The 144,179-nt window shown below is 45.5% G+C and overlaps 2 protein-coding genes across 7 annotated transcripts in view; both read right to left on the reverse strand.

The window, feature by feature from the left end:
* Positions 1–8,260: 8,260 nt before the first annotated feature.
* On the reverse strand, positions 8,261–108,982 carry LOC133345868 (insulin-like growth factor 2 mRNA-binding protein 3-B). Of its 2 annotated transcripts, XM_061556919.1 has the most exons (16): positions 107,900–108,982; positions 96,009–96,069; positions 42,618–42,666; positions 40,651–40,702; positions 38,529–38,592; positions 35,957–36,268; positions 34,964–35,098; positions 32,374–32,496; positions 30,357–30,492; positions 25,358–25,480; positions 24,587–24,658; positions 22,404–22,520; positions 19,602–19,676; positions 18,972–19,103; positions 14,834–14,947; positions 8,261–13,633 (listed from the first exon to the last, which is right to left on the reverse strand). In XM_061556919.1, exons 1-16 carry the CDS (start codon positions 108,075–108,077, stop codon positions 13,532–13,534), a joined length of 1,845 nt encoding a protein of 614 aa, XP_061412903.1. In that variant the 5' UTR covers positions 108,078–108,982; the 3' UTR covers positions 8,261–13,531. The 2 variants fall into 2 exon arrangements, with proteins under 2 accessions (XP_061412903.1, XP_061412904.1); XM_061556920.1 differs by lacking the exon at positions 24,587–24,658 and having other exon boundaries at positions 107,900–108,975.
* Positions 108,983–141,809: 32,827 nt separating this feature from the next.
* Positions 141,810–144,179, reverse strand: part of LOC133345869 (transformer-2 protein homolog alpha-like) — an 11,496-nt gene continuing 9,126 nt past the window's right edge. For 3 of the 5 annotated variants that reach the window (XM_061556925.1, XM_061556923.1, XM_061556924.1), the window contains exons 5-8: positions 143,722–143,838; positions 143,254–143,456; positions 143,044–143,108; positions 141,810–142,920 (exon numbers count right to left, since the gene is read on the reverse strand). In XM_061556925.1, the coding sequence (XP_061412909.1) occupies positions 142,910–142,920; positions 143,044–143,108; positions 143,254–143,456; positions 143,722–143,838 (396 nt within the window). In that variant the 3' untranslated portion in view covers positions 141,810–142,909. The remainder of the gene's footprint in view (positions 142,921–143,043; positions 143,109–143,253; positions 143,457–143,721; positions 143,839–144,179) is intronic. The other 2 variants (XM_061556922.1, XM_061556921.1) reach the window with 2 other exon arrangements.

Here is a 144,179-nt window from a genome sequence, read left to right on the forward strand (position 1 = left end):
ACTCGTCCACTACTCAAACCCCAACACCACCACCATCCTACCCCCGTCTGACTCAACTCCTCCAGTTTCTCTTACCACCCACTCTCAACCCCCCCCCCACTCTCAACCCCCCCCACCCACTCTCAACCCCCCCACCCACTCTCAACCCCCCCACCAACTCTCAACCCCCCACCCACTCTCAACCCCCCACCCACTCTCAACCCCCCCCCCCACCCACTCTCAACCCCCCCACCCACTCTGAACCCCCACCCACTCTCAACCCCCACCCACTCTCAACCCCCACCCACTCTCAACCCCCACCCACTCTCAACCCCCCCACCAACTCTCAACCCCCCACCCACTCTCAACCCCCACCCACTCTCAACCCCCCACCCACTCTCAACCCCCCCCCCCACCCACTCTCAACCCCCCCACCCACTCTGAACCCCCACCCACTCTCAACCCCCACCCACTCTCAACCCCCACCCACTCTCAACCCCCCACCCACTCTCAACCCCACCCACTCTCAACCCCCCACCCACTCTCAACCCCCCCCACCCACTCTCAACCCCCCCACCCACTCTCAACCCCCACCCACTCTCAACCCCCACCCACTCTCAACCCCCACCCACTCTCAACCCCCCCACCAACTCTCAACCCCCCACCCACTCTCAACCCCCCACCCACTTTCAACCCCCCCCACCCACTCTCAACCCCCCCCCACTCTCAACCCCCACCCACTCTCAACCCCCCCCCACTCTCAACCCCCACCCACTCTCAACCCCCACCCACTCTCAACCCCCACCCACTCTCAACCCCCCCCACCCACTCTCAACCCCCCCCACTCTCAACCCCCACCCACTCTCAACCCCCACCCACTCTCAACCCCCCACCCACTCTCAACCCCCCCCCCCACCCACTCTCAACCCCACCCACTCTCAACCCCCCCCCCACCCACTCTCAACCCCCACCCACTCTCAACCCCCCCACCCACTCTCAACCCCCACCCACTCTCAACCCCCACCCACTCTCAACCCCCCCACCAACTCTCAACCCCCCACCCACTCTCAACCCCCCACCCACTCTCAACCCCCCCCCACCCACTCTCAACCCCCCCCCACTCTCAACCCCCCCACCCACTCTCAACCCCCCCCACCCACTCTCAACCCCCCCCCACTCTCAACCCCCCACCCACTCTCAACCCCCCCCCACCCACTCTCACCCCCCCACCCACTCTGAACCCCCCACCCACTCTCAACCCCCCCCCACCCACTCTCAACCCCCCCACCCACTCTCAACCCCCCCCCCACCCACTCTCAACCCCCCCACCCACTCTGAACCCCCACCCACTCTCAAACCCCCCCCACCCACTCTCAACCCCCCCACCCACTCTCAACCCCCCACCCACTCTCAACCCCCCCACCCACTCTCAACCCCCCACCCACTCCCAACCCCCCCACCCACTCTCAACCCCCACCCACTCTCAACCCCCCCCACCCACTCTCAACCCCCCACCCACTCTCAACCCCCCCACTCGCTCTCAACCCCCCACCCACTCTCAACCCCCCACCAACTCTCAACCCCCCCCCCCACTCTCAACCCCCCACCCACTCTCAACCCCCCCACTCGCTCTCAACCCCCCCCCACTCTCAACCCCCCACCAACTCTCAACCCCCCACCCACTCTCAACCCCCCCACTCGCTCTCAACCCCCCACCCACTCTCAACCCCCCACCCACTCTCAACCCCCCCACTCGCTCTCAACCCCCCACCCACTCTCAACCCCCCCACTCGCTCTCAACCCCCCACCCACTCTCAACCCCCCACCCACTCTCAACCCCCCACCCACTCTCAACCCCCCACCCACTCTCAACCCCCCCACTCGCTCTCAACCCCCCACCCACTCTCAACCCCCCACCCACTCTCAACCCCCCACCTACTCTCAACCCCCCACCCACTCTCAACCCCCCACCCACTCTCAACCCCCCCACCCACTCTCAACCCCCACCCACTCTCACCCCCCCACCCACTCTCAACCCCCCCACCCACTCTAAACCCCCCACCCACTCTCAACCCCCCACCCACTCTCAACCCCCCACCCAATCTCAACCCCCCCACCCACTCTCAACCCCCCACCCACTCTCAACCCCCCAACCCACTCTCAACCCCCCCCACCCACTCTCAACCCCCCCACCCACTCTCAACCCCCCACCCACTCTCAACCCCCCCACCCACTCTCAACCCCCCACCCACTCTCAACCCCCCCCACCCACTCTCAACCCCCCCACCCACTCTCAACCCCCCCACCCACTCTCAACCCCCCACCCACTCTCAACCCCCCACCCACTCTCAAACCCCCCCACCCACTCTCAACCCCCCCACCCACTCTCAACCCCCCACCCACTCTCAACCCCCCACCCACTCTCAACCCCCCCACCCACTCTCAACCCCCCACCCACTCTCAACCCCCCACCCCACTCTCAACCCCCCACCCACTCTCACCCCCCCACCCACTCTCACCCCCCACCCACTCTCAACCCCCCACCCACTCTCAACCCCCCACCCACTCTCAACCCCCCCACCCACTCTCAACCCCCCACCCACTCTCAACCCCCCCACCCACTCTCAACCCCCCACCCACTCTCAACCCCCCACCCACTCTCAACCCCCCACCCACTCTCAACCCCCCCACCCACCTCTCAACCCCCCACCCACTCTCAACCCCCCCACCCACTCTCAACCCCCCCACCCACTCTCAACCCCCCACCCACTCTCAACCCCCCACCCACTCTCAACCCCCCACCCACTCTCAACCCCCCCACCCACTCTCAACCCCCCCCCCACTCTCAACCCCCCCACCCACTCTCAACCCCCCACCCACTCTCAACCCCCCCACCCACTCTCAACCCCCCACCCACTCTCAACCCCCCACCCACTCTCAACCCCCCCACCCACTCTCAACCCCCCACCCACTCTCAACCCCCCCACCCACTCTCAACCCCCCCACCCACTCTCAACCCCCCCACCCACTCTCAACCCCCCACCCACTCTCAACCCCCCACCCACTCTCAACCCCCCCACCCACTCTCAAACCCCCCACCCACTCTCAACCCCCCCACCCACTCTCAACCCCCCACCCACTCTCAACCCCCCACCCACTCTCAACCCCCCCCCCACTCTCAACCCCCACCCACTCTCAACCCCCCCCCACTCTCAACCCCCCCACCCACTCTCAACCCCCCACCCACTCTCAACCCCCCCACCCACTCTCAACCCCCCCCCACTCTCAACCCCCCCACCCACTCTCAACCCCCACCCACTCTCAACCCCCACCCACTCGCAACGCCCCCCAGCCACTCTCAACCCCACCCACGCTCAACCCCCACCCACTCTCAACCCCCCCACCCACTCTCAACCTCCCCCCCCACTCTCAACCCCCCCCCACTCTCAACCCCCACCCACTCTCAACCCCACACCCACTCGCAATCCCCCACGCACACATTCCCCGTGGATGCACTCCCTCCATCCTTTTTAAATCCTTTATATTAAGTTCGCTTGCTTGCGTGCGCGCTTACGACCGTGCAAATTTTTCGGTCGTTTTTTAACCCACTTCCCGTGATCCAATCGAGCTGACATTTTCCACACAGACTCGTTGCGCGTGACAATTAATTTTCGTGAAAAAAATTCCAAATTTTTACACATTTTAGGAAAACAAAAATTATATTTAGTTACCAATTGCTTAATGGTGGCAGGCAATCATCTGACCCATAGGTGGCAGCCATCTCAAGCCAGAGGACGAGAGGACTCTAGCCGTCACGCATATAAAGGATTTATAGTGAAAAACTTTGTTTTTACGGGTTATTTTTTTCTGCCTCCAAACCACCCACACCACCTCCGAGCCACCCACTCCTCCGACCCACCCACGCACCTCCAAGCCACCCAGGATCTGGTGGTTTTCCCAGCATGTTTTCATCGAGACTGCGGCATCGGGACTCACGCGCCGGATGACTCATTGCCCCGAGGCGCGAGATGCCAGCGAGAGATGATCGCTCGCTCGCTCGCTCGTCCTCAGCAATTGGAAGCGGTGTTCAAGTCGGATTTCAAGGCGTCCTCTACACTCGCCACCCTCTTGAGCATTTCCGGCGGACAATGGGGAAATCTGCACCGTAGGCAATCCCGTGCACTTCGTTGCTTGTTCACAATCTTCTTAGTTCTTTCGGTAAAGTCACGTAGAAGGGAAGTATGCTAAATTCCTCTTCACATGCACATTCTTTTGTTAAGGCGCTCTTTCCTCCACCTCCAACGCAGCTTATATATAAGCTCCTAGCTTGGCATTGTCTCATTCTTCACCTGAAGACGGCTGCTTGCGTTGTAGCCGAAACGTCGTGAGAATTATTTTATTTTATTATGTTTTATTTTTATTATTTTATTACTTCCCTTCTACGTGACTTTACCGAAAGAACTAAGAAGATGAATCCCTGCAGTCACGAAAGCTTTAAATCGAAATTGTTCACAATCGTCCGGGTGATTTCGGTGCGCATTTGGCGCAAGTGGAGATTCCCCCTCCCCCGCCCCAATTGTGAAACAATAACATCAATTGAAAGCACTTGTTGCATCTTGACGTAAAGCTTTTGTGACTGCAGGAATTCATATGCTTTGGGTCTTCCGGTAAAGTCACGTAGATAGAAAAATAATTGTAAAAAAATCACGACGTTTCGATCGCAAAATTATCAGGTGAAAAAAATAATTTAAATGTTTTTCACCTGATGATGATTGCTTGTGTTGCGATCGAAACGTCGTGAAATTAAAAAAAAAAATATTTTTCTATCTACGTGGCTTTACCGAAAGACCCAAAGAACACCTATTGCATGTTTGCGCCAAATGCTGCGATGTTCAACGTCCTCTGCCGATACGTGAAAAGTTAATAACGACAGCAGCTATATCCAACCATGCACAAATGCCCAGTAAACATGGAACGTTGTACCAACGTTGGCCTAACGGTACCAACCACATACCAAAGTTGGCTTGTCCACTGGCTAAGTGCATGCACGCACTGCTGTGCACGTATACAACACAAGCCAACCGAAGGACTTTGCATGAGGTTCAAATAATACTATAATCGGCAGGCTCTGTTTCACAGCGCAGAACCTCACGTGTTTCCTGAGCCCGTGATTTCCTGCCAGTTGTGTTTGTGGCGACTGCTGGCAAAATGCCACGTGCGTTCCCGGGCAATGAGATCACTGGACTTGCGCTCTAGGTGTTGTTACACACACGGGTTTCCCGACCGTGTCGTATGTGTGTGTGTGTGCAAGACTGTGGCGAAACTCGAGTACTTTCCAGGCTCCGTTGACATCGTTATCAGTCACATTCCCAGCCCCCCCCCCACCCACCACGTGCTCGACCCCACGGCTGCGTTGCAATAATAAAGCGTGTGGGACCGATGCGCGCTTGCTTGCCCGAAACCTTAGTCGGGTTTTTACAAAAAAATCCTCGGTGGGGTGATCGGCAGTCACGCGCTAATAACGTCTGGCCTTTTTTTGTTGTTGTACGGAACTGCACAGTAAGTGAACTCTTTTGTGGAAATGATGACATTTCAAAATGCTAACCGACAACATTCACGCCGTTCCTCCTTCCGCTTGCATCGCATTGTGTTTCTGCTGTAAATGTCGATGTAACTCGCGATGATTTTGTTTTACGTTATCGCGACAGCTGTGGCAGGATGCCTATCAAAGTGACGATTAAACATTCCAATGGAATTTATTCCGTCAAATACAGAGAGGAGTCAGGCCTCCTTAGAAGCACAAGCAGTCCCAGTTATGAAGCCCAACTGCCCTTGATATTTTGTTCTATTAACCTGTCTATGATTAAACTGAATTTGACTTTTTTTAAATCTTCATTACGCAAACCCGGTGTACAGTTGTGTCTTTGTCTTACTGCTGGTTGGTCAACATTTTGCTCAATTTATTGATGGTCACTTACGCCAAGATGCCCACAATAACATTCTTCAAGAACTGGTGGTTTTGCATCATGTATAACAAGGCTGAGAGGTTCTAGATTTGCAGCTTTCGTGACTGCAAGGATTCATATTCTTAGGTTTTTTCGGTAAAGTCACGTAGGTAAAAAATTAAAATTAATAAAAGTAAAATAAAATAAAAATCACGACGTATACTTTTATTAATTTTAATTTTTTACCTACGTGACTTTACCGAAAAAAACCTAATAATATGAATCCTTGCAGTCACGAAAGCTTCAAATCCAGAGCAAATTCTTATATTTTGATACTGGCAAGAAAGGTACCATGATGGAGCTCTCCACGCTTCTTTGCGGTATTTTCAGCCAGTTACATTTTCTTTGTCCCTGTCCATAATGATGATCCATGTCAGAGCTGGCAGTATGGAGTGATTAAAAATGTTCTTCTGCAGACAAAAGTGTGGCTTCTTTTCATTGACATGTTCAACATTCTAAAGCGACTTAATTTTACGTCGAGTTCTCTTTGCTTTCTCATTTTGATTTCAATCCACCTTCAATAGCTGCCCCGGATACACATTATGATTTGCAATGGGTCCTGCCAAAGTTCGTTATTTTGTTTAGCAAACTTGTTGTGCATTACTTTTGTTTTGCTCACATTTATATTAAGTTCTACATCGCAGCCTTCTTTGTCAAGTCCGACAATAATTTCTATTAACTCATTCTCACTCCGTCTAAAAAACTGCCATCAGCATATCCGGGATTGTGTATTTATTTCTAATTTCAAGATATGTTCTGCTGTAAACAGCCTTGGTAGGGGTGCATCTCCTTACCTGATGCTCTGTGATTTGTATGTTACCTGTTTTCGTGCCATATGAAGGTCAATAAGATAACCTAAACTATATCACTGTATTGTTATAATTCATTTTTGCATTAAAATTTAAAAAGGTCCGCTTCAAACCGTAACAATTCTACGAAGCCATTCTTTTAACATTTTGGTGCTTTTCCCCTCATATCATTGCCTCATTGGCCATAACTTTGCGTATGCTCCCTCTGGTCTTAAAACTTGTCCCCGAGTTATCATGTGAAATATTACACTTGTCAATGCTACCTCAAGCGAGGTGAATATGAAATGTAAAATTTAACATGTTTAAAGCCCCCTTTCAACCTACTGCTGGATAACAAAAGTCTTGCTTGCTTTCAGCCGGTTTTCCAGAAGAGTTTTTGACAGGAACATTGGAGGCTTGCACGGGGTTTGCATTTTCGTGGACTCAAGAAGCCATATTCAGCACCGGGCTGCTGTGGAATGATCAAACGATGTCTCGCATGGATGAGGTGACTACAGAGAAGCAATGGAACACGCCGAGAGCAGCGTTAACATCATCAGCCATGATCAATCACTGCAATGATGAAGGCCTCCTCAAGCCGTTACCATATCCTCATAGTCCACTGGTTTATTACAATAAGTCTGCAAACATTGAAAACTGTAACCAGGGGGAACGCTACTAAAAAAATAATTTAGCTAAAATGTAAAACCTTCCAAGTGTTCCGAAATGCCATTTTTTTAAAGTTCTAAACTCCAGCGCAGTGCAACCTCAAGGGGTAAAGACAATGCAAGGAGAACGTGGCCACTCGAGTGGTCACGAGCGCGTTGAGAGCAGGTTGACGTGTCGCTAGAATCCCGGAGTTGCTGCTTTGTGTGCGTGACAAAGGCGGCCGAAATCTGTTACGGAGTGAACCAAACTCTGCTGAAATTAGGCACTGCTCAGACAGCCGTGCGCACAATGGGATGTGTAAAAAAAAACAACTGGCATTATTGCCTGTGACCTATATACTCCCACGGATGAAGGCTTGCACATTTTAATGTCACGACCAAACCAAAGGAGTTTTTGCAAAGTGTTTAATTAGAATGCAAAATGGAACGCATCTTGAACAATTGGCCCTCATGACATATTCCTGCAGGATGACAACTTAATTCCGCATCCGATGATGTTCTTGACTTGACAACTAACGCTGGTAAATCGTACCATTTTATTACGACGGAAGATTATTAAACACATCAGGACCGGGCATGGCCGATGCGGTCACCCCGATGCACGAATGACGCATCGAAGATTCGACGGCCACGAATTCCAAAGATCCACCCGCATCGTAAACAGCTGCTGTCTTCACGCCTTTAAAGGAGGGACGGCAAATTGAGCGGCCAACAAATAAAAAAACATTACATCTTTAATCTGCTGCGATGAATCCATATGAAAGAAGATTAAGCACGCGTTGATTCGTTGCGCATTTTTATATCAGCGTTTCAATACAAAAAAATGGACTCCACAAAGGTTGTTCAAAACTGCTTCAATTTTTATTGAGAGTTGAGTTCACTGCAACTGCCATGTCTGATATGAAGAGAGATTGTGAGAAAACAAATTCATGGGGGTCCAAGCACAGTGCAACCTGGTTGTTGAATGCGGACTGACATGGGCCCGTTAACAGGACTGGCATGTGTACATTGCTCACACTCTCAGCAGCAGCAGCAGGAGACTTGGGAATGATAGATAAATAAAAAATGATTATTAGAGGTAAATCAACAGCAAGAAAGAATTAAACTAAAAACATCACGGATCCGTAAAAAAGCCGACAAGTGAAGTCGCACCTGGGCAATAAGCAATGAGTGATGAGAGAACCACCGACCCTTCTTGCACACACAGAGCCAAAGTAACAAAACAAAACAGCCCAGACAACTTCACCGTCAAAATAACGAACTACAAGAATATGGATTAGCTATGCAGAAAAAGAGGCAATTTTTTTTTCAAAATAAAAACACGTTTTTTTAAAATAAACCACCCTTTTGTTAATTCCAACAAGTTTTGTGTTGAAATAAATGTCTACGACTACCAGTAGTTATGTTTGATAAAAATTGTCAATTTACTTGAAAAGAAAAAAACCATAAAAGTGTGGAGGAAATGAAACATTGTCGGGTCCATTTCCACAATTCCACGTTCATGACGTCCGGAAGTGAAAAAGCAAAAACTCCACTGACCTCTTCACTCCTGCCCCACGTGTCATTGAGATTTTTTTTGTCCTGCGTTGCCATAAATTAAAACCACATTGTCCCCCCCCCCCCCCTTATCAGCTGTCGAAACAAATCTGTATATTAAAAAGACTACATTGTATATACCGATATAACCAGGTGTATTACCCACGACAACTGCATTTAAGATCTATTCAACCAGATAATAGTTTTTGTTTTTATCGCGACAGCAATTAACACCGCACAAATCTGAAGAGGTAGATCCAGCATGAAGATGAGCTCTTGTGTAAAGGGGGGACCGTGGGAAAAGTTTCCCCATATTTGGATGCACCTTTTAGATCCCCTCTTCGGAATTCTCTACCGCCACGCGGCGCCTCGTGCGCCGGGAGAAGGGACAAGCGGCCGCTGTGCCACGCGCAGAGGAAGGAGACGGCCGCTCCACATTCCGCACGCGGAGACGACGCACATGGATTGGGCTCTGTGTGTGCAACCAAGGGGGTGTTTGGGGTGGGGGCGCGCGAGGAATTTTTCTGTTTTATGCACACCGTTATTGTTTTCAAGGGAATAACCCTTTTTTTCTCAACGTTCTGCGATCCCATAAAATCGAATTAAGATCGGGCGAATGCACCGCCAATAATTGACGCTTCCAATCCGTCCGGTGCTGTTGTCACCGCCACCGCCGTTCAGCCTTTTCGATGCCTCGACGATTTCGTCCACACCGTTGGTGAACGCAACGCTGCGTTTTAGGTGTTGGGCACTTGAGCGAAGGCAGTGATTCGAAGTCGGTTCAGTTGCAACCGAAACGTGCAAAACGCTTTCGTAGGGCAGGTAATTGTGTGAGCACGATTTCATGTTCAAGTTTGTGTTTCTACACCGTCGTTCACATGCGGACCGTTCAAGTTTCACCTACTCGTTTTTTCTCCGAACACCGAGAAACTCGTGTCGAGTCTAAGAATAACGCGGCACTGTTGTGTATCGTCACGTGATATGACGTCACCTCCTTGGAAGCAAAATTAAACAACCCTGATATACTTGTACTGCCTGCTGGATAAACGTATGGCGACAACAAGGAGCATAAGTCTCGAGTGACGGAGAGAGAACAGCTTCCAAAGGAGGCGGAAATCGGGTTACAATCGATGCGCATTTATAGCCACCCTAACCGACCTGCTCCTGTGCTTTTCACAAACGGAGAACTTTCGCAGTGGCCGACGCCGCGAAACGGTGTCGCGATTGTGCGGAACATTTACATCGAGATCTGAGGGGCGGGTGTAGAGCAACAGATCGCGCCTGGAAACTGGGCGCAGGAGTCAAGTGCGGGGCTATCTGCTGCCCAAGGAATGCGCAACGTGGCCACCGAGAAGGCAGGATGAGCTCCCGGCCAGATCTGTCGTTACGCGCACCTTGGGCGCGGAAGGTTTCACGCTGTCCCACCACCAAGGCCCTAATGTGTCCCCCCTGTCATGTTGTGTGGCTGGAGGCCCCCTCCCACTCCCCCCCCCCACTCCCCCCCCCCCAAGGCACGTGCTGGCATTAAGTCCTGCAGGGACGTATGCGATGCAATCAGGCAAAGGTGTGCACGTATATGCTGCTGGCATAGACACATGTAAAGAAGTACATTCCAACGGATAGTCATAAACTACCTCGAGAAACAAATCCATATGCATATTGGACGAGAAAAAACATGTAGGTTAACCTTGAACGATCCTCACATATGCCTTGAAAACCAAACGGAGGCTAAATAGATGGCAATAATATAGCAAAGTTAATTGCTACTTTTTTTGTCTATCACACGTCAAGAGGTTTTTGCTGCCCTGGGCGAGAACTGTGCAATCTGTGTGTTCTACTGCAGATTTGTATTGCTGTTGTGTGGTCTTAATGGGGGTACATTCAGTATCTGCCGTGGCAGTTTGATCAGAGATAAACCAGATTTTCCTTGAGATAGTGGCGGTGGTGAGATGTGGGGTTGGTGGACCAGGCAGATATGGACGCCGTGGTGGCGATATGTTTACTACCTTTTTCTCCGGGTCTTCCCTCCACATTTATAAACGTGAATTTAGAGTATTTGGCTGCTATACATTTCCACGTGATGAGCCAACTGAGTTCAGCTATCATTTGTGGATGGGTCGCGTCTGACAAAATAACAAAATATATAGCTCAGTGGGCCTTACTTGGTAAAATAAAAAATTAGTTGAATTGTTTGAAAAGATATGCAGCAATAACAGCGACTGTGCGATATTCTGTGGCAGGGCAAGGCTGAGGCAGGAACATTCGAACTGGACACGTCCAATTGTGGATCCTAAAATACGGACCCACTAATTTTTTTGGAGGGGAGCCGAATTGTTTTACTGAAATTAATTTACCAAAGGCTGTTCCAGCGACGGATTGATTGCATTTTTTTTGTTATGGTTACCAATCCACCAGAACAGTGAAATCAAGATGCAAATTTTCACCATCATTATCCATCAAATGTGCATAAAATTCCACCTGCAGATTGGTCCAAGCACATCCAGATTTCCCAGCATGCATAGCAGTTGCACAGCGGCAGGATGGCGCTGGGCAGGACGCGCTGTGCAGCTCTTATCATCGCTGGAATATCAAACATCTTCACTCCCACCAATCTGTGTTCCCTTAAAGGTGATCTGTAAAAAAACGGTATCCCCATAGCATGCTGGGGCTCATCACAAATCATAGTTCATCCGCTCGTGTCGAAGCGACGCGACTACATTAGCACAAAACCATGATTCACCATTACAACACATTTTCTCTCCACGTCAGATGAGACAGTTGGTTTTCTGCTGCAGTTTATACCTGAGGTCATGCAGCAATGTATTTTGCTTAAAGAGAAAACATGCATGTAGAAAATCCACAAATCCTGATTACATTGTGAAATTGATTCAGATACACATCTGTAAAAGCAGCACGACAATTAGCCTGTTAAGGTGAGAGTATTTCTGACAGCTTTAAGGGAACACAGGCACCGTAACATCAGAGATTGGGAAATATTAGTTTCTCAGATCAGGGTGGCATCTTGCACAAAGGAAAGGATGTCCCTGTCGATGACCATCAATTCCGAAATGTAAACACTGCGATCACAATGGAACATTTACGCGTGACAGGGTGCCACCCTGTAAAAGCGAGAGATGTAACTGGACGATCCCCATACACAATCGCAGAAATAAATCGGGTCTCCGAGTTGCACGCAGGGAGGATTTAGTCTGCAGAGTAAGCGCAGCTCGTGCAGAAGAAGAAGAAAAAGAAAACTCCTCGAGATACGTCTGGGTTTCGCGCTCTTACATCTCCTTCATTAGCGGAGCACGAAGCCTTAAAAACTAAACAAACGCACGCACGCAAGCCAGCAACGCAGGCTCCCGGCGCTGAGAAGACCTCCGAACTGACTGCAGGAGAAACAGGCGAACAAACGGAAGATCCTGGTGTCCTACTCATCGGCCTAGCAGCAGTGTCCGACGTTCGTATTCATAGCCGCCCGATACACACATCAAACAACTTCTTACATTGTGATACCTTTTTCTTTTTTGCTTTTGTCACCGCTGTTGTAAAAAGGTCATATCTTTACTACGTTTTGACATAACTGGCATTGCTTTTTGGATGGCGTGTACATAGGCATGGCGTGTAGTCTTCATTATCGTCGTTGCGAAAACGTGTGAAGCCCAAAGGGGGGTGTGTGGTGGTGGTGGTGTCGTTACCTCAGTAGAAATGAGGCTCGACATTTCTGAAGCGTCACTTAAACGTTTTTCTTTTTTATCACAAACGCCCAGCTGTCGGTTCGGGAGTGGGAAAATGTACATCTCGGCAAAAAAACCAAACGGTAGTTTATCTCCCAAACCGACGGCCCCACAACCACATTTTACCCTTTTTTTTATTAAAAAAATAAAATGCTCAAGGCTTTCAATTTATAAAGCATACAAAACCATCCCAAAGGAACAAAAGGAACTCTGAGGTACTTAATGCCTGAGGTAGTTCTGTTAAAAAAAAGCACATGTGTCCGTGCCTTGGCCAGCACATTCATTGCTCCTCAGTTTGGGCTCACTTGTAGTGTCCCACTGCGTCTTATAAAAATAGTAAAGACCTAATAAAATGATTCCCATTGCCTAAGCAAGGACTTATGCCGTTGGTTTTAAATAGCCGGTTGTAAACACTAAGCAATGCCTGTTCAAAAAAAAAAGCCAAATTTTTTTAACAAAAAAATTTCTAAATGGGAGGGGGTGGGGGGAAGAGAAAAACAATACTTTGGTTACAGGGAAAGGGGAGGAAACAGGACCAGGCAAGAAATACAATCCTCCATAAAAGGCAGGTGATAAAACATAGTCCACATTTCATCGTCGTTGGTTTAAGACAATTGGTGGGAAGCAATTTTTTTCTTCTAAAATTGACGTTACAATACAAAACAACTGAAAACTTGATACGGATTTCTGCCTTTAACACTGGTGCTTAGCAGTTCCTCTCCCTGCTTGGGTGCCTAGCCCTCTCCCCATCCCTGTGGTGTCTGCTGGTGGACTGCCCAGGAGGTCGGGCGTGGTGAGGTGGGTGGGGTGTGGTGGGGCTACTTCTGCCGGGACTGTCCCGGAAGGTCGGCCGGAGGTGGCTGCCGCTGCTGCTGCTGCCGATACTGCTGCAGGATCTCACGGATCTTCCTCTGCGCCGTCTTGGGGGAGAAACGACAGCGGGTCGGGGAATGGAAGAACTTTGGTTAGAACAAGGGTGGACGGAAGCTGTGCGGCGATGTGGGTGCACGAAGCAAACGCTTGGGGAATGGTCATGGAGGAATGAAATCGCGTGCCTGGAAGCACACAGGCTGTGTGGCAGTTGCTACTGGTAAGGTAATATAAAGGGGGAAATGAAGCATGTGGATCGAATTTGTGTGGAATTACATGGAAGACATGGGCATAAATGTACAGCGCGGGTAGAAGCTCATTAACGCTTTTGGCAGAATCAACCTCGAAGCGGATTCAATTATGTAAAACCTCTCAAGGCAGACAAATTGGGGGAAAAAAGCTCTTCTGGTTATGTGGGATGTCTGACATACTGCAAGTAATTAAAGAATTAATTACTATAAAAGTTAAATTACATTCACGTGTAATTACCGTCTAACATTTAATCAACACGTAAAAATGTATCAAATATTTACAATTTAATAACGCTTAGAAACGGGTCCCTGCACAGTTTAACCCCCGAGTCACTTGCCATCGCTGCGTAAGAAAGCGGTGAGACGCCGTGGTCAGTAGATGTGGAAGTCTGAAGAGGTTTTCTGCCGGCCTTGAAGAACTTGACTTCGCTTGTTTTGTTAAATGTGTAAGAACAATGCAGCCCTGGCGAGAGCAAGCGGAGGACCCAGGCATCGTAGGCCACGGGGTCGCCGAATTCCATGAAACAGGTAAGTCTACGGGTTGTAGAAATGCTGCAGTGTTGCGATTTGTCCACATGAATCGTGTTGCAACCAAATTAGAAAATACATTGAGATCCTTGGCCAATTCCTTAGTGATTATTTTACATGTGGGTGGGGGGTGGGGGGGGAATTGTAGTACCTGGATAACAACTCATTTAATCGAGTAACAAGGCTGCGAGATCTATAACATGGTCCCGCAATCTCTCTTGCCATACTGCAGTCATCATCTGGTCACCTCAATGTCACCTCGTGGTCACCTCTCAGCCACTTTCATAGCCACCTTCACAGCCACCTCACAGCCACCTTCATAGCCGTGCAGGGGTGGTGGGTGGCCCCAACACACGACATCTTGGCGATCCACCAATGCAACCTCCAGTGCCGACGGATAAGGGGCGTGCCCCAGCGCGCCAGACTAAGTGCGGCTGAAAAGGTGAGCACCACACACAGCGGCAGCTGTACCTGACTGGCGAAGAAATGCCCGATGATTTTGACGACAACTTGGTCGTCATCGTCAGGCGCCTGGTCCCGCGGCACGACCACCTCGGCACTCGTCAGGTTCTGCAGCTCGTTGACCTGGACGAGACGAGATGGGACGGGACGGGGGGTTAGGGGTGCAGGGGGATGACCGATACCGTTTTCAAACTGATACTCTTAGTTCTTTCAGTAAAGTCACGTAGGTAAAAAATGAAATTAAAATTTATAAAAAATAAAATAAAAATCACGACGTTTCGGAGGCAACACAAGTCTCCGTCATCACAGTCCCACCTGATGACGGAGACTTGTGTTGCCTCCGAGACTTGGGTTGCCTCCGAAACGTCGTGATTTTAATTTTATTTTTATTAATTTTAATTTTATTTTTTACCTACGTGACTTTATCGAAAGAACTAAGAGTATGAATCCTTGCAGTCACGAAAGCATCAAATCTGGAATTTCACACTGATCTCTATTCTTGCGCATGTATGTTGAATTTAATTCGCACCGTACGTAGCCAACCGTGCTAATCAACGGTGTGGGGAAAGACAACAAACTGGTGAGTTGAGTGCTTTGTCACAAGCACCGCCTGGCTGGATGACATAAAGTCGGCTCATGTGCTGTGTATATGTGCCAGAGGTGCCATCATAGTGTTAGTTTATTAGAGGGCATTACATTCAGTTGTTTTTCTGGCCACGGCTAATGATGGCAATATGGTTCAGGAGCTAAACGTCGAGTTCTGTTGCTGGCCAAGTCAAGAGGGCTTCAGGAGAGAGAGTTGCTGCAGTCTTTGCTGTTCCTCCTCTGTTGAAGGAGCTGCAGTGGTTTACCGCATGGTCCGTAGTTTAGGTTGTATGGCCACAATTGCACTTCTGTGACGTGCCTTTAAATTTCCCATTCACGAAGGAGCTGTGCGCATCAGCGTGTTGATGTTCTGATGCAGATGATGATCACACCGGTTTATTTTCACCGATATCAGATGAGTCCAATGGGCAGCGAAAGTGGTATCCAAAAACTGGGGACATTCTAAATAAAAATGACCTTGTACACGCAAAGTGATTATGACCGCAATTCCATATGTCAACTGGCCCAAACACTGCGCTTTGAAATAAATTGTATTTAAATTTTGGTGTGGAGGCAGCCTTATCAGTTGGTGTGGTGGGCTTGCCATGAGGACAGTTTGAATGGAACAAATGACGATTCAATTCCTAGAGCCTTCTGAAAAAGTTTCAGAGCAAATTTCCCCAAGGACAGTCACCTACAAATGTGTACGAAAGAACATTTACAACGAGAGCTCAATATTCCAAATCAGTCTCCAAGTAAATTGTAAAAATTAATCTTTTCTCCCATTACGAGTTGACTGAAAGTTGCAGGGTGGGTGACCCGTTGACCGCTGAATCTTGGAAAGCGCAAGCGGTTTGCGCAAATTTGATGTAGAGAGTCGTAGCGCTGCTGTTTTTAAAGACATTGTATTCGCCGCAGAGAACTGCAGCGACACGACCACTCTATTACAGCTGGTGACAAACCGTGCCACACGCCCTCCCGCATGGCCTTGTGGGAGTCTCGGTAGCGATGGAGTATTTTTTTCCCCTTTGCGGTTCCCTTTTGATGATGTTCACGTACATCGTCGGAGCGGAATGGGAAGAAAAACCGACAACGTACAGGCAACTGTGCCGAGGCAACACTTATACACACATTTCCATCCAAAGAGATATCAATTGACTCTCATGTGCGTATTAAGATAATTAACAAACGAATTAGTAGACAAATGCAAAACACACAAAGACAAAATGCCTCAAAACAGTTAACACTATTGTATCATGTGTTCGTACGGACATCAAAGGTTAATAGAATAACGCCTGGCTTGTTTGCAGTGAGAAAAGGTTGCAAGGACGAAAAGATGCAGGACACACTACAGAACCATGATGAACCGGAACAACGCGATAAAAAAAAAAACAGTGCATCACAACCTTAACAATGTTATTATAATTTTGACTTAAAACTTTCGTGACTGCAGAGATTAATATTCTATGATTATTTCGGTAAAGTCACGTAGATAGAAAAAATAACAATACAGTAATACAAATTAAAATAGAGGGAATAAAAAATAATACAAGTATTAACAATAAAATAATACAATTTTAAATAAAGTGAATAAAAATAATACAAATATTAACAATAAAATAATAAAAATTAAAATAAAGTTAATAAAAATAATACACATATTAACAATAACATAATAAAAATTTAAATAAAGCGAAAAAAGTAATAAAAATATTAACATTAATATTAAAAAGTGAATAAAAATGATAGAAAAAATTTGGATTCACTTTATTTTCATTTTTATTATTTTATTGTTATAATTTTTTTATCTACGTGACTTTATCGAAAGAACCATTGAATATGAAAATGTTATTATAGCATGCAAAAGTGCTTGTGAGAACAATCCTGAAATAACAGAGCATTACGACTACAAGAATGTGTTCCACGTGTTAAGTGGAAGTGCTTGTCTTCTCAACATCACATTGTATTATCTTTTCATAAAAGCAGCCAAAGTGATGAAATTCTGAGAGAAAAAAATCCACACGTGGCTAGTGAACCTCAGCCACACTACAGGACTGGTTTTTATATATAGTTATTAGATACTGGCGTACATTTGATGTGTGTGCCTATGTGTTTGTCTCTCTCTGCTTGTGTGTCCTGTCCGTGTATCTTCGGTTCTGTGTTTAATCTTTCTCTTACTGGTAGGAACCTCCTGGTTGCACCAGCCCACGGGGGATTATTGTGTCCGTCCGTCATGCAGGGAGGGGCTGGGTGGGGAGGGAGGGGCTGGGTGGGGAGGGGATGGTGGGGCTGGGTCGGGGAGGGGAGGGTGGGGAGGGGCTGGGTGGGGAGGGTGGGGAGGGGCTGGGTGGGAAGGGTGGAGAGGGGCTGGGTGGGGAGGGTGGGGAGGGGCTGGGTGGGGAGGGGTTGGTCACCCCGTGGTGCCCTTATAACACTCAACGTTGAACCTACTCACGCCGGCTTGTGCCCGCCCTCACAGTCGACCATATTTGCGGAATACACCACGCCGCCGTTGACCCTGGCCATTGACCGAGCAACCCAATGTTCCTACGAGCTCCCTCCGCAGGAATGTGTTAAATTTAGCAATCTTTGGAAGAACGTAATCAACCAGGTAGGGTGTTGACTGTTATGTTAGCCGACTCTCTGTGTTGTATTGCATTATATTTCTAAGTTAACTAGATTTTGTTTTCTCTTTCGTTTGTACCTGATGATGATTGCTTGTGTTGCAATCGAAACGTCGTATGCTAGTATTTAATTTATTATTTTCTCTTTCTATGTGACTTTACCGAAAGAACCAAAGAGTAATTCCTGCAGTCACGAAAGCGCTAAATCAAGTATGAATATATGCATTAGACGTATAAGTTTTAGTTTTTTTGTGAATATTTATTGGTACTTTCTTTCTGTTTTCAGAATTAACTCCATTTTCTGATATGGTGACAAGACAAGTCCACCCATTCACCCAACTTCACACCAATTTGATTTTTATCTCTGGAGTTTTTTTAAAAGTAAAGTCTACACTAGCAAACCAAGGGATCATTAAGTACTTAAACATAATATTGTTGATGCTGTGTCATCATCCATCTCTACAGCTGTGTTGGAAAATGTTTTCTCGGAGGCTGAATGCTGAATTATATTGATTAGATATTCGAGAAAATCGAATCAATGCCATAACAAAAACTTATAAGTCTATCACATGTATTCATATACATGTTACGTCAATATCTCGAAGAACAATAAAACCATTCAACGTTTTTTTTTGGTCTACAGTAAAACCTTGCATTGGGAACATAATTCGTTCCGGAAACGTGTTTGTAATCCAAAGCACTCGTATATCAGTTGTGATCACGTGACACTCGGCAGACAAAGCGTACACACGTGCTACTCGTATTGCAAGACCTCGCTCGTTCATCAAATTCATATTTATTTTTAAAAAATTGCTCGTCTTGCAAAACACTCGCAATCCAAGGTTTTACTGTATTCATTTTTGGACACCCTGTATCTATTCATGTGCGAGTGCGTCAGCATGACCGGTGCGGCCTGTTCAGCGGCGTTGCAATCGTACCGTTCGCCCTCCCTTGCCGATGACCCTGCCGGCAGCGGCCGATGGGACCTTGATGTGTGCCTCCAGCTTCACTTCTTCCTTGGGGTTGTAGAAATTCTCTTCTTTTAATTTCCCATAAATTCTGCCCTGGGCCTGGAGACGCACACAGCCAACAACGAGCGCACGGGTGACACGCCGTACAGGATGCCGCGAAGCTTGCCATATCCTTCGTCACATTTTTGCACAGCGATGCGGAGATTGGAGTTCGACTGTTACCCAGAGATCAGTGGTGTAATTAGCACAAACCACCGTTTTGAACGTTGGGTGGGTGTTGGCTTTAGAGCGGTGGATCAAAATGCGATTAACTCTGATCCTGAACCCCACAATCAGTGCCCACACAATGTCCTCCCCTCACCTAATGACACGGTAACAATTACAAGCAATAGCCTTGTGTATAATTATAATACATGGAGCAGGTGATTGCTATTGCAACGTACCATGAATGTAATTATCTCTCGAGTTCTTGGTGTTATGGTGAAAAACGCACATTAAATATGAAAAAAACTTTATTATATTTAGTAAACAATTAACTTTTTTTGTTATCATTTCAATGCCGAAGTAATGGGCATGTCCACCAGGGGTTACTCTCACCTTGAACTGTGCTTCAGCAGGGCCAGTAATGGTGACCATTCTCTCCTTGGCGTCAGGCGTTTCAGGAGGCGCAATCTGCGAGAAGACGGGGGTCACACACGGCGCAAGTCGCAACAGCGCAGCCCGGCGCGCATCTTTCGTGACGGAGAAGCGTCCATTGGGCAAGAATCATGAAGGAGCAGAAACAAACTTTCCTGCGTGCCAGATACCGCCAAAGTACATGGCTCAGCATCAATACCATTCACACATTAATTCTAGATTTGAAGCTTTCGTGACTGCAAGGATTCATACTCTTAGGTTTTTCGGTAAAGTCACGTAGGTAAAAAATACAATTAAAATTAATAAAAGTATTAATAGAAATGAAAAATAATAATAAATTTTATATTTTTTTTTATTAATACTAAAATAAAATAACCATTTATTTTATTTTATTTCTATTAATACTTTTATTAATTTTAATTTTATTTTTTACCTACGTGACTCTACCGAAAAAACCTAAGAGTATGAGTACCATTCACACAACTGGGTGGTGGCACGGCCCAGCGGCGGGGCGTTTTCGCCGCTCGACGCGGAGGTTCGCCGCTCGGGGACTCCAGCGGCCGGTCTGGTCAACGCTGCAGCGTGCGTACTGAGCATGAAGCACGCACCCCCTAGCCTGCTTCACAGCGGACGTTCAAGCGTCCCGTGATGTCATTCGCAACAGGGGGCCGTTGTGTGCCAAATCTCATGGTTCAAGTTTGCCCAATTTCTTTTCACACGCTTTTATTTAACTCACTCTGTCTGTTCTATCCTCACCTCTGTCTGTTGTCGTATCCTCAAATCTTGTAACTCAATTTTAACCCACTTCCCAATGTGGTATCGACTGCAGACTTGGTATACGTATGTCATACTGATGACAATACTATATTCTATCATTAAAAATAACATATATATATTTTTTAAGCAATCTTTTTTGTATCTTATGTTTCGCCTTGGGTCTAATTGTCCACGCTCAACTCACGTTGGCTGTAAATCACAACGGCCCCTTACGTTATGGCAAGCTTCGGGGCCACTTCTTGGAGTCGTGGAGTTCTGCCATTACTCGTATGGTACATTTCATTAAAGCGTGTTTAAAAAAAAGTATTTTCAAATATTACTTATTTTTTAAATGACACCGCAAAGAACTCAATTGGAATCTGCAGGGCAACCGTCGCTCCCCCCGACTGCGAAAACTTGGCAGGACCCATATACCTGTTAACCCCTTATCAGTGCCCTACCTTATTACAGACAAATTCAGACCGTACTGGTCACCCCGTGCCCTTATACATCTCAACATCCTACAAGTCCCATCGCAACAAGGGAGAAACACAAAGACAATCACAACTACTCACCACTAGTACACTCACCACTACAGACCTGTCTACCCCTTATCAGTGCCCTACCTTATTACAGACAAATTCAGCCTGTGTAGGCTACATGGAAAGATCTTTGTCTTTGTCATCTACCTTACTCTTGCATGTGCCCTCATATGTAATGTACATAAAATCACCCACATCAAACTCCACTGACCTCTGCTACTTGTTAAAAGCATGAAGTAAACATGATTAAATACTTTAAACGTTTTAGCTGGGGCCTAAAACCAACACAAAACATTTCTAGAACAAACTGTATTTACCGATTTTTTTACAATTGTTTACAAATAAAATAAATATTTAAAAGTTTAATTGTTTAACGTTTTCATATTGAGCCCGTGACTTTACGACAATCTGTTACTTTTGAGAAAATTGCTGAAATTTTTTTTGGATAAAACAAAATATATTTAACTGGGAAACATCTTGCATCTATCAAAATTACAATCGTGATTACACAGATGTATGAAATCAATCTAGATGCATGGCTGATCCGTCATCAATTGCTCAAGATCCTGTGACTAATACTCGTGTAAGTCTGCCAACCGGGTAAATAAAGCTCACTGCTAAAACTGTATTAGAATAAGGCATATGACTAAGCCACATGAATCACAGGAGACACGGAATAAACATATGCTACTCCATGTAAAATGTGCATTTTATACGCATACTTGAAGAGCACATGAATCACAACACAGTTATGTACTTTAATGTTTTCCATACAACTTTGCTCAGTGTAATTATCATTTAATGCGGTGTTCAAATAAACAGGAAGTGGCAAAAACATGAGTCCACGGGGTTGGATGGTTTTTCAAATCGAGTAATTTTTCATGGGAAAATTATATCTAAAAATATATATTATTCTTCTCTTGTGTAGACTATCCTGACTGAAACTATCTTCTGTGTAACATTTCTGTAATATACTCAAACTGTTGCCATTAGTATTTTTTTCTAACCACTATATCATATCTCAATTTCCATCGTCTTAAAGTCTACCAATCGGAATATACAACATTACAACTGCATTGTCAAGATCAAGATGTCATCATGGCCAAAGCCATTTGTCATCATGCCACCGCACCTTGCTTTCTACCCTGCGCTAGATACCACAGCCGGTGCATAGTAGCCACGTGACCTCCTAGATCCACTCTCACAGTCTCCCTCCATCTAGCCCGAGCTATCCCCTCCCCTCCTCCTCCCTTGGTCTTCCGGTGAGGTTATCCATGCAATCCACAAAATAAATTAGCAGACGATTGTGCCTCTCTTTCACATATCCATAGCTCCTCACACACACGATAAGTATTTCTTACACGACCCATTAGCCGCACAATCTACAATCATTTCGACAATGGAGGTATTCTAAAAACCACCAAGCCATTCGCACACACACGTGCTCGCACGCGCACAAATGTACCTTGATGGAGGCGCCTGCAAATCTTGAGATCTGCTTAATGTTCTGGCCCTTTTTGCCAATGATGGCACCGACCGACTGCGTAGGGATGAACAGGAAGACCGTCTCCTGCTCCGTCTGCTGCTCTCACACACACACACGCGCACACGCGTGCATGCAGCACAAACACACGGGGTGGGGGTGGTGGGCAAGCACACAGACAAGCATGTACGCGCACGCGCGCGACACGGCAGGGCAGCGGGTCGCATGGAATCCGTGGCGGTGCCTCGCTGTGGACGCAACCACCAACGTGCACGACGCTTTGGGGGTCGGTGACAAAACCATGCAGAGGGTCGAGCCGTGGTTACCAGGCAAAGCTTCGAAAGGGGGCAAAGGGAGCGCGCAGAGCTGTGGACATCGCCAATTGAATCTGTTGATTGAACGTAGGATGTGACTGCACCGTAAAATCTCCCCAAGCCAGACTGAAGTAAGCTCGAATTCAGTGCAAGCTGCCCGAAACAAATAACTAAACTGAGAAATAAAGAGGACACAAAACTCCGGCAGGAACATAGTTTGCGCATTAATTACACCAAGTCGTGTAAAAATCCGGTGAGCATGGCACTTGGAAGCCACGCTCATCTACATTCGCTGTGAATGGTCTCACGTCGTGAGAATTATTTAATGTTTAATTTTTATTATTTTATTATTTCCCTTCTACGTGACTTTACCGAAAGAACCAAGAATATGGTCTCATCATTTCACATTTCTTTTACGTTTATCTTACAAATAATGTATATTCGTCAAGCACGTCAAAATACCTCTGCAGCTGTCCACGTCCAATGAATGTTAGCATTCCAATTCTGATTCATGGTGGTGATAACGTAACAGGTTAATTATACAGTAGTAATTTCCGTGTTATTAAAACTGTTAATATTTCACTGTCAATAGTTAATTGTCATCGAGCATTAATTACATGTCTTAAGTTGTAGATACACATGAATGTTATTAATATGCATGTTGGTTTTTATCACCATTTCATTATTTGCAGTAGACTAGACATCGCTCATAACCAGAAAAGTTGTACCAAATTGGTCTGACTTTGAGAGGTTTTACTCTTACTTTACATTTCAAAAGCAATAAGGTTATTTACAATTGCAGAAGCACTCTCTAAAGTCGAACCTCCCGGTGTTAACTTTCCACCATGCCAATGGTTGAGCATCAGACGAATCCAGACCGGGCATTGCCGATGCGGTCACCTGATGCACAAATGGGCGCATCAAAGATCCAGCGGTCTGCGAGTGCTCGGCCACGACTCCCGAAACCATCGACGGCGTCGTAAACAATCCGCTGCTGCTGCTGCTGCTGCGGTATTCACTCCTTTATAGGAGGAACCGACGAGATCCACTCTGCTTCTGAACAAAGCATTGAGCAGATAACAAATCTAACATGGTATCTTTAATCTGCCGTTATTAATCCATACTAAAGAAGCAAAAGAAGCACTCTAAGAAGCAGCAGCATCGCACAGAGGTGAGAGCCTGTGTTAATGTTGGCTCGGCAACATGAGCGCACACACACACACACAACAACGACGATCAAGCACGAAGAGTACTAGAAGCAATTTTCTAAATACGAATCACAAATTAATATTTGTGCTGCAAGCAGGTTAGGGCAACGCACGGACACACAAAATCACGTGGGAAGCTGCTACATGGAATATGCAACAGCCAATTCCTGCCCTTTGATTAAACAGAAAAAGGGGGCTCAGATAGCAATAGATGATGCCCATTTAAATTGTTTTTACCAAGTCTCCAAGAGCTAAGACTTCACATTTGATGGTCTCAAGTAACATATACTTAAATGGCTATCGTATGCTGCAACTAAAACAAAAACATTTTTATGACGGTAATGTGTTGTGTTCCCCTTTGGCTAATTACTGAATAAAATAAAACAAATACATCTAAACTCAAGGCATCCTTTGAGATCTCTGCTCGTTTTTTCACACAAAGCTGTGGCTATAACCTGTCATCTCATAGTTATTTATTTTAAATGCCTTCACTAGCTTCAGACTCTTCCATGACTATTTTGGCAACAGAGTACTCTGCGCTGTATCTGGATAAGAAGAGGAAACGCTGAACACCAGTGAGGAGGCGCCAGGACTGTGTGACTACAACGCTACGGCAGGAGCTCCCCCCTCTAGCTGCACTTACAGCTGCGGGCTGGGCCACTGCCGGCGTGACAGCAGACGTGCCGTACGCACCACCCACAAACGACGGGTGACTCTGAATCAGACACAGAGACAGGGACGGTGTAGAGGGCTGGCGGATGGGGGGGGGGGGTCGTGGGTGGGGGTCGTGGGTGGGGGTCGTGTGTGGGGGGGAACGACGACTCACGAAACCCACAGAGAAAGCACGAACCCCGCTCATGGCCAACACCAGTGACGATTATCCAAACCGATCCTGGGCCTCCCCTAGGTCGACTCAGATCTCAAATGAGTAGCTGGTGCGGTGTGTAACATTGCTAATAAGAAGACAAAGGCGGCCGGGCATGGTGTTGCCCACTCTCGGTGTGTCGTGCCTGCCTTTATAATAGCTGCTCGCTAACAGCACTTGCCCCAACAGGTTGTCGAAAGCTATACAGAGGGGATTTAAGTCTTTGTTAGCAGTAGCACAGCCGAGAGGTTTCGCCTCTGTGTCGCGTTAGCACCAAGAGGAGACATTGGAAGACTGCTCCACACCAATAACTAGTGCCGCTGTAGACAGCCGTATTAGAAAACTCACAAAACAACATAAAATAAGACATTTAAAAAAGAAAATTAAACGAGAAAAAAATATATAAATCATTCGACTCGACACGTTCTTGCAAATGGCTTTACGCCGTGCAGGGAAACACACATTTCAGTGAAAACATGCAAACAAATTTGATTCAGGTGCTCGATGGAAAGCTAAAAGAGAGGAAGTGGGGAAGGGCAGAGTTCTTACCGCAAACGGCATGTAGGGGGTGTTCATGGCACGTGGCACTGATGAGGCCGGCATTCCGGGCATAGATGGGGGGAAAAGCCCCACTGCGTTCAAGTTCAGCCCTGGGATCAGGTTTCCCTGTTGCTGAAACGGCACAAAAACACAACCGTGGCGAGATAAAAAAAATGGCGAAGCAATTTACAACAAAGCCAACTCGCAACAACTCCCTGCATCAACAACAAGCGTGGGGTAGCAGCACTCCTATCTCTCTCTCTCTCGCAGCCCTGAGCCGGTGTGGGAAACTCCACAATTCCCTTGGAGGGTGCCAGTCTCCCAACGGACCAAGCACTGATAACTTCCTACAAAGCGGTACCATTTTATCGTATCCAAAAAGATGATCGGTTGAGTTTGCTACCGCTTTAACCCTGACCAACATTTGAAGCCAACAAATCTTCATATGGTGACCTGAGCACTTCAACAGTGCCAACCTCTTCTTGGTTCTTTCGGTAAAGTCACGTAGAAGGAAAATAATAAAATAATAAAAATAAAACATTATAAAATAATGCTCACGACGTTTCGGCCACAACGCAAGCAGCCGTCCTCAGGTGAAGAACAGGCCTGTCGAGAAGACATTCAGACTCTGTCTTCTCGACAGACATGTTCTTCACCTGAGGACGGCTGCTTGCGTTGTGGCCGAAACGTCGTGAGAATTTGATTTTATTATGTTCAATTTGTATTATTTTATTATTTCCCTTCTACGTGACTTTACCGAAAGAACCAAGAATATAGTGCCAACCTCAGGAAGAAGTTTAAAAAATATATTGTAACACTAAGATAACAAATCTGGGTTGTGTTTTCTTGGCATCACTAAGAGCTGTAAGATGGTTCAACGTTCTCTAGAATTGTACCATCTTACTTAAAAAATAAACACGATGATGACGGAGACATGAAATATACTTATTGGCATCTGGCACACATTAAAACATTAAAGGAGTGACAATGTTCTAAAGAAAAGAAGATCACATGTGGGAGCACAGCCACATGTGGTAGTACTGTTATTGTGATAGTAAATTGATGTAACAGCTGTAATTGCAATCATTATCACTGTCGTAAATTACAACCGGAGGGCCCCCCCCCCCCCCCCCCGTGTGATTGTACCGAGTTCCCATATCAGTTAGATGCCTTCACCAACCCACACTGACCAGCGTGGTGAAGTGTGGTCAAACAACAACGCTGCAACTCACGGATGTTACGCTTAAACCACGGTCACCAGCAGTTCTGCTTCCACCAGCTGTGAGACACTGACTGGGTAGGTGAAGAAGCAGGGTCAGTGGGATACGGACAGGGTGCCTTTAGGATTTGTACGTAGCGAAATAGAAACAACTAAGCAGGTGTGTGACAAAAGCTGGAGCGCCGATGCTGCAGAGTAAAGTAAATTTTATATCTTCTTGTTTCTTTCGGTAAAGTCACGTAAGAAACAAGAAGATGAATCCCTGCAGTCACGAAAGCTTTAAATCGAAATTTAAATTTTATATATTAGAGATAGCAGTCCTTGCGATGAGACCCAGAAATAGAGTGAGAGACAGCAACACGAGATGGCCATGAGTGAAGACAGAGAGACCGTATGTCCGAGTAGAAGCGATGATACAGCCGAGACAAGAGGTGTGTAAGAAGAGATGTGGCCAAGACGGGCACGATGACTTAAGAGATCTTCTTGGTTCTTTCGGTAAAGTCACGTAGAATGGAAATAATAAAATAATACAAATAAAACATAATAAAATAATTCTCACGACGTTTCTATGTTTAATTTACTTATTATGTTTAATGTTTATTATTTTATTATTTCCGTTCTACGTGACTTTACCGAAAGATTTTTCGATTTAAAGCTTTCGTGACTACAGGGATTCATCTTCTTGGTTCTTTCGGTAAAGTCACGTAGAATGGAAATAATAAAATAATAAAAATAAAACATAATTAAATAATTCTCACGACGTTTCGGCCACAACGCAAGCAGCCGTCCTCAGACTCTGTCTACTCGACAGACCTGCTCGACAGACCTGCTCTCCACCTGAGGACGGCTGCTTGCGTTGTGGCCGAAACGTCGTGAGAATTATTTTATTATGTTTTATTTTTATTATTTTATTATTTGCATTCTACGTGACTTTACCGAAAGAACCAAGAAGATGAATCCCTGCAGTCACGAAAGCTTTAAATCGAGACTTAAGAGATGTGTTCAGTTGAAACAGAACAGAGACAAGTTGAAGATTAATTGCCTGCACACTGCTATGTGCCACGGCACGTAAGTCGCGACAAGGGTGCCCGTTTCAGCCGTGCCTACCTCACCAGCTCCTCTTGGGTTGAGACAGCAGAGTGCAAAATGTTGCCGGTGTTAAATCCGATTTTTCCCCGAATGTCTTCCTATACCACAGGATTTATTTTTTACCGCCATTATTTTTTTCCCTCCGGTTTTCATTTTTTGTCTTTGATTCCCCCCCCCCCCCCCCCAACAATCACTGGTTTAGACCCCGTGCTGCCTTCTAAAACCCTTTCCTGACCTCTCCACATTCCTGGCGCTCGTTCCCACTGACTTTTGGCATATGTTCCTGGGCCCTGTTTGGTGTTGAACTTTAAGGACCTTATTCTTGATTGCTTGTGTTGCAATCGAAACGTCGTGATAATTTTATTGTTTTATTTTTATTATTAAAAGTAAAGTCACGTAGAAGGTGTGGTTTTCACACACCTGATGATGATTGCTTGTGTTGCAATCGAAACGTCGTGAGAATTTTATTGTTGTAATTTTATTATTTTATTATTTCCCTTCTACGTGACTTTACCGAAAGAACCAAGAATATGAATCGCTGCAGTCACGAAAGCTTTAAATCGAACTTCAAGGACCTTGTTGGCATTAAACCTTGTTGCTGCTGCCAGCCCCCTCCTGTGCTCGCCAGCATCGAGACACTTGGTAGTGTCGACCCTCCGAATCTCATTGGTACTGGGGGAGCTTCATTGTGCTGGCAACTTTCTCCTTGGCGTTGAAGTCGAGCGGTCTATCGATGCCTGCCCCGGGGTTCATGTGTTCATCCCTCTCTCATTTCCCATATCTTAAGCCCTGCCCTGTCTCATTCAGCTAAGTTTCTATTTTGCCAGAGACCTAAAAAAGCCTCTTTAGACACTGGCCATAAAAAAACTAAAATCGGATGCATTCCCATGCGAGTTCTACTCTTACCCAACTAAATGGCACAAAAGCATGCAAAAATATTAACTTAAAGATATTTATAAAGTAATGCACATTTTTAGACGTACAATTCTTATCAATTTTGTGCCAATATTATTTATCATTGTGAAAAACATGCTAACTGCACAGGTATCAGGTGGTGGTATAAATAAATATCGATTCCTCTATTTGTAATCAATATACTTTCCCACCATTGAACATGTTAGGGTGAGATAGTTGGGCTTGGTTACTGCTAAGGGAAAGGCAAATGAGCAAAAACTTCATTGGTTTGAACAAAGTTAAGTCCAAACAGATTGCATAACAAGTTAAACAGCACGGAAAACCAAGTGATGGAACCATTTCATAGATAAGTTTGTAACGTGGTCCTAAAAAGATTTTTACTTGAAATTACAGGGATACAGACTTATACAAGAAGATAATTTTGCAACAAGCAAATAAGGAGGGGGGTGGGGGTGGGAAGGGGGTACCACAAATATTCAAAAGGGGAACCCCAAATTCCTAAAATATTGGTTCCTCTTGGGAACAAATATTGGTTTCTGTGGGGGGGGGGGGGGGGAACAAATGTTGGAGGAGGAACGTAACATTCCCTGGCGCCAGCAAAGCGCCAGTGCACGGCTGCGATGGAGCGCCACCTGGTGCCAGCCGGTACGCCACTCCTGCCCCAAGGAAAGCCTGAACCCCTAGGCCCGCTGTTATATTCTGCAAGATGTGACACGTTGGGGCGGCATTATACATCGTCTCGAAGGAGGGAGATCAAAGAAATCACCTTTTTAAAGCTGATACGCGTGAACGTATTTAATGTTGAATGTAACCCTAGAATTGTCGAAAGTGCAGTAATCCCTCGTTATTTACAGCGAGGGATACGTTCTGGAGATGCTCGTGAAGAGCAAATTTTGTGGATAATGATATTGGCCTATGAAAACCTGTCTTTTGAATCAATCATCTTAAATAAATACATAAGCTATTTAACGTATGAAAATGATCATAATGCAAAACAATTGGGTTTTAATAAAAAAGTAAATACATTTTATATGAAAGTATTAGATAATATATCTCATCATGAGGCCTCCTTTGCCAGCACCAAAATATAATAACAGGGGTTTTCCCCTTTTTTCTGGCGACAAAACTGACACCTTTTGCAAGGAATCATGTTTGCATGAACCACAATACTTGCAGTCAGAATGCAAACAAAAAACATACTCTGATAATTTATGCATTGTCCCTGAAACTGATTGGTCCACACCAGAGACAGCTTTCCTTAGAGCCTAGTCTCATACGGTGTTCGACCAGATGACGCCAAAGGCGCACACAGTTGAACTGTCTGTAACATAGCTCCTTTTAACGCAGAACGCGTAACGTTATGAAGCAGTTTCTGAGCAGTCGGCAACAAAGTACTTTCGTGAGCAGCACGGCTGAGCGGCTACAGTGATACAGTACGCAGAATGATACAGTAACGCGGCAGCGAACCCTCCGTTATTGTCCCGCCATCTCACTGTGTGTAGTAGTAGTGGTAGTACATCGCATCTCGGCAACATTTATCGTGACATTATTTACGGGGAAATCTCTTTGCCCAACGCGGCACTTTTTAGGAACGCATCTCCCACGTTAAACGAGGACTTAATGCAAACTTGGGAATCGAAAACCCCACGTGCATTTAAAAGCGATTATGTTATAATACCCACAACAACAACAACAAGAGACAGGGTATAACAATGACAATGCTCCCACTGTACTTGCACCCAACTCAAGAGGTTTCCGATTGCACAACAAAAGCGAAATCCTCACGTTCATGGCGGCGAGGTCGTTCTCGTAGGCTTCTCGGAGCCTCTTCATGATCTCCCCCTCCGCCTTGGAGGTCGCCTCGACGCTGCCCCGCACGGTGATCGTCCTCTCCGGGTTGTACAGGGTCAGGTCCTGTAAACTGAGGTCCACCAAAAATTATTAAATCACCACGCGCAACAACAGCAGCGGCACACACCAGAAAGCTCCGAATAAAAAAGCATATATTTCAAGATTCGCAAATCAGTAGGCACTTATCTGCCGCAAGTATTATCATCTTCATAATCCACAATCAATCCACTGCTGGGTGAAGGTCGGGGTGGAGGCAGTATAAAATATATATGCACATGGTAATAAGCTTGCAAATCTAACTAACAAAAAGCGGTTGCCATCCACAATGCCCTGTCAAAGAAGATGCCATTGAGGGTAAACGTTCGCAGTTGAACAGGGGATTGGTGGTATTACAGTTTATCCACGGTGAAAGGTCTTGGCATCATTGAGACACCGAGTTAAAGCACACAGGTCAATTAGGGGACATACATTGCCAAGGCATGCCTGGAACAGTTATCAAACAAGCAATGGGCTGATTTGTACATATGCAAAGTGTTGAGTTATATATAGCGTGAAAGATGAGCGAGCATCAACATGCTGGTGTATCATTTTTAATCCTACCCAAATGCTATCTTTCAGGCATTACGATCCTATTTGTGCATTTTGTGACACTTTAACTGCTCCCATATGTCTACATATGAAGCGAGTGACTGCATTGGGTTAAGTAATGTTCTAGCGGGTTCCAACTACTGACACACCTGACAAAGGCGCTCCAATGTAATTCATAAATTAACATAAGGGTTGAATAACAGAACGTCACCATGTTGAAGGGAGAAAGAACGTGGACTCAAAAATACAAAAATTTGTCCAAATTGCACAGGTGTCTCTTAACCATTTCTAAACTGTTGATATGCAAATCCCTTTGTCAAGGCGCCCTTCCTCCCCTAACCCAGCTTAAATATGCGCTGCCAAGCCTGGTGGTGTTCATTCAGACGCTGTCTTTCCGACAGACCTGTTCTTCACCTGAGGACGGCTGCTTGCGTTGTGGCCGAAACGTCGTGAGAATTGTATTTTATTATGTTTTATTTTTATTATTTTATTATTTCCCTTCTACTTGACTTTACCGAAAGAACCAAGAAGACATTTCTAAACAGGCTGAGAGTGTCCCGACACCCAAAACACAGAAAATTATTCTTCAGCCGATCACGTAAGTACATTACTGTAAAGTGGAAGACTCCTGCATGTGCATCATACTGAAGCTAACTTAAGTACCGCGCCAAAGCACAGCACACAATCACAGCATATTAAAAACATGTACAACAATTATGAAATTATGTGTGAATGAGATTCATCCTTGTCATTGAGTTTTCACCTGGTTAAACAAAATAAACTTGAAATACTTAAAAGGAGCTAAGTTACAGACATCAGTGAAATTCAAAGATGTGCAGTTTCACAGTCAGTCCAAAGAATGCTTTAATGAGCTAAACTCAGAATGTAGAAGCGTATAAAAAAAGACGGCGGTAAAGTTGTGGCCGTACAGAAGTTTTACGTGGCAAAACAAAAAGGATTAACATTTTCCTCCATGTATGGAATTTGTAATTGCTGTGTATTTAAACGAGCATTCCACCTCAAAGAGAGAAAAGACAAAGATCCCCTGTATAGCCTTAACTGATTGTTGGGGCAAGTGCTGTTAGTGAGCACCTATGAAGGCTGGCAAGGCACACGGGGGGGGAGTGGGTGAGCAGCACCATGGAGATGTTTTACACATCACCCACGTACTCAGTTGAAGCCGAGTTGAACTAGGGTAAGGCCCGGGACCGGTGCAGATAATCATCGCTGGTGTTAGTGGCCTTGAGCAGGAATCCAACTCGGGTCACCGGGTTCTTAGCGTGGTGCGCTAACCGCTGTACTACCGCTTAAGGAGAGGACACAGCTGGCAGCAGGGGCGTGTTTGTGATGGATGCACACTCACGGGGAGATGGTGATTTTTGTTTCCGTGTCCTGCTCAATCTTCTTGAGATTGCGACCCTCTTTGCCGATCAGGCGCCCTACAAAGTTGTTGTGGGCCAGGATTTTCAGAGGGACATCCTCCCCTCTGTAGGAAGACAACGCAAGTGGTAAAGGGGGACGCGGAAGATAATACCATTTACAGTCTTTAAGTTTAACTGCAAAGTAAAAAAAAAATTTGTTGCCAAGGATTTAACCCTCGAAAATTATTGCACCGCAGCACTACCACTTATTGAATTATAGGTGTACTCAATTGTCTTCACTAATTTTCAGAATTTTTTTTACATTTGTTTTCAAACACATACATTAGAATGAATGATGGCATGAAACTTGTAACGGCAACATCTGCTATAAAAGTATATATAATTAATGAGGAACACATTAACTTTGAGGGAAAGAGTAAGATTCAGCAATGCATACACACATCCATCTGATACATATCTGATGTGGTATTCATGGGAACTTCGGCATTATTTCAGTCGCAATTTATTTCAATCTGCTTGTCAAATTTCTGTTATTATTACAATTGCTACGTGACCGCCCCCCCCCCCCCCCCGCACATTCCCCACAGTTTAAGAATCACTTGTAGGGAAAGCAATTCCCCAGTAATAATGAAGTGATGTGAGCTGCTAACTTATGGATTAAGAAGAAAGACAAAAAGGGGCAATCCTGGGCAGGAAATAAAATCCGTTTGTATTGTGAGGAAACTACACGGAGGGAAAATAACACCATTTAAACAAGGTCAATTATCGAGTTTAGCTTTTTTCGTTAGGCCGCAGACATGTTCATCACTCTTTGCACGTTTCCGTCACAACGGAAAATGTGGGCTACATCTTTCGAAGTTAATGAACGACAAAAAGTGGAGTAAAAAAAACGCTTGAACATGGACACAGTGAAGTCAGAAATTGATGTTGGAAAGGCTCCCCTTAGATACAACAAAAATACTGGGAAAAACACAACGCTGGTAATGCACTGCTCGCGTGATAGCCAAGCAGTGCGCGTGGAAGAGTACGGTATTCTGCACATATTTACACGACCTAAACCAAAAACCTTCCTTGTGAATAATATGGGTCGCGAGAGCCTACGTGTTAAACTGATTCTGTGGTCATTCATTTTTATTAAATAAACGTACGATGGGGAAATTCGTGCATTCATTTAGATAGAAAATCTAAGTCCAACAAGCAAGGGCAACACCATCCGACCTCGTGGTAGGCCAATATTTTGGCAAAATGCTTCAGAAACCGTAAAAGGTAACTTAACCGGAATGGGACAATGTGAGTAGTTTAAGTCTGTTAAAGGGAAAAGCAACCCACAGTTCTTATTTGGGAAATAAGTAACGATACTGCGTATCCTGTGGGGCGAGGGTATTGCTTTAACTTCCTCAGCACCGTAACAAACTCTCCGGTGACATCGCGCTGGTGGACGTACACTCTGTCATCTCCTCACAGGAAATTAAAATTCGTTTCTCACGAAAAAAGTTACAAATTTGAAACTGATAAGCCCAGGGCACAGCCTGGGCAATGCAAACATATTCTTCTACATTTTTAAGTGATTTGGTATTTGGGTAGTGTCTTGGAGGGCATAGATAATGTTTAGATATCTATATACACATTGATTTGAAGCTTTCGTGACCGCAGGAATTCATACTCTTTGATTCTTTCGGTATAGAAAAATAATAGATCACGATGTTTCGATCGCAACACAGGCAATCGTCTTCAGGTGAGAGTGATTTATTTTATTTCATACCTACGTGACTTTACCGAAAGAACCAAAGAGTATGGATTCCTGCAGTCACGAAAGCTTCAAATCAAGACAGAGAAAGCTATTGAAACTAAAATGTGCGTACTTTTTTTTTACTATTTTCTTCCATACCGTTTTTTTCTCCTTATTTCCATCTAAATGTATCAAATCATGCTTTGGACAATGCTCTTCCCTTCATATTACAAAGCATTTGGTTTTGATCCATAAGCTAATTTCTTTCAAACTGCTTTTTGTGTTTAGTTTGTTGTCCTTCCCCTGCACCTCCGATTAGCACGGTTGGATATGTACGGTTTGAGAGAACTTAAACACATACATCAATGCAAGCGGAGTTATACTATATTTCACTGCAATGTACAGGTCATAATGCAAAAACTACTACCATTGAATGCATCCCCAATTGCTTGTGAAATAATTCAGGGTAAGAAAACGTCACAATATATATCTTTTACGTTTTTCCCCAATTCGCTTGTAAATGAGACATCCTGGAGCTGAGCAGTATTTTTATAAAATATCAGAAAAATAACAAAGATGTTTCAGACAATAATCGTAGACATGGAGATTTTTTTTCTCAATTTAACCAGTGAAATCACTGTAATCTAGTTTTGTTCAGCACGAGTTTTATGGGCTTACATTAATCACATCTCACTGGTCAACCAATCGGAATGCAGCTACTCTCTCGCAAAAAAGCGATTCAGAGCAGGCGTTGACCGCGGCGAGGAAAACTCGTGCCGAAAGAGCAGCCGACGACAAATGTGTCCCCTCTGTTGGGCGCCGGCTGTGAGCGGCAGACTCACGACTTTGTGTCCTGCGCCTCCTTCAACATGATCTCCATGATCATCTTGCACGCGGCCGTGCAGCCATCCGGAGCCGACTGGATGGTGATGGGCTTCTCTGCCGAGCCGGCATTCTCCTTGCGGTGAACGTCCACCCTGGGGGTATGGTAGGGGGAGGGGGGTGGACAATCAACTTCATTTCTCACACATCAGGACTATTTAACCTATATTTTGCCGGCGGACCACGAAGAAATTCGCGCGTGCGCTGGCAGGTCGAGTGGCATCGTACGTCACGTAATACGGACGTCAAGGATGTCACGTGCCAGATGGCACGTCGCAACGTTTGTAATCGAGACCACCGATCTGTGCCTCTGGCCTACGGCGGCCGCGCTCGCCAGAATGGCGAAGTATGGTCAAACAACTCGCATGGCCGAGATCGGCATGGGGATTGTGAAGGGCCTCTAAATTATTTTCTAATTATTCTGAGCAGGGCTTAAAGTACTCCCACCTCTGCCAGGGCTCTCGAAGGCTACCTCGAGTGGAGGTCCCTGCCTCCATCGGCATGCATAACAAATTGCACGCCTGTAACCACCCTCCTTGACAATGGTAACCGTTGCTACTGGGAGATAACAATAATGACAAACTTAGACATCGCGTTTCCGTCATTTCATTTTGGGTTCTGTTTGCTTCAATTATTCCTCGCGATCGTTACCCCGACCGCGGGAAGGGCAAGCGAGCGCCGACGCCCTCGTGCGTTCGTTCCCTAACTTTGAGGGTGCATCGCGCCCAAGCTTGTTGCACGTCATCTCTTGTTGAGTACCCTCCTTTTAAAATTCCTGCTGTATCCTGGGGTTCTTTAATGACGATTTTAAAAAACTCTCACGAAAAAAATTGTAGGCCTGCAACTTTACCCTTTACCACCTATCGCAAGCGCACAACCCCGCGCAACTCCACGCGACACGCCGATGGGGGTGCGGGGGCACCAGGGCCTTGCAAGGAGGCCCGCGCGCTCACTTGGACTGAGTCTGCTGGGTGATGGAGCGGATGGTTGCGCCCTCCTTGCCGATGATGGCTCCCACAAACTGGCTGGGCACGAGGATGCGCAGCGGGATGTCGGCCTGCTGGCGCCCGCGTCCGGAGGGGCCGCCACCGCCGCCACCGCCACCGCCGCCCGCGGCTCCCTGCCCCGAGGAGCCGGATTGGCTGCCCCGGCGGCGGGCGGACTGCTGAGAGCCGCTCGGCTGCGCCGGGGCCATCTCGTCGGGGATGTAGGACACCTTGAGGGCGTGGCTCTCCAGCTCGTGGCCGTTCAGCTTCTCCAGGGCCCTGCAAAGCAACAGGCGGGATGGCGCTGTAACGACCCGCAGGAGCGCACGCTGTCACTCAAATGACTTTTAACTATTTTAATTTTACCAGGAAAGGACCACTGAGCCGTGTAGCTCTTTTTCAGAAGCGACCTGACCACAAACGATAGCTCGACCAAGTGGCTTAGCACGTGGAAATGTATAGTAGCCAAATAAACTAATGTTTCGAGGGAAAAACTGGAGGAACCAGAGAAAAATCCATGCGACTAATGGGAGAACATGCAAACTCCAAATGAAAAAAAATATATATCGGTGTCAGGGTCCAGATCGCACCTACGACCTCCTGTACATCTTGCCACCGTTATATTAACATTAAAAAAACGGTCATCACCGCTCAATCCATCCCCAGCTTTAATTTAACTTCTCATCTGATTTTGACTACACCTCTCAAGCTTCCCTCCACACTTCCTCCCCACCCATCCCTCAGACCTTCCGCTATGCATAAGTTTCACAACTCTAGAGCACGTAGAGATGTGGTCGCATTTAGATCACATATATATTGAACCAAATAATTGTGTTACGTTGTATTCATGCAAAGGAGCGAAGTGTTTATATTTGGCCAGGCCTGATGGACTGTACTCTATCCTCAAAGGTCTTGGTTTTCTCCGAGTATACTGGTTCCTTCCACGAGTAAAATATGACTCAGGAAAGAAACAGGCTCAATAAAAGGGATGCCCTCGGCAAACGTGCCCTCATCACATCCGAGCTCTGAGACCAACGCCACTGGCACAAACTGCCAAATCCACTGCTCCGTTGCAAAGGACGGCTCACATGTATGTATGTTGGACTTCTTTTGCACCGTACGTAGCCAACCGTGCGCTAACCGGAGGCGCGGGAGGAAGGACGACAAACTAAAATACAAGAAGCGTTGGCGTAAAACTGCCCTTAATACAGGAATGAGGTTACTAAAGGCCACGGCACTAAAGGCCATGACCCGAGAGGACACGTGACCAGTTGAGTCTACAAAGGGGCCACAAGTGGGGGCTAGGGGTGGTCACGTGGTCGGGGTCCAGATCCTGCTCGAGGATTCTGGAAGGTGGTCGTGGCCAAGGGCAGAGCCAGCCACGCCGCAGAGAATATAAGCCGGGTCTCCAGAGGGACCGGCGTTGTTGTTGATCCTGAAGAAACCTTCGTCTACGTTCTACATCCTACCGAGTCTCCAACACGTGGACCTAGACCCAAGCTGTGGTCCCAGTCCGTAGTAGCAGTTACATTGTTATTAGTGTAGTTAGCCTGGTGGTCACCACCATATAGGTTGTTATCGTGTTAAGGGGCAGTTACCCCGTGTGTTGGTGTTAAATAAAACTGTTACCTCCAAGTATACGTCTGCGACTCAGTTGAACTCATTACACATGGACCACATGCACGTTGGAGGCACTATTTTGATTTTCATTAAGCAGTGGATAGCGCAGAATGACATTGATAATCAGAATCAGAATCTTTATTTAGGCTGGAGGAATTCCGATCAGCTATGAAGCTCTTTTTCACAGATGTCCAGGATGGGACGGGGCAGCGAGTTGCGTCAACAATAAAAACAAAAATACAAAAAAGCAATCCAAGAGCAATGAATAGAAAAGTGAAGCAAGTCACTTAAACTACCTCTTCCATGCTTTAGAGTTCAACTGCATAACTGGATTATGATTTAAAAGAGTAATTTTGTTACAAAAAGCAACCTTACTTAGTTATCTTACGATGTGCATAGGTGACCAAAAACTCCAAAATGAATCATCTTGCAGAAATTACAGAATAAACACAACACTCATTTCCTAGGAATGTTTGGCAAATGCCAATTACATGACATGTTTTTAGCTATGGAAAGAAACTTGAGAATCCGAAGGAAACCTTTGCAGAACAGGGCGAGGGAACATACAAACTCCACGTAGACAGCCACTCGAATCTGGAATCGAATTCAGGCCTTTCTTGCTGTGAGGCACAAGTGTTACCACCGCTCCACCCTGGTAACCACACTTTGCAGGCTGGATGCAGTTAATATCCCCCCATTAAACGGATACTCCCCATTGTATTTATAATGCTTGCAAATAGCCACTGCTGGATCATTATGGAAAATTACCATGTAGAGCCCTCGACGGAGAGCATTGTTCAACTCGCATTGCAAGCATTTATTTGTAAGTGCTAAATGCTAAATGAATGAGTCATCTGTAGTGCACACACACACACACGAGGTTTCATGCAGGTGCTCTGTGTAAGAGCTTCAGACTTACTGCTTGGCTTGGTCCTTGCTGGCAAAGGTGACATTTACAACGGCCGTCTCGCTGTCTGATGTCACTGGGAAATCACAAACATAGACACCTATTTAGAAACAAAAAGAGTTTTACACGTTTACAATACAGGTTGTAACAGATTAGCATTCATTTTAATAGCATGAGATATTCAGCTGGATGGCACTGTTGAACTCAAAATGGAAATGTGCGTTCAAACCTCAGTCGGAGTTGATTTAACCCATCGTCCTTTGGGGTCAAACAAGCATTGCTTCGTTGAAGTTCAGCAGTAGGTGTCATTGATAAATTGGCACTGCTAGAGCAATGTAAAAGTTTCACCGCTGGTTCAGGATGGCCAATGGATATTAGAGCCAACGAAATGTTAACTACCTTGTCTGGTATACAAGAGGTGGTAGGTTAAATCCAGACCGTGACGCCTGTGTTTTTGGAGTTTGCATGTTCTCACCGTGGGCACGCAAATCTTTCTCCAGGTTCTCCAGTATTTCCCTCCACATTCATAATCAGCGTGCGTTTAGAGTATTTGGCTGCTACAAATTTCCATGTGATAAGCCACTTTGCTGAGCTATTATTTGTGGCCAGGTTGCTTCTGAAAAAGTTGCTAACAGCTCAGTGGTCTTCACTTGCTAAAATCAAAAGGTTTAGTTTTATTTGTATATATTTTTTTGTTATTTTCTTATATTTTGCACGCCTATCGTGTGTTTTTGTATCGTTTATTCTTATAAAGTTCTGACATGCCTCGACTGGACATCTGTGAAAAAAGCTTCATAGCTCATCAGATTCCTCCACTATAAATACAGATTCTGATTCAGTTACCTCCCAGCATATGCCAAAATTAGTCGGCTGGCCTATTGTAAATGGCTGTGGTAATATGTGTTTTTGGGAAAGCCCTGTTGAGGAACCTATCCATGGCAGACTGCATCACCACCGCTGGGTCGAACAAAAATTATTTTTTGTACGGCAACACTCGCAATGCCATCAGCAAATTCACCAAGAGGATGGATGTGAATGTGGTCCGGTAATCCTGAGTGATTGTGTCACGTCTATCCGTGAACTTTGGGACCTTAAGCTCCGGTACCAAGTCACCTATGGCGGTGGTTCTCAACTGGGGGTAACCGGACCCCTGAGGGGTTACTTGGCAATATCCCAGCGGGGTACGCGAGGTGATTTCTAAACGTGTGAAATTCGATTGTACACGAGAGTCGTTGGTGAATAATCAGGAATGAATCTGCCATAGCTACGATACAATTTAAATCTATATGGTAACCGCGAACGATATTAAATACCTTTCTAAACTCACCGATCGTAAACAATGTGGTTTCCAAGAGTAACCAGTAAGCGCTAACAAATGACGTCACACATGCAGAGTGCCCGTTGCATTTTTTTCATTCGCTTGCAGTAACAAGCTAGTTAGTAGGATACCTCACAAAATGGACAATTGGTTAAAATCTTGATGTGCATTATTCATACTTTTATTTCTCAGAACCATGTTGGATCAGGCAAGGGCTACTCGGTTGAAACAATTTCACAAGGGGTACCAGCCAAAACAGGTTGAGAACCACTTACCTACGGAGACCTCTGCAGGATTCCTGTGATCCCTATGGGCCACTCAAAGCGGACCCCACCTCTGCCAGGTCCTCACTCTTACAATTGCCCTGACACAAAATTCCCTTCGAATTGGGAGCCATGACCCCTTCTCAGCTGCTGCGGGTTTGGGTGGCCGGTGTGGGTACCTGAGACTCATCCAGCTGAGCGCCTTGCTACGGCAGTGCCCAAAAGCAATTGCAGGGTTGCCAATAGCATTTAATCGAGAAGAGGGAAGATTGTACCAGGCGGTGATGTAGGCAAGCAAATAGTCTAAACGCACGATTCGAAATGTGGAAGGAAAAACCGGAGGACCCGGAGAAAAATCCACGCGACCACGGGGAGAGAGAGACACGCAAACTCCAAATATGCAGCAGGCGTCGGGGTCGAGACCGAACTCAAGACCTCGTGCATACCAGGCGAGGTATTTACCATCTCGCCACCGTGGCGCCGATCCCAATCTATCCACAGACAACTAAATTCGTGTGCTTGAGTGAGAAGCTGAGATAAACAGCAGGCTTACCTTGATCGCAGCTTTCGACGGTGCCGTATTGCGCCAACAAACCATCCAGGACCTGGGAGAATAACAGCGGTCTTTACAAGCTGGCGTACCACACGGCACTTGAGGGCATAGCAAAAAACAAAACCTACCAGGACTCATTAATCAGTGGGTCTATTTATGAAGGGGTTGCGCAAGTCAAATGCATCTCATTATCTGCATTTATCTACAGATAAGGTTATGTTTAAATGGCAAGATGGGAAATGCTCTGAATGGAGAAGTTTTCTTATTTGGCAACACAATTGCTACACCTCCGATTAGCGCGGTTGGCTACGTTCGGTTAGGAAAAAGTTCAACACACATACATTCATCAATATAAGTAAGAGTTTCACTGTATTCCACTGCTATGCGTGAAGGTGAAAATGCGAAAACCGCTACACTGAATAAATTCCCAATTGCGTTTAAAATTATTTAATTATTCAGGACAAGAGAACGTCACAATATAAATAAATAAAACGTTATGAGTTTTTTCCACAATTCACTTGTAAATGAGACATGCCTGAGTCGTGCAGTATTTCATAAACTATCAGAAAATTACAAAACTATTCTAGGAAAATAATTGTAGATATGTGGAGATTTTTAGATTTAATCAAATGAGTAAAATTACTGTAATCTTGTTTCAGTGTCAAACTTAACACTGGTACATTCAGTATTAGGAAAAACGGACATTTTCACGTATTATGGAGTCAGCATTCTCATCAATGATGATATGTAAACCCAATCCACAGTTTATTGAGTAAAATCGGCTTCGGAATAAAAAAATACCGAGCAAACGAGTTATAATTTCACTTCCAGATTTGAAGTTTTCGTGACTGCAAGGATTCATACTCTTTGTTTTTTTCGGTAAAGTCACGTAGGTGAAACATTAAAATAAATTAACTCACAACGTTTCGGAAGCCTCTTCATACGCTACAGCAGGAGCAGTTACACCCGATGACGGAGGCTTGTGTTGCCTCCGAAACGTCGTGAGTTAATTTATTTGAATTTTTTACCTACGTGACTTTACCGAAAAAAACAAAGAGTATTATTTTACTTCATTTCATAAAAGTGAGCATTGCACATTCCCTGTCCCTAATCAATCCGTGAAAATTGCCATTATCCACTAAACAGATTCTTCGTTTTCCACGGATGCGAGTAGCCAAACACCGCATTGGTTGTGAGGTAGGCAAGTCTCCCCCCGGCCCCCCTCTCCAACCAACAACATATTAGCAAGCAGTGTTGAGTATATACAGAGTATAACGTATTCTAAAAGGCATATGAATGTACATTATTTATGAAATAAGTCTAAATATATCTTCACATACATTACGATGTACAATTAATGTAAAAATTCTCATTTAAGAAATGTTACATTCATTTAATTGCTCAAGCCGATTGGGTAAAGTGCGAATTCCAGTAATACATATTCTTAGGTTTTTTCGGTAAAGTCACGTAGGTAAAAACATTAAAATTAATAAAAGTAAAATAAAATAAACGTCGTGATTTTTATTTTATTTTACTTTTATTAATTTTAATATTTTTACCTACGTGACTTTACCGAAAAAACTTAAGAATATGAATCCTTGCAGTCACGAAAGCTTCAAATCTAGAATCCAGTAATACACTCAAAGCCACATTGTTATTTTACCAGGTAAGGCCCACCAAGCGACGGCATTCTATTTCAGAAGCCACATGGCCCCACGAATGATAGGCTCCAGGAAGTGGCTCGTCACGTGAGCATTTAAAGCAGCCAAACACACTTGTACCAAGTAGCCTGGGTTGGAATAGCGGCAAGTGGGGGGGCTTATAATGCTTGAGCATCGCTACACACCTGCACGCAGCACTAGCACGCTCCGCTATCTACTCCAAGGCTCTTTGAAGCAAACGGGTAACAATGTTTGGCTTTTAACGTGTTGACCTTGAATGTACTCGGGGCCGAGGGACTCACTCACCTCCCACTGCAGCTGAGGAGGGATATTCCTGACTTGTATTTTCCGGTTCCTGCCAACATAACATTCCACACCGGTGTGAGACGTTTGCTAAACTTGCAATTAACGGTTGTAAACACAACTGGCACAAACCAAATAAACAAACAAAAAAATGCGGCAAAACAGCAGTGAACAATGCAGACTGGGGGTCATAAGAATCCCTGTTCCATGAGATAGTTGAGGAGAAGAAAAAAAACATGATAAATTACAGCTTCATATCGTATATTACAGTTGTGCACAATTATAATTAGAAACATGCATTTAGATGATTTCGCTGCTATACATTTCCACATAAGCTACTTTTTTTAGCCATCATGTGTGTGACCAATAGCTCCGCGGGCTTTACCAGGTAAGATAAAACATGTTGTATTTGTATATATATTTTAAAATTATTTGTTTACCTTTCCTACACTTTGCACTGCTGTCGTCTTTTTATTTTGTTTGTTGTTGTAACGTTATGACCACTTGCCCCTACTGGACATCTGTGAAAAAGAGCTTCAAAGCTCTTCGGATTCCTCGAGAATGAACAAATGAATTTCGATTTAAAGCTTTCGTGACTGCAGGGATTCATCTTCTTGGTTCTGTCGGTAAAGTTGAGTAGAAGGGAAATAATAATAAAATAATAAAAATAAAACATAATAAAATACAATTCTCACTAAGTTTCGGCCACAACGCAAGCAGCCGTCCTCAGGTGAAGAACAGGTCTGTCGGAAAGACAGCGTCTGAATGAAGACAGCGTTATGAATGAAGAACAGGGCTGTCATTCAGACGCTGTCTTTCCGACAGACCTGTTCTTCACCTGAGGACGGCTGCTTGCGTTGTGGCCGAAACGTCGTGAGAATTGTATTTTATTATGTTTTATTTTTATTATTTTATTATTTCCCATCTACGTGACTTTACCGAAAGAACCAAGAAAATGAACAAATGTTCTCATTTTGATTTTACAACTTGCAGCATATAATTGACAAAGCACCAATACAAATGTAGCAATAACACACACGGGGAAGCCTCGCAGAGTCAAGACTTTTCAGGAAGGTCCTAGATAGAGATATTTGGCCACACTGCAGTATCCAGAGCAAACCCACCATGCAGAGACAAGGGGGGCGAGGAGTTCAACACGTAGCCTTTCGCGACCATTACTACCCATAACAAAGGTCTTTTGTGGAGGTTAGACGGAGTAAATATAAATGTATGGTTAAACCTGCCACCACCCAACACAGCTAATTAGTAAGGTTTGTCACGTGAACAACACATGCCAATTCGTGACTACGAGAGCACACCGGTGTGCTGGAGAGCAAACCCACAACATTCACAATTCGAGTACCACGTTTTGCCGACGATTACAACAACCACCTTCATCAGGCGATTAGCTTGAATTGGAGGGGAGGGGGCAAGACTCAACAGTGCCATCTACTGCTCGTCATCACGTAGCCCCATAACTACAACATTGCACAAAGCAACCCTGGGTCATCAACCATTAAAATTCTGAAAGAGCGCAACTCTGCTGAAGCTTATGAGATCTGACGCAATCGGGGTCGCATTCCAGATGTCTGATTGTAGGCAATAATGACACGAGGCAAGGTGAAAACTGGCTGGCTGTTTGGTGGTTTAGACAACTAAGCCAGCACCACTGGAATTCGAAACATGAACGCTTATACTGGTAGGAACCTCCTGGTTACACCAGCCCACAGGGGATTATTGTGTCCGTCGTGCAGGGAGGGCCTGGGTGGGGAGGGAGGGGCTGGGTGGGGAGGGGAGGGTGGGGAGGGGCTGGGTGGGGTGGGGCTAGGTGGGGGGTGGGAGGGGTGGGGCTGGGTGGGGAAGGGCTGGTCACCCCGTGGTGCCCTTATAAAACTCAACGTTTAACCTACTCACGCCGGCTTGTGCCCACCCTCACAGTCGGGCTTATTTGCGGAATATACCACGCCGCCGTTGACCTTGGCCATTGACCGAGCAACCCAACGTTCCTACCAGCTTCCTCCGCAGGAATGTGTTAGCCCAGTTGACTGAACTGAGATAATCGGGATAAGCCCAGTTTTGAGGGCTAATATGCAATATGGTATGTTGTATACATGTTATACGATTAATACAAAGTACACCACTGTCTTCACCACACAGAAGGCCATCGTCGTGGTTGCTATTAAAAGGAGCTCGTTTAGTGCAGACACAGAGATAGCTCTGTCTGGTGTCTTGTCCTGGGTCGTCCCATATGAGACACGGGGCTCTTGACGCCTCAGATTCTCCAGATAGGACTCTCGTTCACTTTGTTCCATGAAGGCACAAGCACAATTGTGATCACATTTGATAATGGAACGATTGGATACTAAAAGCGTAAACATGCAGTGCGCAGGATAGGAATTTTACATGTCTAAGAGTCAATTGGGAATCGAGTCTGCAAAGGCACAAACTTTCATAAGCGTTCGTTTTGCCAGGCTGAAAATCATGCATGCAGCATAATACAATACTTGTGATGCATTTTGATTTAAAGCTTTCGTGACTGCAGGGATTCATATTATTGGTTCTTTCGGTAAAGTCACGTAGAAGGGAAATAATAAAATAATATAAATGTAAAACAATAAATATTATCACGTTTCGACTGCAACACAAGCAATCGTCATCAGGTGTGAAATCCACAGCAAGAAAATTTATTTTTTAAACTTTTCTTTCTGTGGATTTCACACCTGATGGTGATTGCTTGTGTTGCAGTCGAAACGTGAGAATTTTTATTGTTTTATATTTATATTATTTTATTATTTCCCTTCTACGTGACTTTACTGAAAGAACCAAGAATATACTTGTGATGCATTTAACAATGTTACCGAGCAGACTTGTCCAATAACAGTGGTAAAGAACGAAGTGTAATTATTGTATTTTAAGTGTGTCCTCACATTACCTGATTCATAGTCACATTCATTCATAATTCTCATCCAGTCTCAATGAAACCTAACTATTCTTTTTCATGCATACGAATCGCTTTTGGGACACATTAGAAATACATAATTTGAGCCTCGTGCCATGCACGGTAATAAAAAGGAATCGGTTTGGATGGAAAAGGAAAACAATTCATCAATACTGTACGATTAACTGTGGTTCGACAAAATTTTAAATCGAAGTTTTGGGACGAAAAAAACTGCTTTTAGAGTGCAAACCTCTTCATAATGGCGTCACGGAGAATTCGGGGAACGTGTTACAACAAAAAAATACCACTTCCAGGTCACAGGTCACCTGTTTTTTACATTATTAATATTATTATTTTTCTCCTCCAAGTAACGAGGAACTGTACTGGCCACGTCCAATGGTGTGAAGGGGGTGGGGGGGGGAACTGGCTCAGTATTCTGCACTACAAGACAGCATTTTGTTTGATTTTTGCACTCACCATCGAAGCAACCAATATGCCTTTCAAATGCAAATGCATTAAGCCCTGCTTTGCTGCATTATGCATAGAGAGGTTGCATCAAATGCGCACACATGCCAGGGGCAGCCATTGGCTGCACGGGCACTGCATTAGAGCACATGGGGTTCAGCTCGCAGATGGGCGTGCTATTCAATGAGACACATTTTCTAGAATGCATACATCAGGGTCACGCCGTGTCGACCCGTTTTGGGAAAGGCTGTCGAACGAGCACAGGTTTCCTGTACGGTCCCGACCTCGTAAAACTGCAAGCGTGCGAGTTGCTAAAATGTGTTCTTCACGCAAGATGCAATTGTCATTGTTCGCAGAGCCGCAATAAAGGAATTTATTGATAATGTTTAAAAAAACGCAGTTATTTGCAACAATGCAGCTCTATAAATGTGAAATTTGAAATTGTTTCAGATTGGTACAAGTCAGTTTTGAGAGTTCTTGCAATTGCATCGCATTTTAAAAGCTCATCTTCACATCGTGGTTGGGAAAATAACATTTGGTCACAAAACCAATTTGTAAATTAAATAATATATATATACACATCGCAGTTGTAAAGAAGTTACATTGATGTAAATTAATGACATTACATTGGGGGATCTCTTTAAATCAATGTTTGGCTTGTGCCATTGCCCTTGTGAATTATGGTGTACAATTGGGCTAAAGTGCAGTAAAAAACCCCGCAGAGATGGACTACGGGCAATTATTCATTTTCAATCAGATTAGATGAGCCAAGGGTAATCAAAGTACCGTTTCAATTAACATCTATTTTAATGCCAAACTAAATATATCTGTCTCGAGATGTTTTTCTCTATTGTCTTCTTTTTATTGTTTAAGCTTGTTAAGAGTATCACTAAGTTCGAGACACTGCGAAAAGAAACCCTTGCGAGACTGCAAGTGAAGGTTAAGGGTTGTTGATTCCCACCTTTGGGATTTTATTATCACTATCATTGTGATGTGTGCTAACCCAGGGAAATCCTCACTGGGTTTCCAAAAGAGGAAAAACACTGCTGTGAGATGGAGATCATGACTAAAACGGACAGATTTATTCCGATATAGTCTGTGCTGGATGAAAGTAACATGTAAATAGCATTAGAATCTGTCACTCAACAGCAAAACATTTTTCTGAAACCGAGTGGCAGGTATTTTAGATTTTTGAAGCACAGTAAATAATGTTCGATCGGTCTTAATAAACAGCAAGTGCTTATATTAATAATAATTTCAATTAAGGAGATCATGATCATTTGAAATAAAGTCTAACACACATTGCTGTAATTATAACTGCCCAGTGAAATCAGTTTGTGCGCACCAGGCGAGGTGGTGATTACTAAAATCTAGGACGATCAGGAGACATCGCAAGGGATTGTGGGGGAGGCCTTCGTCCAGCAGTGGATCAAACATGGCTCACGATGATAATTATTTCCACGACTATTTAAAGGTGTGAATCACACATGCTCAGCATGGACGAGATAGCCTGAGAATGTCAACGTGAGCTGTAAAAATAAATTACATGAGCCAATGGGATATTATTGTGCCTTGACTAATATGCGATGTGCATTCGCCACTGTATACATCAAGCATCCGTGCTACGTAAACACCACTCAAGGCAAAAAATGTGAATCGCCACATATTTTGCAGGAATTTCCTACTCCAAACAGAATCGAATTTATTTTAACTGGTGAATGCAATATTAGCATATAATCACATCAATAATGCCACAAAACACTGAAAACATCTCACCACCCTCCCTTAAAAACACTTAAAGCCATGACCACAAGGTAGCTTACTAAATATGTTTTAAAATTATAAGGCAGTTGAAATTAAAACTGGTGATGAGGTTATTACATTTTATTCGTGCATACAGTGAACTGTGGTTGTAAATAAAAGCTGTGACGATGCATCATGGACAGACAAATATATTTGATTTTCCTTAAGTTTCTTTGCAGATGAGTCGCAATCGATGACAATTCTAAACATAATCCCAGAGGGAAAAAAAACCCATCATGCTCAAATGAGGCGATTGACTGGTTCCACAAAAGTCACTCAGCCCGCCAGCTCAGGTGCTATGAGCCACATGCAGGTCAAACAAGAACGCAAGTTTGCTTGCTTCGAACGCTATGTGCCGAACACTTTCACCGGTGGCACAAGCTCAGCCTGGTTTGCACGGTGGTTCCGCGAGTTCGCCAGACGGTCGGCAACGGAGCTCGCAACCGATGGGCGCAAACAACATTTCCAGTCCGCTGCTTGCGACGGGGCAGCAGCAGCAGCGCTTTCGCGCTGCGTGGAATTCCTTGGAAAGACGACAACTAAACAGATTGCCCCCTCTTCTCGCGCGCTCACTTGCTCACTGGCTGGCTGGCTAGTTTTCTCATTCTCCCCGTTGTTCTCCCAATACCGCGGGCCTTCGTGAACACAAACTCCAATTTCACGACGTGCGTACCGCACACGCACACACGCGTAGTGTAGCGGTTAGCGTGCTGCGCTACAAACCCGGTGACCGAGTTCGATTCCCGCTCACGGCCAACACTTGTGACGATTATCTGAACCAGTCTTCGGCCAAGATCGACTCAGCCTCAAATGAGTACCTGGTGCAGTGTGTAAACATTGCCAACTAGGGAGACAAAGGCGGCCGGGCGTGGTGCTGGCCACCCCACCCCGGCCTTCAGAGGCACTCACTGACAACACTTGCCCCAACAGTCTGTTCAGGCTACACGGGGGATCTTTGTCTTTGTGTGCGCCTGCGTGTCCCGGTCGGATCTTGTGTCACGTCTAATCACGGGGCAGTGCAGCGGGGAGTTGTACAGCCAGGAGACGTTTCTCCGTGAGCGGAGTGCGTGCTGCCACATCTTCCAGTACATCGCCTGCGTGGATTCAGGGGCTCTTGCTGTAAACTGTATGTTGCGCATGCGCTCCACACGCGGCAATTCTGGCGCCGAGGTTTAAAAGTGCTCCATGAGTGTTGGGAAAGGCAAGCGAACACAAAGTAAGATTTTAGAGACGTGCCTAAGAATAAGAAAATTATTTTTTAAAAAACGTGTCGGCAAATTCTACGTTGCAAACATTCAGAAAAGGTTTTTTCAAGTTGCCGAAAAGCCACGTAACAGGAATACAAGCGCACCTGTGACAATACTGTGTCACATTAAGCCAATTGTCAAAACACCAAACCAAAATACACATTTAAAATAACGGTGCCATTTAAGAAACATCTGCTGGATAGCCCACAAAGCCGCATTCTGCCACGTTGCTGCATGACCGTGAATCATAAATTCGCTATGAGCTGCTGCTGCTGCAGGGCCAACAGGATGCCTGCTGAAATGTAAGGAATGCCAAGCAGGCGAAGCAGTCTCCCCACTGCAGGCAGTCACATGCTCGCAAGGCTCCTGCCACTCATGCGGGGGCCACCTCGTGCATCATTGTTCCCATGACGAACATGTATGCGTGCCGGTGATTGTCCACAAGGTGGCTGGTATTGGTGAAACGAATCAGAATCAGATAATTGGTTTTTTACCCTTCTATCTGGCAACAAAACTGACACCTTTTTTTACAAGGAGTCATGTTTGCATAGACCACAATACCTGCAGTCATAATGCAAACAAAAAACATAACTCTGATAATGTATGCACTGTCCTTGAAGTTGATTGGTCCACACCCGAGACAGCTTTCCTTAGAGCCTAGTCTCACATGGGTTGGACCAGATGACACCAAAAGGCGCACAACTCAAAGACAATGCACCATCAGAATATGAGAGCCAGATAGAAGGGTAAAAAACCAATTATCATATTTTTTACTGGCAAATGAGGTTCCAATGGTGAATCAGAATCAGTTTCATTTATACAGGAGGAATCCGATGAGCTCTAGAGTGATTTTTCAACAACAATTAAAACAATACAAAAACACGTTAGGAGTGCAAAGTATAGGAAAAGTAAGCAAATCACTCAAATAATACACCAATTAAGCTATTTTATTTTACCAGGTAAAGCCCACTGAGCTATTGGCTTCTTTTTCAGAAGTGACCTGGCCACAAATGACAGTGGAAAAGTATAACATAATCTAAATAATATAAACGCGTGATGTGGATTCTAAACGTGGAGGGGAAAACCGGAGGACCCAGAGAAAAACCCAAATGTTGGGGGGGGGGGGGGGATTGGGGGGATTGGGGGGCAGACGGGGAGCGATGATTAAATGAAGCGGTACATTTAGAGGGTGACCTCACCCACTGCATCGTGCAAATTTCCACAAATAACTACCGCGCTCATCAGACGGCAGGGAATTTGGATAGGCGTCAGTGGGCCCTCTCACCGAGGAACACCACGAGAAACACGAGCCGCAGCTATGCCGCACGCGCTACCAAAGACTTAGGAGGAGGAAGAGCAAATTTGATGCTGGAATCGGGGGGGGGACTATTTGTTTTATGGTTACTTTGAATAGACCACTGAAAATGATGACCAGAAACATGTTTTCAAAGGTCAGATAATCGTATACAACAAAAAAACAAACTTCCATGCGATAGGCGAAAAACGACGGACGTTACTCGTGACCTCCTAATTACGGTATTCGCTAATGTGGTCCACAACTTGTCAGGGCTAATTTCAGAACAGTTACGCAAAGTTCCACTCGGTCCAATATGAAATTAGCTCGTAATGAGAATTTCTATTTTCATGAATAGCCAAATGCTGGATTAAGTGTTTTTTCTTCCCCCAAAAGAAGAAAAAATTGTGATAATTTATACTGTCAGGCAAGACAGACGATGAGGACTTAGCTAATGCTAGACCACGCCATTCATTGTTGAGACTTAGACGAGGAAATTTTTCAAGTGACTAATTTCAGTGAAATTACTATATAAAATTTATGTACACACGGCCGCCGCAGACTTGCACGCGTACATTTGTTAATTTCCTTAGAGTTTCCCAAATTGGAGAGTTCAGTACATTCTCGTCATTTTACATGAAGTCACAACATTTGCATGCACAATGATGCTATCTTTGATGCCGATAGGCACGTTCAATTTGAAACATATAAAGACTTCAAATTCAATGACCAATCCAGGTAAAGTTGGACACGTGTGCACGTTTGCATTTGAGTCACCAGTTTACAGTTCATCTGTCCATAATTTATGAACAGATGAATAATTTGTAAATTTGTAAACTCCTACGTAATACGGGTCTGAATAACAGCATTAGGCTTGCGTATTACAACATCTTATTTAACCGTTAGGTCCTTTGCAGAACTGCATTCAGGACAAGAACATGTATTTACGTGGTGTGTATTTATCCCTTCCAATGTAATTTAATAAGTTTATTCGATCGGTTACACGGATGGTCCCGTTCGGCAAGTTTCCCGGCTATTTTACATAGTTGGGGAGGGGATATCCGTGACGTGCGAGCACGACAACAACAAAACAGAGTCAAAAAAACGTCAATATTGCAGATAAGGAGCAGATGGTCCTTCTGAACTACTTTTTTCATTTCACAAGGTCAGGCCCACTGAGTTATGTAGCTTTTTATCAGAAGCGACCTGGCCACAAATGATAGCTCAACGAAGTGGCTTATCACGTGGACATTTACAGCAGCCAAACACTCCAAACGCATGATTCTAAATTCAGAGGAAAAAACCGGAGGACCCGGAGAAAAATCCACGCAACCACACGGAGATCACGCGAACTCTAAACGTACAGGCCCGTCAGGGTCGGGATCGAACCCTCGGCCTCCTGCTTACCGGGCGAAAGAGATCACATCTCGCCACATGGCGCCCTTCATGAATATTGCACAAGGAGGTATTTAACAGCTGCAAACTAAAGACACGCTCGCCAAAAAAAACAACAACGCAATTGCAATCGGATAAGTCAGCTGCAGGTGCACGTAAGCTCTACGTTTTAGTCTAGCAGTGAAATAAACGCGCACGCAAATCAAAAAAGACGGTGCTAACCATCTGAGAGCAGCAAAGAGGCGCCCAGACGAAGCTGCGGTATGTTGCTACGGTTGAGGACGAGACTGCAATGTTCTTGCAATAAAAACACCTCCACAGAATCCCAACTGCCCACGACCCTAATAACAGAAGAAATATAAAAAAACGCCTCTTTATGAGCTTATGTTTGTGAAAATAGAGAAGCCACCGCACCATTCAAAGGAAACCCCCCCCCCCCCACCAGTTTCCTCCATCATTTCCCACGTATTACTCATTCACTTTACAGCCTTTATCTTTGTTTAGAAACCCAAGCACCCACACCGCCCGCCGCCCCCCCACAACTCTCCCAGCCACCCCCTCCCAGCATTCCAGCCGGGCAACCTTTGAACTCCCAAAGGCTGGCGCCATTCAGCAGCCCCATTCTCAGGCCCCAGGGGCAATCCTCCATCTTATTCCCGTGCGCGTGCGCACTCACTCGCCCACGCTCACCCTGCGTGCACGTGCTCTGGTGTGGATGATTTCTGAGAGATGTGTGTAACAAAAAAAGAGAGGCATTATAAGCACACACCGACATGCTGCAGTAGGTGCATCCGCGCACACACATCCACGGTTAAATGTGTAAGGGTTACGAACTCATGATACTAACAGGCAAATAATGACCGCGACAGGCCAACCCCGAGTGAAAGTGTGCCCATCACCAAGCCTGGATGCTGCCTTTGTCTTCACCAATGCCTAAGCAGTAGAAGCTGAATGTATCCCCACCGTGCATAAGCACACTAACCCATATATAATCCACTTGGTGCAAGCAAACGTCGGATATAAGCACATGGGTGCTCATATCCAGCTTTTAGTGTATTACAAAATGCAGCAATTAGTAAGCACTGTAGGTGCGAGTTAAACAATACAAGTCATGGAACGGGTTCAGCCAACACTTGCACCGTGTCTGGGAAATGAACCCATGTTTCTGGGATTGTAGCGGAGTGTACCAACTACTGCACCACCACTCTTCTCGCTAAAACACACAACAGAAAAAAAGACGCACACGCATGCACGCACACATACAACAAGACAAAGACAGAGACCCCCTGTGTAGCCTGAACAGACTGTTGGGGCAAGTGCTGTTAAGCGAGCACGTATGAAGGCCAGAACGGCACACGAGGGGGTGGGTGGCCAGCACCACGCCCGACCGCCTTTGTCTCCCTAGTGGCGATGTTTACACACCTCACCAGGTACTCATTTGAGGCAGAGTCGACCTAGGGGTGGCCCAAGACCGGTTCAGATAATCGTCACCGGTGTTGGCAGTGAGCGGGAATCAAAAGTCGGGTCGCCAGGTTTGTGGTGCAGCGCTTAACTGCTACACTACCGCTCAACAACACATACAACGCACACACACAAAGTGTCCTTGAGAACAAACGCTCATACAATATACGACCTGCCAGCTTACAATGCTCCAAAGAGAAACATTTTTCAAGGAATTCCTCAACTCATGTCACACACAATTTTAAAAAAACGCAATACATACGATAATAATAGCACTGCCCTAAAAGGAAAAGTTACTTTAGGCAAGGTTTTGGGAAATGACCCTCCGTAATACATCCATTGCCTGAAATCTTGACTTTAAAAAAAATGTTTACTTAATGCAGTGTTAATTGATGAACGTGTCGATTTTTTTTGTCGTGTGCCATTGCCAACGAAACTTCACCAAGTAATGCTTCATAATTTATGTGGATAATGCTAATAGTTAATTACAGCATCATTACACATATATACTTGCAAAGGACAACTGTTTGACAACATATCATTTTAAATGTACAAACATTGAATATTGTAGAATGCAAGTTTCGATGAAGACGATGATAATCTAAATAAACAACCGAATAATCTGTGACCATCATTCTAATTATTTCCAACATGTCATGAGGGGAAAACCAGCTCAATGTAAAATACTCGCCTAAATAAACCGATCACAACACGATGAACGGATTTTTGCTAACGCATCATCCATAAAGTGTGGATAACATTACGCACTCGTATAACGCAGTGGTTATGGTGAAAATCAAAACTGTACGATGCCCCTTTTATTTAACTTATCACAGCAACAATGCAGAATTCTTTCGCTAATGACTATGATCTGTACGTGACAGCTGGAAGTGGTGCATTGACTCAATACTTTCTATTTAAACCCCTCCTGTGTGCTTCACATACCGAAGATGCACATGCAGCAATTCCAATGATTAATTATTTAAAGCGCTGTCAAACCCACTGGCTGGATGAAGAAGACCTCTACGCGCTTACTGATCATGGGGGTTGTCTGACCATATTTCACGACGATGTCCAGTGTGGGCTGGTAAAGTGGGGGGGCAGAAGCGGTTCAGATCTCACGCGCCAACGATGTCGAGTTTTTATTTTGCGCGCCTTTCGAACATTTTGAGTGAATGTATTCTCCGAGATCAGTCGATTGGCAACAGGGCTACAAAGCAGTATTGTAAGATTGTATTTTTCACAAGTATGTTGCCTTGTGATGGTGCCATTCTACACAAGAACAGATGACGTGTTCCACCACGGCGCAAATATGGGACAAACCCCGCGGATGCTATTTCAAGCATTCGCAAAATACACGGCGGACGCAGACAACAGCAGCTACGTATCAAATACCTTACACGTAAAACATGCACGTGCATAAATGACGCTGTGGGAGTTCGTGAGAGCCGCTCTAGATGCAGGTGACAAGAGACCGTGAAGAGTGGAAGACAATGGGAAGGGGGGCTTTGGCCCAGCAGTAGGCTGTTAACCGCTAAGAAAAAGAGTTAAGTCGTGTTACTCTTGCATCAGATGAGATTTCTAAATTGATGCCAATTTGTGGGTGTCAATGCCACAACCATGTGCAATCATTTCACGTTTCATGAAGTGCACACCTTTCAGGGACCTCATCTTTGAAGTCTCTGAATACACTGCTGTACATTTCGTTGAGCTATCATTTGTGGCTAGGATGCTTCTGAGAAAGAGCTAAATAAGCTCTGTGGGCCTTACCTGGTAAAAAAAAAAATCTAACTTGTGTTATGATACAAAGAAGAATAGCATTAAAATTGCTTGAGCCTCATGGAGTGTGACAATGGCACATGCCCCCTTTAGCAGGAGGGGTCGAGGCAAAGGAGGTGGGGGATAAGGTGGGCAAACAGAAGTGGCGTGCGATAAGAGATATGAGCCCTAATAGAGAAGCACTCTCGGTGGGATGGTGGCACATGTGTCAAGGGGGCAGAGAGCAAGAACTGACTAGGTGCAAGGTGACCATTTACTGTATTACCAAGGGTGATCAAAGTGTGATACGATTCGAGAGCGAAATGCCTTCGATTCTTGCCACGCTCTTCTATTGCACGTAGCTCCGGTCAACCCATTAAAACGACGCCTGTGTGGTCTGTGGGGAGGTCAATGCCCCGTCTTGTCCAGGTACTGCTTGCGTCTTCCCACAGGCAAAATGTGCTCCTTCTTTTTGTAAAATAATGGCGAGTTATCACGACACTGATTTTTCGTAACGAGAATTTCGGCGCCCTATTCGACCTCCTGCAGAGGGCTTCTCGGCGCTTTGCGCGTCACCCCCAATGATGTGCCCCCCCCCCCGTCCCCAATATATGCAGACACTACTGACTGTATTGTATGTATAGGCATATATGCCTACAAAATATATTTCTTTGGGGGGGGGGGGTCAACAATTGTTGTATACCTGTTGGATAAACTTTTTACCCCCACTTCTGGAGGGGGGGGGCACTTTCTATAACTTGTTGATTCAGGCCTTCTGAAAGGCTCTTATAATTTAGTTGACGTACAAACGGAACGCCGGGCTTTTATAATAGATGTATTTGTCGCACTCTTGCAACTACGCAAGGGAATGGTAATGTCCACTTTATAACAGACACATCACGCTTTGCTAACGTGCTGACAAATAACCACACGGGACAGCAGGAATCAACCCCCATACAAACGGCTTCAGTGACACACATGTTAGCGACGACTTGCCTACCCAACCGCGTATGCACCTGTGCTAAACCCTCATCATTGCCTTGTGATCGGGGCGGTGCAAACGCGCCAGTGGCTGCATATTTTAGGGCTGACAAATCTCCACCGATTCTTTTCGGACATTAATCAGCCCCATACGTCTTTGATGATACCTTCGTAAAAACCGCACGTGGGGTTAAAGCAGCAATGCACGTCACATGACAAGGGGAGACGACATTGATGCAGCTCTGTGGGGGGAATAAAATAAAAAGTGCCGCTCGCAACTGCAAAAAATCCGAAGTTCTTTCCCAACATGACACCAAATTTTCCGTCGTATTCATAGCTGTGGTGTAACCAATCCTTTTATTGTAGGAGCCACTGAAAGAATGTAGATGTCTGAATGGGTAGGCTAGGCCACGTTAGGGGGCCCTCAGTTGGGTGGGCTGCATCACTTTACTCGGCTCCGTGGACACTGGAACACCCCATTATGTATTGAATAACATATTAAAATTAATCCGTCCCAAATTATTCCCAGTATGGTTAAAACTAAATTGTAGTCCTCACATAAAATCGGCGTTTTCAAAACTGGCCACAAACACGCTCCGATCGCGTACTTTAGACCGCCCATTGCAGTGCATGGCACTCAAAGAACTTAGCTCATGCATTGCATGTTGCATTTAATGTAAAATTAATTACCGTATATTGATGGTGACCGGGGACAGAGCCCCCACCCACGTGACCAATCACCACCATTTCCTCAGTTACTGATTAACAAAGCCCACTGTGGGGGCGGGGGGGGTCACAAAACAGAGAAAGGCGAACACCAGCGAGTAATGAAACAGGGTTCTAGAAACGAGCCAAAATGTATTTTCTTTTTCAAGGACTCGTAAGAGCACGGGCACCACGTACCTAAATGGCCCGTATGTTTTTCGATTTAAAGCTTTCGTGACTGCAGGGATTCATCTTCTTGGTTCTTTCGGTAAAGTCACGTAGAAGGGAAATAATAAGAGAATAAAAATAAAGAAATATAATTTTATTATTTCCCTTCTACGTGACTTTACCGAAAGAACCAAGAAGATGGCCCGTATGTACGTACCACTGTACGCTAGATATCCACCTCCTCCTTTATTGGGAACGACGCATTGAGGGGGTGGTTGTGCGGGACCGTGCAGCGTGTCGGCGACCACTTATGAAAAGCAGATTTAGCGCAAAAGTACTAATTTCTGGTTTATTCACACAGTGATCAGTCGGTGGGAAACATTGACTAATCCCTCTGCCCATCTCACATGGGTTTTTGATTGGATAACCGAAGTCGAAATGACAGCCCCTCTCAAAGCTGCATTCCCAGGACCCCAAAGTGTCCAACGTGGTAGAGGCTGGTAAAAAACGTGTGAGGTCAACTCTACACCGCTGCCTTTTACAGATATCCTTCAGCGGGACTGCTGCGCTACCGGCACTGCCGTAGCTCTAATGGTACGAGGTTTCCACCTCCCTGTGAATTTTCTTGGTTCTTTCGGTAAAGTCACGTAGAAGGGAAATAATAAAATAATAAAAATAGAACATAATAAAATAATATAGTAAAATATTATTTTATTATGTTATTTTATTATATTATAGTGCTATAGTATTTTATTATTTAATGATGTTTTATTTTTTTATTTCCCTTCTACGTGACTTCACGGAAAGAACCAAGAAGATGAATCCCTGCAGTCACGAAAGCTTTAAATCGAAACTCCCTGTGAATGTTTGTCCATTCTCTTTACAGGCCTCCAGGATGTGATCCCGCACCCAGGCAGCAGCAAGATGAAGAGCTATTCCGACCTCCTCCAGAACCTTGAATCCTTGCAAAAATAAAAGACCAATTCCCTTATCGGATGTAACCTGTATAACCTAGTCTCCACCAGAAAGACGGAAGGACAATTTCCTGTTTGACATGAAAGTCAACACAGCCCTTCCCTCTGAAATGACTGTGATCAGGGATTGGCCACAATGGTCTGCAACTCACTCACTCACTCTCCTAGCGGAGATGGCAACCATCAGTTAAACTGTCGTAAGCGTTAGCAGTAACTCCGAGCACCTAGCTAACGGTTAAATCATTTTCACTTTGAATTGTACACTCGCCACGTAGACCTACGGCTGGATTTGAGCAGGTCTTGGACTTTGTTGTCCACCCCTAAAAGTTGGCGAATCATGCCCCATCAACTGCCATCGGTTGCAATTCCGGCAGATCCTGACACCAAATTCCCCTCTGCATGAGTAGGTCCCGTTGAGGAGCTGCCAGGATTTGCGCCGTGGGGCAGTGCCCAGTTGGATCGAGAACTACAACCTCCCAATGCTCTCCTAGGACACTAAACATCAGGCACCTGTAAGTAGTCCCACCTCTTTACAGCCACATGTAGACATGCATCCTTGAGGTTCACCGATGCCAGCGGATGGCTTTGGAAATGGATGCCAGAGATTCCTTTTGAAACCTCCTGTACCACCTTAGGTACCGATTTAGCCTCCAAGGCACTCCGCCGGTAACGTGCCTTACTGGCATTGGCATGCGGGGGGGGGGGGCACACTGGGCCCTGGTGGAGGCCATACCAGGCCATTTAGAGGGTCTCTCACCCACCACCAAGACGCACTATGGGTCGCAGACCCTATTCCACTGAGGTTTCTGTGACCCCGGGAGTGTCCACCTGGGAACAGGGGTCATGTGCTTGTCCCGGGCAGCGACCCCGCCACCCCCCTCTCTCTCTTGATCAGCTCGAAGACCGTCTGGGGTGCTTCTGGTCCCTTCGTAACTGAGGATCGCTCTCACGTTGCGCCGTTGCCACCAAAATGGCCCACGTAGCATTTAGCCCCGCCCATATGTACTCATTGAATTTATATTAAATGCGAAAATGTAGTGTATTCGATAAATTCCTTTCATGCCGGGCACTTGAATGGTGTTCTCATGTAAATGTTCGGAGGTTGTCACCGACCACTGTATGAATAAACACGTAATACCCTACTTTAAAATAAGATTGTGTAGCTTTAAATATTTGGGCACCGCCAAAATACATTATCTAGCAAATCCCTAGCCAGAATTTACCAATGATTCACTGATAAACAGCCTGCATTTTCATACAACCGAAACTGTGCTGCTAAATGGATTATTTCAAGTTCCTTTATAAAAAAATAAACAAACCCCAATAACAGTGTGGACACTAGGGGATAAATGCTTCTGGGCTAATAGGACTCAATAACATTGGGACAAAGCAGACCTGAATTCAATTCAGAGTTAATCGGATGTCATCTTACATTTTTCCGATCTGATAGCTTGGCAGCTTGAAACATTCGTGATCAGTTTATTGGGATATGATTAGCAATGTTGAAAAACAACATATGGTACAATATACCAAATTGTTACCTACATTTCAACCCCCAAAGACGACTCACTTTGTTATTGTGTTTTATTTTACCAGTAAACTATACATACGCAGAAGTAGAACACCAAACAAACTGATCCTCGGTCAAACAGGCTAGCAAAAAAGGAGGTTGCTTGCATCAATAGAAGATGAATATGATTTTTCCTAGGACATGTTCTACGTAAAAACCCGGGAGGGCTGCCTGGAGGTGATGGCAACTCAAGGTGAGCTCCTAGAAAAGTGAGGATGAGGAGGACCCAGAAGATCTTGGATTGATGATGCAGCTGTTGCTGTGGAACAACTCTCAAGAAGAGCCCAAAGACATAACTCCGCTAAATGCCACCATGATGTAGGTGACAATGCGCCCTGTTCAATTACAAAGGGCTCTGGTTTAATCCTTGAATGAGGAAGTAGAAAATCATTATTTTCAAACAGTGACCAAGTGTCTTTTTTAGTTTTTAGTGACCAAGATTCATACATATTACAAAAGAAAATGTATTACCATAATACAATGTTTTTTTATTGTTTGGGGGCATTTACACTACACAGTCCAACTTGAGCTAAATTTTTACTTGCATAGAAATTCATGGTACACCAATTTTTAGTGTACTGCGGGGCTTTTTTTACAGGGAAAAAATGTTTGTGCAAACTGCAAAGGGTTAAATCTTGACATAAAGCTTTCGTGACTGCAGGAATCCATATTCTTTGGGTCTTTCGGTAAAGTCACGTAGATAGGTTCAAAGACGCAAAGAATATGCAAAGGGTTATACAAGATGAGGTTGCCAAGTGGTTCATGGAGTTAATGACCATGGCAGAGCACAGAGTAAATATTGCTACAATTCTGGATTTGAACTTGTGACATTGCAGTTAGTTTTATAAAACATTAGAAACAAATTCCAGCCGCACAATCCTGCACACGAAATTTTTTGTTTTCATTTTACCAAAGCGCGTTTTTGTTCCAAGTTCGTTATCAAATACAAGAGGTCAATCCATTGTTTTCTTGAGCTGCTTTTCATTTCTTTCTCCATTTTTAGTTGATTCAGGTCCCCCAATTGTATCCCGAGTCTGCCAGAGGCATCGTGTCATTTGACGAAGAATCCAATCCGAACGTTCGCAGAGCAAAGCATCACCCCCCCCCATGTCAGCAAACGGCCACCGGCAGGCACGAGCGATCACAACAACAACGACGACGACGACAGAACACCCGGAATCTCTTTAAGTCATCCGTTATCCGCACTTTCACACCAACACTTCTGCACAGAGCATCTCGTCTCATGATAAGGAATCCGATATTTGTTTTCAAACAAATTTGTGATAGCGCGTTGTTGGCGGCAGTGGTGCACGAGAAACGAATAAATAAAAAATTAACCCATAAAAACAAAGTTTTTCACTGTAAATCCTTTATATGCGTGGCGGCTAGAGTCCTCTCGTCCTCTGGCTTGAGATGGTTGCCACCTATGGGTCAGATGATTGCCTGCCACCATTAAGCAATTGGTAATTAAATATAAAAAAAATTCCTAAAAAGTGTAAAATTTTGGAGAAAACATTTCACGAAAATAAAGTGTCACGCACAACGAGTCTGTGTGCAAAATGTCAGTTCGATTGGATCACGGGAAGTGGGTTAAAAAACGACCGAAAGATTTGCACGGTCGTAAGCGCGCAAGCAAGTGAACTTAATATAAAGGATTTAAAAACTCAACACAATTGTCAATAAACGCTGTCCCAAAAAAAGGATAAACTTAACAGGCGATGGCTGTCGTCCCCGATTATACGTCACCGGAAATTGACCTAGGTGTGTAATTCTAACAGCTGGGATTGATCCAAATCAACCAAACTTGAGACCATCAACTCACTACAGCTGAGAGCCCGGCTTTAATGATGAGCACGTGTCTGGGTAGGAACCCAGCGTCTTAGCGGTACCAGCTCAGTGCTCAGACACCAGAGCCACTCACGTCCAAGTTGGTATACTCGATTTTAGTAACCTGTGATCCAAGTTTCTGAACCCGTTTGTTTGACAGCTAACATAAAAGTTAACATTTTGCTAATCATAAAAAATGCATTTAAGTGTTTTATTTATATATGTATAAGAACAATGAAAAAAGTGCTCTATTTTGGTATTTTTTTCGCTTTATTGCATTAATGTTGACTGATACAATGTAAGCACTCGGGAAATATAATATGTTGTTTACCTACGACGTGCAAAGCTTGCTGCAGAAGTAGTCTAAAAAGCTCGCTCAAATTCATGCAGAAGAAAACGCAGACGAATTTACAATACACCTTCTGAGGCTACTGTGCCGAATGCTGTCACATGACCACTACCCAGAATTCCCCAATTCTTTACACTTCTGGGACTCCGCACGGCTGCACTTTGTCAACCCTCATGCAAAAATGCAACCGTAATAAGCTGCGACAACGTACGTATGCCAGAATTGATTTGTAAACGTAAATTGCAAATCCAACTCTGCCAAAAGTAAACCCTGGATGAGCAAAACCCCTCTCTCGCATGCATCCACACCTCTGTTAGCCTAACCCGACGTCCAGAATGATTCAGGTCACGGGTAGAGACCAGTTGAAAGGAGGTCCGTTGAAGAGTACAGAAGTATAACCCAGCAGCGATGAAGGCTTCACCACGCATGTGTATTGGGGAATTACAGGTCACCAGTCTAAGCGATTCAAAATGCCACACTCGTGTCAGTTTGGGTGGTCAGCAACTATTTTTGGAAGGACTGTATTTGACTTGTGCAGGGATGTCATGGATACAGAAAACAGCATGGCACCGGCATCGTCCTATACGCGTCCCCAGCCATCCTTGTGAAATTCCACGAGGTAGAACTTGAAACATTCATGCTGAAATTATTTCTCGTAGGCAATCGCGGCGAAGTGCATCAAAGGAAACTGCAGGTACTCGGCACATTCCCATACCGCTGAGGGAATGAGCAAAAAAAAAACATTGAGCTTATCGAGTGCGTTTTACATGTTGCCTCCTGATGGCAACAAAATAAGATATATCTTTATACTAAGCGCGGTTAATTAATCGAGTGAATAGACCATCAATGTTCTTGTATCAACTCTCAAACGTATCTAACTTCACTCACAAATGTAAATTTGACTTGTCACTTGGATCTTTGTGAACATTTGAACGATGTCTATTTGATCACGCTTGCTTTCGTGAAAATGAAATGTTTTTTTGCCGTTACAAAAAATGATTCCTCCATTAAAAAAGAACGATAAATCGACGAAAGAACGTAAAGTGCGCGCATGTAATACTGCACACAAAGTAATTCGCTCAACAGCTGTGACAAGGCGATGGGGCTATGCTACAGCCAGCAATAATCGATTAAACGTTACACCAATAAATGGAATTACTAAATGCAGAAAAAGGTTCCTATCCAAAAGTTTCTCGCGATCCGTCAAGATTCGTACGCTATTCCCTCGTTCTTCACGAACTTGCTATCTGCGATTTTGGCTATCCGTGAATCGCATCTCGAACGATGCAAAGAGAGAAAGTAAGTGATGAGAGATAAAGTGATGAGCATGTGATGAGAGAGAAAGTGATGAGAGATAAAGTAATGAGATAAAGTGATGCGAGAAAGTGATGCGAGAAAGTGATGAGATGCATTTAATAGCTTATTTATGTATTTATTTTAGGTAATTCTTTAAAAAGATTGTACGCGAAATGTTCTATTCATAAGCATTTCCGGAACGTATCCCTCGCGAATAACGAGGGAATACCCTACTCGCAACGAAGCTGTACCATGGACATCACTGTGACTGTAGCTGTACCATGTACATCACTGTGACTGTAGCTGTACATCACTGTGACTGTAGCTGTACCATGTACATCACTGTGACTGTAGCTGTACCATGTACATCACTGTGAGTGTAGCTTACCATGTACATCACTGTGTCTGTAGCTGTACCATGTACATCACTGTGACTGTAGCTGTACCATGTACATCACTGTGACTGTAGCTGTACCATGTACATCACTGTGACTGTAGCTGTACCATGTACATCACTGTGTCTGTAGCTGTACCATGGACATCACTGTGACTGTAGCTGTACCATGTACATCACTGTGACTGTAGCTGTACCATGTACATCACTGTGACTGTAGCTGTACCATGTACATCACTGTGACTGTAGCTGTACATCACTGTGACTGTAGCTGTACCATGCACATCACTGTGACTGTAGCTGTACCATGTACATCACTGGGGCTGTAGCTGTACCATGCACATCACTGTGTCTGTAGCTGTACCATGTACATCACTGACACTGTAGCTGTACCATGCACATCACTGTGACTGTAACTGTACCATGTACATCACTGTGATTGTAACTGTACCATGGACATCACTGTGAGTGTAGCTGTACCATGTACATCACTGTGAGTGTAGCTGTACCATTGACATCACTGACACTGTAGCTGTACCATGCACATCACTGGAGCTGTAGCTGTACCATGTACATCACTGTGACTGTAGCTGTACCATGTACATCACTGTGACTGTAGCTGTACCATGCACATCACTGTGTCTGTAGCTGTACCATGGACATCACTGTGACTGTAGCTGTACCATGTACATCACTGTGACTGTAGCTGTACCATGGACATCACTGACACTGTAGCTGTACCATGGACATCACTGTGTCTGTAGCTGTACCATGTACATCACTGTGACTGTAGCTGTACATCACTGTGGCTGTAGCTGTACCATGCACATCACTGTGACTGTAGCTGTACCATGGACATCACTGACACTGTAGCTGTACCATGTACATCACTGTGAGTGTAGCTGTACCATGGACATCACTGTGACTGTAGCTGTACCATGTACATCACTGTGTCTGTAGCTGTACCATGGACATCACTGTGTCTGTAGCTGTACCATGTACATCACTGTGACTGTAGCTGTACCATGCACATCACTGTGACTGTAGCTGTACCATGGACATCACTGACACTGTAGCTGTACCATGGACATCACTGTGAGTGTAACTGTACCATGTACATCACTGTGAGTGTAGCTGTACCATGTACATCACTGTGTCTGTAGCTGTACATCACTGTGACTGTAGCTGTACCATGGACATCACTGTGACTGTAGCTGTACATCACTGTGACTGTAACTGTACCATGTACATCACTGTGACTGTAGCTGTACATCACTGACACTGTAGCTGTACCATGGACATCACTGTGACTGTAGCTGTACATCACTGTGACTGTAGCTGTACCATGTACATCACTGACACTGTAGCTGTACCATGTACATCACTGACACTGTAGCTGTACCATGGACATCACTGTGACTGTAACTGTACCATGTACATCACTGTGACTGTAGCTGTACCATGCACATCACTGTGTCTGTAGCTGTACCATGGACATCACTGTGTCTGTAGCTGTACCATGTACATCACTGTGACTGTAGCTGTACCAGGCACATCACTGTGACTGTAGCTGTACCATGGACATCACTGTGTCTGTAGCTGTACCATGCACATCACTGTGTCTGTAGCTGTACCATGGACATCACTGTGACTGTAGCTGTACCATGCACATCACTGTGACTGTAGCTGTACATCACTGTGAGTGTAGCTGTACCATGGACATCACTGTGACTGTAGCTGTACCATGCACATCACTGTGACTGTAGCTGTACCATGTACATCACTGACACTGTAGCTGTACCATGTACATCACTGGGGCTGTAGCTGTACCATGTACATCACTGTGACTGTAGCTGTACATCACTGTGACTGTAGCTGTACCATGTACATCACTGTGACTGTAGCTGTACCATGTACATCACTGTGTCTGTAGCTGTACCATGTACATCACTGACACTGTAGCTGTACCATGTACATCACTGTGACTGTAGCTGTACATCACTGTGACTGTAGCTGTACCATGTACATCACTGTGACTGTAGCTGTACCATGTACATCACTGTGTCTGTAGCTGTACCATGTACATCACTGACACTGTAGCTGTACCATGTACATCACTGGGGCTGTAGCTGTACCATGCACATCACTGTGTCTGTAGCTGTACCATGGACATCACTGTGACTGTAGCTGTACCATGTACATCACTGTGAGTGTAACTGTACCATGGACATCACTGACACTGCAGCTGTACCATGGACATCACTGTGACTGTAGCTGTGCCATGTACATCACTGTGACTGTAACTGTACCATGTACATCACTATGACTGTAGCTGTACCATGGACATCACTGTGACTGTAGCTGTACCATGTACATCACTATGACTGTAGCTGTACCATGTACATCACTGTGACTGTAACTGTACCATGTACATCACTTTGACTGTAACTGTACCATGTACATCACTGTGACTGTAGCTGTACCATGGACATCACTGTGACTGTAGCTGTACCATGGACATCACTGACACTGTAGCTGTACCATGGACATCACTGTGACTGTAGCTGTACCATGTACATCACTGTGACTGTAGCTGTACCATGTACATCACTGGGACGATGGTTATGCTGTGCAATGTGAATTACAAAGTCTCCAGAAGTCGCATCTTCGAATAGCGAGGTCAAAAATGATTGGTAGGTCATGCAGATGAGACTATTCGCTTGATGTTAAAATGTAAAAAAAACCCATCCGGCTTGTTCTAAAACTTTTTTTCCCCCAACAATGGCATTCCCACATTCCGCAAGTGAAACACAGAAGCACTTCTGTTATCTCTGCTAATATGTAGGGAATTCATTCTTGGGTAGCAGCGTGAGCGGACAACTCAATACTCAATAGCTTAATTCAGCAAAGTCTAAATCTGCATAACTCTGATTTTAAAACGTCCTCTTACAATGTTTGGTAACTTCATTTACGTTTACTTTTGCATTTGGCATTGTACCTTGGTTAAAAAAAAATCATTCTTAGTCAAAACTACCATCTGCCAGGACTTTAAATAAAAGAATGAAGGAGATGTTTTGTGGAAAGCAGTATTGTCATAGAATAAAAACGCAAAGAAGAAAAGCAGGAAAGTTCGTAGACTTACTTGCTGTACTCCTCCCTACAGGAGTTGTTTCCTACAACCTCGCGTGGTCTCACGATCCTCCACCTTCGATAGAAGATTCTCAACATCATTGGCCATGGTCTCTATCCACTGCTGAACATACTGAAGATATGTGAAAAAGATCCGCATAGCTCATCGGATTCATCCAGGAGAAATAAAGATTCCGATTATGAAAGAAGGCCTCAAAGCCGCCCGCCACAATCCGGCAATATCCCGTGATGCAATAATCCACGGAGGCCCTGCGAACGAGCTAATTTCGTCGCTCCATGGTACACTTCACATCAGGGAAGATCCCTGCACTGGCTGCAACTGTCATTAGTTTTCGACAACCGCGCCATTTTTCCTTCCATCAACAGGTTCTAATTCAAGCCCCACTTTGACGAGCCTATGAAGTTCTCCAATCCCACGTCTTGCTCTTGCTGCTACTCGGTGGAATTCAAAGCACGCAATTCTGTGTGCTTTGTTGCAAACTTTTCTGCATGTGTTGTATGTCACAATCAGAATATGTATATAAACTGGAGGAATCCGATGAGCCGTAAAGCTCTTTTTCACAGATGTATTGCTGGGGCAGTTAGGTGGAGCATGATAATAAAAATTGTAAAAGATAAAATACACATCCATAACACAGCCCGACTAGAACAGGTTGCCGCTTTTTGGAAAACTGAACGTAATTATGAAAAGCAAAACTCCAGTGTGCCTACAGAAGAATTTGTATTCAGCACACTCAAGCCATCCTCCGCGTGCAATAACGCCCACAGTGCAATTATGTACAAATAACGCAATATAAATCATGGTGTCAAGCGCATTCCGAGCAAAGATCCGCGCCATGAGCCGCAGCATCAATGTACTCCGAGGTGTCACATTCACAAACACGTCTAAATCAGCGCCCTTTGTTGTCGAGGGAGAACTGGCAAGTATTATGCGCTCAAGTAAAGACACTATAAGAATGGACGTTTACCTGTTAGAGTCGACAATAATTTAAAAACCCACATTTTAATTTTGTGTGTTTAGCATTATACATTTTTTGACCAATTAAGATCTGGCTTCGGGATGAACGGTGCCCTGCCCAGCCTCTCCAGATGATTCACAACTGAAGTCCCAATCTACGCACATAAACTGACCTCTGCATCGCATTTAAAAGCACACTCCCTTCGCACCTCATCAGGAATCGGGATGCATGCCTTGCATACGAACCTGTGGACTTGTCGCGCAAAATAACTTCACACAGCATTTCTATCGGCATCATACCATCCCGTTCACAGTAACAATCATTCGGGCAACAAGTAAAAAAGACATGCATGTGCAATAATACTGGTAGGAACTTCCTGGTTACACCAGCCCACAGGGGATTATTGTGTCTGTCCGTCGTGCAGGGAGGGACTGGGTGGGGAGGGAGAGGCTGGGTGGGGAGGGGAGGGTGGGGAGGGGTTGGGTGGGAGGGGTGGGGCTGGGTGTGGAGGGGCTGGTCACCCCGTGGTGCCCTTATAAAACTCAACGTTTAACCTACTCACGCCGGCTTGTGCCCTCCCCTCAGTCGGTCATATTTGCGGAATACACCACGCCGCCATTGACCCTGGCCATTGACCGAGCAACCCAATGTTCCTACCAGCTTCCTCCGCAGGAATGTGTTACCCACAGTATATGTATAGTACTTGGTAATATATACTCTCCTTATCGACAATCAGGAAACACTTGAAATACCCTCGTCATATCGACTTGATACCATTATAATAACGATTAATGCACTAATTCGGTTCTACCGGATCAAAAGTACTGTAAAGAAGTTGCAAAAATATGAGTAACCTTCGAGTGGAGAAGGGAGTAATATTAAGCTTGGAACACAATTGCACGTGGCCTACTACGAGTGTGAAAGCTTGTAGCTCATTGGACGAGTCGCATTAATACTCCGTAAACCTGCCCGTGGAATGCACAATACGCAGAGGATGCAATGCATGCACTGACTATCTAAAGCTTGAACATATGGGAAATATACAAGCGGCTAAGTACAGCACAAACCATGTCACACAAGGGTGGGGAATGTTTTCCAAATGTTACTTTCTGCCGTGTTAACATTTGCAATTAACGACTGTAAATGAAAAAAAAAATGTACTTCAATGCTATGCTAAATACGTTTTAAAACGTATTGTAACGTGTCGCATGAAGTCAGTTCGCCACCGATTTCCTCGACTGATCACACATACTAAAACGCGACTTTACACTATTCCAATTCTTCTTAGTTCTTTCGGTAAAGTCACGTCGAAGGGAAGTAATAAAATAATAAAAATAAAACATAATAAAATTATTCTCACGACGTTTCGGCCACAACGCAAGCAGCCGTCCTCAGGTGAAAACCAGGTCCGTCGAGGCGACAGAGTCTGAATGAAACAGCACACGAGCTTGGAGCATATATATAAGCTGGGCGCATTGACAAATGAATTTGCATATCAAGAGGAATTTAGCATATTTATGAGAAATGCAGGAATGTGATTAGTACTGCATATGCATGTGCCGTTCGAGCCAAGTCACAAGTTCACGCTCTTCTGGAACATCCAAACCCGACCGCCCCCCCCCCCCCCCCCGTGTTCTGAACGGCCCCGCAATACGATACCGGCAAGGTGGTTCGAGAGTGAACATCCATAATAAATAAGCCTCTCTCATCCCACACTGAATGACATTTTATTTCCCATAAATAGCACTTACGACATGTTGATCTTCTTCGGCAGAATACAAAGTAGTAAGATGCAAGCTCAAACTTATCAGGACATTTTTGTAGTCACCGTGAGTGGCTGGGTTTGACCACCAAACTTGAGCATCTGGTTTAATCACATTCATTGGCTACCACATTCAGATACACCCCTCCCTCCTCCTCCCCCCTTAACTTGTATTTAAGAGCTTTTCTCTTGGAATTTTGCCTCACTTGATACAGCAAATCTAGCTGTGACGGTCCCACCTGATGGCGGAGACTTGTGTTGCCTCCGAAACGTCGTGATTTATAATTTTATTTATATTATTTTTTATTATTATTTATTTTTTACCTACGTGACTTTACCGAAAAAACCTAAGAGTATTAATCACAAGTGGTTACTGCTCAGATTCAAAGCAGCAGCTGAGTCACGCCGATCCAGCACCCCTGACATGGGAATCAGTGGTCTGTGCCGCCTGGATGCCTCAACTATTCCAATTCTTCACCGTGTAAAACCTCACATTTTTCCACATCCTCAGGCTCTATCACCAGTCCTCATTGACCAGCAGCTGTCAACGATTCCTTGACTAAGACTACTGCCAGATACATCTGCTCCTGGCAATGCATCCGACTGACCATGGTGGCCAATATCACGTAACATGCTGACATGCAGGACAAATTCAGCACGGTATCCAGGGGATAAAATACCTTGCCCACTGTAGCCTCTCCTGTGTCAACTCCTGAATGTTGCTGCATGTCAGAATGCTGCCGCCTGCCATGTTGGACATTTCTAAAATTTGTTTGGCATTTATTAAGTGCTCGATGCAGATCATTCCTCAAGATCTGTGGCCTGTGCAGCTATCTTGCACGCTCAGAATATGTCCATGACTTCAATTCATCTCTTCGTGTCTCCTTCCAACGCCACGCCTTTACAACCACATTTCATTCTCCCAAAATGTCCCGGAAGATATCTTTACCGTCTCATGCATTTGCATGTATATATCCCCATGTTTCAGCTGTTTATCCAGTGTTAAGGAGCTGGAACCCCCCCCCCCCCAATGGAATTCCAGATGCCTCCATTGAGCCTCTAATGCGCACACCAATCCAGACATCGAATTACTTTCATTGAGTGTCAAAACAACTCAAGCGAGGCACCGGGAGAACGAAGAACGCAGAATTGACGGCTCTTTTTGTTTAAAATGAATTGCTGACCTCAGTGTGATGGGGCTGTATGCTAAAGTTGTAATGTGGTTGAAAAACAGCAAAAACACGAGATATTTTCTTCAGAAACTGCAGCTGGCTATTATATATAACAATGTGTATCAAAGCATTATGCACGACTTGCATCAATATTATCATAATTGTTAATAAAGCCCACAAAAAAATTGCAAAAACACTTCAATGCGACTTACCCACAATGTTCGGACCCCCCCCCCATCAACCACAGAATGTTGAGCTTCTCATACCCACCACTGTGCATGCAGCTCAAAGTGATGTTCAAAATTAAAACGCGCTTATCCATGTAGAACGGTGGAGAGGGTAGCACAGTCGGTGATTGTCGTGCACTATCAAACCCGGTGACAAATCGTCCACTTCCTGGTCAACGGCTACATCGGTAGCAAGAAATTAACCCGAGCAGTTCTGACCCCTTTCCCGCTTCATCAACCCACAGCATGGTGAAGAAAGGTCGAACATAAAAACACGAATGAGCAGCACAGCATGGAGAGGCCTAGATCGAGCAGTGGATTTAGAGGGTTGCGAATTATATTTTTAATTAGCTTCGCCGAGACTCATGCTCTTGTTTGGAAATGAAACGTGTTACAGTACTTTTTTAGAGAGACCCTCCTCAGTGCATCGTTGTGCGTTCTTCAATCCCCTCTCTTAAACATACCCCCAAGTACCACTACATATTCTGGTGACCGGTCACGAAATAAACTTTCAATATTATACTAAATATGGCAGAAAAAGATTGCAGCCTATTGCGCAACACATGCCTACGAGAGGATTCAACAAGTCTGCTGGCACAGACATTGATTGCAGTGGAAGTGGTTTTATGGAGAAAGGCTGCTTCACGGTGATTTGAATAATTGATCGATTTTTTTAGAGATTTTTTGTTACAAAATAAAACAAAATCACAAACGTGCTACATACATACGTATGGAGTCTATCGACCGTGAAAATGTCAATAAAATAATCACTGCTGAAACCTACACCTAAACGTCACTTCCACAACTCCTACAATGAACATTGGTGAACCCCCTGACCCTCTTCAAAATGCCAATCCCATCAGCACCTTACATCACACTGCCACTCTCCATTGTCGGAGGTTGTCGCTCTTCGTCTACCACTGGTCATTTCTCTCTCCTCGTGTCTCCTCTCATCACTCAGCACCCCCAATTAGCATGGTTGGCTACGAACGGTGCAAAACACATTCCTGCGGACGGAGCTGGTAGGAACGTTGGGTTGCTCGGTCAATGGCCAGGGTCAACGGCGGCGTGGTGTATTCCGCAAATATGGCCGACTGTGAGGGCGGGCACAAGCCGGCGTGAGTAGGTTCAACGTTGAGTTTTATAAGGGCACCACGGGGTGACCAGCCCCTCCACACCCAGCCCCACCCCTCCCACCTCCACCCAGCCCCTCCCCACCCAGCCCCTCCCCACCTTCCCCTCTACACCCAGCCCCACCCTCCCCACCCAGCCCCTCCCACCCTCCCCACCCAGCCCCTCCCCACCCTCCCCACCCAGCCCCTCCCCACCCTCCCCACCCAGCCCCTCCCCACCCTCCTCACTCAGCCCCTCCCCACCCTCCCCTCCCCACCCAGCCCCTCCCTCCCCATCCAGCCCCTCCCTGCACGACGGACGGACACAATAATCCCCTGTGGGCTGGTGTAACCAGGAAGTTCCTACCAGTAAAAAGTTCAACATACATACTCCTCACACCTCGATCATTATGCACATCTCTTGTTGGTTTGTTTTCTCTATCGAATTACACCTCTTCCTCTTCACCTCGTTTTTCTAGTGCATATCATGTCTCTCTTTGTCTGGCTTGTGTGTCTCCCCACATCACTCTTCACATCTATCCCCTTTTCTCTGCTTATCCATGTATCTAATATTTCACATTTATCACCGATCCCCACTCTCATCTCGTTTTTTTTCTTGCTTTTCATATATCTCCTATCTACTACTAAAACCAAATAAATGTTTCTTTTACAAAGTAAGGCCCACTGAACTAAATAGCTCTTTTTCAGAAGGGCCCTGCCACAAATGATAGCCTAATGAAGTGGTTTATCAAGTGGAAATTGGATGCAGCCAAATACTACAAACAGCACATTTCTAAATGTGGAGGGGAAAACCGAAAGGACCGGGACAGAAATCCATGCGACCACGGGGAGAGGGACATGCATACGCCAAAATTATAGGCGTCAGGATCGAACCCATGGCTTCCTGCATACCAAGTGAGGGGAGTTGATATTTCTTCACCGCGGCACTCATCAATTCTCTCTCTCATGTCCCTCTGTTCCTCGATGTCCCGTCTCTCCCCAGATTTCTCTAGATTTGTCCCTATTGTCTATTCCACCGGTCCTCATATCCCAACACCACATCCCCCATGTCACGCTGTGTATGTGTGGGAATCTGTATCGAATGTCACTGTAAAAGGCCATTTTGCGTAAATAAATTCAAATAACCATAAGTTCAAGAGGCGTACAATGGATCTCCTGTGTTTTTTGTGGTGTACTGACGTTTCGCTCCACAGGCTGGGAATTTCCTCAGGAATTCAGTTCCTGAAGAAGCTCCCGGGACAAGGAGCTCGTTCAGGAATTCGGACATAATTCTGAACAACACGCCGTACAATCTGAAAACATATTGGAGAATTATCCAGCAGAATCGCAAAAAAAAACCTATACAGTAGATGGATGTACAAATGTTTCACTTAGAATAATAACCTCATTGCATTTACATTTTTGACAGCAGTTGCAAGTAATGCATCATTTACGGCACAAGAGGGTGGTGAATCATGGTGACTTGCCCAAACACTCATGGCCCGCGGTTCTTGCCGTAAAATTACGGAAATAGTTTTATTGTAAAAAAAAACACCTTAATGCTTAATTTCCAAGCAAAGGATAACTTCCAGAAAGATACTAACGGTTTACTGGGAATGCTTAGAGCCTTGCCTGCTGCCTCATCTGGTAAATTTTATATATTATATATCATTAAGCATTCACTGAAATTCCAAAACGAAAAATACATATAATCTTTTTGTTTCTTCTTCATCAATACATTTCAAATGCTATTTATATCCCCGTTAGTAAGTCAGGGTTTTTTTTTATTGAACATAGTAATTTAACTTCTTGGTTCTTTCAGTAAAGTCACGTAGAAGGGAAGTAATAAAATAATAAAAATAAAACATAATAAAATAATTCTGCTTGCGTTGTGGCCGAAACGTCGTGAGAATTATTTTATTATGTTTTATTTTTATTATTTTATTACTTCCCTTCTCTGTGACTTTACCGAAAGAACTAAGAAGATGAATCCCTGCAGTCACGAAAGCTTTAAATCGAAAAATAGTAATTTAAGTTCATGCCTATCGGCGTAATTAATAAAAACGGTAGAGGAAGGGAGTTGGGGGCGAAATGGTCACACAGTGGTTAACACACTGCCCAATGAGCCCAGGCACCTTCCTTCACAAAGCCACACTGACCAGCGTGGTGAAGTATAGTCAAACAACCCCGATGGCCCACGCAGCACGGGGAGGGGCCCTTCATCCAGCATTGGATTGACAAGATGAACGTTCTTGAAAAAGACGAATTATATTTAGCTTTGCTGTTAATCTGGCAGCATACTTGAATATTGAGCCTAATTTTGATGTGCCTAATAACAATTGTTTTAAAACACACTGTTATTAAATAATGTAGCTAGCTACACTATGGGAATACAATTTTCTCATTTGATTTAACAGTTCCGCAACCGTGTTACACGTAATCCAACGAAAACAACTTCTGAATTACATAGCACAGTCTCATTACACTGGAAGATGAGCATTTCATTTTTAAAAGCAGTCAATTCAACATTCTTCGTTCAATCCTTCGAAGTGAAGAGGAAACCGACCGCTGGAATGTATTAAGCCAGACAACACTGGACGCTTTTAGATGTCCACTGAAATGATCTCAAAGAGATCCAAAATCAGTGGCAGTAATAGTTAATGGAAAAAAATGTGTGTGTGTGTGTGTATACCAGTTTCTCTGGATGCTGCCATGGTGCAATTAGCACACTGGCCCTGCAATCCAGAGGGTTTTATCTCCTAATGCGGCAGCTGAAACAACGATGCACATCCTTCCATTTGTCCAACCAGAAGTATAATAATAAATAAGGTACACCACAGATGACACTGGTCAACAACAAAAAAATATTCTGGCCTGGACTTTTGCAGCTGTTTTAGACTAATTTCAGGGTGCTGATTCCAAATCTGATCTCAGATTTGCTCTATCACATCTCATTTTTATGCTATCGGGTTACCCCATTTTCATTTACTTTACCCGAAATTAACTCTGTCACTTATGATTGCAAGTTGTTGCGAGTCAGTGACTGCTTTAGTCTTAAAATATGGTGCTGTATTTTTAGGATAGTGCGTTTATAATATCATGTTATGTAGATATCGACATTTATTTAATATTTTTCTTCTGCAGTTTTTATTGAAAATGCAACATTTGATATCTCAAAAACCTCATGTGATAGACAAAAACTGATGCCAGATTTGGAATCGGCACCCCAAAATTACCTTAAGACCGTTGGAAAACCTCATGCCAGAAAAAGTGTGTTGACCAGTGTGATCGATCGGCGGGGTCGTGTGTGATGGAGAGTAAAGTATGGATACGCCTAGATTTGAAGCTTTCGTGACTGCAAGGATTCATAATCTTAGGTTTTTACGGTAAAGTCACGTAGGTAAAACATCAAAATTAATTAAAATAAAATAAAGATCTTTATTTTATTTTTATGTTTTACCTACGTGACTTTACCGAAAAAACCTAAGATTATGGATACGCCTACCTCTTCCCCTTGTGTCTGACTGCAAATACCTCTTTGTTGCAAGCCTTTCTGGCAGCGTTAACATGTGCAAGTAAATCCAGCCCGAGTTGATCAAAGCCAAATTTGAGTGTCAAGGTCTCATCAGAAAAGTCCCACGGGTTATATTTCACAACAGCCATGCTCTGCTTGTACATCACCCGTGTTAAAGGTAGCAGCATGAGCGATACAGGCAACCAACTCAAGTGCAACGTGGAACTTTTGGTAAGTAGTGTCAAGAAAGTGCTTTGCACTTCTCATTTCCATGACAGGATTAAACAGATCTAAATGGTACAGCAGGATGTACGCCAGTACCATGTGGCACACCTTTTAAGTAGTGTGTGAGTTCATGTCATTATTATAGAGGGCAATAAATAGTGTATTAAAACAGATTGATTACATTGTAAACGGCTCTTGAACAAGTCAACTGTTTTGTTTAATGAATTAACCCTCTCTTACTCATGAGTAAAATTAACATTCCAACGCATCCACCCGTCCACCCACAGAGACAATAATTCCTCTCACGGAAACCACATATGTGACGATGCCAGACGCAAGGAAATAGCTTCCCAAGCTCCCACGGCTCATTCTTCAGCATGTAGTGCTATATCCATCCTATTATCTGTGACCGGTGCACATTTGTACGTTATATAATTCATCACACTTTTTATCTGGAAAGGCCTCATTGAGTATCATGCCTCTTCACGAGGGTTCTGCTAAGTTTCCTCCTGATGGGGGCGATGATTGCTCTGGATAATCCAAATTGAGTCATTTGTGTGCAAATGTTGCAAACTTGGACCGCTGAAGCAGCACATAATGGTCTACTTTTCCGAATGACGTCATCGGATCTTTAACGTCCTCTGCGAGTGAAACAGGCTGGGCGTATTTTTAGTCGGATTCGAACCATGACCCTCTGCAACAAGCAGCGTGAGCATTAAAGCTAGGCCATGTGACAGCCCGTGAGGATTGTTTAATTCAAGAGTATTATCCTTGTGATTATATCCTCTGCATTGTTACAGCTACTATAGTTCTACTGTAGTGTACACACCAAATCTATGTGCAGAGCACAAATGAAACGTATTGAACAATTTTACGAGGTGCATTTTGTCGATGTAAAATAGTCATACACACACGGCGCTAAATGTGCACTTGATGTGCTGTCTCTTGAACTTTTGAGTGTTAATCGTATGCATACTATTCAATTGCCACGAATGGAATCATGGTTAAGTCAACTTTTTTGTCCCCTTTTCTTCCATTTCTTATTTTGTCTCTATTGCATTATTTTGTTTGCTTCAATATAGCCTAAATGTAACATCAGCAGGTAGATGAATTGTCAAACATGTACTCTTACGCAGCATGTGTAAAGCGCCAACTAACCATACGCATCATCGCATGCCGATATAACTGTGCAAGCAGGCTTGCGCGAGAGGTGTTGTACCGTCCACAGCTTGTGTAGCATGTCAAGGAGTGTGCACCCATGGCATTTGCAAGTGCCGTGAATGCATGCTCAAGTACCTTTATTTTTGTTGCGTAGTCTTGCAATACATTGAAAACACATTTTTAAAAAATGTGTACAATTATCAACATGTACAACTAATTCTATTGCGAGTGCATTCCACTAAACATTTTACTACCACCTCTGCAGACAACCTTTTACAATACGCAGAAACCAATGCTCTTATTTATATTCAGAGCAAATTCATTGTGGCTAGTGGCAAATGCAGCCAGTCAATTTAAACAAAGCATGAGGGCATGTGGTGTTTCGTGGATCTCATTTGCAAGAACACCCCCAACAAGACAGTATTATCATTATCAACAGATTGTCAATCTACTGCAAGAAATCATCCCCATCCCTCATATAGTCTTGCAATGCCATAAGCCAAATGGACCATTCTCATCGCTTCATTCACGCAATGGTCATCTACTCGGGCCTGTTCCCTGTGCATAGCCTTGGTGGGAGCGTATCACCTCAATCCGTTTTCCATCTTTTAAAAAGGTTTTAGTAAATTCTACACATTCTGTTGAAGACCTTGGTTTGTGGGATGCTGGATGACTATAGCAATTATTCCAGAGTCATATTCAACAGAATTCATGATCGCAAAAATCCAGGCATAATGGTAGAGTATATACTTTTCAATAAACAAGAATCTGATGTGCCTTTAGAAACCAAGGATATTTTGGGATTGTGAAAACAAATGACTGGTCTTTTTTAAATATAAATTTGGTAACCGTTTCTACAAATAGAAGACTCTCAAATAACCAGGTATTTGTATGTATGTTTAACTTCTTTCGCACTGTACGTAAACAACCGTGCTAATTCGAGGTGTGGGGAAAAGCAAACTCAACACAAAAAGGAGTTCTAAAGAAATTAGTTTTCAATATAGATGATTGGAAAGTGCATAGCTCCAGTGGCTTCCTAATTTCGGAAGAGCGTTCCAGACGGCCAAATAAATTTTAACTGTGGAGTCGAATGAAAACTCACAGTCATATAAAACCATTCATATACCCATCCCGACAGCCCCTTCACTCACTCGACCACCTCCAATTCCACCCCTTCCCCTGTACTCTACCGCAGATTTGTTTTAATTATTTGTCCAAAAAGTCAATTGCATTTTACCACGAATGTCAACACTGCAAGACAAATATAGTTAATATTTTTCAATGTTCACTTGCAGGAAAACCTTGAGATATTGGAATTAAATATTTAGTATGTTTAATAATGCAAAATGCTACAAATGAATGTGAATGAAGCATTTGTGATAACTCTGAAATTCCCCAAGTATTCACTCAATGATGCCAAAGAATTAGATAGGTGAGGGTGGGATTTTATTTCCCATATCTGAAAACAAAGGCGTGCCAATTTCCCAAACCTATAGAGTAAAAACTCTCCAACCTAATTGAAACTCCCAGGTAGTATACATTGCTAGAAAATGTACTCCTCCTTTGGCACTCACCTGAAAAAACACACATTGTGGACACAATCGTTTGTTGTTAATTCGTGTAATGATTTTCCGCATCTGGCCTGCCGATCCTAATCTCTGAGGGCAATTACTAATTCACTGTATGTGTGCCATCAGCAGGAAGTAGAGAAGAATGCATTAGTTGTGGCTTTGCAGAGGCTTCCAGTGGGAGGCCATTTTATTGAAGAGTTAAAACCGCCATCTTCTGTACCTGGTTGTCTTCAAGTGTTTGACAGCCAGATCAGAGTCCACTCTCCCTAATGATACCATCCAGAATTAAAGTGTTTTTTCCATGACTATTAAAACGTACGAATACCCTGCTATTTCACATGCACTGCCAATGTGTGCTGGATGAATGCCTCCGATTAGCAGGGCTGGCAATGTACGTTGTAAAAGAAGTTCAACACACAAACACACACACAGGTCACGGGGGTTATTCTAACGTTCTGCACCTTCAGAATTGCACCGAACCGAAATCATAAACCGATGTCATCTACTTATAGTCATGAACTAAACCATTAGCAAAAAAAAAGATTTGGTTACCAGTTTTAACCAGCTTATATATATTTTAAAAATGTTTATAGCCCTTTGTAGCAGTGGGGGTTAGGGGGCAGCAAGTAAAAATGGCCGCGATCCCTCGGCCAAGAGAGTTTAACTGTGATGATGTTCCAGGGCACATTCGCCGCTGTCCCTCAGCGAAACATGGAGAATTGTGCACGCTGAAGGGTCAAAGCAAGGGCTAGAGCCAAATAAATACATTCTCTCCAGATTTTTTTATGAAATATAACTCGACGACGGGGTCAGACGTAGCATTGCCCACAACAAAATCGTTGAAGCAAATCGAATAAGATACCGATTGCATGTGGTGCATGCATTAGTGCGAGCGATGTAAGCGCTGCAACGTTGCAATAACGAGTAAGAGCATGAGCAAGGCAATAAACGTTAAGACATGTTAAATCGGTTTAGACTGGTTGTGGCAAATGCTGAACCAGAAGTTAACCCTTCCGAGACCACTTAAAAGTCTTATTAAACTGCTGTTCCCATTCACGTGTGCTGCTGGACGGGAGGTGATGGGCAGCGCCTAATGGGCGTGGCTTGTGGGGGTTTCCCACCTTCAAGAGCCGGCGTGTTGGGGGATCGCCCATTCTTAAAGGGCCCCAGATTGTCGACTATTGTTTTTATTAAGACAGATTTTGGCCGGATTAATCGATTTAAATCGAATAATCGCCCAGGCTCTGAATCTAACTGAGCAGTTTACTTTGCGAAATAAGAATAACATTTGACAACATGCAGATTAAAACAGCCAGTGGGTTTGAAATGGTTAAGTCAAGAGAATGTCATACTCGCGTAAGGCTGGTTTATATCTCTGGCACAGAGGGGAATAAGTGCCGGTGCATACAAGAACGTAAGCTAAGCAAACACAAACAGTGAAGACAAACGTAAGACAGTGCTGTATATGGAGTGATTGTGCATCTTAGTGTGTCTGCGCATAACTTTTCTGCCGTACAATCCACACGTTTGCACAGATATTAAACTCATCTTCTTGGTTCTTTCGGTAAAGTCACGTAGAAGGGAAGTAATAAAATAATAAAAATAAAACATAATAAAAGAATTGTACGTGACTTTACCGAAAGAACCAAGAAGATGAATCCTGCAGTCACGAAAGCTTTAAATAGATATTAAACTGTTACAAAACTTCTTCCTCATTTGTCCTACGCACTGGTTTAGGCCTGTTCGCTGTCGATAAAACAAGTATTTATTTATACTGAAGAATCTGATGAGCTATGAAGCTCTTTTTCAAAGATGTCCAAGTAAGGGGCAGATCAGAACGTTACAACAGCAAACGCTACAAAAAAACACACGCTCGGAGTGCAAAGTATAGTGAAGGTAAACAAATCACTTTCAAAAATCTACAAATAAAACTCAACAATTTTTTCTCTTACCAGGTAAAGCGCACTAAGCTATTGGCTTATTTTTTTTTATTAGTAGCAGATTATGGGGCATTTGTGTTGCTTTTTACCCAGTTTATCAGAATAAGAGCTCCAAGCATAGCGAACCGTGAGGCTGGAACAAGAAAGGAATAGATTTTGAGTATCTCATTGGGCCCATCGACTCTAACAGATGTTGTGAACCTAAATTAAGAATATTGCTTACACGCAGAGGTGGGACAAAGTCATTGTTATGCAAGTCCAAGTCGAGTCTGAAGTCATCAAATTCATGACTCGAGTCTGACTCGAGTCCAAGTCACATGACTCGAGTCCACACCTCAGAGGTGGGACAAAGTCATTGTTATGCAAGTCCAAGTCGAGTCTGAAGTCATCAAATTCATGACTCGAGTCTGACTCGAGTCCAAGTCACATGACTCGAGTCCACACCTCAGAGGTGGGACAAAGTCATTGTTATGCAAGTCCAAGTCGAGTCTGAAGTCATCAAATTCATGACTCGAGTCTGACTCGAGTCCAAGTCACATGACTCGAGTCCACACCTCTGCTTACACGTGTATAATATCAGTTGGTTCTCTGATATACAATACTTTATACAGTGCGATGTAATAAGAGTTGTATCGTACAAATCCACTGCTGTGCCATATGAAACACTCTTGCAATTGTAGTGTACGATTACACTTCCCACTTTTAGAAAGTTCACCTATATTCCGGGAGGGGGGGGGGGGAGTAATTACTCATTTTAACCTGGAAGTTCTTATTCGATTTAAAGCTTTCGTGACTGCAGGGATTCATCTTCTTGGTTCTTTCGGTAAAGTCACGTAGAATGGAAATAATAAATAATAAAAATAAAACATAATAAAATAATTCTCACGACGTTTCGGCCACAACGCAAGCAGCCGTCCTCAGGTGTGAAGAACAGGTCTGTCGAGAAGACAGAGTCTGAATGACACACTCCACGCTTGGAGCGACTATTTAAGCTGGGGTGGAGGGGGGAAGGGCGCCTTAGAGTCGCGGCAGTTGGAAGTTCTTATTCCAAATCTTTTTTCAAGAACTATAGTTGCAATGCAGTCGGCTCTTTTACAGTCAACATTAGTTACCATCTCATGCAATGACCATTGCTTCGATGCATATTTTTTTTATGTAACAGGGCAAAACATTGACCCTAGTATTACATTTTCCCCTTTTAAAATAATAACATATCAATCCCTACTTTATTTACTGCCTACTACCCTGGACTCCCATCCATTTATCTAAACAATGTTTAAAATAAAATCAGGAGGTTTTTTGTTGTTGTTAATGAATATAGGTGATACATTTTGAACTTTATAGAACGGTAGGAATGGAAACCATATTGCCAAGGACAAAAATTTGATTGCTGCATTCTTTTTTCCTTCATGATGATTTTTATTTTAAGTACAGTACTGTCAAGTATTGTGTAATATAGAATATTTAAATGAATACTGCACTGTATATTAGTTTGTTCGAATCTATTGTAATTATACCTCGTCCTGTAAAGTGTAGATATTAAAATATATTCGAGTACCTAGAACATTGTATGCGATTGTTTTATTGTGTGGTTAGTACTATTGCAATTGCTTCACTGTAAACACAGCAGATCATAATCTTCAATGACACTTCAGAGTACTGACTGAGGAACACCAAAGTATTCAGTTTGGTGTCACAAGTAATGCAAAATTGCTTGGAGTAATATTACAAAATTACATTGTCAATGTCAATCTCCTGCTGGATGAACTACTGTAAAGAGATTACATTATGTACATCCAATAATAAAAGCTTGAACATACAAAAAAATTACACGGAGAACTCATCCATCATATGGGAGGACCAATTTCATGAATCATATTGTTCACGGGATTATCCACGAATGTATTCCACTTATCCACAGAAAAAAATATTGTGGATACCTGGAGTAAATTGCCACACGACTGCCCTTATCTGGGAAAAAATCCTGGGAATTGAACACCGTTCTGGACTTACATAGCAGAAAACAGAAGATGATTGGAGAACTCATACATAGCGCCTTGTGTAATTGGGAGTTTTCACGGATAGTACAGCTCCCGTAGATAATAGGAGTCATGAATAATAGGAGTTATGAATAATAGGAGTCATGGATACAAGTTTTCCTCGACTTATCTTGCCATATAATGCAGTGCTGTGTTAGTAAGATAGTTTAAAGGACTGATTATCAAGTATTCTGGCTGCAGCATTAGCATTCAAAATGGCTCATCCCAAAATACCATAACCTCTTAAAAGCACCAGCGGATGTGGTCCATTTTAACCACATAGGTCAAATGTTTGAGAAGTTTAAGACATTTTTATCTATGTACATACATCCAAGGATGAGTGCTGTCAATGTTTTTAATATGTAATCACTGCCCTTGCCTATGATAAACCCTGATGGTTGTTTGGGTGTAAATGTGGGGGTAAGTGTAGCTCTTGACAATTAGTTGTAATATCTTAATTGTTCTTCTTGGTTCTTTCAGTAAAGTCACGTAGAAGGGAAGTAATCAAATAATAAAAATAAAACATAATAAAATAATATAATATAAAATAAAATAATAAAATAATATAATAGTGAGAATTATTTTATTATGTTTTTTTATTACTTCCCTTCTACGTGACTTTACCGAAAGAACCAAGAAGATTAATCCCTGCAGTCACGAAAGCTTTAAATCGAAATCTTAATTGTTGCTTTTAAACATTGAATTTTCATGTCACAACGGGAGGAGTGGCTTTAACCCAAACTGCTATCCGAATTGAAACCATGAGTCTGTGTTGTTCATTTTTAAAACGTGTTTCAGGTATAACAGCAACGTTCGATCAAATCTCTGCTCAAAACGTACAAACATATTGTGGTCACAGTATTGTTTCTAAAGCTCTAGCCAATGCACTCCTCCCACAATCCATTGCTCGTTTGTTCACTAATATCCACTATTAAAATGTGGCCCACAGAGAATAAAGAAATATCATGTATGCGTTAGGTTGCTAAATATTATTTAAAAAACATGCGCCTAAAAGACTTGGGTTTTGACATTTTCAGCTATTTTAGCGATGATGACCCCTCATTATAGTTTGTATGCTTTAATAAATTAATGAATTCATTAATTGCTACGCATGCACTTGCTACAGCCACATTCCACACAAGTGCAGTATTTACTGAACTTGCAGGAAATAAACCTACAAGTACTCTTTGTCCATTGGCAAAGCATAGCAGTAAATTTCGATTTAAAGCTTTCGTGACTGCAGGGATTCATCTTCTTGTTTCTTTCGGTAAAGTCACGTAGAAAGGAAGTAATAAAATAATAAAAATAAAACATAATAAAACAATTCTCACGACGTTTCGGCTACAACGCAAGCAGCCGTCTTCAGGTGAAGAATGAGACACTACCAAACTAGGAGCTTATATATAAGCTGCATTGGGGGTTGAAGAGCGCCTTAACAAAAAGAATGTGCATGTGAAGAGGGATTTAGCATATTCATGGAAAATGCGTAGGCGTTGGGCGGGGGGGTGTCAAAGTCATATTATGCCCATGCATTATGCAGGATCAGCAGCAACCAAGGGGGGTGCAGGGATTAGCAGTAACAAAGGAAAGGAATGTTAATGATATGTAGCTGCAGTTACTCAACAACCACGTAGAAAACTAAAGTATAAACTACATAAAAAACTAAAGTATAAACTGCATCGCACCATCAGTATACTTACTATACTCTATAATAAGCTGAGTTACTAACAGCAAGTAATACATTACAATTTTACCTCGTAAAAATTCTATAATATGCTTCCATCTAAACCTTATTCTCTTACATCACACGAGCATATACCGTACTATATACTGCCATAGATAAACCCAACATTAAATTATATACTGTATTGCTGTAAACCAACCTATATCTTATACATTTAATATCACACTATGTATTATTCTACACACCCTAATGTGTATCGAAATGGTTTATTACGTCCTTCCAATGATTGCTGAGCCAGAATCCATCTTCTCGGTTAAAGTTGTCTCTGTGTTTGTATATGTGGATCGCCTCATGAACGAATCTCTCATGATAGCCAGATGGCTTGCAGAGAACCTCTGTCTTGGAGAAGTCAATATCATGTGAGCCCACTGAGTTGTAACAGTGATCTGCCACGGCTGAGGTGTTAGTCCTACCGTGTTTCAGGTCAGCTTTATGTTCACGGATGCGGTCCGAGACATGTCGTTTGGTTTCCCCAATGTAACTGCTACCACAGAGGCAACTTAGTTTGTAGACGCCAGGGTACTGTATGTCTGGAACCACATCTTTTACAGACGGTACCAGATCACGGATTTTATGTACTGTGTTGAATCGGACCTGGATCTTGTGTTTAATCAGGATTTTGGAGATCTTTTTTGTGACCCCAGCAATATAGGGTAAGGTGATGGTCTTGAAAGGCTCCTCAACAGGATCCTTCTTGATGGTTGGAGTGATGGCTTTGCGGATTGTATAGTCGGAGTAACCATTTGCCTTAAGAGCTTGGCGTACGTGTTTGAGTTCACTGGAAATGTGTTCATGGTCGGAGATGCATTGGGCTCTATGATATAGAGTCTTGATGAGGGAATTCTTCTGAGATGGATGGTGGTGGGAATCCGGTTTTAGATAAGCATCCGTGTGGGTGGCTTTCCTGTAGACAGAGTGGCTCATTGAACCATCAGGTCTCCTTTTGATTAGGACATCCAAAAAGGGTAGCTTGCCATCATTTTCGACTTCCATGGTGAATCTGATGGCTGGGTGTATGGAATTGATGTGGTCGAGAAATTGGTCTAGAGCAGGCCGGCCATGTGGCCAGATGACAAAAGTGTCGTCTACGTACCTCTTCCATAAGGTCGGGCGTAGAGTGGCAGTCTGGATGGCGTCCGTCTCAAATTTCTCCATGAAGATGTTGGCTACAACCGGAGATAGGGGGGAGCCCATTGGGGTGCCCTCAATTTGCTTGTAGAAGGTTCCATTCCAGGTGAAGTATGTATTGGTTAAGCAGTGTCTCACCAGGGGGGGTACCCCAGCATTCAGTCCTTGATGAACCAAGTCTTCAATGATTGCGATGGTGTCAGGCACAGGTACCTTGGTGAACAAGGAAACCACATCAAAACTGACAAGCAGGTCGTCTGGGGACAGGGCAATCCCCTTGATTGTCGATACCAGGTCAGTAGAGTTTAGTACTGCAGAGGTGGTTTTTCCAGTGAAAGGCCGTAGGATTTCGGACAAAAAACGAGCCAGTTTGTAAGTGGGGGAGTTGATAGTAGAGACAATGGGACGAAGAGGTGTATCTTCTTTATGTATCTTTGGCAAGCCGTACAATCTTGGTGGTCTGGCTGCAGAAGGTTTCAACGAGAACTGTTTGGTCTGATCAATTAATGCGGTTGAAGCAGAAATGATGTTGTTGGTTTTGGAGACGAGGCTGTTGGTGGGGTCTCTTTTTATTTTTGTATAGCTGCCATCGTTTAGTAGTTCTTGAATTTTGTTGTTGTATTCTATTTTGTCCATGATGACAGTGGCATTGCCTTTGTCGGCTGAGAGGATGACAATGTCATCCCTCTTTTTTAATTGAGCTAATTCAAAACGCTCCTCTTTGCTGATGTTGCTAGCTGGCATCTTAGCGTTTTTGAGGGTTACAGAGATTTCGGATCTTGCTACGTCTGCAGCGATGTGACTCAAGCCCTTGAGAGCTACATCTACTCGAGCAATTATATCATTAACTGGTATGTGTCTAGGTGTGACTGCAAAGTTTAGTCCTTTAGCTAAAACGGATTTCAAACCTTCAGAAATAGGACTGTTACTGCGATTAATTACGACTTTGTTAATATCTAGCTTTTCAATGTGTGGGTCCGGTTTCTTGTTTGAGAGGCGATTGAATTTGGAAATCAAGTTGTCCTTACATTTAGTCGACATAGCGGCAGCTGAAGAGGCAGTCATTTTTTCCACATGTTCCCAATCCGATGTGGACATTGTTACACTCAAAGATAAGTGTGATTTGTAGAGTGTCTTGTCTAACTGATCTAGTTCGGTGCGCGTAAGTCTGATTTTCTCTGAGATAAGAGCTAAGCTAGTTCTAGACAGAATTCGTTTCGCATTAGAAGAAGTTACAGCAGCAGATGTTAGTGTAAATGCGTTTGGTATTACCTTAGAGTCGCGGCATCTCTTCAGAAAGGTGAGAGACTCGATTAGCTGAGCCTTCTTATCCCGGAGCTTGTTGAAGGATCTCAAAGTTATGTGGAAACCCTCCCCGTAGAGGCGGTTAAATTTCGATTTAAAGCTTTCGTGACTGCAGGGATTCATCTTCTTGTTTCTTTCGGTAAAGTCACGTAGAAAGGAAGTAATAAAATAATAAAAATAAAACATAATAAAACAATTCTCACGACGTTTCGGCTACAACGCAAGCAGCCGTCGTGAGAATTGTTTTATTATGTTTTATTTTTATTATTTTATTACTTCCTTTCTACGTGACTTTACCGAAAGAAACAAGAAGATGAATCCCTGCAGTCACGAAAGCTTTAAATCGAAATTTAACCGCCTCTACGGGGAGGGTTTCCACATAACTTTGAGATCCTTCAACAAGCTCCGGGATAAGAAGGCTCAGCTAATCGAGTCTCTCACCTTTCTGAAGAGATGCCGCGACTCTAAGGTAATACCAAACGCATTTACACTAACATCTGCTGCTGTAACTTCTTCTAATGCGAAACGAATTCTGTCTAGAACTAGCTTAGCTCTTATCTCAGAGAAAATCAGACTTACGCGCACCGAACTAGATCAGTTAGACAAGACACTCTACAAATCACACTTATCTTTGAGTGTAACAATGTCCACATCGGATTGGGAACATGTGGAAAAAATGACTGCCTCTTCAGCTGCCGCTATGTCGACTAAATGTAAGGACAACTTGATTTCCAAATTCAATCGCCTCTCAAACAAGAAACCGGACCCACACATTGAAAAGCTAGATATTAACAAAGTCGTAATTAATCGCAGTAACAGTCCTATTTCTGAAGGTTTGAAATCCGTTTTAGCTAAAGGACTAAACTTTGCAGTCACACCTAGACACATACCAGTTAATGATATAATTGCTCGAGTAGATGTAGCTCTCAAGGGCTTGAGTCACATCGCTGCAGACGTAGCAAGATCCGAAATCTCTGTAACCCTCAAAAACGCTAAGATGCCAGCTAGCAACATCAGCAAAGAGGAGCGTTTTGAATTAGCTCAATTAAAAAAGAGGGATGACATTGTCATCCTCTCAGCCGACAAAGGCAATGCCACTGTCATCATGGACAAAATAGAATACAACAACAAAATTCAAGAACTACTAAACGATGGCAGCTATACAAAAATAAAAAGAGACCCCACCAACAGCCTCGTCTCCAAAACCAACAACATCATTTCTGCTTCAACCGCATTAATTGATCAGACCAAACAGTTCTCGTTGAAACCTTCTGCAGCCAGACCACCAAGATTGTACGGCTTGCCAAAGATACATAAAGAAGATACACCTCTTCGTCCCATTGTCTCTACTATCAACTCCCCCACTTACAAACTGGCTCGTTTTTTGTCCGAAATCCTACGGCCTTTCACTGGAAAAACCACCTCTGCAGTACTAAACTCTACTGACCTGGTATCGACAATCAAGGGGATTGCCCTGTCCCCAGACGACCTGCTTGTCAGTTTTGATGTGGTTTCCTTGTTCACCAAGGTACCTGTGCCTGACACCATCGCAATCATTGAAGACTTGGTTCATCAAGGACTGAATGCTGGGGTACCCCCCCTGGTGAGACACTGCTTAACCAATACATACTTCACCTGGAATGGAACCTTCTACAAGCAAATTGAGGGCACCCCAATGGGCTCCCCCCTATCTCCGGTTGTAGCCAACATCTTCATGGAGAAATTTGAGACGGACGCCATCCAGACTGCCACTCTACGCCCGACCTTATGGAAGAGGTACGTAGACGACACTTTTGTCATCTGGCCACATGGCCGGCCTGCTCTAGACCAATTTCTCGACCACATCAATTCCATACACCCAGCCATCAGATTCACCATGGAAGTCGAAAATGATGGCAAGCTACCCTTTTTGGATGTCCTAATCAAAAGGAGACCTGATGGTTCAATGAGCCACTCTGTCTACAGGAAAGCCACCCACACGGATGCTTATCTAAAACCGGATTCCCACCACCATCCATCTCAGAAGAATTCCCTCATCAAGACTCTATATCATAGAGCCCAATGCATCTCCGACCATGAACACATTTCCAGTGAACTCAAACACGTACGCCAAGCTCTTAAGGCAAATGGTTACTCCGACTATACAATCCGCAAAGCCATCACTCCAACCATCAAGAAGGATCCTGTTGAGGAGCCTTTCAAGACCATCACCTTACCCTACATTGCTGGGGTCACAAAAAAGATCTCCAAAATCCTGATTAAACACAAGATCCAGGTCCGATTCAACACAGTACATAAAATCCGTGATCTGGTACCGTCTGTAAAAGATGTGGTTCCAGACATACAGTACCCTGGCGTCTACAAACTAAGTTGCCTCTGTGGTAGCAGTTACATTGGGGAAACCAAACGACATGTCTCGGACCGCATCCGTGAACATAAAGCTGACCTGAAACACGGTAGGACTAACACCTCAGCCGTGGCAGATCACTGTTACAACTCAGTGGGCTCACATGATATTGACTTCTCCAAGACAGAGGTTCTCTGCAAGCCATCTGGCTATCATGAGAGATTCGTTCATGAGGCGATCCACATATACAAACACAGAGACAACTTTAACCGAGAAGATGGATTCTGGCTCAGCAATCATTGGAAGGACGTAATAAACCATTTCGATACACATTAGGGTGTGTAGAATAATACATAGTGTGATATTAAATGTATAAGATATAGGTTGGTTTACAGCAATACAGTATATAATTTAATGTTGGGTTTATCTATGGCAGTATATAGTACGGTATATGCTCGTGTGATGTAAGAGAATAAGGTTTAGATGGAAGCATATTATAGAATTTTTACGAGGTAAAATTGTAATGTATTACTTGCTGTTAGTAACTCAGCTTATTATAGAGTATAGTAAGTATACTGATGGTGCGATGCAGTTTATACTTTAGTTTTTTATGTAGTTTATACTTTAGTTTTCTACGTGGTTGTTGAGTAACTGCAGCTACATATCATTAACATTCCTTTCCTTTGTTACTGCTAATCCCTGCACCCCCCTTGGTTGCTGCTGATCCTGCATAATGCATGGGCATAATATGACTTTGACACCCCCCCGCCCAACGCCTACGCATTTTCCATGAATATGCTAAATCCCTCTTCACATGCACATTCTTTTTGTTAAGGCGCTCTTCAACCCCCAATGCAGCTTATATATAAGCTCCTAGTTTGGTAGTGTCTCATTCTTCACCTGAAGACGGCTGCTTGCGTTGTAGCCGAAACGTCGTGAGAATTGTTTTATTATGTTTTATTTTTATTATTTTATTACTTCCTTTCTACGTGACTTTACCGAAAGAAACAAGAAGACATAGCAGTAAACATCAGCACTATTTGACACAGCAACACTAACACCAATAATGATTAGTTATTAATTATAATTCAAACAAATACAATTCTCCGCATTTGGACCTCTCACCACATGCAATACTCCCATCATTCCTCCATTCCAGTGTAAAACAGCCAGATATCACACGATGGGACAGTATGGGGTCTCGGTATGATACCACAGGAACAGAATAACAGATAATGGAGCACAATACTGAATGTACTATAGTTTTGCAAAATATAAAATGGATTAACACTTTACACACTCCACTCACATTCAATACACGACTATGGTAAGCCATCGACGGTTACTTGAACTGGAGTCTAAAAATGTGTTAGTCACCTTAAATCGAAGTATAAATACCAAATGGTGACTATGTTCCAGGTACAATATTACAACGTCCATTAACGTGTGCAGGAATATTCCATGTTACACAAACAATTGTTGGTTCATCCTGACCCAAGAGACGTCACCCAAAGCAATTCACCCAGGATAAAAGTGTGCAGTTAAACCCGCACCGGGGCAGCACTTAGCAACTAGTTCACAATAAGAAGTACTGTACTGCACGGTTATTATTGTACTTTTAATGCGAGAAGGTAGTTTAACACCATACTCTTTGGTTCTTTCGGTAAAAGTCACGTAGGTATAAAATATTAAATGAATGAAATCATGACGTTTCGATTGCAACACAAGCAATCATCATCAGATGTGAAAACTACAGCTGCAGTTTAAAGTCACGTCGGAATAAAACCACAGCTGTAGTTTTCACACCTGATGATGATTGCTTGTGTTGCAATCGAAACGTCGTGATTTCATTTATTTTATATTTTATACCTAGGTGACTTTACTGAAAGAACCAAAGAGTATGGATTCCTGCAGTCACGAAAACTTCAAATCTAGAGTGTTACACCATTCAGTCTGTATATGAGTGCCACGTAAGCAGATTACACTTACAATAGTTGTTTCACGTGTTGAATATTATATTTAATCTGAAAAGATTACATTTGGACTCGTGTATTTGTTGCTTTGCACCATATAATCACGGTAATAATATGTATGTAAAAAAAAACATTGTATTTCATCTAAATGTATAAAAAGTTGGTGTTTTTAATTCTTAGCAATCTAATATTTTTTTTCCTAGACACCTAAGCATTCATAGTGTACATATATCATCTCATCATTTTCCTACGATATCATGATACAGGCAGCAATATTACATTGCCATATGCACATATGACATTATTCAATGGAATGAAAAATAATTATAATCACTTAGAAATTGCCTTACTGCAAGGCGTTGTCATTCCAGTAATGAAATGAAGTCAGAAAATCTCCAATAATTTCTTGAACGAGATATGACAACACATTCATTGGATCATGTCACAAATTGTGAAATACATTACTCCCCTATATATGCAAGCATCAGACGTGGACACATCACGTAATGTGAGGTCACGTTTCTGGTAAATGGCAGCACTTTTATTTCTTCAATGAATACAAATGTATTTTCATTCATGTTATTACATCAACAGGTCGTGCAGCAGCAGTTATTGAGAAAGTACGTGCGTATTGAGCGAATTAACTTGATGGCTGGCATACCAGTGGAGGGATGAATATCGTTTTACAACACCTTCTATAACTGGACGTGATGTTCAATCTCCATCCGTTTAAAATCATCCGCAGTGCTAGCCGACGACTGCAAGGCCATACACAAGAGGCAGTGGAATAGCACGGATAGTCACAGAATTTATGGGGTTTTTTAACTCCCTGCAGCATGAACCATACAAATGAATTTTTATTTTCGATATCGTGGCATAACAGCGCAACAGTTCCTGGGGACGATCTTTTCTCCATTTCCTCTCTCTCCTATATTATCGAATAAGCGGCGAGTGCCACGCTTTACCGATAAAAAGCGCTTACACATGTGTAACTTCCAAAAAGGCGGCGGGGGGGGGGGGAGAGAAATCAGTGACAAAAGCTACAGACAGCTTAACTTCCAAGAATTTCCAGTTTGCCTGGAAAAGAGAGGGGAAAAAAAGAATCACTCGCCATATGGAAGTGAATAACCATTTAATTGGTGACACGGATGGAAAGTTATACAGTGTTGTGCATTTGCATGTCCCACGTTCAATTTTCGAGGCAATTTCAAATGGGGGGAGAGAGATGTGGGGGAATGTTGCATGGAAAAGTCGACGAAAAAATAAATGACGCGGTCATCATTATGCACAGTACAACACCCCCCCCCCCCCCTTTGCAGTTGCTGTGTGTGTGTGGTCAGGACCAAAGGAACTCAGTTTGTTAACATCTGAAGTTTGAACGAAAATAAAGAGGAAGCACACACGAGATGTGCACGCACGAGTTGCTGCCGGACAGAAGATCGTGCACTCAACAACGATCTGGGCATAATTCGGAAGGCTTTTGAGTCACGAAAGAGCATTATGTAATACCTTTCCAACCCTCCCAACCGTTCCCAACGTTGACTGTCGTGACATATCCAACATCTACCTAATAACGGAAGCGTGCAAACCACTGTACCGCTCATCAATAAAATAACTTAACAAGAACAAAAAGGCTGCAACGGATGCACGTACGTGAACGCATCCTTAGCAAAGGTTCGCGTCGATAATAATTTGAAAAATATATATATTCTTTGATCAAATAAATCCTATTCTAGAGCCACATTTCACCACGTTGCCTTTCATGTATATAAACATTTGCCGCAATACATAGCCGTGCCCATCAGTTATTGAATGGCAGCTCGTTACAAACACATTATGCAATTAATAGGATAAATTAATTAAATAATCTGGAACTCGTATCAAGGTGCATAACAAACCCAGGTATACTTTGTATTTTCCTCTCAATGCATACATTTTTTAAAGTTCAGTGACCATTGAGAACAAAAGTTAGGCTATAAATTGCTCCTTTTCCCCTTATACATCCATTCAGTTTGAATTATGTAATGATTATGTAAGTAAGTGTTGACGGTTAGAATAACTGGTTGCGGAGCTGAAATCAATGCGATGTGGTTTACAAATGTATCCTTTTGTCAAAATCACACGTCACTGAATGTCCACAATCGACTTCCTCCTCCTCCTCCCTGTACTTCTCTGATTGTGGGACAGCCTGAATTTGAACAACTTTACACACACACAGGTAAGTGCGTGTCACTAAAGGTGTGCACACCGGTGGGCTATAGAAGTGAATTATATTGTCCTTGGAAAAACGTGACACATTTTTTACTATTTGGCCGTGTCGGGTGGTGGAGGGTTACGACACATTTATAAATAACGCGATCTGACCCAAAAACCTATATTATGAATAATATTGGTCGCGAAAGCCTGCTACGTGTTAAATTAAGCTAAGAAGTGCCTTCACACTGGCGCGTCTGTCAATGTCCACGATGCCACGTGGTGGTGACGTGTCCCATCCCGCCACAGTGTCCCAATTAAACAAGAATGTACAGTGCCCAGATATAACCTTACCCCCCAAGACCCAAAGACCATTATTATAAAGCCAGGGACATTTAATACCATACTCATTGACAAGCTTACGAGTGGAAGCGCAAATGTTTTAAGTTTACAACCCAATAGGGCGAGGACATCGACAGCTGTATCCACATTCACAAGACGGACTTGCAGTGCCATTCATTGTTCGAAGTTGCAATTCATTACAACCTAAACCACTGCTATACACAGTACAGCAAACCGAGCCATTCGTCATCTTGAAGACTGTTTCCTACACCTCGTCATGTACCACAACGTGCAATGTATAATTTGGCTGTACATTTTGCAGCTTAAAATTGTGTAAAGTGTATTTGATTGACCTCGCATAGGGACATATACTGTATGTGTGTGCTCTGTATAAATTTCAGGAAGTTGCTTCTATACAAGATGCAGAGGTCTCAGCTCCACAATAACTCAATCCACGTTGCATTTGCAGATCCGTACCGTTCAAACGCAGTGTGTGTCAATCACCTTTTTTTTGCCCATTTTAAGAGTTCCAATTTCTAAAAGCAATCTAGATTTCTAAAAGCAGTTTATGCATCCAAGGGTCTACTGTTGAAGTCTTCCAAATATGATAGACCTGACAATAGTGAACCACGCTCCCGTCACATGGTGACAAGTGCTCTAAATCGAGTGCGACTGGTGGAATTGTGAATAACAAAAATATTTTAAACAATATTTACTCGGCGTTAGAGTCGTGTAAACCACAGTATTCAGCGATGAGGATAAAAAAACATTCAAAGTGTGTCATGATACAATTATTAAGAACCTTGTGAACTAAACAAAATAACTTATGGCCTTATGATTTAGCACTACAGCTACACACACCACATTCTGTTCCTTATCCACAAACCGAGTCGCACAATCTCTGCACTCTCGTCCCCCCCACCAATCTAACAAGCAAGCACGGGCCAATGTTAACACTGCCACACTAAACGGTGCTCAGAGTCACCCTTCACAATTCCCCGAAGCTAGAATAGATTTGTTGTTGTTACATTTGTGAAAAAGATGTTGAGAACGCCAAATCTTGGACACAGCAGGGCCAAACGTGGGGCGAGTCCTCTACTACAACGATGACGCATAATCGTTGTATTTTTTTGGGTGAGATCGCGGTTAATATGAATGTTGTGTCGTTAAACCCTCCGCCACCCGACACTGCCAATCGGTAAGGGGTTTGTCAGGAACAAAACGTGCCAATTCGTTACTAGTACAGCACTAACGGGTAGTGTGTTGAGAGAGTAAACCCACTACAACATTTCAATTCGGGTAACAAAAACACAACCGGTTTAGTGCTTTGTTCTCTACGCGACCATGACATCGGTGGTTTACCCCCCACTCCACACACACACCACACCCCACACACACACACCACACACACCACACACACACACCACACACACACACCACACACACCACACACACACATACCACACACACACACCACACACCCACACCACCCACACACACACCACACACACACACCACACACCCACACCACACACACACACCACACACCCACACCACACACACACACCACACACCCACACCACCCACACCACACAACACACCACACACTACCCACCACACACCCACACCACACACACACCCCACTCCACACACACCACACACACACACCCCACTCCACACACACACACCACACCACACACACCACTCCACACACACACACCACACACCACACACACCACACACCCACACCACACATACCCACACCACACATACCCACACCACACACACCCACACACACCGACACACACACCACAACACACACACCCACACCACACACACTCACACACACCCACACCACACACACACCTACACACACCACACCACACACACCACACCACACACACCACACCCACACCACACACACACCCCACGAACGAATTGTCACGTGTTGTTTACGTGGACAATTAACTAATTGGCCGTGTCGGGTGGTGACGGGTTTAACGACACAAACAAACCCCCTCTACTGCGCGTTGAACTAACAACAAGCTATGGCTTGAGCTGTCAGCTAAAGTTTTAACTCAACCCACTGTCAGCAACAATTGTTACGTTTCTACAACAAACGAATTTGTTGTTTTTCACATTTCCGGGTTGGGCTCAGTTGTGCAAGATTATGTCACCGTTCAAAAATTTGCAAAAAATAAATATCCATACCTGTCAACCTCCCCCCCTCCCCCTTATCAGTGTCCTAACTTATTACTGCTGACCATTAACACAGACTTTAGTGGTCACCCCCCGTGCCCTTATCAATCTCAACGTTCATCCCACAAAGTCCCATCACAACAAGGCAGAAACACAAACAAATAGAAACATTTCTCGTTGTTGTTGCCCTAGTGAAACGGCTGCACGCCGTATGGAACTGATAACTAAATTTCCCTGTACACGAATACGGAGTATCAACAACAAAATATACACTTTGTCATCCGATACGTTGAGTAATAAACTGCTGATATAAAAACACCGTGGGACCTGTTCTTAATGGGAATAGCATTTAAATAGCAACGCCACGGGGTTGGGGAATACACAACGAGTGGACAAAACACGTGCATCTTGCACCGAACATCCAAACTTTTTAAAAATGTTTACAACTTTACCAGCCGATGTGTAACCCGCATCGATGAAAAAAAAACCAAACACGAATTGCAACTCGTGCAGTGAACAAGTTGACATTAAATTGCATCGGAAGGCGACGACATTTCCTGTCGATATTTATACATTCTGCGTGTGTTTGTGTGTTTCGACTGCTCCTGCTGCTGCTGCTGCTGCTGTTGTTGTTGTTGACGTCGTTCTACAAAGTAAACAAGAGACGAGACACACACACGGGGGGGAGAGCTTGCTCCTTGCTCACCGTTGCTTCCTGGCCACGGAGTAGTCCACGTCAAGCGCCTTCCCGTGGAGTTCCACTTTCCCTGCGGAGAAGGAAGAAGAGACCAAGAGTCAAGCAAAACCCCCCAACACCATCACCACCACCAACATCACCATCACCACCATCACCACCACCACCAACAACAACAACAACACCATCACCACCACCATCACCACAACCACCAACACCACCAACACCACCACCATCACCACCATCACCACTACCATCACCACCACCATCACCACCACCACCATCACCACCACCACTACCAACAACACCATCACCACCACCGCCATCACCACAACAAAGACAAAGATCCCCCGTGTAGCCATTAACAGGAGGATGTGGCAAGTGCTGTTAGTGAGTCACAGCAGCACTATAGCACACGTGGGGGTGGGTGGCCAGCACCACGCCCGGCCGCCTTTGTCTCCCCAGTGGCGATGTTTACTGCACACCGCTACGCCAGGTGCTCGTTTGAGGCTGAGTCGACCTAAGGGGAAGGGGCCCAGGACCGATTCGTCGTCACCAGCGGCGTTGGTGGTGGGGCACACACACACGTAGACACACACAAACACACAGTCAAACACATACCCACAGAGACACACACAAACACACACACACACAGTCACACACACGTAGAGACACACACAAACACACACACACAGTCACACACACACACGTAGAGACACACACAAACACACACACAGTCACACACACACGAGGTCGGGTAGTCAACAACCAACCCCGGCCGCCTTTGTCTCTCCCCCACCCCCCTCCCGACACACTGACACCGCATCCACTTGAGGCCGAGTCGACCTAGGGGAGGGCCGGGATAATCGTCGTCGTTGGTCGTGGTGGTGGTGGTGGTGATTGTGGTGGTGGTTGTTGGTTGATGATTGTGGTCGTGATTGTGGTGTTAGTTGATGGTGGGGTTGGTTGTGGTGGTCGTGGTGGTGTTGGTTGGTGATTGTGGTGGTGGTGGTGTTGGTTGATGGTGATTGTGGTGGTGTTGGTTGATGGTGATTGTGGTGGTGTTGGTTGATGGTGATTGTGGTGGTGTTGGTTGATGGTGATTGTGGTGGTGGTGGTGGTGGTGTTGGTTGATGGTGATTGTGGTGGTGTTGGTTGATGGTGATTGTGGTGGTGGTGGTGTTGGTTGATGGTGATTGTGGTGGTGTTGGTTGATGGTGATTGTGGTGGTGGTGGTGGTGTTGGTTGATGGTGATTGTGGTGGTGTTGGTTGATGGTGATTGTGGTGGTGGTGTTGGTTGATGGTGATTGTGGTGGTGTTGGTTGATGGTGATTGTGGTGATTGTGGTGGTGGGTTATGGTGATTGTGGTGGTGTTGGTTATGGTGATTGTGGTGGTGGTGGTGTTGGTTGATGGTGATTGTGGTGGTGTTGGTTGATGGTGATTGTGGTGGTGGTGTTGGTTGATGGTGATTGTGGTGGTGTTGGTTGATGGTGATTGTGGTGGTGGTGTTGGTTGATGGTGATTGGGTGTTGGTTGATGGTCGTGATGCACGGGCATCGATCTCGGGGAGTCTAAAGCGTGGCGCTTTGTTCTCCACGCGACCGTGACACCGGTGGTTTACACCCCACACCACACACACACCACACACACACACCACACACACACCACACACACACCACACACACACCACACACACACACTCACACACCACACACACACCACACCACACACTACCATACACACACACATCCCACACACATTCACACACCACACACACACTCACACACCACACACACCACACACACCACACACACACTCATACACACACCACACACACACCACACACACCACACACCCACTCATACACACACCACACACACACCATACACACCCACACCACCATACACACCCACACCACCACACACACACTCATACACACACACCACACACACACAGCACACACACAGCACACACAACACACACCACACCACACACACCACACACACCGCACACACCACACACACACCACCACACACACCACCACACACGCACCACAAACACACTCATACACACACCATACACACACCACACACACCACACACACCACCACACACGCACCACACACACACCACACACACACTCATACACACACACACACCACACACACACACTCATACACACACCACACACACACCATACACACCCCACACACACCACCACACACACACCACACACACACTCATACACACACCACACACCACATCACACCCACACACACCACACACACAGCACACACCACACACACACCACACACTACACCACACACACACACACCACACACACACCACACACACACCACACACACACCACACCACACACTACCATACACACACACATCCCACACACACACACACTCACACACCACACACACACTCACACACCACACACACACTCATACACACACCACACACACACCACACACACACCACACACACACTCATACACACACCACACACACACCATACACACCCACACCACCATACACCCCAACACCACCACACACACACTCATACACACACACACACACCACACACACAGCACACACCACACACACCACACCACACACACCGCACACACCACACACACACCACCACACACACACCACCACACACGCACCACAAACACACTCATACACACACCACACACACACACTCATACACACACCACACACACCACCACACACGCACCACACACACTCCACACACACACTCATACACACACACACACACCCCACACACACACACACCGCACACACCACACACACACCACACACACCATACACACCACACACACCATACACACCACACACACCCATCACCACACACACACCACCACACACACACACCACCACACACACACACACACCCCACACACACACACACCCCACACACACACACACACCCCACACACACACACACACCCCACACACCCACACACCCCACACATCCACACACACACACCCCACACACACACACACACCGCACACACCACACACACTCCACACACACCACACACACCCCACACACCGCACACACCACACACACCCATCACCACACACACACATCACACACACCACACCCCACACCACACACACACACACCCCACATCACACACACACACCACACTTGCACCCGTCCCTCAGCTATAAGATCCACAACACACAACGTGGTGACGATCGTGGTTGATGGTGGTGGTGGTGGTCGTGGTGGTGGTGGTCGTGGTGATGGTGGTCGTGGTGGTGGTAGTAGTAGTGGTGGTGATGGCGGTGACCACCCTCAACAACAATCACGACTTTAAACGAGAAACCCGTAAACGTAACCAAAGTTAAACGCAGAACAAAGGCAGACACGGTACAACTTTCTCGCTTTGTTATAAAGAACTTACAGTACACACACACGCACCACATGCACTGCGGTGCAGCGAGTGGGGATAGAGAATTACACTCTAGCGGAGAAGAATTGCGGCAACTACGAACACTACTGCTATTGTTATTATAATAGTAGTAGTGTGATAGTGACGACAATAACGATGTTTGGTCTGTTGCCCTTCCCCCGCATCTCCGACTAGCGCGGTTGGCTAGGTACGGTGCGAAAGAAGTTCAATATACAGGACATACAATAGACGTGAAGATGGTGGTGGTGGAGATGGTGGTGGTGGTGGAGGTGGTGATGGTGGAGATGGTGATGGTGGTGATGGTGGAGATGGTGGTGGTGGTGGTGATGGTGGAGATGTTGATGGTGGAGATGGTGGTGGTGAAGGTAGTGGTGGTTGTGATGTTGGTGGTGAAGGTAGTGGTGGTGATGGTGGTGGCGATGGTGGTGGTGAAGGTAGTGGTGGCGATGGTGGTGGTGAAGGTAGTGGTGGTGATGGTGAAGGTAGTGGTGGTGGTGGTGATGTTGGTGGTGAAGGTAGTGGTGGTGGTGAATGTAGTGGGGGTGATGGTGATGGTAGTGGTGGCGATGGTGGTGATGGTGAATGTAGTGGTGGCGATGGTGGTGATGTTGGTGGTGAAGGTAGTGGTGGTGGTGAAGGTAGTGGTGGCGATGGTGGTGGTGAAGGTAGTGGGGGTGATGGTGGTGGTGAAGGTAGTGGTGGCGATGGTGGTGATGGTGGTGATGATGGTAGTGGTGGTGATGGTGGTGGTGAAGGTAGTGGTGGCGATGGTGGTGGTGAAAATAGTGGTGGTGAAGGTAGTGGTGGCGTTGGTGGTGATGAAGGTAGTGGTGGTGATGATGAAGGTGGTGATGGTGGCGTGATGGTGGCTTGATGGGGGGGGGGGGGTGTCTGACACGAGGACAGGGGTAGTCAGTCACGACCATGCCCCACCACAACCACCACCACAACCAACCACCACAACCCGTGTCTCTCTCACGTCAAACCACCACCACCGACGTCGTCTCGTGGTCAGCGAGGATGGAGGAGGACCCCGAGAGCTGTGGGTGGTTCCGGGGTCAGAGGTTGGCGTCAGCCCCCCCCCCCAACAACATTGGTGACAAAGCCACGGTCCGACTCCAGAAAGACAGGGCCCCCCCAACAACATTGGTGACAAAGCCACGGTTCGACTCCAGCACGAGAGGGCCCCCCCCCCCCCAACAACATTGGTGACAAAGCCACGGTTCGACTCCAGCAAGAGAGGCCCCCCCCCCCCCAACAACATTGGTGACAAAGCCACGGTTCGACTCCAGCAAGAGAGCCCCCCCGCCCCCAACAACATTGGTGACAAAGCCACGGTTCGACTCCAGCAAGAGAGGCCCCCCCCCCCCCAACAACATTGGTGACAAAGCCACGGTTCGACTCCAGCACGAGAGGCCCCCCCCCCCCCCCAACAACATTGGTGACAAAGCCACGGTTCGACTCCAGCAAGAGAGGCCCCCCCCAACAACATTGGTGACAAAGCCACGGTTCGACTCCAGCAAGAGAGGCCCCCCCCCCCCCAACAACATTGGTGACAAAGCCACGGTTCGACTCCAGCAAGAGAGCCCCCCCGCCCCCAACAACATTGGTGACAAAGCCACGGTTCGACTCCAGCAAGAGAGGCCCCCCCCCCAACAACATTGGTGACAAAGCCACGGTTCTACTCCAGCAAGAGAGGGCCCCCCCCCCCAACAACATTGGTGACAAAGCCACGGTTCGACTCCAGCAAGAGAGGCCCCCCCCCCCCAACAACATTGGTGACAAAGCCACGGTTCGACTCCAGCAAGAGAGGCCCCCCCCCCAACATTGGTGACAAAGCCACGGTTCTACTCCAGCAAGAGAGGCCCCCCCCCAACATTGGTGACAAAGCCACGGTTCTACTCCAGCAAGAGAGCCCCCCCCCCCAATAACATTGGTGACAAAGCCACGGTTCGACTCCAGCAAGAGAGGCCCCCCCCCCCCAACAACATTGGTGACAAAGCCACGGTTCGACTCCAGCAAGAGAGGGCCCCCCCAACAACATTAGTGACAAAGCCACGATTCGACTCCAGCACGAGAGGGCCCCCCCCCAACAACATTGGTGACAAAGCCACGATTCGACTCCAGCAAGAGAGGGCCCCCCCCAACAACATTGGTGACAAAGCCACGATTCGACTCCAGCACGAGGGCCCCCCCCCCCAACAACATTGGTGACAAAGCCACGATTCGACTCCAGCACGAGGGCCCCCCCCCCCAACAACATTGGTGACAAAGCCACGGTTCGACTCCAGCAAGAGAGGCCCCCCCCCCCAACAACATTGGTGACAAAGCCACGGTTCGACTCCAGCAAGAGAGGGCCCCCCCAACAACATTAGTGACAAAGCCACGATTCGACTCCAGCACGAGAGGGCCCCCCCCCAACAACATTGGTGACAAAGCCACGGTTCGACTCCAGCAAGAGAGGGCCCCCCCAACAACATTAGTGACAAAGCCACGATTCGACTCCAGCACGAGAGGGCCCCCCCCCAACAACATTGGTGACAAAGCCACGATTCGACTCCAGCAAGAGAGGGCCCCCCCCAACAACATTGGTGACAAAGCCACGATTCGACTCCAGCACGAGGGCCCCCCCCCCCAACAACATTGGTGACAAAGCCACGGTTCTACTCCAACAAGAGGGCCCCCCCAACAACATTGGTGACAAAGCCACGGTTCGACTCCAGAAAGAGAGCCCCCCCCCCCCCCCCAACAACATTGGTGACAAAGCCACGGTTCGACTCCGGCACGAGAGGGCCTCCCCCAACACCCTCATCTCGAGGCTTTACCCAGAGAATTAGAGAATTGAAATCCCCCCGACAGGAACTAAAACACACGGACGAGAGCTACCGACTACGAACATCATCATCATCATCGCGTGGTGGTGGTGGGGGGGGGGATGACGGCGGTGTTTTTTGTTGTAGCTCGATGTATTTACGATAACAGAATGGGACAAATTAAAACTTCACCGTGGTGGTGTGGTGGTGGTGGCATTCTCACCACCACCACACCACCACCACGCCAGGCACCACCACCAACCCACCACCAACCCACCACCACCCACCGACCATCCACCACCAACACGCCACGCACAGACCACCCACCACCCCACTACCACCAACCCACCACCACCACACCACCACCACGCCAGGCACCACCACCATCCACCACCAACCCACCACCAACACGCCACACACAGACCACCCACCACCCCACTACCACCAACCAACCCACCACCACCCACCACCACGCCCCTACCACCACCACCACTAGACTCTGATTTTCGCGATAACGGTGGCTAGCGCGAGTCGGTGCTGTGTGGGTTAAGAAGAAAATAAGATAATAGTTTGTTGTTGTTGTTGGTGATTGTTGTTGTTGTTTAAGAGTGGGGGGCACCCCCCCCCCCCCTTGTCGCTCTGCACGCCGAGTTGGCCCGGGGGATACAAAAGGGGAAAGGCAGTGGACATGGCGGGAACACAACACACAACACTACCACTACTACCACTACTACACACACACTGCTACTACTACCACTACCACACACACACTGATACTACTACACACACTGCTACACACACACTGCTACCACTACACACACTACTACTACTACCACTACACACACTGCTACTACCACTACTACACACACACTGCTACCACTACTACACACACACTGCTACCACTACTACACACACAACACACACTGCTACTACTACTGCTACACACTCACTACACACACTACTACCACTACTACCCACACTACTACTACTACTACACACAACACACACACACTGTTACCACTACTACATACACTGCTATTACCACTACACACACTACTACACACACACTTCTACTACTAACACACTACTACTACTACTACACACACTACTACTACACACACTGCTACCACTACTACTACACACACACACTACTACTACACACACTACTACTACACACACACTACTACTACTACACACTACTACCACTACACACACTACTACACACAACACACACACACTGCTACCACTACTACCACTACTACACACACTGCTACTACCACTACACACACACTGCTACTACCACTACACACACTACCACTACACACTGCTACTACTACCACTACACACAACACACACTGCTACCACTACTACCACCACACACACACACTGCTACTGCTACTACACACACTACTACTACACACACTGCTACTACTACCACTACTACTACACACACTACTACTACACACACACTACTACTACCACTACACACAACACACACTGCTACTACTACCACTACACACAACACACACTGCTACTACTACCACTACACACAACACACACTGCTACTACTACCACTACACACAACACACACTGCTACTACTACCACTACACACGACACACACTGCTACTACCACTACACACACTACTACCACTACTACCACTACACACACTACTACCACTACACACACTACCACACACTTTGCTACTACTACCACTACACACACTGCTACTGCTGGTGTATATAACAATCATTAGTGTACACACAGGCATGCGCTACATATTTATATTAACAATATCGCTCACGTGTGTGTGTTCATTACGAAGTGTGGTGCCTTGTGATTGCAGTGTGGGTGTTGTTCTCCATCAACACACGAACTACCACCATAACCATCATCACACGAACCACCACCACCATCAACACCACCACCACCATCAACACCACCACCACCATCAACACCACCACCACCACACTAGGGACCATCATCACACGGACCTCCACCACCATCAACACCTCCACCACCATCAACACCTCCACCACCATCAACACCTCCACCACCATCCACACCACGAACCACCACACCACACCAGTGACCATCATCACACGAACCACCACCACCATCAACACCACCATCAACAACTCCTCCACCATCAACACCACGAACCACCACCACCATCAACAACTCCTCCACCATCATCACACGAACCACCACCACCATCAACACCACCACCATCAACACCTCCACCACCATCAACACCACGAACCACCACCACACTAGTGACCATCATCACACGAACCACCACCACCATCAACACCACCACCATCAACACCTCCACCACCATCAACACCACGAACCACCACCACACTAGTGACCATCATCACACGAACCACCAACTCCACCACCACACCAGGACCACCACACCAGGACCACCACCACCACACCAGGACCACCACCACCACACCAGGACCACCACCACACCAGGACCACCACCACCACACCAGGACCACCACCACACCAGGACCACCACCACACCACCATCACTAGAGGGACCATCGTCCGTGTGTTGTGCGGCTAAGTCCCCAACATCTCGCGCAAACATGAACACGAGCGAGGCCTCCTTCATTAAACGTCACAGAGATTCTCACATTTCGCACACCAAGAGGCGACGTTCTAGCCAATGGAAAGCCGACTTTGACTAAGCGTGGTGTTGTGTGTGTGTTGTGTGATGTGTTGTGTGATGTGTTGTGTGATGTGTTGTGCGATGTGTTGTGTGTATGTTGTGTGTGTGGTGTGTGTTGTTATATGTTGTGTGTATTATGTGTGTTGCGTGTGTGTTGTGTGTATTGTGTGTTGTGTGTGTGTTGTGTGGTGTGTTGTGTGTGTGTATTGTGTGGTGTGTGTGTTGTGTGTGTTGCGTGTGTTGCGTGTGTGTTGTGTGTGTTGTGTGTTGCGTGTTGTGTTGTGTTATGTGTGTCGTGTGTTTTGTGTGTGTTATGTGTGTGTTGTGTGTTATGTGTGTTGTGGGTTGTGTTATGTGTTGTTGTGTGTGGTGTGTATTATGTGTGTTGTGTGTGTGTTGTGCTGTGTGTGTTGTGTGTTGTTATGTGCTGTGTGTATTATGTGTGTTGTGTGTGTGTTGTGTGTATTATGTATGTTGTGTGTGTTGTGTGCTGTGTGTGTTGTGTGTACACGAGAGAGAGAGAGATAAGCATGTGAGTGAGGATGTGTTAGAGTTACATGTTGGACGAGTTTATGTTTCAAGTGCGTTACGTGAGAATGATAACTGCACGTGTTGGTGTGTCTTTGAGATTGTGAATCTGTATTGTGTGTCCTTACTGCTGCATCAGTGAGTGTCTGTGCTGTGTATCTATACAAGTGAATCGATGTGAGGCTATGTACTCTGTGTGAGTTTGTGTCCGTGAGTGAATGTATTTGTGTATGCGAGTGAATCTGAAAGTGAATCTTGATGTCTGTGAATGAGTCTATCGTTCCGTGTGTATGTGAGTGAGTTAAACATGCACGAGTCTGTATGTTACGTGGGTCTACATGTATGTGAGTCTGTATGTATGTCTGTATGTAGATGCATGTGAGTTTGTATGTATGTATAGGCGAGTCTCAGTGTGTCTGTGAGCCGATGTCTGTGAATGAGTCTCTGTATCATCCTGCATGGGTGTGAATGAGAGTGTATGGGTCTGCATCGTCTCTAACACGCCTTGTGAGTGAATGGGTGAGCACCAACGTGGATCTGGTGGGTGTTGGTGGATGGTTGTTGGTGGGTGATGGGTGGTGGATGATGATGGTGGATGATGGGTGATGATGATGGGTGATGGTTGGATGGTGTGGTGCCCTGTGAGTGGCGAATGAGTGAATGGGTGAGCACCCACGTGGATCTGGTGGGTGTTGGTGGATGGTTGTTGGTGGGTGATGGGTGGTGGATGATGATGGTGGATGATGGGTGATGATGATGGGTGATGGTTGGATGGTGTGGTGCCCTGTGAGTGGCGAATGAGTGAATGGGTGAGCACCCACGTGGATCTGGTGGGTATTGGTGGATGGTTGTTGGTGGATGATGATGGGTGGTGGATGATGATGATGGATGATGATGATGGGTGATGGTTGGATGGTGTGGTGCCCTGTGAGTGGCGAGTCAGTGAATGGGTGAACACCAACGTGGATCTGATGGGTGTTGGTGGATGATGGGTGGTGGATGATGATGGTGATGGTTGGTGGATGATGATGGGTGGATGGTGGAGTGCCTTGTGAGTGGCGAGTGAGTGAATGAGTGAGCACCAACGTGGATCTGGGTGTTGGTGGATGGATGGTTGATGGATGGATGGTTGGTGGATGATGGGTGGATGGTGTGGTGCCCTGTGAGTAGAGAATGAGTGAGTGAATGGGTGAGCACCAACGTGGATCTGAGTGGTGGATGATGATGGTTGGTGGATGATGATAATGGGTGGTGGTGGATGATGATGGGTGGTGGTGGTGGATGATGATGGGTGGTGGTGGATGATGATGGGTGGTGGATGATGATGGATGTTGTGTTGACCTGTGAGTAGCGCTCGTGTAAGTGAACCACCAGCGTGTTCGCCTGGCGGTGTATACTGTCCTGTGTGTGTATACACCTTTAACAGATGATGCTGATCATGATGCTGCTGCTCATGATGGTGATGCTGCTGGTGATGCTGATGGTGATGTTATGATGGTGATGCTCATGATGATGGTGATGGTGTTGATGATGATCATGATGATGGTGATGCTCATGATGATGATGGTGATGATGCTCATGATGATGGTGTTGATGATGATGCTCATGATGATGATGATGCTGATGATTATGCTCATGATGATGGTCATAATGATGGTGATGATTATGATGCCCATAATTATGATGCTCATAATTATGATGATGATGGTGTTGATCATGATGCTCATGATGATGATGCTGATCATGATGATGATCATGATGATGCTCATGATGCTGCTGCTGCTGATGGTCATGATGGTGATGATTATGATGTTCATAATTATGATGCACATGATGATGATCATGATGATGATGCTCATGATGCTGATGATCATGATGATGCTCATGATGCTGCTGCTGATGATGATTATGATGCTCATAATTATGATGCTCATGATGATGCTGATAATGATGCTCATGATGCTGATCATGCTGCAGCTGTTGCCACCAACCCACCCGAGAGGGTCTCGATGGCTCTCAGAGCCATCATGATGATGATGCTCATGATGATGCTGGTGATGCTGCTGCTGGTGATGCTCATGATGATGATGCTGATGATGATGCTGATCATGCTGCAGCAGCTGTTGCCACCAACCCACCCGAGAGGGTCTCGATGGCTCTCAGAGCCATCATGATGATGATGCTCATGATGATGCTGGTGATGCTGCTGCTGGTGATGCTCATGATGATGATGCTGATGATGATGCTGATCATGCTGCAGCAGCTGTTGCCACCAACCCACCCGAGAGGGTCTCGATGGCTCTCAGAGCCATCATGATGATGATGCTCATGATGATGCTGGTGATGCTGCTGCTGGTGATGCTCATGATGATGATGCTGATGATGATGCAGCTGATCATGCTGCAGTTGCTGTTGCCACCAACCCACCCGAGAGGGTCTCGATGGCTCTCAGAGCCCCCGTCTCGTCGGGGCAGTCGACGAAGGCGAAGCCGCCCGCCTTGAGCACGAAGTGGCCCAGCCACGGCAGCTGCCGCTCCGAGAAGAGCGACTCCAGGTCGCACGCCGCCGCAGACTCGCTCACGTTGCCGATGTACAACTTGTTCATGGCTACCCCCCTTACTGCTACACGTGGTGGTGGTGGTGCTGGTGGTTGTTGTGCTGGTTGTTGTGGTGGTTGTTGTTGGAGTGAGTCGTCCACTGATTCAATAATTGACGGTAGCAGCAGCAGCAGCGGCGGCGGCGGCGTTATAAACAACAGCAGCAGCAGCAGCAGCAACTACGACGACTATTTAAACTATTTAAACAACAACTATATCAACAACAACAACAACCACCACCAGCACCCCCCTCCCCCCCAAGGGCACCCCGAGCGGAACTCGTCCAAGACCACGACTCGCCCCAACTCCTCCACTCGCTCAGGTCGAGCACAACAAAGACGATTGTTGTTGTTGATGTTGTTGTTGGTGATGTTGTTGTTGTTGTTGACCGGGAAGAAGTCGTCCCCCCACCCCCCACCCCCGACCCCCCCAACAATCCTCCCACCACCAGCGTCGTCAACTCCGCCTCGCTGCTGGTGCTCGACGACAGAAGAGACGGTGGTGGTTGTTGTTGGTGGTGGTTGTTGTTGGTGGTGGTTGTTGTTGATGGTGGTTGTTGTTGATGGTCGAGCGACCGAGGTCAGCCCTAGCTGGCGACGGGGCAGATGGAAGAAGCGCGGTTGCTGCTGCTGCTGCTGTTGTTGTTGTTGGTGGTGGTAGTGGTGGTGCTGCTGGTGGTGGACGATGTTGATGAAGAGGAGAAGAGATGTAGCGGCTGCCTGTGGTGGTGGTGGTGATGATGGTGGTGGTGGTGGTGATGGTGGTGGTGGAGGGGAGCCGCCTGCGAGTAAAATGTCGCCGAGCCGCCACGCGGAGGCTGCGCGGCTGAAGCGCCGCCTCGAAATAAAATCGCTCCCGAAAAATGCGCGGAAAATCGCATCCGCTGCCGCCACCAACCACGGGCAGAAGCAGCAACAACAAGCACTACCACCAGCACCACCACCACCACCAACCACGGGCAGAAGCAGCAACAACAAGCACTACCACCAGCACCACCACCACCACCAACCACGGGCAGAAGCAGCAACAACAAGCACTACCACCAGCACCACCACCACCACCAACCACGGGCAGAAGCAGCAACAACAAGCACTGCCACCAGCACCACCACCAACCACGGGCAGAAGCAGCAACAACAAGCACTACCACCAGCACCACCACCACCACCAACCACGGGCAGAAGCAGCAACAACAAGCACTACCACCAGCACCACCACCACCACCAACCACGGGCAGAAGCAGCAACAACAAGCACTACCACCAGCACCACCACCACCACCAACCACGGGCAGAAGCAGCAACAACAAGCACTACCACCAGCACCACCACCACCACCAACCACGGGCAGAAGCAGCAACAACAAGCACTACCACCAGCACCACCACCACCACCAACCACGGGCAGAAGCAGCAACAACAAGCACTGCCACCAGCACCACCACCAACCACGGGCAGAAGCAGCAACAACAAGCACTACCACCAGCACCACCACCACCACCAACCACGGGCAGAAGCAGCAACAACAAGCACTACCACCAGCACCACCACCACCACCAACCACGGGCAGAAGCAGCAACAACAAGCACTACCACCAGCACCACCACCACCACCAACCACGGGCAGAAGCAGCAACAACAAGCACTACCACCAGCACCAGCACCACCACCAACCACGGGCAGAAGCAGCAACAACAAGCACTACCACCAGCACCACCACCACCAGCACCACCAACCACGGGCAGAAGCAGCAACAACAAGCACTGCCACCAGCACCACCACCAACCACGGGCAGAAGCAGCAACAACAAGCACTACCACCAGCACCACCACCACCAACCACGGGCAGAAGCAGCAACAACAAGCACTACCACCAGCACCACCACCACCACCAACCACGGGCAGAAGCAGCAACAACAAGCACTACCACCAGCACCACCACCACCACCAACCACGGGCAGAAGCAGCAACAACAAGCACTACCACCAGCACCACCACCACCACCAACCACGGGCAGAAGCAGCAACAACAAGCACTACCACCAGCACCACCAGCACCACCAACCACGGGCAGAAGCAGCAACAACAAGCACTACCACCAGCACCACCACCACCACCAACCACGGGCAGAAGCAGCAACAACAAGCACTACCACCAGCACACCACCACCACCAACCACGGGCAGAAGCAGCAACAACAAGCACTGCCACCAGCACCACCAGCACCACCAGCACCAGCACCACCAGCACCAGCACCACCAGCACCACCAACCACGGGCAGAAGCAGCAGCAGCAACAACAAGCACTACCACCAGCACCACCACCACCAGCACCAACCACGAGCAGAAGCAGCAACAACAAGCACTACCACCAGCACCACCACCACCACCAACCACGGGCAGAAGCAGCAACAACAAGCACTGCCACCAGCACCACCACCACCACCAACCACGGGCAGAAGCAGCAACAACAAGCACTACCACCAGCACCACCAGCACCACCAACCACGGGCAGAAGCAGCAGCAGCAACAACAAGCACTACCACCAGCACCACCACCACCAGCACCAACCACGAGCAGAAGCAGCAACAACAAGCACTACCACCAGCACCACCACCACCAGCACCACCAACCACGGGCAGAAGCAGCAGCAGCAACAACAAGCACTACCACCAGCACCACCAGCACCACCAACCACGGGCAGAAGCAGCAGCAGCAACAACAAGCACTACCACCAGCACCACCAGCACCACCAACCACGGGCAGAAGCAGCAGCAGCAACAACAAGCACTACCACCAGCACCACCAGCACCACCAACCACGAGCAGAAGCAGCAGCAGCAGCAACAACAAGCACTACCACCAGCACCACCAACCACGAGTAGCACCAACCCAGCACAGCAGCAGCAATAGCAGCACCACCACCAGCAACAACCACCACCAGCAGCAACAACAACCACCAGCACCAGCAACAACAACCAGCAGCAACAACAACCACCAGCACCACCACCAACAACAACAACCACGACCACCAGCACCACCACCACCAGCACCACCACAGCAGCAGCAACCACTACCACCAGCTCCACCAACCACGACCACTAGCACCACAGCACCAACCACGAGCAGCACCAACCCAGCACAGCAGCAGCAACAACCACCACCAGCACCACCACAGCAGCAGCAACAACCACCACCAGCACCACCAACCACGGCCACCACCAGCAGCACCACAGCACCACCACCAGCAGCACCACGACCAGCACTACCACAGCACTACCACCACCAGCACCACCACCACCAGCACTACCACCACAGCACCACCAGCACCACCAGCACCACCACAGCACCACCAGCACCACAGCAGCACCACGAGCAGCACCAACCCAGCACAGCAGCAGCACCACCACAGCAGCAACAACGACCACCACCACCAACCACGACCACCACCAGCAGCACCACAGCACCACCACCAGCAGCACCACTACCACCACCAGCACCACCAGCACTACCACAGCACTACCACCACCAGCACCACCAGCACTACCACCACCAGCACCACCACCACCAGCACCACCACCAGCTCCACCAGCACCACTACAGCACCACTACAGCACCACCAGCACCACAGCAGCACCACGACCACTACCACCAGCACTACCATCACCAGCACCACCACCACCAGCCCCACCAACCACGACCACCACCAGCAGCACCACAGCACCACCAGCACCACCACGACCACCACCAGCAGCACCACCACTACCACCACCAGCACCACCAACCACGACCACCACCAGCAGCACCACAGCACCACCACCAGCAGCACCACGACCACCGCCAGCAGCACCACCACTACCACCACCAGCACCACCACCACCAGCACTACCACAGCACCACCAACACCACCAGCACCACCACAGCACCACCAGCACCACAGCAGCACCACGACCACTACCACCAGCACTACCACCACCAGCACCACCAGCACCACCAACCACGACCACCACCAGCAGCACCACCAGCACCACCACGACCACCACCAGCAGCACCACCACTACCACCACCAGCACCACCACCACCAGCACCACCACAGCACCACCACGACCACCACCAGCAGCACCACCACTACCACCACCAGCACCACCACCACCAGCACCACCAACCACGACCACCACCAGCAGCACCACGACCACCACCAGCAGCACCACCACTACCACCACCAGCACCACCACCACCAGCACCACCACTACGACCACCACCAGCAGCACCACCAGCACCACCACGACCACCACCACAGCACCACCGCCAGCACTACCACAGCACCACTACCAACCAGCACCACCACCAGAGTAGAGAGAGTGGGGGGAGAGTAGAGAGAGTGTGGGGAGAGTAGAGAGAGTGGGGGGAGAGTAGAGAGAGTGGGGGGAGAGTAGAGAGTGTGGGGAGAGTAGAGAGTGTGTGGGGAGAGTAGAGAGAGTGCGGGGAAAGTAGAGAGTGTGGGGGGAGAGTAGAGAGTGGGGGGAGAGTAGAGAGAGTGGGGGGAGAGTAGAGTGAGTGAGTTGGGAGAGTAGAGAGAGTGGGGGGAGAGTAGAGTGAGTGAGTTGGGAGAGTAGAGAGAGTGGGGGGAGAGTAGAGCGAGTGGGGGGAGAGTAGAGAGGGTGGGGAGAGTAGAGAGTGGGGTGGAGAATAGAGAGTGTGTGGGGAGAGTAGAGAGAGTGTGGGGAGAGTAGAGAGTAGGGTGGAGAATAGAGAGAGTGTGGGGGGAGAGTAGAGAGTGTGTGGGGAGAGTAGAGAGAGTGGGGTGGAGAATAGAGAGTGTGTGGGGAGAGTAGAGAGAGTGTGGGGAGAGTAGAGAGTGTGTGGGAGAGTAGAGAGAGTGGGGTGGAGAATAGAGAGAGTGTGGGGAGAGTAGAGAGTGTGTGGGAGAGTAGAGAGAGTGGGGGGAGAGTAGAGAGAGTGGGGGGAGAGTAGAGAGAGTGGGGGGAGAGTAGAGAGTGTGAGGGGAGAGTAGAGAGTGGGGTGGAGAGTAGAGAGAGTGTGGGGAGAGTAGAGAGTGTGTGGGGAGAGTAGAGAGAGTGTGGGGAGAGTAGAGAGTGTGGGGGGAGAGTAGAGAGAGTGGGGGGAGAGTAGAGAGAGTGGGGGGAGAGTAGAGAGTGGGGGGAGAGTAGAGAGAGTGTGGGGAGAGTAGATAGAGTGGGGGGAGAGTAGAGAGAGTGGGGGGAGAGTAGAGAGAGTGGGGGGGAGAGTAGAGAGTGGGGGGAGAGTAGAGAGAGTGGGGAGAGAGTTGAGAGTGTGGGGGGAGAGTAGAGAGAGTGTAGGGAGAGTAGAGAGTGGGGAGAGAGTAGAGAGTGTGGGGGGAGAGTAGAGAGAGTGGGGAGAGAGTAGAGAGCGTGGGGGGAGAGTAAAGAGAGTGTGGGGAGAGTAGAGAGTGTGGGGAGAGTAGAGAGAGTGGGGGGAGAGTATAGAGAGTGGGGGGGAGAGTAGAGAGAGTGGGGGGGGGGGAGAGTAGAGAGTGTGGGGAGAGTAGAGAGAGTGGTGGGAGAGTAGAGAGAGTGGGGGGAGAGTAGAGAGAGTGGGGCGAGAGTGGAGAGAGTGGGGGGAGAGTAGAGAGAGTGGGGAGAGTAGAGAGTGGGGGGAGAGTAGAGAGAGTGTGGGGGGAGAGTAGAGAGAGTGGGGGGAGTAGAGAGAGTGGGGGGAGAGTGTAGAGAGGGCGGAGAGTAGAGAGAGTGGGGGGAGTAGAGAGAGAGTGGGGGGAGAGTAGAGAGAGAGTGTGGGCAGAGTAGAGAGAGTGTGGGAGAGAGTAGAGAGAGTGGGGGGAGAGTAGAGAGAGTGTGGGGGGAGAGTAGAGAGAGAGTGGGGGGAGAGTAGAGAGAGAGTGTGGGGAGAGTAGAGAGAGTGTGGGGAGAGAGTAGAAAGCGTGGGGGGAGAGTAGAGAGAGTGGGGGGAGAGTAGAGAGAGTGGGGGGAGAGTAGAAAGTGTGGGGAGAGTAGAGAGTGGGGTGGAGAATAGAGAGTGTGTGGGGAGAGTAGAGAGAGTGTGGGGGAGAGTAGAGAGTGTGTGGGGAGAGTAGAGAGAGTGGGGGGAGAGTAGAGAGTGTGGGGGGAGAGTAGAGAGTGTGGGGGGAGAGTAGAGAGTGGGGTGGAGAGTAGAGAGAGTGTGGGGAGAGTAGAGAGTGTGTGGGGAGAGTAGAGAGAGTGGGGGGAGAGTAGAGAGAGTGGGGGGAGAGTAGAGAGAGTGGGGGGAGAGTAGAGAGAGTGGGGGGAGAGTAGAGAGAGTGGGGGAGAGTAGAGAGTGGGGGGAGAGTAGAGAGAGTGGGGGGAGAGTATAGAGAGTGGGGGGGGAGAGTAGAGAGTGGGGGGAGAGTAGAGAGTGTGGGGGGAGAGTAGAGAGAGTGGGGAGAGTAGAGAGAGTGTGGGGAGAGTAGAGAGAGTGTGGGGAGAGTAGAGAGTGGGGAGAGAGTTGAGAGTGTGGGGGAGAGTAGAGAGAGTGTAGGGAGAGTAGAGAGTGGTGAGAGAGTAGAGAGTGTGGGGGGAGAGTAGAGAGAGTGGGGAGAGAGTAGAGAGAGTGGGGGGGAGAGTAGAGAGAGTGTGGGGAGAGTAGAGAGTGTGGGGAGAGTAGAGAGAGTGGGGGGAGAGTAGAGAGAGTGGGGGGAGAGTAGAGAGAGTGGGGGGGGGGGAAGAGTAGAGAGTGTGGGGAGAGTAGAGAGAGTGGGGGGAGAGTAGAGAGAGTGGGGGGAGAGTAGAGAGAGTGGGGGGAGAGTGGAGAGAGTGGGGGGAGAGTAGAGAGAGTGGGGGAGAGTAGAGAGTGGGGGGAGAGTAGAGAGAGTGTGGGGGGGAGAGTAGAGAGAGTGGGGGGAGTAGAGAGCGTGGGGGGAGAGTAGAGAGAGTGGGGAGAGTAGAGAGAGTGGGGGAGTAGAGAGAGAGTGGGGGGAGAGTAGAGAGAGAGTGTGGGGAGAGTAGAGAGAGTGTGGGGAGAGAGTAGAGAGAGTGAGGGGAGAGTAGAGAGAGTGTGGGGGGAGAGTAGAGAGAGAGTGGGGGGAGAGTAGAGAGAGAGTGTGGGGAGAGTAGAGAGAGTGTGGGGAGAGTAGAGAGAGTGGGGGGAGAGTAGAGAGAGTGGGGGGAGAGTAGAGAGAGTGGGGGGGGGGGGAAGAGTAGAGAGTGTGGGGAGAGTAGAGAGAGTGGGGGGAGAGTAGAGAGAGTGGGGGGAGAGAAGAGAGAGTGGGGGGAGAGTGGAGAGAGTGGGGGGAGAGTAGAGAGAGTGGGGGAGAGTAGAGAGTGGGGGGAGAGTAGAGAGAGTGTGGGGGGAGAGTAGAGAGAGTGGGGGGAGTAGAGAGCGTGGGGGGAGAGTAGAGAGAGTGGGGAGAGTAGAGAGAGTGGGGGAGTAGAGAGAGAGTGGGGGGAGAGTAGAGAGAGAGTGTGGGGAGAGTAGAGAGAGTGTGGGGAGAGAGTAGAGAGAGTGAGGGGAGAGTAGAGAGAGTGTGGGGGGAGAGTAGAGAGAGAGTAGGGGGAGAGTAGAGAGAGAGTGTGGGGAGAGTAGAGAGAGTGTGGGGAGAGAGTATAGAGAGTGGGGGGAGAGTAGAGAGAGTGGGGGGAGAGTAGAGAGAGTGGGGGTGAGAGTAGAGAGTGTGGGGAGAGTAGAGAGAGTGGGGGTGAGAGTAGAGAGTGTGGGGAGAGTAGAGAGTGGGGTGGAGAATAGAGAGTGTGTGGGGAGAGTAGAGAGAGTGTGGGGAGAGAGTAGAGAGAGTGGGGAGAGAGTAGAGAGAGTGGGGGGAGAGTAGAGAGAGTGTGGGGAGAGTAGAGAGTGTGGGGAGAGTAGAGAGAGTGGGGGGAGAGTAGAGAGAGTGGGGGGGGGGGAGAGTAGAGAGTGTGGGGAGAGTAGAGAGAGTGGGGGGAGAGTAGAGAGTGGGGGGAGAGTGGAGAGAGTGGGGGGAGAGTAGAGAGAGTGGGGGAGAGTAGAGAGTGGGGGGAGAGTAGAGAGAGTGTGGGGGGAGAGTAGAGAGAGTGGGGGGAGTAGAGAGCGTGGGGGGAGAGTAGAGAGAGTGGGGAGAGTAGAGAGAGTGGGGGAGTAGAGAGAGAGTGGGGGGAGAGTAGAGAGAGAGTGTGGGGAGAGTAGAGAGAGTGTGGGGAGAGAGTGGGGGGAGAGTAGAGAGAGTGTGGGGGGAGAGTAGAGAGAGAGGGGGGGGAGAGTAGAGAGAGAGTGTGGGGAGAGTAGAGAGAGTGTGGGGAGAGAGTAGAGAGAGTGGGGGAAGAGTAGAGAGAGTAGAGAGAGTGGGGGGGAGAGTAGAGAGTGTGGGGAGAGTAGAGAGTGGGGTGGAGAATAGAGAGTGTGTGGGGAGAGTAGAGAGAGTGTGGGGAGAGAGTAGAGAGAGTGGGGAGAGAGTAGAGAGAGTGGGGGGAGAGTAGAGAGAGTGTGGGGGAAGTAGAGAGTGTGGGGAGAGTAGAGAGAGTGGGGAGAGAGTAGTGAGAGTGGGGGGAGAGTAGAGAGAGTGGGGGGAGAGTAGAGAGAGTGGGGGGAGAGTAGAGAGAGTGGGGGGGAGAGTAGAAAGAGTGGGGGGAGAGTAGAGAGAGTGGGGGGGGAGAGTAGAGAGAGTGTAGGGAGAGTAGAGAGAGTGTGGGGGGAGAGTAGAGAGAGTGTGGGGAGAGAGTAGAGAGAGTGGGGGAGAGTAGAGAGAGTGGGGGGAGAGTAGAGAGTGTGGGGAGAGTAGAGAGAGTGTGGGGGGAGAGTAGAGAGAGTGTGGGGAGAGAGTAGAGAGAGTGGGGGAGAGTAGAGAGAGTGGGGGGAGAGAAGAGAGAGTGTGGGGGGAGAGTAGAGAGAGTGGGGGGAGTAGAGAGCGTGGGGGGAGAGTAGAGAGAGTGGGGAGAGTAGAGAGAGTGGGGGGAGTAGAGAGAGAGTGGGGGGAGAGTAGAGAGAGAGTGTGGGGAGAGTAGAGAGTGGGGTGGAGAATAGAGAGTGTGTGGGGAGAGTAGAGAGAGTGTGGGGAGAGAGTAAGAGAGAGTGGGGGGAGAGAGTAAGAGAGAGTGGGGGGAGAGTAGAGAGAGTGTGGGGGAAGTAGAGAGTGTGGGGAGAGTAGAGAGAGTGGGGAGAGAGTAGTGAGAGTGGGGGGAGAGTAGAGAGAGTGGGGGGAGAGTAGAGAGAGTGGGGGGAGAGTAGAGAGAGTGGGGGGGAGAGTAGAAAGAGTGGGGGGAGAGTAGAGAGAGTGGGGGGGGAGAGTAGAGAGAGTGTAGGGAGAGTAGAGAGAGTGTGGGGGGAGAGTAGAGAGAGTGTGGGGGGAGAGTAGAGAGAGTGGGGGAGAGTAGAGAGAGTGGGGGGAGAGTAGAGAGTGTGGTGAGAGAGTGTTGTACTGTGTTGAGCGTAGAGTGTTGAGTCGACATCGTAGTGAGAGGGTGCAGTGTCTTGAGTGGTGACAGAGAGTAGCGTGGCTCAGGGTGGAGTGAGTGAGTGGGGAGAGTAGAGATAGGGGCGAGAGTTTTCAGTTGAGTCGAGAGAGGGAATGAGAATAGGGTGGAGAATATTGTGTGAAAGGGTGACACTGATGTCGTCTATTTTTTAGTTTATTTACGTGGTGGTTTGGCTGCTGCAGCCCCTTACTATTAATATTCCTTCCCTTTATTACTGCTAACTCTACCTCCTCCCTTTGTTGCTGCTAATCCTACATAATGCACGGGCATAATATGACTTTGAGACGCCCCCCCACCTCCTACGCATTTCACAAGTAGTGACTAATAACATATCTGCATTTGCCATAAATATGCTAAATTCCTCTGTTGATATGCAAATTCCTTTGTCAAGGCGCTCTTCCTCCCCTAACCCAGCTTAAATATACGCTGCCAAGCTTGGTGGTGTTCATTCAGACGCTGTCTTTCCGACAGACCTGTTCGGCCGAAACGTCGTGAGAATTGTATTTTATTGTTTTATTTTTATTATTTTATTATTTCCCTTCTACGTGATTTTACCGAAAGAACCAAGAAGATGCTATATATCCTTAGATCGGGGTCGATTTATCTTCCATATCAACAACCCTAGAAAGCTGTTGATCTCCTCATTCAATGCATTCGCTCCCTTATACACTCAATGACTAAAACGCACGAGGAAACTTTCAACCAATAGCTACAATTCCACCAGATCCCCTCTCAAACGCGCGACGCACCAGGGATGCCCTTGCTCTCCCCTACTTTTCACGATTGCCATTAAGCGATCATCTGGCAGGAGACATTAGGGAAGGGAAATAAAACATAACAACAATTGGGGAACTTTTTTTTTTAGACGAAACCCAGAAGATTAACCTGCATGCATATAGAATGCTGCTGGTTCTCACTAACGCGGGCCAATCTATCCCAGCCCTTCTAAACCTCATTGAAGAATGCGGTCAAGCCACTGGATATAAACTCAACCCACGCGAAGCGATGATAACGCCACTCGAGCCAAACTACCCACAGCTAGGCCCTGTATTTGCCACATTATGTGGGGTCCCTTTCAACTGCAATACTCAAGCGTCCATATCCCCAGTAACCATTCCAAACTCTTTGCAAATCATCGTTATAAGAAGATCCTTATTCTGGGATTGCCTTCCTTAGACATCATCCGGGACGATAAACTTGACTAAGATGACGATATACCCAAAATTCCTACACTTATTTCGTTTGTTTTCAACCCTTAACCCATCCTCTTTAAGTAACTCCACCACCAGATCTCATTTACATTTGGCAACGAAAAAAACGTCGTATTAGCTTTCACTCTTTCACTTCACCCACGCATGAAGGTGGCTTTTCTCCCCCTGACTTTTGCAAGTGTAAGGGATGCCGAGAGCCAAACTCCTGTGAGGAAATAAGGGGCCGTCCATGAATGACGTCACTCACCTGGGGGGGGGGGGGGTCAGACGTTTGTGACGATGTGTGACGAGGGGGGGGGGTTAGAAATGTGACGTCACATCAAAATGCGCAACTTTAAATAAATATAGACAACACGTTCTACTTAATTAAATAGACTTTTTAATAAATGTTTTCTCCTACAACATCAGAGTGCAGCGCCATTTTAAATACGCACTACAATGACAATAGTTTAAAGCGATTTGAAGCATGTTTTATTTATGGGGGGGGGGGCAGATCTTTGTGACGTCATATTTGAGGGGGGGGTCTGACTTTTTCTGACGCCGTGTGATGAAGGGGGGGGGGGTCAAAAATCGTTCAAAATCGCGTGACGTCATTTATGGACGGCCCCTAAGTTGTAAGAGCGTGCTGGATTCTCATTGGCGAGGAACTATCACAGGAGAAGCCGACATCGGTGTGCACAACGATCCGATTTGAAGGTGGGGAACATTCAAATTTAATTGGTCGTCACGGCAAAACTGACTTAAATGAGTGGTCGGTTGGGATAAACGAATGGGATTGGTGGAAAGTCTTGGAAAGTTCGAGAAAGGGTGGTGAATATAATAAGGGGAAGGGGTAGAAGGGGGTTTGAGACGCCTACAGAGAGAAACCCACTGATGTGTGACTCGTTGTACTGAAGACGAAGCGCAAGACCCGCCCGAGGGTTGGAAGAGCTTGACACAAGGTGCTCGTGTGGTGGTCATGATTGACGCACACGCGCCACAACCAGGGGGAGGGGTAGAAACCGGTCCGGACCGGTCGGGCCAACGGCGGTTGGAACCCCTCTGAGGGGAGGGGGCTGGCGGGAGCTACGATCCCCCAGAGCCCCGCCCCTCAGGGAGGAAGAGTATATAAGGCGGGTCCCTGAGAGCGTGAGTCAGTCCGTCTCAAGCCGAAGCCAGAAGCCGCCTGAAGAAGAAGAAGAAGACCCTGGACCCCAAGCTGCCGACGTCCTTATAAGGGCCGGGGCTCAGTGCGGTGCCAGTGGTCGAGAGGTTAGGACCCTGAGGTTCCCTCGGCCTGATGCCCTTGTGAGGGCCAGGACCGGATGGGCCAGTGGTCAGGGACCCACCGGGCCAGTGGTGGGTCAGCCTCCCCTAGGTCTAGCCAGCCGGAGGGCTAGAGTAGACAGAGTTGTAGGTACGATAGCCCGGAGGCTGTACCTCCCCAGGTTGTGGGTGAAAGAGGCCATTACCCCTTTGTGTTAGGGTGTAAGTGTAAACTGTTTGGTATAATAAACCGTGTTGCCTCTACGAAGACTCCGTCTCCCTACAAGAACATTGCACTTGTTCAACACGTCTACGGTTAAAGTGAAGTCTCGGTGAGAGATGTAACATGGCAGAACCTGGATCGAAGCTCAATCGCACCCGGGTCGCTGTTAAGATCAACAATAAATATACTAGGCTCTGTGAATTTCAACAAGGAAACGAATATGAAAGCACTCGGGGGGGGTGGGGGGGGGTTATTAGCACAAAACTGAAAAAAACAAGAAACCCATCAATTGCTCGATTTGTCTATAAAGTTGTACAACGTCCAGCGCGAGAACATATCATGCTCAACCAAATTGAGAAGCACTGAAGCTCTAAGCCCCCAGTTGTACTCTCTCGCCGTGTGTCAGTTAACACACTTCACATGGTGAGGTTGTATTATGGTAATTAACTTAACTAACTTTTGTTGCAATTGTTTTTTGCTGTGGTTGTCCCACCTGACGACGGATGCTTGTGTTGCGCCCGAAACGTCGTGATTTGATTATTTTATTTTATACCTACGTGACTTTACCGAAAGAACCAAAGAGTATGGATCCCAACAGTCACGAAAACTTCAAATCTTGATTTAACTTTTGTTGGTTTTACCAGGTAAGGCCCATTAAGCTATGTAAGCTCTTCTTCAGAAGCGACCTGGCCACAAATGACAGCTCAACGAAGTGGCTAATCACGTGCAAATGTATAGCAGCAATATTCTCTAAACGCGTTTTCTTTCTAAATGTGGCGGGATAAATCCGGATGACCCGGAGAAAAATCCACGCGACCGCGGGGAGAGAGAGAGACACACGCAACTCCAAATATACAGCAGCAGGCGTCGGGGTTAGGGATTGAACCCACGGCCTCCGGCATATCAGGCGAGGTAGTGAGCATCTCGCCCCCATTTTGTACCCTGCAAACCAGATCCCCCCACCCCCTTCTCTCTCTTTTCCCCTCCTTCTCCCCCAAACACACGACACAATGAAGGAGACCTCACAACAAGTTTTGCCATCGTACTTTGGACCTTATTCTTGTACTTGCTGTTTTTGCCCACATACAATAGAACGTGTACAAGCAATGACACGTTTGTATTGTTCGCAAAATAAAGTTGTGGAAAATAAGAGGAGAGAAAGCGGTGTGAGAGTAGAGTGTGGGGAGTAGTTAGTTGTCAGTGAGAGAGTAATGACTGTGTATTTTGAGTCACTTACGTGACTTTACCGAAAGAACCAAAGAGTATGAATTCTTGCAGTCACGAAAGCTTCAAATCTAGAACATGCAGTACCATCGGATTGCCATCCCTTAAACGGAAGAATGGAGATCCGATCTCTGACCCCAGGATGAGGTCTGCATATTTTCTGAGCGTGTTTGTGATGTGTCGGGAGGGGAGGAGGAATCCGTCTCCCAAATAACATCATGGGACAGGGAGGGGACTGCCCTTCAGAGGTTGGAGGAAGCCGCCAACCGCTGTGATTCAGGGGCGGATGAAGGTTCTTGTAGGCCCCAGGCACTTCTGTTTCGTAGGCATTCAGTGACAACTTTCTACAGTTGATGCTGCTGCTGCTGCCCCATGTTACTCCCGCCGTAGTCACTCCGCTTGTTTCATGCCTCCTGTGAATTGTGAAGGGAAGCGTTTTTGTCGAAACTAAAGCTGATTCTTTTTGTTTTAAAGCTGTCTCCGATCAACCATAGGACAACAAAGCGTGTCTTCCCTTGCAGTACTCTCCATTGACAATGAGTTTGTGCGACAAACACAATTTGATGATGCTGTTGCTAATTTTGCAATTAAAGAAATCTCCAAAAGTTCATCTCCGGTGTTAATTTCTCTCTCGCCTTGTGTTAAAAAACCCGATTGTCATGACTCTGCTTCGTTGTATATACACTGTGCCTATCCTTGCTATATAAATATATGTATTCAAGAAGATATCTTGGTTAAAACGTCTTATCATACAAAGAAAAAAACATGATCAACATTTATTTTTAGTCGGCCTTTTAGTTTTCGTAGGCCCTAGGCGCATTGCCTAATGTGCCTTGTGGATAATACGGCACTGCTGTGGTTCACACCCTGAGACCAGTAAGAACATCGGGCAGGAATAAACTGCAGGGTGACACTTGCATTCAATGCAAATACTTTGACTAGAGGATGGCTTCTATGGCATTAAAAAGGATGCCCTGGTTATTTAGAAGGGGGGGGGGATGCACTGATTGTAACTCAGTGTGCCGAGGAAAGGTCCTGGCAAGGATAATTCAGCATTGTCCTGCCACCAAGGTGGATTAGCTTGCATATCTAATGTGTGGGTTCAAGCAGGGATAGTCCAGCACAATTTCCATATTCTCTGTCCGTCTGCTACAGCAGAGATATAGGAAAGTGTATCTCTGCTGTGAGGTAGCCAAAGTCTGCAATACCATCAAGAGGCGAGGATATTGGGTTGTCCTTTGTGCTTTTAACATCCCTGATCCACTGCTCACAATTATTAAGGGTCTTCATGGGTGTAGTCAGACCCAGACAAAACTGAGTCTGACCACACTATTTAACATATATTTTCGCCACAAAAGTTCACGAACCATTCCACACTCTACCAACGGCAATTCCACGTGGGACAAATAGAATGGGAGGCTGATCAATGGTCAGGCATGGTCGATGCATGGCTTCCTACTGGCTAACCATTGTATTTATTCTACGTGACTTTACCTAAAACACCTAAGAATATGAATCCTTGCAGTCACAAAAGCTTCAAATCTAGAATTATTCTAATGACTTAGTAGTTGCTGGTCATTCTGAAAAGGTCCTGGAGACTCTGCTCCTGAACATGGAGCTTACCATGAACAAGTGTGGCCTTGCCAACAGCCCCATGAAAACACATGTTTGGGTGCTTCGTGTCAGCATCTGAATCTGTGTTTTTTTTCCTGGAGGAATCTGATGAGCTATAACGCTCCAGATGTCCAGTGTCACTCAACACTCCATACTCCAACCAAACCCCCCACTCCCAAACTCTGCATGAGTACGTAATGGCGTTTCGTGCAGTCTCCAACTCTTATCCTCTATAACTCTGGCTTCTCTATATCCAATGAAGGAGGACCGCTGTCTAAAGCGTCGCCTATTATACATTTTACCTTTGAAGCCAGTGTCATTGAGGATCACGCAGAGTTGTTGTTTTGTTTTGATTATTCGTGTGTGAGTAATTGGGTGGTTTGTGAAGAGGGTGGAGGGATTCCTATATCTGGGTCGCATGCTTATGGGTAACTCCGGTCTTTCACTCGAAATCAGCGGAGCGGCGTTCCCTTTTAATCAGCTGCATAGTGTGTGTTAAAGCTTCCTGGCCTGTCACCTTAGATGGAGGTTTGCGTGTTTTCAGCCACAATCATGCCCACTCTGCTTGTGAAACATGAAACTTTTTACAGGAACACCTGTTGCCAGCTTGAAACATTCAGGGTGGCCTACCTATAACTCAGCCTGGGTTTATCCACTCTTGATTTTGTGAGGATATCACAAACGCTTCAATGAGGCTGGGCATATCCCATCGTAGAACTCCTCCAGCAGGTGAGGCTATGTTAGTTGCATCAAGTTGTCCACAGGCCCAGCCGCCACATACCCAAACAGATTATGTTTGGCTGGATAGAGGGGGTTAAATGGGTGAGAGGTGGGCTAGAAAAGAGATGGGCTTATGTGCTTCAGCAGATCTTGAGCTGAGTGGACTTACCGATGACTGATACCAGGGGCTTCAAGATCGGCCTCTGTGGAGGAGATTCTGGGTAGTTGGAGGTAACTGCCCTCCAGCAACAAATGAAGGCTGATGAGCGGTGCTCACAACGAGCAGAGCGTCGCAATGGAATGGTACAGAGGAAAACATGGATGGTACATCTGCCAGCTGGCCTAGTTTATTTATCCAGAACAGCTCTATCTGTGATAATAGTGTTTTTACCCTTTTATCTGGCAACAAAACTGACACCTTTTTTTTACAAGGAGTCATGTTTGCATTGACCACAATACCTGCGGTCGGAATGCAAAAAAAACACAACTCTGATAATGTATGCACTGTCCTTGAAATTGATTGGTCCACACCCAAGACAGCTTTTTCTTTGAGCTCTATCTGTCCCATGACCTGCTCATGTGGCTTCGCAACTTCTTCACAACTCCACATTCCTCGTCTGACACACGCGCACCAAGGTGTCGCCACCTCCAATGAGTGCCACGTGGAGATTATTTGTTATTCTTAAACTTTGAGTGAGTTCGATCACGCACAAGTATTTGCATAATGACTCAATGCGAGTGAGCCCCTCGTTGTGGTGCTCCCGATAAATGATTTATCTTCAAGCAAGTATGTGTGTTTGGATGTATGTGGAAGCAAGTCCATGGTGTAAGTACTCTCTCTTAGCGACCAGATTGGCCAATCAGTACAGGGACTCCTCTACTTACGAACGAGTTAGGTTCCAGAGGTACTGTTCGTAAGTCGATTTGCTCGTAAGTCCAACTTTACTCCTCTAAATGCCAAACATGTTGTACGGCGCGTACACTAAACATGGGGGAATGGCCCTAAAAGTTGTATAATTTCCTGTAGATGTAGATGCCACTGGTTCTTCATGTTCTGTAGATGTAGATGCCACTGGTTCTTCACGTTTTGTAGATGCCACTGGTTCTGCACGTTCGGCAGATGTAGATGCCACTGGTTCTGCACGTTCTGCAGATGTAGATGCCACTGGTTCTTCATGTTCTGTAGATGTAGATGCCACTGGTTCTTCACGTTCTGTAGATGTAGATGCCACTGGTTCTTCATGTTCTGTAGATGTAGATGCCACTGGTTCTGCACGTTCCACAGATGTAGATGTCACTGGTTCTTCATGTTCTGTAGAAGTAGATGCCACTGGTTCTTCATGTTCTGTAGATGTAGATGCCACTGGTTCTTCATGTTCTGTAGATGTAGATGCCACTGGTTCTGCACGTTCCGCAGATGTAGATGTCACTGGTTCTTCATGTTCTGTAGATGTAGATGCCACTGGTTCTGCACGTTCCGCAGATATAGATGCCACCACCGCCATTTATTGAGTGAACTTACGACTCTCGGTCCGAACAGGCAACTTGGACATCGGGACAGGTTTGTTTCGTATCTCTGAAAGTTCGTGAGTTGAATGTTTGTAAGTGGAGAAGTCCCTGTACTCGATTCATATGACTGGGCCACGTGACTTTCTGCGTACAGGTGAAACCGACTAACGACGACTCGACTTGCGACCCCCCGCTTTTACGACCTTTCTCGTAGTAAATTAGACATCCACAGTAACGACCATAACGCGTATCTTCGACCGCCTAACGACTGCTAGCGACGCAGAGTCGATTGCGCATGACATGGCGCTGCTTTGCGCTTCCATCGTAAGTACAGTGTCGTCCGTCAGCCTGCAGCTGTGCCGAGAGAACGCATCCCTTACGCAACGCTCGTCGCTTTTTTTGCCAATTTTCTTCAATTGCAGAAAATATTTCGCCTTTCGCTATGTTTCGGAAGAGGAAATGTGATGCGCATGCAGAAAAGTACTTGAGAATTTTCAAATGTAACTGTTTTTATTTGATTAATGTTTGTAAAAAAAATCATGTTGAATTACAATAAATGTTTGTTGGGGTTATTTACATTTATTTTCGTGGTCAGTTGCGCTATTTTTATGGTAAGTAAATGTGTTTCCAGGAACGGAACACCAATGTATAACATTGCACCTATGGGAGAATAAGGGTTCGCTTTACGACGGCTTTGCTTCCAATCGTCGTCCAGGAGGAAACCATTAGGTCGCTCCATTTTCGCTCTTTGCTCCAGTCACCTTTTGTTTGCCAGCTACATATCTACTGATCCTGTTCCATGCACACGGTATTTATCAATGAGGTGAGATTTGATCAAACATCATCACACTCCTTGCGATTGCTTATTGCGTTTCTATGTCGTCGATGCGTTGAGCGTGTGTTGTATTTGTTTGTGTTTCGTGCAGACGCGCGGCAAACATTTTACAGGTGCCCTGCTGCAGATGAAGTGCCATTGTGTTTGTTGAAACGTCATGTGTTCTATAAATCACGGAAACAAAGACGGCCAATGCAATGCGCGCTTTCAGATGCGCTTCTGCGGCCGTCTGGAACGCTCTTCCTGCCGATATTAGGAAGCCACTGGAGCGATGCACTTTTAAATCTAAATTGAAAACTAATTTCTTCAGAACTGCTTTTTGTGTTTAGTTTGTTGGCTTTCCCCCACACCTCCGATTAGCGTGGTGGGCTACGTACGGTGGCAAAGAAGTCCAACATATCTTCTTGATTCTTTCGGTAAAGTCACGTAGAATGGAAATAATAAAAATAAAACAATAAAATAATAAAAATAAAACATAATAAAATAATTCTCACGACGTTTCGGCCACAACACAAGCAGCCGTCCTCAGGTGAAGAACAAGTCTGTCTTATCGACAGGTCTGTCTTATCGACAGACTTGTTCTTCACCTGAAGACGGCTGCTTGTGTTGTGGCCGAAACGTCGTGAGAATTATTTTATTATGTTTTATTTTTATTATTTTATTATTTCCATTCTACGTGACTTTACCGAATGAACCAAGAAGATGAATCCCTGCATTCACGAAAGCTTCAAATCGAAAAGTCCAACATAGTATCAAATACAAACACTGTGAAGGACTAATTTACCACTGAATTCTTTGACTCTCCTAGTGAGCGTGACACGCGTGCGCTTCTTGTCCACGCGCGACTCAGCGAAGCTAGGGAACGAGACCCCATACCCACCACCCACCCCAAGGGTACTCCAGAAACGATCCCCAATTGTATCGTGGTTATACTCGTTGGTAAAGTCACGTATGTAGAAATAAAATAAAATTAAAATAAATACAATTTAATTAAATTAAAATAAATCACGACGTTTGGAACGCAACACAAGCGCTCATTATCAGGTGGACATGGAGTGAAACACACAGCGAGGGAACACACAGAGGGACACCACTACACAGCACACAGAGAGAACGGCAAACTGCATGGAGGCAAATACAACAAGAAGATGGGAGACGGGAACTGAACAAACCTTAGAAACACAACGCGATGCAAACCAGTCGGCCAACAACACAGTCAGACACTAACCTGGTTGACCACGTATTTCAAAAGACTGCTAAATCTTTTGTGTTAATCTTCTGGGCTGAACATACCAACGTAAAACAGAGGTAACATACACAGAGAAGACACGCGGAAATGTGTTTTGGGCAGCCCAGAGGGACAAGCAGAGCAACTCCACGCCAAGAGACATACACACACGCAGAGGCACACACAGAAAGACGCCTGCGGGAAAAACTTACAGGCTGCTCACGACACTTGCAAAGCTCTTGCGAGGAAAGAGGAAATGAGACTCATCAACAAGGTGCTAAACTTTCGATTTAAACCTTTCGTGACTGCAGGGATTCATCTTCTTGGTTCTTTCGGTAAAGTCACGTAGAATGGAAATAATAAAATAATACAAATAAAACATAATAAAATAATTCTCACGACGTTTCGGCCACAACGCAAGCAGCCGTCCTCAGGTGAAGAACAGGTCTGTCGATAAGACAGAGTCTGAATGACACACCCCAGGCTTGGAGCGTCTATTTAAGCTGGGAGGGAGGAGGAAGAGCGCCTTGACAAAATAATTTGCATATGAAGAGGAATTTTAGCATATTTATGGGAAATGCAGATATGCATTCAACCAAGAAGAAGGTGCTGAACTGTTACTACAGAAACGCTTGTCAGAGAAATATATTTTTGCGAGATTGCCTCTGTCGATTGCTATTCAGTGTTCAGTCGACCTTTTGTTTTTTTAAATCCTTTATATTAAGTTCACTTGCGTGCTTGCTTGCGCGCTTATGACCGTGCAAATCTTTCAGTCGTTTTTTAACCCACTTCCCGGGATCCAATCGAGCTGACATTTTGCACACAGACTCGTTGTGCGTGACAATTAATTTGCGTGAATTTTTTTCCCCAAAATTTTACACTTTTTAGGGAATTTTTTTAAAATATTTAATTACCAATTGCTTAATGGTGCCAGGCAATCATCTGACCCATAGGTGGCAGCCATCTCAAGCCAGAGGACGAGAGGACTCTAGCCGCCACGCATATAAAGGATTTATAGTGAAAAATTTTGTTTTTACGGGTTAATTTTTTTATCAGGCCGAGAGAGCTGTCGACTGCAGGCAAGTGCCTGTTTCTGTGAGACGCATGTGGGAACACGCTGCAAGTCTCTGACTGGTCTTGGGGCTTGCATAATTATAAGCAGATGGTGGTGGTGGTTGCCCTTGCTAATTTGAGATGAATATCCACGAAGTAATAAAGGCAAAACGCACACCGTGAGTCATACCGCTTCGATGGCCCTCGAAACCCAGATGCTGGCAAAATGTGGTGCCTTTAAATAGGGCCTCCCTATTGGGCTATGGGGGGGGGGGGAGCATTATTACATCAGATTTCATCAAAATAATCCCTGGCAACGAATTTGGCCAAGTGGAATAATAGCGCATTATGAGTACGTGAAGTAATTGTATAACACTTAGGTGTGTTGTAATGTAGACGATTTGTGTTCCGTTTTTGATGTTGTTTTTGTCTGCAGTGCCCAGTCGGGGCGTGGTTCACAGCCAGGATGTTTTACAACTGGCTGCGTTCACCCGATGCAGTCTGAGAGGGGAGAGGGAGAAATCATCGGCAGGAGTTCGACTTTTACATTTGGGGGGGGGGGGGGAGAGGTTCGCCTTGTCCCTCGTATTTGGAATCGCGGGTGCATACAATTAATTAATGTTTTAATCTTAATTGTAAACGACTGAAAATAAACAAATAAAGGTGTCCATAATAGAGGTTTTTTTGGGTTAGATCGCGTAAATATATCAATGTGTCGTTAAAACCCACCACCACCCGACACAGCCAACTAGTAAGGGTTGTCACGTAAACAGAACGTGGCCAATTCGTCAGAAGTACAGCACTAGTGTGTAGTGTATAGTGTAATGTATAGTGTAGTGTATAGTAGTGTATAGTGTAGTGTATAGTGTAGTGTATAGTGTAGTGTGTAGTGTATAGTGTAGTGTATAGTAGTGTATAGTGTAGTGTATAGTAGTGTATAGTGTAGTGTATAGTAGTGTAGTAGTGTATAGTAGTGTATAGTTTAGTGTATAGTAGTGTAGTAGTGTATAGTAGTGTATTGTGTAGTGTATAGTGTAGTGTATAGTGTAGTGTATAGTGTAGTGTATAGTAGTGTAGTAGTGTATAGTAGTGTATAGTGTAGTGTATAGTGAGTATACTAGTACAGCACACATATTGGTCTCGAAAGCCCGTGCCACCTTCCCCCCTTGTAAACTCCGCCCATGGGATAGATGTCTCTTTTTTGTGAGCAGCGACACGGATTGTTTCAAGATTGAATGAGTTTGGGTTGACGGCAGAGGCTGCGACAAATGAACGAGTCAATGGCACTGAGCGTGGTGGCAAGCAATTGACAATTTCAGGGAATTTGGGCAGGAGCCTGAATTCTTGGGAAAACAAGAATTTGGGTTTTTTTTCTCGTCTCCCTAAATCGCGAGAGACGCTGACAAAGCGCGTTATGGACGACATGCCGCGCTCCCAAAAAGGGCCGTCCATAAATGACGTCACGCGATTTTGGACGATTCTTGACCCCCCCACCCCCCTCGTCACACGGCGTCACAAAAAGTCCGACCCCCCCTCAAATATGACGTCACAAAGCTCTGCCCCCCCCCCCCCACAAATAAAACATGCTTCCAATCGCTTTAAACTATTGTCATTGTAGTGTGTATTTAATGTGGCGCTGCACTCTGATGTTGTAGGAGAAAACATTTATTAAAAGTCTATTTAATTAAGTAGAACGTGTTGTCTTTGAATTCGAAAGGAAACTACTGAACACACATTTGTGTGGATTGGATAACAAGCACATTTACAATTTTCATTATAACCTCAATGTATACGTACAGCATTTATATGAGCAATACTGCATTACCATATGACAATACACTTCCAAAGATAAACATCCCCCGTATAGCCTTAACACAATCTTGGGGCAGGTGCTGTAAGCGAGCACCTATGAAGGACGGAACGGCACACGAGGGGGTGGGTGGCCAGCACCACGCCCGGCCGCCTTTGTCTCCTGCGTGACGATGTTTACATACTACACAAAGTACTCATTTCAGGCTGAGTCGACATAGTGGAGGCCCAGAACCGGTTCAGATAATCGTCACTGGTGTTGGCCGTGAGCGCGAATCCTACTGGGCTTCTGTGAAGAAGAGCTTTATTACTCATCGGATTCCTCCAGCGCAAATAAATACTCTGATTCTGATATTCGGAATATGAACTCGGGTCACCTGGTTCGTAGCACAGCGCGCTAACCACTGCACAACCGCTCCCCATATATGAACATGCGTTACAGGCACAGATACACCACAACAACAACATTCTAGATTTGAAGCTTTCGTGACTGCAAGGATTCATACTCTTAGGTTTTTTCGGTAAAGTCACGTAGGTAAAAAATAAAATTAAAATTAATAAAAGCAAAATAAGAAAATATTAATTAATTTATTTTTATTATTACTTTCATTAATTTTATTTCTATTATTACTTTCATTAATTTTAATTTTATTTTTTACCTATACGTGACTTTACCGAAAAAAACCTAAGAGTAACAACAACAACAACAGTAACCGAGTCCTATTGGTAAGAACACCATCTTCCCTGTCTCAGGTTTCTAGCTGGGAGCGCCATTGTCCCTTCCTATCATCACCTGGCACCTGGACAGTGGACACCGATCTCATTTAGCATTACCCCGCTGTCGTTACCCCGCTGTCGTTACCCCGTTGTCGTTACCCCGCTGTCGTTACCCCGCTGCTCATTCTACGAAACCCTCGAGGGCTGTGCAGACATGTGGCGACTTCCACAGTCTGCCCGACAAAGCCCAAGAGCGGCACCGGTCATAAAAACTAACAAAAAATCTCGATTTAAAGCTTTCGTGACTGCAGGGATTCATTTTCTTGGTTCTTTCGGTAAAGTCACGTAGAAGGGAAATAATACAATAATAAAAATAAAACAATAAAATAATTGTCACGACGTTTCGGCCACAACGCAAGCAGCCGTCCTCACCTGAGGACGGCTGCTTGCGGCTGCTTGCGTTGTGGCCGAAACGTCGTGACAATTATTTTATTGTTTTATTTTTTATTATTTTATTATTTCCCTTCTACGTGACTTTACCGAAAGAACCAAGAAAAAAAAAATCTCTTCGTGAAATCAAACGCACGGTGCACGTGAAACACCCCACCAAACAGGCTCTAAGAATTTCCATACCAGAAAAAAACGAACACCGTTTTTTTTATTCTTCTTCTTTTTCTCCATTGCTCTTTATGAGTCATTGCGTTGCTTTATGAGACCACCGGAAAAGCGTGCATTCCTGGTAGATCAATGACTGTGTACACGTTCTGATTACCATCGTGTACATTTACACTGCGGGCCTGTGGTTTGTATTGTATCAAAATGAGTTCGGAGTGAATAACACGGGAGTTTGATAGTTGAAGAAGGCCTTCGCGGTTACTGTTATGTGTGTGTTGTATGTGAATGAATGGATGAATGATAGAAAATGTGTGCCTCTATTGCTTTATTTAAAGTTCACGAGGTCAATACTATTATATGTTGAACCTCTTTCGCACCGTACGTAGCCAACCGATGCCACCACACCTCACCGTTGCTTCCATCTGCTAGATCCCATCTTTGTCTTACGACACACACTCCATTAAGATTTGCTATGTCTGTACGCCACTACTTGGTTTTAGGGTCTTCCACATGGATGCCAAACTCCTGGCATCACTCCCATGCCTGTCTATGTAACCTGGCCCGCTTTACCTGATACATTTGCTACGGTGGCGAGATGCGAACTACCTCGCCTGGTATAAGGAAGGTCGTGGGTTCGATCCACGACCCCCGACCGCCTGCTGTATATTTGGAGTTTTTCTCCGGGTCCCTCTGATTTCTTCCCTCCACATTAAGAACCAACATGCGTTTCGAGTATTTGGCTGCTATGAATTTCCACGTGATAAGCCACTTCGTTGAGCTGTCATTTGTGGCCAGGTTGCCTCTGACAAGGAGCTGGAAGCTCAGTGGGCCTTACCTGGTAAAAATAAAAAGGTTAGTTTAGCAGCTCTCCTTCCTGATCGTGTAAACAATCATTTTTTGCCACATTCTATGACAAACCTACAAGCAGCTTAGCCTATCCTAGCATGATCTGCATGCACCTATAAGCACAGTTGGCTGAGTACGATGCCACAAAAGTTCAACATACATACATTCATAACCAAGGATTGCACTTTAATCTTCACAAAGTGTAGAGTATTTTAATGGAAGGTATAAAGTTGCTACTTCAGCGAACTTTACAATAAACAAGAGGTTAAAATACAAAAAAACACTCTAATTTCAGGGTAGATGAAAATGTATAAATGCTGGTTTACTAGCCTTTGTCAGTAAATATTTAGATTGACAGGGGTGGACATCTTTCATGTGTTTTACGGGGTGTGTTTGTCGGCGTGAGATAATGTGTAATGCATAACTCAAAGAATCAATGAAGATCTTGATGATTTGAAGCAATGAAGACCTGGTCTTCACACGGAGATGTATTAGTGCCCCAGTGCACTCGTTAGACGATAACAGTGCCAGCTACAAATGCTGTTCGATTTGGTCTGGAAGAAAATCTTGTTTCGTGATTTTGTGTCGGCAGTGGTGGTGCATCGACGCACAAGCTCAATCCATTCAAATCTCTGTGGCGTGAAGAAGCAACATTGTCCTAAGGGGCCGTTCATAAATGACGTCACGCACTTGGGGGGGGGGTCAGATATTTGTGACGATGTGTGACGAGGAGGAGGGGGGGGGGTGAGAAATGTGACGTCACATCAAAATGCGCAACTTTAAATCAATATAGACAACACATTCTACTTAATTAAATATACTTTTCAATAAATGTTTTCTCCTACAGCATCAGAGTGCAGCGCCACATTAAATACGCACTACAATGACAATAGTTTAAAGCGATTTGAAGCATGTTTTATTTGGGGGGGGGGGGTAGTGCTTTGTGACGTCATATTTGAGGGGGGGGGTCTGACTTTTTGTGACGTCGTGTGACGAGGGGGGGGGGGACAAAAATCGTCAAAAATCGCGTGACGTCATTTATGGACGGCCCCTAAAACGTCGTCTGTCATGCGTACGCGTTTATCATTTCGGGGCAGTGGACACACGTGTTGAGGTTTTGATGTGGAAGATCTCGTGTGCCCCCTTGTGTCAGCTACGGCGAGTCAACACAGGCGGTGGTTTTCGCCTTATGACTTTAAAACTGAATTCATATTTCGATTTAAAGCTTTCGTGACTGCAGGGATTCATCTCCTTGGTTCTTTCGGTAAAGTCACGTAGAATGGATAATAATAAAATAATAAAAATAAAACATAATAAAATAGTATTATGTTTTAGAATGGAAATAATAAAATTATAAAAATAAAACAATAATATTTTACTTTATTATGCTTTATTTTTTATTATTTTATTATTTCCATTCTAATAAAAATAAAACATAATAATATTTTATTTTATTATGTTTTATTTTTATTATCTTGGAAATAATAAAATAATGGAAATAATAAAATAATAAAAATAAAACATTTAATAAAATATTGTTATGTTTTGTTTTTTATTATTTTATTATTTCCATTCTACGTGACTTTACCGAAAGAACCAAGGAGATGAATTAATATTCTTTGGGTCTTTCGGTAAAGTCACGTAGATAGGTTCAAAGGAAATAGCAAAAAACTCGTAGTTTTTGTTATTTGTTGTGTTATTTTCTTTGAACCTATCTACGCGACTTTACCGAAAGACCCATAGAATATGAATTCCTGCAGTCACGAAAGCTTTAAGTCAAGATTTAAAACTAAATTGATTATACTGTAGCGACACGGTGTACCATAGCATCGATGCAGCAGAATGTAACGCATAAGGGCGCATATCGTGACTATCCATGCCATTGGTATTAGTGTGCGTGTGTGCTTTCTTCTCCGCTACGACCCGTCTCTGCCACGTTGCCGGCTGGAATTCCTCCCCCCAACCACCACTGACATCCATGCTGTTGACACCCTGACCTCCTGTTCAATCCCAACTCCGCAAGTCGTCAACTTCTCCATTCTGGAACCTCCTTTGCCAGTACCAAAATATGAGAATAGGTTTTCCCCTTTTTTCTGGCAACAAAACAGCTGTGTTAAGATGTTAAAACGCCAAACTGAAACCTTTTACAAGGTGTCATGTCTGCATTAACCACAATGCTTGTGGTCAGAATGAAAAAACAAACATACTCTGATAATATTTGCATTGTCTCTGAAACTGATTGGTCCTCAACTTCTCCTCTGTCGATTCGTTGTCTATCCTCTCGTAGTGTCCATAAGGACAGTGGGTTCCCAATCATTTCTGGACCCGCAGAGACCACCACTAACAGTGTAAACATTAAATTAAAATTGTCCTTAAAATGCTTTAATTTACGTTCCACGTGTTATTATTATTTAATTAGAGCAGCAGTAACGTTTGGTTTCCGCAAATTGCCCAAAATCAAATATTGGGGCTTCACGTGACCGATTGCTGCACCCTCCCTGAGCAAATTATATAGTTACTACGCCACTGACTGAGATAAAGGGTGGGATAATATAGTAACTACGTCACTGGCTGAGAGAAAGGGTGGAATAATATAGTAACTATGTCACTGGCTGAGAGAAAGGGTGGGATAATATAGTAACTACGTCACTGGCTGAGAGAAAGGGTGGGATAATATAGTAACTACGTCACTGGCTGAGAGAAAGAGTGGGATAATATAGTAACTATGTCACTGGCTGAGAGAAAGAGTGGGATAATATAGTAACTACGTCACTGGCTGAGAGAAAGAGTGGGATAATATAGTAACTACGTCACTGGCTGAGAGAAAGGGTGGGATAATATAGTAACTATGTCACTGGCTGAGAGAAAGAGTGGGATAATATAGTAACTATGTCACTGGCTGAGAGAAAGAGTGGGGTAATATAGTAACTATGTCACTGGCTGAGAGAAAGAGTGGGATAATATAGTAACTACGCCACTGACTGAGAGAAAGAGTGGGGTAATATAGTAACTATGTCACTGGCTGAGAGAAAGAGTGGGGTAATATAGTGACTATGTCACTGGCTGAGAGAAATGGTGGGATAATATAGTAACTATGTCACTGGCTGAGAGAAATGGTGGGATAATATAGTAACTATGTCACTGGCTGAGAGAAAGAGTGGGATAATATAGTAACTATGTCACTGGCTGAGAGAAAGAGTGGGATAATATAGTGACTATGTCACTGGCTGAGATAAATGGTGGGATAATATAGTGATATGTCACTGGCTGAGAGAAAGAGTGGGATAATATAGTGACTATGTCACTGGCTGAGAGAAAGGGTGGGATAATATAGTAACTATGTCACTGGCTGAGAGAAAGGGTGGGATAATATAGTAACTACGTCACTGGCTGAGAGAAAGAGTGGGATAATATAGTAACTACGTCACTGGCTGAGAGAAAGAGTGGGATAATATAGTAACTACGTCACTGGCTGAGAGAAAGAGTGGGATAATATAGTGACTATGTCACTGGCTGAGAGAAATGGTGGGATAATATAGTGACTATGTCACTGGCTGAGAGAAAGAGTGGGATAATATAGTGACTATGTCACTGGCTGAGAGAAATGGTGGGATAATATAGTGACTATGTCACTGGCTGAGAGAAAGAGTGGGATAATATAGTAACTACGTCACTGGCTGAGAGAAAGAGTGGGATAATATAGTAACTATGTCACTGGCTGAGAGAAAGGGTGGGATAATATAGTAACTACGTCACTGGCTGAGAGAAAGAGTGGGATAATATAGTAACTACGTCACTGGCTGAGATAAAGAGTGGGATAATATAGTAACTATGTCACTGGCTGAGAGAAAGAGTGGGATAATATAGTAACTACGTCACTGGTTGAGAGAAAGAGTGGGATAATATAGTGACTATGTCACTGGCTGAGAGAAAGAGTGGGATAATATAGTAACTACGTCACTGGTTGAGAGAAAGGGTGGGATAATATAGTAACTATGTCACTGGCTGAGAGAAAGAGTGGGATAATATAGTGACTATGTCACTGGCTGAGAGAAAGGGTGGGATAATATAGTAACTATGTCACTGACTGAGAGAAAGAGTGGGATAATATAGTGACTATGTCACTGGCTGAGAGAAAGAGTGGGATGATATAGTAACTACGTCACTGGTTGAGAGAAAGGGTGGGATAATATAGTAACTATGTCACTGGCTGAGAGAAAGAGTGGGATAATATAGTGACTATGTCACTGGCTGAGAGAAAGGGTGGGATAATATAGTAACTATGTCACTGACTGAGAGAAAGAGTGGGATAATATAGTGACTATGTCACTGGCTGAGAGAAAGAGTGGGATAATATAGTAACTATGCCACTGGCTGAGAGAAAGGGTGGGATAATATAGTGACTATGTCACTGGCTGAGAGAAAGAGTGGGATAATATAGTAACTATGCCACTGGCTGAGAGAAAGAGTGGGATAATATAGTAACTATGCCACTGGCTGAGAGAAAGGGTGGGATAATATAGTGACTATGTCACTGGCTGAGAGAAAGAGTGGGATAATATAGTAACTACGCCACTGGCTGAGAGAAAGAGTGGGATAATATAGTAACTATTTCACTGGCTGAGAGAAAGAGTGGGATAATATAGTAACTATGCCATTGGCTGAGAGAAAGGGTGGGATAATATAGTGACTATGTCACTGGCTGAGAGAAAGAGTGGGATAATATAGTAACTACGCCACTGGCTGAGAGAAAGAGTGGGATAATATAGTGACTATGTCACTGGCTGAGAGAAAGAGTGGGATAATATAGTAACTATGCCACTGGCTGAGAGAAAGGGTGGGATAATATAGTAACTATGTCACTGGCTGAGAGAAAGATTGGGATAATATAGTAACTATGCCACTGGCTGAGAGAAAGGGTGGGATAATATAGTAACTATGTCACTGGCTGAGAGAAAGATTGGGATAATATAGTAACTATGTCACTGACTGAGAGAAAGAGTGGGATAATATAGTAACTATGTCACTGGTTGAGAGAAAGAGTGGGATAATATAGTAACTACGTCACTGGCTGAGAGAAAGAGCGGGATAATATAGTAACTATGTCACTGACTGAGAGAAAGAGTGGGATAATATAGTAACTATGTCACTGGCTGAGAGAAAGGGTGGGATAATATAGTAACTATGTCACTAGCTGAGAGAAAGGGTGGGATAATATAGTAACTATGTCACTGGCTGAGAGAAAGGGTGGGATAATATAGTAACTATGTCACTGACTGAGAGAAAGAGTGGGATAATATAGTAACTATGTCACTGGCTGAGAGAAAGGGTGGGATAATATAGTAACTATGTCACTGGCTGAGAGAAAGAGTGGGATAATATAGTAACTATGTCACTGGCTGAGAGAAAGGGTGGGATAATATAGTAACTATGTCACTGACTGAGAGAAAGAGTTGGATAATATAGTAACTATGTCACTGACTGAGAGAAAGAGTGGGATAATATAGTAACTATGTCACTGGCTGAGAGAAAGGGTGGGATAATATAGTAACTATGTCACTAGCTGAGAGAAAGGGTGGGATAATATAGTAACTATGTCACTGGCTGAGAGAAAGGGTGGGATAATATAGTAACTATGTCACTGGCTGAGAGAAAGGGTGGGATAATATAGTAACTACGTCACTGGCTGAGAGAAAGGGTGGGATAATATAGTAACTATGTCACTGGCTGAGAGAAAGAGTGGGATAATATAGTGACTATGTCACTGGCTGAGAGAAAGGGTGGGATAATATAGTGACTATGTCACTGGCTGAGATAAAGGGTGGGATAATATAGTAACTACGTCACTGGCTGAGAGAAAGGGTGGGATAATATAGTAACTATGTCACTGGCTGAGAGTAAGGGTGGGATAATATAGTAACTACGTCACTGGCTGAGAGAAAGGGTGGGATAATATAGTAACTATGTCACTGACTGAGAGAAAGAGTGGGATAATATAGTAACTATGTCACTGGCTGAGAGAAAGGGTGGGATACTATAGTAACTACGTCACTGGCTGAGAGAAAGGGTGGGATAATATAGTAACTATGTCACTGGTTGAGAGAAAGAGTGGGATAATATAGTAACTACGTCACTGGCTGAGAGAAAGAGTGGGATAATATAGTAACTATGTCACTGGTTGAGAGAAAGGGTGGGATAATATAGTAACTACATCACTGACTGAGAGAAAGAGTGGGATAATATAGTAACTACATCACTGGCTGAGAGAAAGAGTGGGATAATATAGTAACTACGTCACTGACTGAGAGAAAGAGTGGGATAATATAGTAACTATGTCACTGGCTGAGAGAAAGGGTGGGATAATATAGTAGCTATGCCACTGACTGAGAGAAAGGGTGGGATAATATAGTAACTACATCACTGACTGAGAGAAAGAGTGGGATAATATAGTAACTACATCACTGGCTGAGAGAAAGGGTGGGATAATATAGTAACTACGTCACTGACTGAGAGAAAGAGTGGGATAATATAGTAACTACATCACTGGCTGAGAGAAAGGGTGGGATAATATAGTAACTACGCCACTGGCTGAGAGAAAGGGTGGGATAATATAGTAACTATGTCACTGGCTGAGAGAAAGAGAGGGATAATATAGTAACTATGTCACTGGCTGAGAGAAAGAGTGGGATAATATAGTAACTATGTCACTGGCTGAGAGAAAGAGTAGGGTAATATAGTGACTACGTCACTGGCTGAAATGAAAAGGTGGAATACAAAACGAGGGAACGATTTGACGTTCGAGAAATCGATGAACAGCGATGGTGGAGAGGAAGAAGAACATTGTGGAAGGTTCTAGAAGGAACGGGGAAATGTCGAGAGCGACCTGAGCACTGGGCATGGCTGGCGAGAGTTCCCTAGGAGTGTGTGGAGTTGCCGGAACAATTAAGTTGCCTTACCTGGACGATTCTCTCGCGTCAAATACAATTAAAGTTACGTTAATATTTAGTCTACCATAAACACTACCGAGGTGCATATGAAACACAACTGATCCATTCTATTTCAGGTTTGTGGATGCGGTCAACACACGTGATCTGTTCCCCTGGATTGTCATCCTTATTCCGTTAGAATCCCGTGGTGTTGCAGCCGAAAACAATTTCGCCCGTCTTGAATGTCTTTAAGGTAAGCGTGTCTCTCTGCCCTCCTCTAATCAATGAAACTGCCATGAGAATGTCGCGGCTTTTTGGAAAGCCATCGAACAAAGACGTTCACCGCATCGCACGCTTTCAGATGCGCTTCTGCGGCCGTCTGGAACGTTCTTGCTTCCGGTATTAGAAAGCCACTGGAGTGATGCACTTTTACATTTGGATTGAATACTAATTTCTTTAAAATTACTTTTTGTATAAAGTTTGTTGTCCTTCCCCCACCTCCGATTTCGCACGGCAGGCTACGTGCAGCGCGAAAGATGTTCAACATACAGTAGAACCTCGGAGATCGAACGCTCCAGAAGTCGAACAAATCGGTGTTCGAGCGATATTTCCTAAAAAAAATTGTCCCGTAAACCGAATGAAATTCGGAGGTCGAACGGGCAATTGCGACTTGAAAGAACCTGTACGGCTGGGACGTGTATGGCCAGCGTGCATGACGCTTGCCCAAAGGGGCCTCCCCTTCCAAACAATAACACCACCTCCTCCTCCTCACCACCTTCCACTTAAGCCAACAACTCTCCTTACTACAGGTAAAGTGAAGTTCAATGTTAATTTATTTAATTTATTCCATATATTTATTCATTTAGTTAGTGTTTCTTGTATGATTTTATGCATGTAATTACTGTAAACTTCGTGTAAAAATGCTTTGAGATATTTCTTGTGTCGAGTACTAATTAATGTCATTTACATTATGGGGAAAATTAATCGGTGTTCGAACAAATCGGTGTTCGAATGGCTTTCTGGAACGAAGCTAGATCTCCGGGGTAGGCTTCGGCAAGGTAATTTACCCTTCTTACCGGGTAAAAGGGTAAAGGTAAAAGATGTCGACATGCCAAGGGGTAAGGTAAAGGGTAGGGTAAAGGTAGCTCGGAAGAATTACCCGGTAGGGTAAAGATAGCGCGAAGTATTACCCGGTAAATACGGTGCCTTGTTTACCGCTAAAAGCTCCGTCGCGCAGTCCGTGGCCTACATTTAATATGTAATATTAAAACAAACTTGATTAAAAACACGCTTTTATGAAATGTACAAGTAATGACAGAACTCCACGACTCCAGGAAGTGGCCCCGAAGCTTGCCACAACGTAAGGGGCCGTGGTGATTTACAGCCAACGTTAGTTTAGCGTGGACAATTAGATCCAAGCCGAAACATAACATATACAAAAGATTGTTTAAAAATATATACATTTTTTATGATAGAATATACTGTCATCAGTATGACATAAGTATCCCAAGTTTGCAGTCGATACCACATTCGGAAGTGGGTAAAAATTTAGTTTCAAGATTTGAGGATACAATAACGACAGAGTTAAAAAAGCGTGTAAAATTGGAATATTCGAGTCTTCTATATGATTAAAGCGCTCTACCTAGCATTTACCGTTATAAACCTTGTTCATGTGTAGTAGTTCCCTAGTAATTACCCTGTAATCGGGTAATGTGTATGGGGTAAGGGTAAAAGGTAGGGTGAAGGTAAGCTCGTTGCTTTTTACCTTACCTGATGAAGGGTAAAAGGTAAGGGTAGAGCGATTGTATTGTGGTAAAGGGTAGGGTAAAGGTAAGCTCGTTGTTTTTACCTTTTAACTTTTACCTTGCCGAGGCCTACTCCGGGGTACCACTGTACATACATCGCAGATTCTTGAACCCAGCCAGATGCGACAACCAACCCAGCACATTTCCCACGTGTGAAAATGCATCTCTTCCTAAATCTCAAAAGCCACGCTTTAAGTGTTCGAATATCAGTTGGTCCTCTCGTTCTCCATTAAAAAAAATCACAGTTAGCTGTGTTGAACTTCTTTCGCACCGTACGTAGCCAAACGTGATAATCGGAGGTGACAATTTGTGCAAGCCGCGTGTATAGTACTGTACGGTGGTCAAGACCTGTTTTGACAGGGTAGTGATGTCTCAGTTTTAATGTTTGTTGTACTATCTTGAGAAGTTTAGGAAACGGTTATTTGAATAAATGCACCTGGAGAAGTCTTGAAAGTTAATGGCAGAAGAAAACTTTGAAGGGTGTGGCAACTGTATTGTGAATGCAATTAGAAAAAGGTTGTGATGGTTGCAGCATGGAGGGTAGCTTTATCATGCCAAGCACGAGACTGTCTTAGTGGCTTGAAACTGAGGAAGACCCTCCAAGTACCACGGTAAGATACTGTAAAAGTACAGCCTGTTAGTATCGATTTTAATGGCATCACCCAGGAGACCCGAAAAGGGGCAGTTTCATATACGTGCATAAATTATCAAATTTTAACAGTGCCTACTGCATACTTGTGTTCACAATAAAAGGTTTCAAGAAGTCATGTATTTCAAATGTAAGTTTATATGCATTACACGTTTATATACAAATATTGATACTTCAAACACCTGATGAACTGGTGACAATCAGTTATTGCTTTCTGCAATGGAATGGCAAACCGATTTTTGCACAACGATTTTTTTGTATAATTGTTGCACTGACAGAATTGTTTAGGTATTGTATAAATTATTTTTTAATTGGAATACATTTCAATTAAATAAAAAAAACCATGCACTTAAAAATATGGTACTCTTAATATTAATGATCCTCAAAATTGACAGAACTGGAGTCAAATCATTGAAACAATGTTAAGCCTCGATACAAAAATGCACATTTCACAATTATTTTTAACTGCCAAGTGATGTACATTGTATTCATAAAACAAAGCCATATTTCTAAGTAAATAATGTTGGGTCCGATGCCAATTCATATAGTTAAAGAGTAGATTCACATCTTAACGGGTGAGAATTTTTATCTTGATTGGAATACTCAACCTTCGGTAAAGACCAGGGGGAAATGCTGTATGCTGCCTGGAAGATAAGGTATCTCTTAAAACAAGCATACCACCTAGGGATTTACATAAACAGGTCATACGATGTTTTACAATTTCAGACAACGACCTTCTGAGCAAAGTTTATTTCACATATCTCAGTGCGATAGTTATGGGTTGATGATACTGTGTGGGCGTAAAATAGGTGATTAATCAGGTCAATCTAAACTATTAAAACTGCAAGATTATTAGTGAAAATAGCCCAGCAGCACATAAGCAATAAAGGGGCACTTAACAATGAACAAGACTAATACACAAATACCCTGAAACTGGATGACGGAATCTCTTATCAAGAAAACCAAATTACACTGGAGAATTTGAATTTGCTTAACCATGCAAAGCTACATATTACCATTAAGTTTCCTGAAACAGGGTTATTTACTTTAAACCTGCAAACCAAATGATCACAATTTAGAAAAAAAATAACCTAAGCTACAACTCAACATGTATGCCACTTGAAAAACAATACAAGTCATGTACTTAAAAAAAAATTAAAGTTTCAGACTCGGTTACACTCTCCTTCTGTTTTTCCTGGCACTTCATACCAAAATGCCTTTCAGTAACGACCTGCAATGAGAAAAATCAAAGGTGTGCAAGCTGACCGGAAAACGACAGTCATTATTCCATACGTAACTTGTCACGACAAAAAAAGAATTTGTGCATGCGTGCTTTGCGGCGATGTCTACTCACGTGGAGAGTACGAACGCGAACGGGACCTGTAGCCACCCCGATAGTAAGGCGATGGAGAACGCCTTCTGCGACATACAACAGCAATCAAGAAAAAAACATACCAGGCACCAACCAACAACACTCGTGGCATTTAAAATTACAAACTTCAAGCAACGCTTTTTTCAAGTGCTTGATTTGTGGGAAAACGTCAACTCGTGTTGCGTAAAGCACCTGTAACGGTCGTATCTGTATCCGTCATCGTAGCCACGGTCGTAACCTCCTCGGTCGTACCCGCCGCCTCGTTCGTAGCCTCCCCGATCGTACCCACGGTCATAGTTGCGGTCATAGCCGCGGTCGCAGCCACGTTCGTAGAAGTTGTCTCTGCCTTCGCGGCCTTCCCGGCCATCGCGGCCTTCTCGCCGACTGCTCGTACTCATGTGGCGAAATCACAGGAAAATGCAATGTAAACATGCTGCGCCAATCATGGTTTTAGAGGTCAGATATTGGAAGCAGAATGTACGACACAAGCCTTTACATTGAACACAACTTCATTGTGGAAGTTGAAATGGTATTCGGACAAAGTGTATACATGTAAAGTAAATTTTGTACTTTTTAACATTTAGAATTATTGAGTGCTTCCGGTAATAGAACTTTTAAACAGTGACTGTTACATTTGAGGAGCGCAGCGGTTTACACTTACAAGGTAGGGCGTCCCATGTAGATGCCCGGGGTAGGTGTGTGGGCACGCTTAGTAATTGAGAAGTCCACTCGTATGTACCGCCCATCCAACTCCATGCCATTAGCCCTTTCCTTTGCCTGGAGAAACAATGTACGCACTTTAACACTGTGCATGTCTTTACATTGGAACGCACCAACAAACCATTCATGGCAGCACACCTACCAACAACAAAAAAACTATGGCTCCACACTCAGTCATTTAAAAAACTGATAGCATGAAGCCCAGGCATTATGGGGTAACTTCCTCCTCTTTATTCATCGCATTGTTTAAATTCTTAGCCTAAAATTTTTTTCCAAGTGATGTGCATAAAATGCGTCCAATTATGTAAAGATTCGCCATTACTAGTTATGGGGTTCCATCCTTCTTAAGACATACCATTTGTGAATTGCCAATTATCATCGCCCTCCTTTTTTGCAGC

Source organism: Lethenteron reissneri, chromosome 23 (assembly GCF_015708825.2).
Source record: "Lethenteron reissneri isolate LAM-NWPU_2019-01 chromosome 23, ASM1570882v1, whole genome shotgun sequence".
NCBI classification, from domain to species: domain Eukaryota; kingdom Metazoa; phylum Chordata; class Hyperoartia; order Petromyzontiformes; family Petromyzontidae; genus Lethenteron; species Lethenteron reissneri.

Bases quoted from the DNA above. Each gene is read 5' to 3' on its own strand.
- LOC133345868 (XM_061556919.1), bottom strand. From the start codon at position 108,077: ATGAACAAGTTGTACATCGGCAACGTGAGCGAGTCTGCGGCGGCGTGC. The intron at 36,269-38,528 runs GTAAGTCTGAAG...GTTGCTTTGCAG, and splicing joins AGCAAGGACCAAGCCAAGCA to GGCCCTGGAGAAGCTGAACG. The intron at 14,948-18,971 runs GTACGATTGCAA...CGTCTCGTCCAG, and splicing joins TCGGCAAGGGAGGGCGAACG to GTCAACGAGCTGCAGAACCT.